Raw genomic sequence first — 144,179 nt, forward strand, 5'->3', positions numbered from 1 at the left:
CTTTGGTCATTACTGAAAGGTTTGTCTTAGTTTCTTAATAATTTTTGCACATTTTTACTTTCATTTTTGCAAAAACGTTTCCCACTCAATCATCGGGTGGGGGTGGTTTGAATTGTTTTTGAGCGTTAATCGCCTTTGAGTGTAATCACTTTTGATCTTCGTAATTTTCACCTAATTTCCTTTACTTACACTCGATTGGTTCTTTAGTTACATTGGTGAAGGAAATTAGTTTTGTAGTTCTTTCACTAATTTGGAATCATCTCATGTTTGCTTTGAAGAATTCTCTTGCATAGATTACATTTGCATAGTTAGAATTCTCATTTTCATAACATGAACATAAATTGTGCATAGATTACATTTTCATAGTTTTCAAGCAAATTGTGCATAGATTACATTGCATGGTTTGGCACTTAGGGCTTTGAATTGCATTGGAAAATTAGAAGTGGTGCATTTTGGAGTTAATATTTTAAAGAAGAACCTCTCTCCTTAATTTAGCTAGAATTCATCAAAATGTAAAGATCACAATATCATGCTCGATTGCATTAAAGTTTTGATTCAGGTCATAACACATCACCTTCACATCCATTTACCCATTCAGTAAATAACAACTTTTAAAAACAACTCTAATAAAATCAATTTAGAAATTTTATTATTTTAGGGATCTTTTCCACCTACATTAGATCAGGTTGTAGGGCTTTGGAATAGGGAAGTGAGTTAACTTTCCAAAGCTACAAACAAACATTAGAATCTTGTGATAGGGAGTAAATCCATTTACTGCAATTTGGCTCTGGGAAGCTCCCCTTACAAAGGAGTTAAGCACGAGATCATGTCAGACCCAGTGGAGTGATCGACCCCACTTCATTGGTTATGGTAGAGTGATTTACACGTATTAAAAATGGTGTCGAAAGGTACTTGGGAGTCACTTGGAAGTAAACCTTAGATTAACCATGTTGAGGAACTTTCAAGGGGATTGAGCTTTGTTACTCTACCCTTGCATGTACGTCTGATCTGTGACTATCCCCCTAGGTTAAATTGTTTTAAGTGGTAACCTTAGAGACCATAATATTAGGGCTATTACCCAAGGTGACGGTGAAGGGGAAGTCTCTGTTGTACCTGGAACAGACGTTGGCTAGACTCACTTGGACCTTTTTGGAAGGTATTCTTCACTCGAGATGGCATAAGTGAAGATTACTTGCAACAGATTGTGTACATTGAGCAGGTTGTCAGCGTAATTGGTTCCACTTGCTCTATCTTTAACCACTTTTCACATTGATATCTGTGACAATGGGTTTCATCACCAACTAGTGATTTTGTTGTGAAAAGTTTTTTTTCATGTTTTGACTACTTAAATTAACTAGCATGTGTTCTTTGCTTGTTTTTACTTTTTACAAACCTTAGGTGTGAATTGTGAATATTAATTAAATTCTTAATAAAACTTATTTGAGTTGAATCTAATGACAACAATTCCAAAAGTTATCAATAAATAAACCCCTTTTAATGGGAATGCTAGTCATTTTCCTGAATTTGAAAATGTCGGTCCTCCTTATATGGCTATGATGTCACTTCATGGATTCACGATGGGTTTACCAATGTTGTTTTTTTCAACTTCTTTAATCCCGAATACCAAAAATGTTACACCTCAAACAAGTCCACCATGTTAACATCACCAATCTCATGTTGACCCTTTACCTTCTTCACCCAACATGTCCTCCTCCCTTTCTTATTTTTCACTTAGTAAAAGCCTTGATGCTAGTAACCAGGTGACTAAGAAGAATAAGGGAGGGAAGAAGAAGAAGAAGCAAACTAAGAAAGAAATCAACCAGCCAACCATGGTTGTAAGTATTGGTAATTTTGAGGAAACTTCCAACGTGAATTGCAAGCCTAGACACCCTTGCAATCTTTGTAAGGGTGACCACTTAATTTTCAATTGTCCTTGTATTCCTAAGGTCTTAGAAGTATGGTGTAAAAATTGTTATCAAATTACTATTGATTCATCAACTAGTGATTGTGAGGTTTTCGGGAAAAAGGGTAAATCTAGGTTTCCTTGTAGGTTATGCAAAGGGATTCATCATAGTCACCTTTTCCCTCATATGTATGAAGCCTCAAAATTGTTGGAAAAACTCACTGTTGCACAATAACAACTTCCAACTAGTTACCTAAACTTTATCCCAACCTACCGTTAGTTGACCAAGTACAGTCAATCTCACTCTTCCATTGGAAATTGAAACACATATCATTCGGGTTGATGAGACATTGGTTGATCAAGTGGTCAATGTGATACCATCTTAGATCAATCCAACTCTCCCTTTAGAGAGTAAAATTAACACCGCTCAGGTTCTTCTTGTTACTTTAGATTCTTCTACACATGGGGGCATTTCACCTTATTCCATTCATCCCCCTTCAAGTTATGAGGTTATTTTCTTTGATTGGATTATACTGACAAGACCTTCTCTTCCTTCTTCCACCCCTTTCCAAATCATTGTGAAATCATATGGTAAGAATGTACGACACACAAATTGATGCGGGAGCATGTGACTCAGAGGGGAAAAATGTTTCAAATTATTCCAAAAATCCAAAAAAATTTACAGGCAAGGGAGTGGGGTCCTTTAGCATGCAATTTCTATGTTTTCTTAATTAAAAATAGAATAAATTCTAGCAATAAATCATGCTATTTATAATAGAGCTTTTCAAGCTTTAAATCATCCTGTAAAGCATGCTTTTCTTTGTATCGGATAAGGACCGAGAGGGCCTATCCTTAGTTATAAATAAAGAGGTAGCGAAGCTCTCGTCAGACAGAGGATAGAGTAGTGGGTGTCAAAGTATAATTTTAAAACTCTCTGGCATTTTAGTGCAATGGGTTTTTATGATACTATGCATGTATCCAATATTTGATTTTAACTGTGTATTGGAAGGCATGAATGGCCTTTTTATTTCTCCGTTTACTATTTGACTGTGTGTATTAGAACCGGCATTCTAATTTCATTTCATTACAATCAGATGTAAATCCTCTGTTTTGCGCAGAATAATGGCAATGTTAATTAAAGGAAAGTCTATGTAATGACTTTAGAACTTCCGCAGTCTCCACATGGCACCATTGATTTTCCTTTGATATATATTTAACTCTGTATTAATGGATTTAAAAAGTTTAAAGCTGTAAGCTCTCACCCATCGTGGTTACAAAATTATATCGGCATAGGGAGATTCTTAAAAAAACTGTTAGTGGTATGCTGGCTTACAAATCCTTCCGTCCAAAAGGAGACAGCGCATGACAAAGGCGAGTTCCGGAAATTGGGAGCGAATTAATATGAATTGCTACACATATATCGCCAGGTCCGAGGTGGATCAGTTGCTAATTAAGTCAACCACCAAATATCGGAGCCACTGAATTATCAAACATTGCATATAAACGTATCGAGTCCGGAGGAACGAAAGACCATTGTTTGAGCGATCGCCGAACAGCGGAACTGGCGACACATTAGAAGGCTACATATAATTGTATCGGATCCATTGGGAAGACCTTTGTTTGAGCCTCCACCGAATTGTATATGCTTCAACTGAAACTGTATAGAGAGAGAGCAGAGATATATATAGCCATCGGCCCATTATATACGAGCCTTTGTTCAGGCTAAGTCCCCACCTATAACTATCGCCGATGCAAAAAGGATGCTGTAGAGATATATAACGTATCATATATATGATGTTGCGTAAGACCGTCAAGTGGATATCGTTTTAAGACTTCACCGAAAAGCCACTGTTGATTAATAAAGCACGGTAAAGGATTTTTTGAAAAGAAATGAAATATCATTTTAATGACTGATGCGCTCAATCCAGAAGAAAGGGAAGTTGATCGAGATATTGAAGAGCTTGCTGGTAGATTAGGGAGATTGTCTTTAACGCCTGTACCTACACCATCATTAGTGGTATCAGAGCCATCAACTGACATTGAATTGAATCTCAGGAGCAAAAGAAGGATGACTTTCAGAGTTGGAAGAGGACGAGGACGTGGTGGAAGAGGACGACCTGCTGCAAATGTTGAACTAATTGAAACAGTAGAAGAGCTGTGAGCTAGAGTGGATGCATTAACTTCGGATAGAAATATAGATGATGGAGATGTCAGTGAGCCTGAAATTGAAGCTGCTGAAGAGGAGGAAGCTGTACAGGTTACTCCTGAGATGAGATTCTTTCAGTCAGTGTTAAAATCCACAGCCAGGCCATGGAATCAATTAGTACCGATATATCAAGGAGGACTGAATCCAGAAGAATTGATCGACTGGATTAACAACATGGAGAAATTCTTCGATTACGAGGAAACGGAGGATGAGAAGAAAGTAAAGTTTGCTGTCACCAAGTTAAAAGGCCACGCAGCACTCTGGTGGGATGGTGTGCAGGCAGAAAGGAAGAGACTTGGTAAGCAGCCAATCAAGAACTGGAGCCGAATGGTCGCAAAGTTAAGAGGTAAGTTCTTGCTAAGTAATTATCAGCAAACATTGTTTAGACAAATGCAAAACCTTAGACAGAGAGCTTTAACAGTAAAAGAATATACAGAAGAGTTTTATAAAGTAAGCATAAGAGCTGGAGAAGCCCAAGACACAGATGAGAAGGTGGCTAGATATATGAATGGCCTCAGGATGGACATTCAAGATGAGATAAGTCTGCTGTCTCCTAAAACAGTAGAGGAAGCTTATCAAATAGCACTGAAAGCTGAGGAAAAACTCATAAGGAAGCAATCTGCCAAAGGGAGAGGGACTTTCAGAGGAAAAGGAAGTCAAGGTGGTAGAGGAAGATCTACAGCACCTAGAGATGAAGCTAGCAGTAGCTCAACCCAACATGCACCCTGAGAAGGTGATGCAAGAGGCAGAGGGAGTTTTTCCAGAGGAAGAGGAGGCAGAGGAAGAGGCAGAGAAATAAGATGTTACAGATGTAACAAGCTGGGACACAGAGCTTTTGAGTGCCCAGAGAATGTAGACATAAAGCAGAGGAATGCAATTGTTGCTCCAGCGGAAGAAGAAGCACCAGCGACAACGGTAGCAGAAGAAGAAAACACACCAGAAAGAGGAGAATCTCTGGTGGTTAATAAGGTCTTACTTAAGCCAATGAAGGAGGTGGCTGCTGAACCACCACAAAGGAAAACTTTATTCAGGACAGTGTGCAAGGTCCAAGGGAAATGTTGCCATATGATCATTGATAGTGGCAGCACTGATAATTTGGTCTCTACAGAAGTAGTGGAGAAATTGAAGCTGAAGACAATGAAGCATCCAACACCTTATAAGGTGTCATGGTTACAAAAGGGACATCAACTGTTGGTAAGTGAACAGTGTGAAGTGGAATTTCAAGTGGGCAAGTACAAAGATAAAATTGTTTGTGCTGTGATGCCTATGGACGTGTGTCACATATTGCTTGGAAGGCCTTGGCAATATGACAGAGGAGCCATACATGACGGGAAGAGAAACACCTACAAGTTTGGAAAAGATGGTGTTAATCATACATTGTTGCCTCTGCAAGAAGAAGAGGTGCCAGGACAGAAGGCTGATCCAAAAACTCTGTTACTTGGAGGGAAGGAATACTTGAAGCAGATTGAAGAAAATGAGGTAAATTTTGCCATAATTTGCAAGCCCAAGGTAATATTGACTTCTACTAAAATTTCTGAACTACCCATTGAAATTCAAGAAATGCTGGAGAATTATTATGATATTATTGTCGATGACTTGCCTAATGAATTACCGCCAATTCGAAAAATCAGTCATCATATAGACTTGATTCCGGGAGCAAGTCTACCTAACAAAGCAGCATATAGAATGACTCCTGCAGAAAATGAAGAAGTTAAGAAACAAGTGCAAGAATTGCTTGACAAGGGGTTGATCAAAGAAAGCCTGAGTCCTTGTGCAGTGCCAACAGTGCTGAGCCCGAAGAAAGATGGAGGCTGGAGAATGTGTATAGATTCAAGAGCCATCAACAAGATTACAATCAGGTACAGGTTTCCATTACCCAGAATTGAAGATTTAATGGATTGCTTGTCTGGCGCAAAATATTTTTCAAAGCTAGATCTTAAAAGTGGTTATCATCAGATAAGGATAAGAGAAGGGGATGAATGGAAAACCGCTTTTAAGACCAATGAAGGATTATATGAATGGAGAGTGATGCCTTTTGGATTGTCCAATGCACCAAGTACATTCATGAGGCTTATGAATGAAGTCCTTAAAGAATTCATTGGTAAATTTGTAATAGTATATGTGGATGATATATTAGTCTATAGCAGATCCAAGGTGGAACACTTGAGGCATTTAAATTATGTTTTACAGAAGCTGCAGCAAGAAAAATTATTGTTGAATCTGAAGAAGTGTTTATTTATGAAAGAGGAGCTTGTGTACTTGGGATTTGTTATCTCAGCTGAAGGATTGAAGATGGATCCAAAAAAGATCAAAGCAATTGTGGAGTGGCCTTCACCCAAGAGTATTTTTGAGGTAAGGAGTTTTCATGGTCTTGCTAGTTTTTATAGAAAATTCATTAAGAATTTCAGTAAGATTAATGCACCTATTATTGAGACCATAAAGAAAGATAAACAGCCATTTAAGTGGACTGCTGAAGCAGAGAGAAATTTTCAGCTGTTGAAGAGGAAAATAACTGAAAAGCCTATTTTGGTTCTTCCTGATTTTTATAAAACTTTTCAAGTTAAGTGTGATGCCAGCGCAGAAGCAATTGGAGGAGTTTTAAGCCAAGAAGATAGACCAATAGCTTATTTCAGTGAAAAGCTAAATGATGCAAAAAGGAAGTATTCTTCTTATGATAAGGAGTTTTATGCAGTTGTGCAGGCATTAAAGAAGTGGAGGCATTATTTAATGTTGAAAGAATTTATTCTTTATTCAGATAACCATGCATTGCAGTTTATAATGCAGCAACCAAAACTCAGCCAGAGACATGCTAAATGGGTAGAATATCTTCAAGGCTTTCATTTTGTGTTGAAACATATAACTGGACAGTCAAACAAAGTCGCGGATGCCTTAAGTAGGAGAAGTGTATTGCTGCAAGAAAGTCAAATCCAAGTGTTGGGTTTTGATTTTCTTAAGGAATTATATGAGACCGATTCAGATTTTAAGGAGGCATTTGAGGCTTGTAAGAATCCTGCTTTGGCGGACAGGAGCAAGTGGTTGGATTATTTTATACAAGATGGACTGTTATTTAAGAAAAATCAGCTATGCATACCCAACTGTTTAATGAGAGAAAATTTAATCAAAGAAAAGCATAGTGGAGGACTTGCAGGACATTTTGGTAGAGAGAAGACCTTTGAACAGCTCAACAGATTTTACTTCTGGCCGAAAATGAAATCTGAAGTAGAGAAGTATGTAAGAAATTGTAAAGTTTGCCAGTATGCAAAAGGAAGAAGCCAGAACACAGGGTTGTATATTCCATTGCCAATTCCAGATAGGCCTTGGAATATGGTAAGTATGGATTTTGTGCTAGGATTGACAAAAACTCAAAGAGGCTATGATTCAATTTTTGTGGTAGTAGACAGATTTTCAAAAATGGCACACTTTATTCCATGTTATAAAACTAGTGATGCTTCTCATATTGCTAACTTGTTTTTTAAAGAAATTGTGAGATTACATGGATTGCCCAAAAGTATTGTGTCAGACAGGGATTCAAAGTTCGTTGGACATTTCTGGAGAACACTATGGAAGAGGCTGGGAACTAAATTAAATTTCAGTTCTGCCTATCATCCACAAACTGGTGGACAGACTGAAGTTGTGAACAGAAGTTTAGGCAATCTTTTGAGGAGCTTTACTGCAGAGCATCCAAAGCAATGGGATCAAGTGTTACCACAAGTTAAATATGCATATAATGATTCACCGAACAGGAGTACAGGACAGAGCCCATTCCATATTGTTTATGGAATGCACCCAAGGGGAATATCTGAATTAAGGAATCTGGGAAAAGAAGAAATGAGAAGTGCAGAAGGCGAAGACTTTGCTTCAAGAATGCAGACGATACATGAACAGGTGAAACAGCAGCTACAGGACAGCAACATTCAATATAAAACCAGAGCAGACATGAGGAGAAGAGAAATGAACTTTGAAGTTGGAGACTTGGTTTTAGCACACCTCAGAAAGGAAAGATTTCCAAAGGGAGAGTATAATAAGTTAAAATCCAAGAAAATTGGACCATGCAGGGTACTGAGGAAATTCTCTGCAAACGCTTATGAGATTGAATTACCACCTGGTGTGGGAATATCACCAATTTTTAATGTTGCAGACTTGTACAAGTATGAGAATGAAGATGCAGATGATACAGCACAGGATCAAGAGACTCCAGAGATTGACTGGGTAAAACAGTTACCCACAGCCAAGAATTTACAGCCAGAAAGAATTCTGGACAAGAAAGTGTATAAGAAGACAAGGGCACGAGAGTATTTCCAGTATCTGGTGAAATGGAAGGGACAGCCGATCACGGAAGCTACTTGGGTTACAGAAGACATTCTACAGAAATTGGGCAAATCTGTAGATAAGCTCGTGGACAGGAGCCCATGAAGAATTTTGTCCTCAGGAGTCTGATGCAGGAGCATGTGACTCAGAGGGGAAAAATCTTTCAAATTATTCCAAAAATCCAAAAAAATTTACAGGCAAGGGAGTGGGGTCCTTTAGCCTGCAATTTCTATGTTTTCTTAATTAAAAATAGAATAAATTCTAGCAATAAATCATGCTATTTATAACAGAGCTTTTCAAGCTTTAAATCATCCTGTAAAGCATGCTTTTCTTTGTATCGGATAAGGACCGAGAGGGCCTATCCTTAGTTATAAATAAAGAGGCAGCAAAGCTCTCGTCAGACAGAGGAGAGAGTAGTGGGTGTCAAAGTATAATTTTAAAACTCTCTGGCATTTTAGTGCAATGGGTTTTTATGATACTATGCATGTATCCAATATTTGATTTTAACTGTGTATTGGAAGGCATGAATGGCCATTTTATTTCTCCGTTTACTATTTGACTGTGTGTATTAGAACCGGCATTCTAATTTCATTTCATTACAATCAGATGTAAATCCTCTGTTTTGCGCAGAATAATGGCAATGTTAATTAAAGGAAAGTCTATGTAATGACTTTAGAACTTCCGCAGTCTCCACATGGCACCATTGATTTTCCTTTGATATATATTTAACTTTGTATTAATGGATTTAAAAAGTTTAAAGCCGTAAGCTCTCACCCATCGTGGTTACAAAATTATATCGGCATAAGGAGATTCTTAAAAAAACTGTTAGTGGTATACCGACTTACAAATCCTTCCGTCCAAAAGGAGACAGCGCATGACAAAGGCGAGTTCAGGAAATTGGGAGCGAATTAATATGAATTGCTACACATATATCGCCAGGTCCGAGGTGGAGCAGTTGTTAATTAAGTCAACCACCGAATAGCGGAGCCACTGAATTATCAAACGTTGCATATAAAAGTATCGGGTCTGGAGGAACGGAAGACCATTGTTTGAGCGATCGCCGAACAACGAAACTGGCGACACATTAGAAGGCTACATATAATTGTATCGGATCTGTTGGGAAGACCTTTGTTTGAGCCTCCACCGAATTGTATATGCTTCAACCGAAACTGTATAGAGAGAGAGCAGAGATATATAGCCATCGGCCCATTATATACGAGCCTTTGTTCAGGCTAAGTCCCCACCTATAACTATCGCCGATGCAAAAATGATGTTGTAGAGATATATAACGTATCATATATATGATGTTGCGTAAGACCGTCAAGTGGATATCGTTTTAAGACTTCACCGAAAAGCCACTGTTGATTAATAAAGCACGGTAAAGGATTTTTTGAAAAGAAATGAAATATCATTTTAATGACTGATGCGCTCAATCCAGAAGAAAGGGAAGTTGATCGAGATATTGAAGAGCTTGCTGGCAGATTAGGGAGATTGTCTCTAACGCCTGTACCTACACCATCACAAATGTAGATGAAGGTGTTTCTGTCAGTATTTTATCCTCATCCCCTTGGCAAGATTTGGGTTCTCCTTAGCTTATGCCTATTACACATAATCTCTTAGCTTTTAATAGAACCATCAACGAACCTTTAGGGATCCTTCCTAAGTTACCGATTACTCTATAAGGAAAAACCATCTGCATTGATCTTATGGTAGTCCAAGGCCCCTTGGATTTCAATTTTCTCCTTGGGGAAGATTATGTCTATGCGATGAAATCTATCATTTCCACACTCTTTCGAGTGATGTATTTTCCTCACAATGGAAACATTGTGACAATTGACCAGGTTTCATTCATTGATATTGTTTCGACTACTAACCATCTGACATCCTTGAATGTTCCTTATATGTAAGTGGTATCTACCCTGCCACGGGTTAGTTATATTGCAACCACTCCCGTATTTTTAGTTACCGATGCAAGAAAGCCTCTCACTATTTTCTCGACTTCTTTTGACTCATATCCAGTAATTGACATAGTGGACCCTTAAATGGGGACATTTGAATTATGGATGCGATAATCCCAAAAGAAAACTCAACATAAAATACAATTCGCAGAAGCCTCAAGACAATAATTTCTTATCTCCATTGATTCCCTTAGCATCTGTTTCTTCTAGAGAATTATTCTTCCTTATGATAAAGACCTCTTGGAAGCCATGGTCGGGAAGTATCCCTCAGAATGTGTTTCTTACAAATGGAAGCCATGATCCAGGTCATTAGGAGGATGGTTATTTTACTATGTCAACCTTGTTAAAAAATGAAACAGGTTCTTATGAGCATAGTTATTTTCATTTCAAGCTCACATAAACCCATGAACATAGTTATTTTCCTGTGTCAAGCTCATTAAAAAATGAAACAACCCCCGTTAGGATGGTTCTTTTATTGTGTCATCCTCACTAAAAAAAGAAACAAGTTCTTACAAGCATAGTTATTTTTGTTTCAAGTTCACATAAACATGAAACAACCCCTGAGAATGGTTCTTTTACTGTGTCAACCTCGTTAAAAAATGACACAACTCCCATAAGCATATTTCCTTTTCCTGTGTCAAACTCATTAAAAAATGAAACAAGGTGTCAGGACAGGTAGTAACTCCATAAGGCAAAAATGATTTGTGTGTTCTATTCCATCAGGTAGGTCTTCATTATATACATGATGGAGAGACTGTTCAGTTCATCTCCCGATGACTGCTCATATTTCTTATTTTTCTATTTACATAAATTCACCCAATCACAAGGATTAGGTGTCAACATTCCCCCCCTTAATCTGAAGGGATGTTGGTGAGTCCAAGCATCATTCTGAATGGTTCAAGCTTTTCTCTTCCAAGCGCTTTGGTGAAGATGTCTGCAATTTGCTCATTTGTGGAACAATGACGGAGATGGATTTTCCTCAACATGATGTCAAATCAGATGATATTTAGTATTGATGTGATTCGTTCGATCATGGAACTTTGGGTTCTTGGCCAACTTTATTGCAGAAGTATTGTCAATCATGAGTGGAGTTGATTGTACTTGTTTTACCTGCAAATCTTCAAGAATTTTCCTAAGCCACACAATTTCTTTTATTGCTTCAGCTGCTGCCACTTATTCTGCTTCTGTTGTGGAATCTGTTGGAACTAATTGTTTGTGTTATCTCCAGGAGACAGCTCCTGATCCTAGACTCATAGCATATCCTGAAGTTGATACCCCAGTTTCTTTGTCTCCATTGAAGTCTGAATCAGAGTATACAATCAAGCTGAAGTCGTCCACCTGTGTATAGTTGATTCCAAAGTCTTGAGTTCCCTTCAAGTACCTTAGAACTCTTTTTGCAGCAGACCAATGTCCCTCACAAGGCTTTTGCATAAACCTAGAGAGGATTCCAATAGCAAATGAAATGTCTAGTATGGTAGTAGTTAGGTAGTTGAGACTTCCTACAAGCTGTCTATACTTTGTTGCATCCTCAAATTATTTTCCTTCAATAGATGTGAGCTTTAAGTTTTGTTCCATTGGAGTAGTAAGAGGATTACACTCTATCATGCCAAACCTGTTCAACGGATCTCCAATGTATTTCTTTTGAGAAAGAAATATGGACTTCGGATGTTGGGTTACTTCAATGCCAAGATAGTAATGAACATAGCCCAAATCAGTCATTTCAAAACTTTTCCCCAATTCCTTCTTTATGGATGCAATGTAGCTTTCATTGTTCCTTGTCATCAAAATATCATCTACATATACCACAAGATACACAATTGTTTTGCCAACTTTCTTGACAAATAAAATTGCATCATCAAGATCATAATGTTTGAAATTGAGTTTTAGAAGATGCTCAGTTAGGTTTTCATACTAGGCTCGCGGTGCTTGTTTGAGGCCATACAAGGACTTCACCAGTTTGCATACTTTATGTTCATGTCCTTTCATAGAAAATCCTTCAGGCTGGGACATAAAAACATTCTCTTTTAGATATCCATTTAATAAAGCAGTTTTTACGTCCATTTGGTGGACTTTCCAACCGTTCTGAGTTGCCAGTGCAAAGAGTGTCTGGATGGTAGCCCATTTTGTTGTGGGGGAAAAATTATCCTCATAATTGACCCCTTCCTTCTGTGCAAAACCTTTTGCCACAAGCCTAGTTTTGTGCTTGTCAAGTGAGCCATCAGCTTTATACTTGTTCTTGTAGACCCACTTGCAGCCAATTGGTTTGGTTCCTAATGGAGGATCAACTAGCTTCCAAGTGCCATTCTTTATGAGGGCATCATACTCCTTTTGAATTTCTTCTTTCCATTCATCATGAGAAGCAACTTCTTTGAAGGAAGTTGGTTCAAAATCTGTAGACAAGTTCAATTCACAATCATAAGAAACATCCATATCAACAGGTGAATTAGAGTCATCCACATCACCTCCATTTTGCCGGTTTGAATTTATAGTTCCTGTCTTTCCAACTTCATCAGGATGAACACTTTCAAGTGTCTTTGTCAGCCACTTTGGGGGGCCTTTTTCAGATGGTCCAGGCTGCTTCGTTGATTGAGTTGGGACTGAATCAAGATTGAGTCTCCCAATTCTATCAATCTTATCACTTAAAGCATCATCCGTTGTTGGAGTTTCATGCGGGGGAGAGTGTTCTTCAGAAGAAGATTCCACATGTTTATCTAGTATAGGAATCCCCCCTTCAAGATGTGGAATCTGATTATCAAATTCATGAAATGATTTTGTTTTTGCGAATCTATCCAAGCGATCAAGTTGCCGCTCAACAACATTGTCAGTTTTGGATGATTCAAGAAAAATTACATCTCTAGATACAAAAAACTTCTTATTTACTTCATAATAGAGGTGGTATGCTTTGGAGGTGTTTGAATACCCCAGAAAGATACACTTACGACTTCTAGCACCAAGTTTGTTTCTATGTACCTTTGGTATTAAGGCATAACAAGTGGAACCAAAGACCCTGAGATGCTTTACCGAAGGAACATGTCCATACCACATTTCATATGGAGTCTTGTTTCTTATAACATTAGATGGACATCTATTCTTTATATATGCAGCACATAGAACAACATCAACCCAAAACATTATCTTTACATTTTTGAAAAAGAGCATGGATCGTACCATATTTAAGATTGTCCTATTCATTCTTTCGGCTACACCATTCTGTTGGGGATTATAAGGCACAATTGTTTGATGTTTGATCCCATGTTGGCGAAGATAGTTTTCAAATTCATTTGATGTGTATTCTTTTCCATTATCAGTGCGAATAGACCCAATATGAGGCATCATTTTCAATCCATTTATGAAAATTCTTGAATGTTTGAAAAGCATTAGATTTGTTCTTCAATAAATAAACCCAACACATTCTAGTGTAGTCATCAATAAATGTCATGATATATTTATTTCCATTTGCAGAAGGAATAGGCATTGGACCACATAAATCTGAATGAATGAGTTCAAGTTTTCTATGTGCTCTTGAATGTGAATCATGAAAATACTGTTTTCTATGCTTTCCTAGAATGCAAGCATCACATTGCTTAAGTTTCCTAGGAATTGCAGGCAAACCAACAACACCATTTTTCTTCAATAAGCGGAGACTGTCATAGTTCAAATGTCCAAATCTAGCATGCCATAATAAACTTGATGGAAGTGTACCTTCTTCATGATGAGAATTGTATGAGAAATGTTGTGTACGAGCAGAGGTTCCTTGCAACTTGAGAAGCCTTTATTCTTCTATTCCCCTCATGACAAGTGAGTGATCAGATACTTTTCTTACCTCAAGCTTACCATCAAACATATGAATGGAGTGACCTTGTTGGCGGATGTGGACCAAGGACAACAAGTTTCTCTTGAGTTGTGGGAGATATAGAACATAATGCAGAAGAAAGTCTAGAAGCCCAGGCAGTTTAAGCCTGATTGTGCCAAGCCTTGGTGGTTTGATTTTTGATTGGTCTGCAAAGTATACTGCTCCATCAACATTGTCAGTGAAATATTCAAAAAATCTTTTCTATGAGTCATGTGGTAGGTTGCTCCTAAATCAAGCAACCAATCATTTTTCCAAGAAGCAAGTGAAGCATTAAATAAATCTTCATCTACTCCACTGTTAAATTGTGCCACAACATAGTGAGCGGATTCAGGTGCTTTACCTTTGTTTGTATCATCAGTTTTACCTTTTTTTTGGTTTCTTTTCTGCTCAATTTTGTCCCATGGTAGCTTGCATGTAGAGGCATCATGTGATCCATTTCTTTTGCAGCGTATGCAGTGCAAATCTGCCTTTTCTCCTTGAGAATGTCTACCCCCCCTGCCTCTGAAATATCTTCCTCTTCCTCTTCGACCACCTCTTCCTCTTGTAGAATCTTGAGCATGATGCTTTTCTTTATGCAAGGCACACAACCTCTCCAGAAGATTCAGGGGCTGTCTTCTTTCCAAAAGCTTTCTCTCTTTCAGCAAACTTTTTCACAAGAGAGTCAAAGGTTATATCTTTGAGATTTCCATTTGCTTGCAATGACTCAGGGTAATTGGAGTAAGTAGGATAAAGTGCCTTGAGAAAAGTGATAAGAGGAATATCCAATTCAACCTTAGTGGATTTGATATCATGCATTATAGACTTTACTTCAGATGTAAGAGCAAGAGGATCATTATTTTGCAGTTCAAGAGTGAAGAGTTTAATCATGAGTTGAACAACTTCAAGTGCAGAATGTGAGTCATAGAGTTCTTTCAGATTTTGTAAGGCTTCAAAGGCAGTTGAATATGACGAAATATGGTGACTCACCTCTTCATTTACAGATGCTATGATTAATGCATAAGCTTTGTTGTTCTTGTTTTCCCAAATGACGAGCTCTTTGTCTGAGATAGGCTGTACTGGTTCATTGTCTCCATCTTCGACACATGCTCCTTTCCACAACTCATTGAAAATTAATGTGTGTTTTAGCATCCAGGACCATTCAGGATAGTTATCCTTGCCAGTGATAACTATTCCCACCATCAATATGATTGAATGCATTCTGTAAAAAAAGACTTCTTCTAATAGAAAAATACTTCTGCCAATATACAGTAAAATTGTACTTCTGGTGGTAATTTTTTATTTTTTTTACATTTAAGAAAGGCATTTTCTCCATGTACAGTCTTTGTATTTAATGAAAATATAAAACATAGATCAGCTATGCATTCTCAAAAAAATTTCAAATTTCATCCTCATCATTTTTTTGCAACGTTCTTGAATTGTTTTACATGAAAAGGCAACAAAGCTATCTGAATTTGGTCTTCACCAATCTAATCTCAACGTATATACTATAAAACTTCAATACAATACATGACATATCCACACTAGAAGTAGCACTCATCTCCACCTATCACTCAAGATTCATGTCGGATTCATCTCCTTTGATGTCGGCCCCCTTATATGCCAACCATCATATATATATATATATATAGATATGACAAAATGAAATCTGATATCAATATCATATGCAGTTCTGAAAAATATACCATACGCTGATGCAGAGAAGAAAAAGAACAACGAGGAGCACTTGAAAACAGTTCAAATCTCATGAACTCAGGCCAATTTTATGTGAAAAACTTCAAAGCATCATTCACGCAGCAGCGTTCTTCAGGCCAATGGGCGAAGACCTCGCAACAAACAACGAACCCTTCGAGATTGGGAGACCAACAGTCGACGTCCCTCCGAGCACACGTCGAATTCCTGAAAACAGTGCCATTTCTGCTGTGGGGATTACGGTTCGAATGGGATTCGAACCAGATTCCTACCACAGAAATGCTCGATGTGAATCAGCTTCTGAGCTTGGTCAGTTGGCCAGCGTTAAAAAAATACCGGAGCATATACGCTTATGACTGGAAGCTAATGACTGGTATCAGTAAGAATCACCTCAGGGAAAGAGCTCTTTAATTTGCATATTAGTGTCTCAAAGACCAAAGACTGAACCGATCAAAAGAATAGAGAGACAGACATACAGATTGGAATGATTCCTCAAACAGACTGTATGGGCTTACGATAATGGCGGAAAATGTTTATGGACAGTCCAGAGAGCCAGAGAGCACTAATTGTATGGAGGAGCAGCGCAGGCAGTGTCAGGAGCAGCTAATTATATGGAGGAGTAGTGCAGGCAGTGTCAGGAGCAGCTAATTATATGGGCAGCTAATTGTATGGAGGAGCAGCGCTTCTATATGGAGAGCAGACTAGGGAGTTACAAGGGACATAAGAGCTAAAAAAAGGAGCTGGCTCTAATACCATGTTAGGCCAGGCAGTAACTCCATAAGGCAAAAATGATTCATGTGTTCTATTCCATCAGGTAGGTCTTCATTATATACATGAGGGAGAGACTGTTCAGTTCATCTCCTGATGACTGTTCATATTTCTTATTTATCTATTTACATAAATTCACCCAATCACAAGGATTAGGTGTCAACACAAGGTTCAATGAGCATAATTATTTTCTTGTATCGAGCTTGTTAAAAAATAAAAAAAATCCTCCCCTAATTAAGTAGAGTCTGTCACCTGATCTTGTAAATGAACCTTCATTTCATCCACCTATCAGTAACTATAAGTCTACTTAGGCGGATCAAATGAAGCTTAGGGGGCATGCACCTCTACAGGTTATGCTTGTGGAGCATTAAAACGTATCTCAAGCATAGTTTTCTTTTGTTTCAAGCTTGTGTAAAAATGAAACCACCCTCAAGCACAGTTTTCTCTGTTTCAAGCTTGTGTAAAAATGAAACCTATCTCAAACATAATTTTCTTTTGTTTCAAGCTTGTGTGAAAATGAAACCACTCTCAAGCATAGTTTTTCTCTATTTCAAGCTTGTATAAAAATGAAACCTATCTTGAGTCCATTTTGGTTATTATTTTCAAGACTCATTAAACTCATGAAAATCCCAAGCATCTTTTGCTATCATTTCATGCTTGTAAAATGTACATGAAAATGTCGAGTTCTTTCCATAATTTCCTGCTCGTTAATTAAATTGAAAGATGGTGATATGAGTACACTTTTATCGCTTTTTCAGACTCGCTAAAATGTACGCAAAATTGAAACCCTGGAGTTATCTTTAAGCTCTTTTCTGACTCTTGAAATATAAAAATAATGTTTAGTATGCTTGTTTTCTTAAAACTTGTTAAAAAGAAAAAAGAAAAAAATGTCTACCTGATATAATTTTACCCCTTTTATGGATCATGTGGACTATTTACAAAAAAGGTGACTAATCATGGTAAAAGAGTTCTCTCCTGCAATATTTTACCCTTTTCCGGGCTTGAGAGACTAAATATACAAAAGAGGACATTGCGAAGTTTACTTATGTTTTTCTCTTGACTCCCTAAAAATGAAAAACACTGAGATTTACTTTCTTTGGGCTCGTTAAAATTTGAAGTTGAAAGAACTGAACGATTTTATTTTTATTTTCAAGCTCTTAAAACATGAAAATGACATTGAGTTACCGCTTCACTGAACTCGTAAAACTTAAACAGTGCAGGACTCATCAATCATGACGAGATTGAACCACTCCTTCCTAGGGTTCATTACAAATACTTTGAAGAACTCATCTGAAGGATCAACTTAAAGGACAAGCATATGTTATCCTCCTCAAGATTTCCAAAAATAAAGAGGTACTTGATAGTAATGGTGGGGCTAAATTGGGAAAGAACCTTTGTTTTTATATTGTAAAAGATAGTACATCACTCTTGAACATGACACTCCTTCACTTTTGTGTCCAAGTTTGGAAGTCCATTTGTCTCTCAGTTCACCATACCTCATTGAAAGTATTCAGTTGGTTTGGGTATTATTCTTAAGTCAAATGTTGCCAAGTTAGTATGTCACTGATATGTTGAGTAAAATTCCAACCTCAGTTAAAATTACTTTTCTATTCATAGTCTTCAATCACATCGACCATCCCTGAGTCAGTCCTATATTACTCCAAACTGTTTTTATTCAAAACATGAAACGAGTTTCATGTCGTAGGCCCTTCTGTGACGAGTCACTTCCTATCAACTTCAACTCATTATCTAGGAATTTGATCTAGAAAACTTTAATACCTTGGAGCTTGCATTCCTTAATTGTATCTCGCCTTCGATGACAACTTCTCATAATTGACCTTAAATTGAATGATTTTGAGTGTTTGACTTTATCACATCTATTGACACTTCATATATTGTACTGGAAGTACCTTGGGAACCATTGTCAATATTGATGATTTCTCTTGCGCTTATTAACAGTTCACATCATTGACCGTAATCAAGTGGTTTCTACCATGTTCGACTACGAGACATTCACTCGCATGGCTAGATTCATACTATGGATCAAGAGATGGAGATTGAGACCCTGGATCTAGTTTCATTCATCCAGGCTACATAGATTTATTAAATATTCATGATTGTAAACATAGATCTATTAATGGATGCATCCATACTATGTCGGTTATTGACATGGATCTTCAGATGTATTTCCATACTGGTTCTTTGAGACATTTACGCTTTGAGTATGGGAATGCCTACCTCAGCGATGATTTTATATTGCATTGTAACATTTTATTGATTGTTTCAGGTCTCCGACTATAGTCTCTAACCTGAACCTTGGCATGATAAAGTGCTACAGTCATCAAACATATTTTCTGACTTTGCACTTTAAGGGGCGATCTGTTACACGTCATTTTGACGCATTATGCAAATGACCATCAGTATGGATCTTTCATTATCCATCAAAGTGTTCCAAAGCATCCCCTTGCAAGGTTGGAACCCAAACAATCCCAAAGAGAATGAAATTCCTGGATATCAAGGCTCAAAAACCTATTTTTGGCTTCATATGTAGGTTCCTAGTCCATTTCTACCCATACACAAAAGAGACCATTATAAACTGTGCAAAAGTGCACTCTGTCTAACACTATGGCCTGTGCATGACTTAATGCAAGTAAAAAATAAAAATTACAGTATAGAAGCTTTGTTAGTTGAATCTCTCCCAACTAACAACTTCGAATGGATGCAGATTCAAGCCTGATCCCTCCCATCATAGAGATACTTCCCTCTCTTTGTGGATCCCCTATCCCACCATTTATGGATTTCATCTGTTAGGAAATGGATCCCAAATCTCATCCTCTTGGCCTATAAATCAAACATAGGCCAAAGGATTGGAGAGGACTATTGAAGGTAGGCTTATATTGCAGAAATAATGCTAGGAGGCTTTCCATCCAAGGAGAGGGTTGGATATTTAGAGAAGAGGCTTGTAACATCAAGGCTTTGAGGTTGTAATTTTTTTATCCATTTTATGTAATAAAGAGCAACTGTTATTTCTTAATTATGTCTCTTATAATATCATTTGTGGGATTCCTTAATAACTCACATAAGTTATGATTGGTTATTGATTCAGTTTATGATATATGTTAAGTTAAGTAGTTCATTTATCTTTCATTCTATACACTAGATGATTTGATCCTTTGTGTGTTTCTATCTATGCAGATCTCCTTTGAAACATCATGGAGAAGTTGTGGGAAGCACTGGAACGATCTCTAAAGCATCAAGGGAAAGCTAACTATCGAAGGCACTGAAAGGGAATTCAACTGGCATTTCGATAAAATGGTAAGTGATCTCTCTCATATTGTTTGTTTCAATCAATCGTAAGATAATGAAAGGTAATAGTTCTTTCATGTTTGTTACTAGATTTATTTGAGGTCTAGGGAGATCCATCTTGTCCACAAGAGGGATTAGTCCACTTAACAAATGTTGGAAGAAAATAAATCCAAAAGTCAACAAGAATTTTGAGTTATCTTGCTTAAAAACCTATTTTCAAGAACTATCGCACTTTTCCTAGTCACTACCTGCACAAATGCATTTATGATCATTATGGTCTGTGCAATCCTATTCTCTATTATCCATTAAAAAGTGCAAAAACCTCGTAGCATAGGTAAAAAGAAAAAGTAATTTCTAGAAGTCTTGTTGGGGGAATATTTCCCAACTAGAAGGCCTCAAACTCCTACCTACTTGGACCTCATCCCTTGACTTATGGATCAAACTCCCTCGCTTTGTGGAACCCTAATCGCTCTCTTAATGGATCTCATCCCTTGAGAAGAGGATTTAAAACTTCCTCCTCTTGGCCTATAAATTCAACACAAATGAGAGGAAAAGGGTTTACTTTTGATGTAAACTTACGTTGTCAATTTGAGGCTAAAAGTTTGTCACCAAAGGGAGGATTGGAGACTATTGGAAGGAGGTTTGCAACATCAAGGCTAGGTTGTATCTCTCCTTTTAATTCAATTAAATACAAAAGAGTATTTCTTTCTCACTATGTTTTCCATTGGATCTGATATATTGGACATTTATTTTCATTGTCCATTGGTTATGATATTAGGTACTAGTCTCCTTGAACACTAATATAGGTCGTATTGAATCATTTATATATCATATGCCTTTGATCCTTTGTTTGTTATTACATTTGTAGGTATGAATTTTGAGCATTCAGAAGTTGCATCAAACCATATCGAGGATTCATCAGAAATTTCATTTGAAAGGTATGGATTTCATATCCCATTACTCTTGTTTATGATTTAATAGAAGTGAACCTAGGGAAATATTTACTAGTTTGTTTGGTTGCCACTAGATTCAGTCATTGAGGCTAGGGAGATCTTGTATTGTCCACAATATGATATATCCCTAGACTCAATGAGTGAATCTAGTGGCAAACAAACAAACTAGTAAATCTTTCCCTAGGTTCATTTCTATTGAATCATAAACAAGAATAATGGGATATGATATCCATACCTTTCAAACAAAAATGCCTGATGAAGATCCTCACTATGGTTTGAAGCAACTTCCCAATGCTTAGAATTCAGACCTACAAACATAATAACAAACAAATGATCAAAATCATATGATATATAAATGATTCAATACGACCTATACTAGTGATCAATGAGACTAGTACCTAATATCATAACCAATGGACAATCAAAATAAACATCCAATATATAAGATCTAATGGAAAATATAGTGGTTAAGAAATACTCTTTTGTATTATAATTGAATTGAAAATTAGAGATACAACCTAGCCTTGATGTTGAAAGCCTCCTTCCAATAGTCTCTAATCCTCCCTTAAATGACAAGTTTCTAACCTCAAATTGATAGCATAAATTTACATCAAAATTCAACCCTTTTCCTCTCATTTGTGTTGAATTTATAGGCCAAGAGGAGTTTTTTAGAACCTCTTCTCAGGGGATGAGATCCATAAAGAGAGGGATTATGGTTCCACAAAGAAAGGGAGTTTGATCCATAAGTCAAGGGATGAGGCCCAAGTAGGTAGGAGTTCTAGGCTTTCTAGTTGGGAAATATTCCCCCAACAAGGCTTCTAGAAATTGTTTTTAGTTTTACCTACATTAAGATGTTGTCGCACCTTGTAATGGAGAACATAGCATAGGATTTTGTAGGCCATAATGGTCATAACTTCATTTGCGTAGGTAGTGACTAGGAAAAGTGCGACAGTGCCTAAAAATATGTGTTTAAGCAAGTGTTTGGTCAATTTAGAGTGTCCTAAATTGCTATATTAATTGTCAATCGGGAATCGTAAACTGTTGAAGTGTGGCGCACTATATGTGCAAGATAAACTATTTCTTACTTTTTGTCATTTTTTATTTTTTTATTTTGTTTTGGGGGTTTTTATTTTTGTTTATCTCCTAATGTGAAATGGAAATTCTAAAAGACAAGTATGGATATAAATTTTCAAGGCCATTATGTCCTTTATAATGATTTCCAAAACTTCAAACTTCAGAGGGTCTTAGAACATACTAATGATGAAATTAATTCTTAAAAGAAAATGAAAATGTGACACTATTCTAATCAAACAAACAGTGAACTATTGATCATGAAACCATTATCCCTGCTGCTGTCTAAATACAAAAGAAATGAATTAAGCTACTGCACTCAAAGAAATCCAAAAATTGCAAGTAAAGTAAAATTAAAATCAAATCACATCAATTCATAGTCTGACCCCTCGCTAGTTAGTCCAGCTATGGCTTTCGGAGGTAATCATCAACAACTTGAGAAATCTGATATCTAATTGCAGAAAAATAAAACTAAAATCAAATCACATCAATTCATAGTCTGACCCCTCGCTAGTTAGTCCAGCTATGGCTTTCGGAGGTAATCATCAACAACTTGAGCAATCTGATATCTAATTGCAGAAAAGTAAAACTAAAATCAAATCACATCAATTCATACTTCAATCCCTCGCCAGTAGTCCAGCTATGGCTTTCAGAGGTAACTGACAATGATATGAGCAATTTAATATCTAAGCTAACTAATAAAGCAAGGAAACAAAACTGAAATCAACAAAGAAGAACTGGAATTAAAAACTAGGAAAAGCAAAGTCAGCAGAGAATTAATCCCATGTCATTAGTCATTGTGAAAATTATATGCAAATGCCCGGGCTGCCTACTGTAATCTGGAACATACACACTGATCAGCGTTAACAACAATGTACAAAGCATGTAAAATTATGAACAAGAATGAAGCGTTAGTACCATAGTAAATGAAATATACATAAGTGAATAACTATGGCATAATAAACATAAAGAAACACAGCATGAAACTGTACAACAATAAGAAACAAAACCTCGGCGTGTGCAGGGGCCCTCTGCACAACCTCGGGCAACAGCTATCAATCAAGAATTACGCTCACGCAACCATGTAGAAACAAAGTCTTCTCATATATTTCAGAACGCAGTCACAACAATGAAACTGGTGTCACGACACAGTGGGCTTTTTTAACAGCAAAATTATATTCAAAAGACTAACTCCTATGCATATAGAAACACATTCTTTATAACAAAAGGTTACATAACTGTTTTCCTGTAAAATACGCTGACAAAGGACACGTAAACGCCAGCGTCCATGGATTTAGCTTCATGCTACCGAGATTATACAATCTATTGAAAACGACTTGTTGGATTCACATCGTGGGCAACGTACAGGTGTCAGAGTGCCTCCAGAGATCTAGAAACAGCCACGAAAATATTTCACGTGCTTGAAAACGGAGTCCTGTTATCGTAGGACTCTTCTATTTGACCACCGCTTGACCACCGTTGACCACGGCTTCCCCTGATGAATCCAACTGAGCCAATAGGACTCAGTCCATGTCCAAGTCATTTCCAACTTGCCCATGTGGCTCGATTTACCTGATGACACCTGCAATGTAGAATTTAACAAAAACAGCTGCAGAAAGTTGAAGCCGCTACGGAAAGTGACAGGATTCCGCAACTCAATGAGAAAAAATCTAGTTCAAACAGCAGACACAAAACATAGTTAAAAAACCACTTTAAGTGCTCTTTTATGATTAATATGCAATGATGTTGATAGCTTAGGAGATCCAGGTGAATGGAAAGAGTCTAGGAAAGTGTATAGGAAAGATGCAAGTTCAGGGCTCAACATACCCCCACTGTGAAGGTGTTGCATGTCCCCATGCAACCAAAATTTTGACCATCCTCTCTTCAATCCATATGCTCTAAGACCTCTGCCAGCACATCCAACCCTCTTCTCCTCTTCCTTGGTACTGCTAACATCCTAGGCTTCCTCATCAAGCATCTGAATTTGAGGTTGATAAGTGCTTTACTCAACCTCTTGCACTTCTTCTTCAATTTCCTGTTCTTTTTCTGCCACAGCCCAAGATGTAACATAGTGTTGTCATGAATGATCTTGTCCAATCTTCTTTGTTCCCTTAATGTTTCATTTTCATTTTTAATGTGTCTATTTAAGACCTCCAATTCAAAAACTTCTTGTTTCAACGATTGGACTAGAGCTTCTTGTGCTGTGTGAGGCTGAGTGGATGAAGTGCTTGGACCTGTGGCTATCTTTTCTAAGGATTCTATATAATCATACATCTCTTTTTGATTCGGGTCTATCTCAGGTGTAGTTTTCCTTGGGCTGACCCCAAAATCCTATTGAGAAGGACTAATTTCCAAATCTGGCTGAGAAGGACTCATGTTAAAATCTGGATGTGAAATGGAAGTATGGTGTGGGCTACGGTCAGGAGAGGTTGCTGGAGGCTACTCCGGTGTTTCTCCTCCCAAGTCAATAAAGTGGGGTCCTCTGGTTTGCACTGTCCTTAATTTCCCTTTAAGCCAGAGCTTCTCCTTACATGCTGTGGACTAGTGTCTTTTCCTCCCTACTCTGTTTTTCTTTTCCTTTCAATTGTTCTTCTATCAAGATTTTCACAAGGCCGTGGTGATACAAGTGTGGTTCTACATCCCCCAGATTCTTTTGGACGGTTACAGACATCTTTTTCAAACTGTTCAGTAAAAAGTAAGGTAGATTGAGGGTTTGGTTTTCTAAGAAATTCATCAACAACCGGGTGTGATACATATACATTGATCCAAAACGTCCCTCACAGGTAATGAACTTTTGAATAATCAACAATAGACTGGCCCACTTCTCTTCTAAAGCATGGACAGGGATTCCTCGTTTAAAAATAGTTACATCCATACCTGGATTTCGTAGGATAACCCTCCAAGCCTTCTCATCAAAGCTCTTGTTCTTGAACCAGTGTTCACCCTCCTGCGGAAGTTCTGTAGCGGCTGCTATAGATGCCTCGGTGATTGTAAACTTGAGGTCTCCAACTTCCACTTCCAGGCCATTAAAAGACCTCGCAAAAGTCTTTGTAATCTCCTTGTTGTAGCCCTTGAATTTTTGAATAAATTGTAGCCACCTTGCCTTCTTCAGTATGTTTTTCACTTGCAGGTATCCTTCCATAAACTTGGGCCCTTCCGGTTCTGCCCTCAACAACAAACCCATCCTTCCTTCCATCTTAAAATTTGTCTGCATGAGTAAGGGTTTTAGCGGAGGTGAGACAGCTGGGTTAACGGTGGTGAACAAGGTTTATGGAGAAGAAAAAAATGACTGTAAATGGAAAACAGAGAACAAGTAGCGGGAGTGAATTCACGGAATGGAGCAGAGACTTATATGAACAAGGTGGAAATGCAACCGTGGCTTCAATAAAATAGTAGGGGAGTAAAGTGAACCCGGCAGAATTTTAAACTGAATGGCTGCAAAGTAGACGTAAACACGTTTAAGAAATGGCTGCGGAATTTGTGCGGCGGAGAAAAGTCGTGATCAAATCAACCACATCCCATAATTACAGGTGGAGTGTCAAGGTACAACCGAACATGAGTTAAAACCGGAGGCTTGATCATGAGGCCGTTTGAAAATAAATGCAAGGCTTATGGAGGAATCAAATAGAGGTCGTGGAATGGTTATGGACCTATCAACGCCAATCATTGCATATAATGGAGCTATGGTTTTATAACTATGTAAAAATGTGCTTTGAATGCTATTTGAAATAAATTTCTACTCATACCTTGGAATTCTTGGCGCTTTTTGTCCATTAATCTTTGATCAGCTGCTCATTGTTGATGATTTTAAGTGCCTCATGTCTTCATAATAGGTTCTTGGTCATACCTGCATTTGATTTCATGATTATGTAACTAACATCTGACTGTCAGTTTTGAAAAACAGAGTGATGGCTGCGGAAACTGCTTCTGGCTGCGGAAACTGGGTTCAGCTGCGGAAATTGACACAACAATCATATGACTGAATGGAGATGGATAGATGATAACTGACTAAATGAAAATGGTCATGGAAAAAACTTTTATTGGCGGAATGAAATGAAATGGATGAAATGGAGTGGAATGAAATGAAGTGGAGTGGAATGAAATGAAGTGGAGTGTCACAAAACTGTGAAATGAGAGAGATAATTTTTTTTTGGAAAATATAGGGTGTCAGGAGTTTCTGATTTTCGCCTTGTATTTTCTGTATAAGAATGCCAATCAGTGATTTGTTTTCAAGTTTATACATTTTTTTTTTTTTTAGAAACAGAAAGGAACAAAGGCTAGGCTGGTGGAGAAGAAGGATTCTTCTTCACCAGCCTTATTGCAGAACTATCTTGAAATATTTTGACAAATTCCTCTTTTGAGAGTGGCTTATGATAGATCTTTAATCTGTGGCCATTCACAATAAGAGGAGTTTGATGTTCATCAATGGTTTTGATTATTACCGCTCCATTGCTAAAGATTTTGTCAATCTCATATGGCCCAAGCCAATGAGTCTGAAATTTTCCTTTAAAATCTTTAAACTTGGAATCAAATAGCAATGCCCAATCTCCTTCTTGAAACTTTTTCTCTTTGATGTATTTGTCATGCCACTTAGCTCTTTGATATTGAACTAGATCAGTTCTTAGAATTGCCTCTTGTCTAATCTCATCTATCTCATTCAACTTCTCCATTCTGTGCTTTTTGGCTTCTGATAGATCCATCCCCAACTGAACTACCATCTTGAAAGTTTTGACTTGGAACTCAATGGGGAGCAAGAATTCTTTCCCATAAACAAAGCTCATAGGGAGAATGTCCTGTTGTATTTCTCCATGTAGTTCTGTAGGCCCACAAGGCCTCAGGAAGCCTTTATGCCCAATCTCTTATGTGTAAATGAATAGTTTTGGTGATGATGCATGTTAGAGTCGGTCTAGTAGCCCTCCACCAGAGATCAAAGATCTTTGCATTTCATGATTAGGTGTCCCATCAGTGTGATCATGTTGCATTCCGTTAGGCATGCCATAATCCTGGTGGAGGGAGTTTGTGTCGTTATTCCCCTCTTGTTTGGCACTGCTGGTTCAGGTTTGTTCAAGTAAATAAAATCCTCAAAGGGTCATTCATCTTGCTTTAAATTTTAAGGTCTTAGGTCTAGGGTTGAGTCCATTTTTGTCTTGAGAGGTCATAAAGGACCAGCAGGCCAGAGGGATGTCCTTCATTAAACATTATTTCAAAAATTCTCATCATTGTACAGCTAAATTTTCACCTTGTTCTCAAAAACTCTGTTTTTGAAAACAAAGGTCATTATCTCATTTTTGTAAAAATTCTCAAAATTTCAAATTCTTCAAATGTCGAAGTGCAACCTTGGTCTCCTTTGCCAAAGCATCCTAGAAGCTATCCCTGCAAAAAATTTCAGAAGAAATCATTATTTCAACCAATTTTCCAAAGAAAAGAAATCAAAGGTCAGAGCCAATTAATTCCAAAAGTGTCAACACTCAAAACATTACAAAGTGGGTTTTGGGCAAGTAAAAATCAAAAGGAAACCTATAAAAGCACATCACTCCTCATTTGCAACTCATTTGCCTCTTACAAGCTAAGTGAATCCTTGCAAAGTCGATTTGAGGAGTTCTTGAGCAAGTTGAGCAGTTTCAGGGGCACGCTACGCGTCAGGAGAGGTGCGCTACGCGTCAGGGGCGCGCTACACTTCAGGGAGATTTTTTCAGTGTTATTTTGCAAGTGCGCTACGCGTCAGAGGGGCGCTACGCATTGGGCAGGGGGCGCTACGCGTTGGGGTTTTAGCTCAACAAACTACCAGCAAGTCATCAAATCGATTTTTCTCTCAGGCAAAGTGCAGGTAGGCTTCTCCTCTATGCCTAGATTTGGTTTTGCAAAATGAAAAAGAGAATTAATATGTTCAAATGCTATGTAAATGATAAATCAAAACCCTCCCTTGTTGTGAAAAATTTAAAGTTTCAATGGTACTAGGGCTTCAAATTTCTCTTGCTGTCCAAGGTTGCCCATTTATAAACCCCTTTTTCCCTCATTTTCATCACCTTTCTCCCTCAAATTTTCCCTTGAAATTTCATCATTCTCCTCTTTAAAATTCCTAAAAGCATACTTAATTCCTAAACCCTACTTCACTCTAAAATCCCACAATTTTGTAATTTCCAATGCTTGTCTTCCCTAAATTCCTTCTTTGTGTTTATTCTCCCTAATTCCCACATGTTCCCCTATCCCTAACAGTTCCCTTGTATTTATGTCCCCTTGGTGACAGCATTTGAAAAAGTCAAAAAGCAGTTAATTGGGTGCCAAGTCAGCAATATATTTCAGTCATCTTGCTTTCATAACTATGTCAGAAACCAAATCAGATTATGAGCAGAGCTATGACAGTGATTCAACACCAGAGGTAGAAGTGCTAAGGAGGCATCATAAGGGTGGTAAGGGTGGTCGGCATGTCAAGGAAGAGCCCACTTCATTGGCTCATTTGCAAGCTTGTCCACTTGCAATGTCATGTTTTCGGTATCAATCATGCTTTGGATATTGTGAGAGGATCTCACAAATTCAACACCATAGAGAGCTGGTCTGCTTGTTTGTCCTACATTTGCACAATGGCCATGTGAACCTTGCAGGAGTGGATTTCACCTTATCACCTGAAATGGTTGCTCAAGCCACCGGGATACCAAATGTTGGGGAAGAGTGGACCAAGCGCAAGCTGCTAGACAAATTTCATTATCAACCATACTTCAAACCCGGATGCATGAGGCAGCTTACTGCTGTTTTTCCTTTCAGATTCCTAAGGGATGAGTATGCACCCTTGATGAGGTTCATTATGCGTTATTTCACTTGTGAGGGTAGATTTTCACATTTATATTCGTACCATATTCGTTTGTTGATGCATTTCACCCGGGTACGAATGATGAACATTCCATTTTTCATGTGCCGAAATATAGAGAAGATGGTGCCAGTAGTGCAAAGGAAGAATCCCGCACAGCAGCTCAAAAGTATATATCATTATGCACTGATCAAGATCATAGTGATGCATCAGTTGGCACAACAGGGTATTGCTTGGGAGGATTTCATTTCTCGCGACTTCTTCATGGTGCCACAGCCACCTCCCGAGGTTGTCCATGATGAGGGAGGGCCTTCACAGTAGTTTGATATTCCTGAGCTAGAGCATGTCTGCACTCCTCCTTATGTTACATATCAGAGAGGCCACAGGGCCTTATTTGCATCTGCACGGCGAGTATTATCTCCACATCAGGTGGAAGGGGTCTCGCCTTCTTCATCAGCACAGCGAGTGTTATCTCCACATCAGGTGGAAGGGGCCTCGCTTTCGACAGCAGCACAGGTACAAGAGAGAGGCAAGCAGCCCAAGATTGATGAGGGGCCATCAGGTGATCCAGGCATAGATGTTGTTGACCTTGATATCAGTTCTCCTAGCCTAGAGCCAAAGGAGATCATCCAGCAACTAAGGGCTGAAAATGACTTGTTGCAGCAAAAGTTGGAAATGGAAAATTGGACAATCACATACTTAGAGCAGCGCAACAAGCAATTAGAGGATGAACACACTCTTGATGAGTTGCGGAGGATCCGAGAAGACCGGAACTTGGCTCGCAAGAGACCCGGTGATTTGACACCTAAGGAGAAAAGCTCTATGCTCATTTAGGTGAACACACATTTAGAGAGGTTGATAGCAAAGGCAAACAGGGACAAAGGCATGCTCCGCCACATGAAGAACCATTATTGGGCCCGCATGCATGTGTGCAAAGCAAAAATGAAGGTACTTAAAGCACGCTTGGCCAAGGCACTAAAACGGAGGAAAAGGCCCGATCCACTTCAAATTTTGGTTGAAGCCACCTTGAGGGAGCATGGTGCTCAATGATACACCTCCAGCTCAAAATTCAAGAAATTTTGAGCAATTTTGGTCAATTTTGAATTTTTTGTGCCAAAAACAGGTTTTTGCCCTCAACGCGTAGCGCGCCGTGTGCTACCCTTAAGTTGGGGAGGTCCATTTCACGAAAACTCAGCATTTTTGGATTTTTCATGACAAAATACACTTGCTCAGCCACTGCCAAGAAGTTTCATGAAGATTTGAGCCCCCAAAAGGTCAAAAAAAAGCAAAAAATGACCTTCTGCCACTTTTTGGACACACAGGGAGCAGTCTTGGGAGATTGCAATTTTGGAGGGGCAAATGGCCACCAAATTGAGAAATTCCACTTGGGTTGGAGATTAGACATCCAGACCTTTCCAACAAGCCCACTTTTGCCTCATTTGGATTCCGGGAAGTGCCTCAAAAGTGGCATGAAAGGCGCGCTATGCGTTTAGAAATGGCGCGCTACGCGTTGGGAAAATTTGCCAGTTTTGCATCTTCAGCACAGGAAAACGCAGCAGTGACTAGTTTTGACTTTTTGGTTGGATTTTTCATCCTCCTTGATGTATTTGATGTAATTTCATGATTGACATGACACTTTTTACCTATTCTAGAAGATTCATTCATAAAATGGAAAAAAATTAATGAATGAATTGGTTTCCTAGCTTATAGAGGCAAGTTGTTTTGATTGCCTAGATTGTAGTGCTCAGTTTAGAATTGGTTGAAACAGCTCTTAAGATGATGAGATCGACCCCTAGAGGCAAGGAAGTGTGTTAGCTTGCCTATATTATGTACTTTCTTAGTCATTTTCATGGTTGGACTCTTGAGGGATAAGCTTAGACTGTATTACTCTTTGTATCTCTGCAATTTTGGCAAAGGAAAGACCAGGGTTTTGCGGCACTATTTGGGATTCCTGTGGTGATTTGTGTTGATGGTGTGTTTCTCTCATGTACTTGTAAGTTTTTTATGTGTATCATTTTCCCACTCTTCTTTTCTGCACATTAAGTAAATGAAGTGTTAAGGTAGAATTCATGGTTTCTATGCTCTGCCTTTAAGTTTGCTTAATTTCTATGTTTTCATCTGTCATAGGAGAAATCTCGAAGGTTTCTTGCTCTCTTTAGCTCCTCACCGGTCATTTCTATCCATTCACTTAATTCAAAGGCATCAAGACAATCTCTTACCTTTCCCCAAAAAGACCTCTGCAAAAATTGTGTCTCATCCCCGCACCCAAAATTGTTGTGCTCAGTTTTCCAACAAAACTCTAAAAATTTAAAATCAAACTTTCCCTATCAATTTACTAGCCTAAAATCAGTGTTCTTTATTGGTCATCTCCACCTTTTGAAGACCTTTTGCTGAGATAGACCCGAAGAGAGCCCTCTCTTGTCCCCGTAGGGCTAGCTATGAGGCTAAGTGGTTTGATGTTGCCTTGGATTTTGTCTTTTTCAGCCTGAGGCCAAATTCAAGCGCTAACATATTGGCGACCATACTCGGGAGAACAAACTTGTTTGTGGATTGATGTGTTTATTTCATAAGTCTTAGACGGAGCCTGAAGTTATGCCAGGTAGCCTTCGAAACACTTTTGCTTTACATAAGCGGAAGTAGATAAATGCTGCTTCAGTCAATCTCCGTGAGCTTGTGAATACGGCACTTCGATTGCATTTTACCGCAGTTCATTTGCAAACTCTGAACTTTTGGATGATTAGCTGAGAGTTTTCACAGGCTGATTGGTTATTTGTTCCTTGATATCCAAACTGGCTTCAGATTCTAATCATATATTCAAATCTCATTCATGTCCAGCTGTTTTTGAGTATCTTGAAGACATTGATTTTGACGAGAGTTTTGAGTTGTCTTTGTTCAAAACGAAATCTGAAAGTGCACTTGATTCTCTAGTTCCCAACCCTGATTTTGCTGCTGCCCTTGAAATCGAAAGACACAATAAATTGGTTGAAAATTTCATCCTAAGACACCTTCAGACAGATATCCAAGTCACTAATCTTGCTGATTTCCTTGAAACTATATCTAGCAATATTGGATCTACTATCACGGCTTCAGTTCTGCACGAACAGACCAATCCTCCTTTTATTTATATATCCCCTATAGTTACACATCCTGAATCCACAGTCAATTCTCCTTCTTCATCACATATCGCTTCTCCTCTGCCTACACCTCCCTATACCTCATACTACAGCTACACCTACTCCACCTGCTACTCCTAGACCCAATCTACCTAAAGCAATGGCTGCCGGTTTGCCACTTGCTCTTCCTCAAAATCTGCATGATATGCCAGCTGATTATCAGAGTAAAATTCCCATGTTGATGGCACTCCTCAGGGGTGTTTCCGCTCAGCAGCATATAGACAAGATGACAACTTTCTTTGATCTATATGAGATAGATGAAGAGGATGCAACTATGCGTTTGTTTGTACAAAATTCGGAGGAGAAGTAAGAAAATGTTCATAGGTTTGACAGCTAGAAGCATACCCACATTGGAAGAACTTCATGTTGGCATTTTGGCACAGGTATGGCGCTACGGTACAGGTGTTGTCCTTGATGGCAACTCTCTTTGATGACAGATCTCAGTCCAGACTACAAGAATGAAGAGAAATTTCATATACGCAGGTTCATTAAGCCCAAGTTTCGTATACACGCTGGTACGCTATATACTAAGTCGCGGATACGCAGGCTCGCTATATACGAAGTCGCGTATACACGCAGTTTCATGAACAGAAAAGAGCGTACATGTCGAGAAGCTTCCCTTTGGTCCGTGGCAGTTAGTCCTCGGTACTTGAGCCTATGTTTTTGACCAAGGTATCTCGACAGACGCGTTGATCCCTAGTTTTGAAGTTGATGGTATTGTGTTACTATGGTTTTGGACCGTGGTATTGTGAAGGGCTTAAGGATATATAAGGAGAAGAAGATCATTAGGAAAGTGTACTGAAAAAGTCTTGAATATCTGATAAAGAAAGAGATCTAGTATGCAGGTTCTGGGTTGCTTGATCTAAGCTAAGGAGAGATCACACGGTTGATGGAAGACTATATCTAAGGATAGATCGGGATCAAATGGTTTGAAATGAACTATCGGTATATGGTTGATTACGCATATCTTTAGATCTGCATACTGACGCAATGATATGTTCTGAGTATGACTGATGTCTGGTACAGCTGCAAGTTATGAGAAATTATTTTTAGATCTGTACGCAGGTTGTCTTTGGTAAAAGCGCATGTATACGCGGGTTTGTTTCATTGAAGTAGCGTATATCTTTTGAAGCTTAATTTTTGGGGTTGCAATTGGGTCTAACTGTTATTGCAGAGTTCTGTAGTCTGCTCTGTGTTCTGTGACTGGGTATTGACAAGGTTTCAGTGGTTCAGTGATTCAAAGATTGATGATGCTAGTATTGGTTGTTTTGTGCTTCAATGATTTGTGAATGAATCGTGGTCTTCAGATTGTAATGTTGTGCTTCAGGAGTATCCAGTCTGAAAATTGATGAAAAGTGATACCTGAAGGAAAGAAGATTGTAGGCCAGCACCTACGTACTAGTGTCTTAGCTAGTACAAGAGCAAAGGGGGTTGGAGCTCCCTTCCAGGGGAGTCTGGAAAACGAGAGAAGGTTGTAGCCTTCTGCAGGTTGTAGCCTGCGTACTGGTATAAGGCTGCACCAGTACAAAAGATTGTAAACTGAAGTTTCTTATTAAAGAAAGATAGAGACGACTTGCAGCAGGTGGTTTTCACCCACATTGGGTTTCCACCTTATATCATGGTGTTCATGTGTGTGGCTTTTGTGTGATGATCTGTTCTGTTATACTGCACCTGTTTACCTTTAATATGGTTAATAATGTCCTGATGCATTTACTGAAGATAAACTAACTGAATCATAAGATTTCTAGTTATACGTTGGTTGCTTTAGACACAGTAGCGTGTACACGCTGGTTCACTTAACTGAAGTAGCGTATATGTTTCTGAGTATGAAATTGAAAAAGTTTTATTGATCTGATAATACTGATTCACCCCCCTCTCAGTATTATTTCCAACAATTGGTATCAGAGCAGGTCCTTCAAAGAAGCTTGATCGCTTGAAGGTAGATCGTTCATCATGAGCAACTACGAGAGAGAAGCATCAATCAGGCCACCGGTTTTTGATGGGACAAACTTCAATTATTGGAAGGTAAGAGTTACTGCCTATCTTCAATCTCTTGGTACAGAAGTTTGGGACATCATAGAGACAGGCTACACTTTTCCTTCAGCTACTCCTACAGATCCAGCCGAGAAAAAGAAGTATGAAACAAATGCGAAAGCAGTCAGTACTCTATTAGGATGTATATCCCAATCGGAATTCATGAAGGTAATGCACTATAAATCTGCAAAAGAAATATGGGACAAAATTGTCACGAGCTATGAAGGAGACAAACAGGTAAAGCGTGCTAAACTTCAAACTCTCAGGATTAAGTATGAGACTCTCAGAATGTATAATGATGAAAGTGTGGCTAACTATTTCCTTAGGGTAGATGAGATTGTTAATTGCATGAAAAACTTGGGTGAAGAAATAAAAGAGGCTATTGTGGTTGAAAAGGTTCTAAGATCATTGTCCCCAAATTTGAATCTAAAGTGTCTGCAATAGAAGAAAAAGAAAATCTACGAATTCTTACTATGTCTCAGCTTCACGGAATTCTAACTGCTTATGAAATGAGAAAAGGAGGTCCATCAGACAGAAGAGAAGCTGCTTTCAAGGCTTCAGGCAAAGAAGATTATTATGAAGCAAGTCACGTGCCAGAAGATGAAGAAGAAGAATCAAATTTTGTCAGAAATCTTCAAAGGGGTTCTGGAAGGTTCAGAGGTAAGTTACCTTTTAAATGCTTTGCTTGTGGAAGAGTAGGTCATTATGCTGCCAAATGTCCTCACAAAGATAAGAATGACAAGGGAAAGGAACCTGTTAAATGGAACAAGAAACAGAATGAAAAGAAGAAAAGCTATTACACTCATGAAGATAGTGATGGTCTTTCAAATAGTGACGAAGATGAACAGGGTTATAGATATAAACTTTTAATGGCTTTTGAAGATGATGACTACATGGATGCTATAGATGTAGAAGGCTTTTGTGAAGAAATGAATAATCTCAAAGTTTTCTTAGAAGAGAAAAGTGCTATTATTGATTCTCTACAATGTCAACTGGCAGAAAAGGAAAAACATCTTGAAAAATTGGAATGTGAGATTGTTTGTCTTAGAAAGGAGATTGAGAAAACAAAAGCGATTAATCTTAAATTTGTTAAAGGATCTGAAACCTTGGATGAGATTATCAATGTGCAGCGTTCTCCTCTGATCAAGACAGGTCTGGGATATAATGGAGAAACATCTCAAGCTTCTACCTCTAAAAGTTATCTTGATGCAGCAAGGAGGAGCGAGCAAAGACCAAATAAAAGTCATCAGGTGAATCAGGGACAGTTTACCTCAAGAACAAATAAAGACTATCAAGAAATTCGGGGACAAGCTGCCTTAAGGACAAACAGAAGCTACAATCAGCCACAGGTAAAATCTTCCCAATTTGCCCCAAGAATGGATGTCAATAGAAGCTACAATCGGTTGGATGATAGATCTGATTATCGGAGAAATTTCTTTAATGGCCAATGTTTTTCTTGCCATAACTTCGGTCACAAAGCAGCTCAATGTGTTGCCTACAAGACAATCATGACTAGAGAAGCTCAAAAGCAAAGAAGTATGACTGGAACCATGAAAAGGACTTATAACAACTTTTCGGTTCTTGAAAATGAAGTTGAATGCTCTATTTGTAATAACTTTGGTCATGAAGACTCTGAATGCAGGAGCAGGTTCTGGAAGACAACTCAGAAGGAACAAAACCTCAAATGTCAGAACATGGAGAATAAAGGAACCGCAACCAGAAAGATGTGGGATAGCCTTTTATGCAGAAGGTCAAGAAAGTCTATGGTACATTGACAGCGGATGTTCGAAGCATATGACAGGGGACAAAGAAAAACTTGAATCATATACCGCATTAGAAAAGGGAAAGAAAGTTTCTTTTGGAAACGATATCTCTGCAGCCATAAAAGGAAAAGGTGTTGCTCCGTTGAAAGAGAAGGTCAAAGCTGGAAATGTTTTGTATGTTGATGGATTGAAGCATAATCTTCTGAGTGTCAGTCAGATGTGCGATCAAGGAACAGAGGTAATATTTAGATCAAATGGATGTTGTGTTCGTGATCTTGATACAGGTGAAACAGTGATCAAAGGAAGAAGGACTCCAAATAATCTATACATATTTGAAGAAAGACAACAACAATGCTATTTGAGCAAGAATGATGAACACTGGCTATGGCATCGGAGGTTGGGGCATCTAAGCTTTCCACAAATAAGGAAAGCATGCAAATATCAGGCAGTTCGTGATCTTCCAGATATCAAAATTCCAGACAACACCATATGCAAATCATGTCAGTTTGGAAAGCAAACCAGAACTAACTTTCCTGAGAAGGAAGGATCAGCTAGCATGCCTCTTGAGCTAGTACATACAGATACATGTGGTCCATTCAGAAAAAGAACACCTCGAGGAGAAGAATATTTGATATTATTCATTGACGATTTCTCCAGGTTTGTCTGGTTAGGACTTATGAAGCACAAAGATGAAGCATTCGAAAAATTCAAATCCTTCAAAGCCTTGGCTGAAAATGAATCAGGACACAAAATTAAGTGCCTCAGATCTGACAGAGGTGGGGAGTTTACCTCGAATGAATTTTTCGATTTCTGTGAAGAACATGGGATAAGAAGAGAATTCTCTACAGCTAGAACTCCTCAGCAAAATGGAGTTGTGGAAAGAATGAACAGAACAATCCAACAAATGGCTCGTGCTATGCTTGATGAATCAGGTACTCCCGCAACTTTCTGGGGTGAAGCTGCACATGCTGCGGTTATTATTCTCAACAAAACAAATGTCCGAGTAAACAGCACTCAAACTCCTCATGAGCTCTGGTGTGGTAAGACTCCTTCGGTGAAGCACTTCAAAATCTTTGGGAGCAAATGTTATATTAAGAATACTGATGAGCAACTTGGCAAACTTGAACCAAGAGCAGATGAAGGCATTCTTCTTGGTTATTCTCCACATAGCAAAGCATACAAGTGCTACAATAAAAGACTTGGCAGAATTGTTGACAGCATTGATGTTGTGGTTGATGAGAAGGGATACATTCCTAGGCAAGTTCATCATGAAGACATCGAAGAAGATGAAGGCTACCCTCAAAGACAGAATGATGAAGAAGAACCTCAAGAAGAAGAAGAACCTCAAGAAGAACCAGAGGAGCAGACAAGAATAGAAGAGAAGACTCCATCCAGATATGTTCAGAAGAATCATCCAGAATCTCAGATTGTGGGGCAGAAAGAAGCAGGAGTACAAACAAGAAGAACAATTGCAGAAGCTTCAAGCTATTTGGCATTACTCTCTTCCACTGAACCACAAAATGTGAAAGAGGCATGCAAAGATGAATGTTGGGTCAAAGCAATGGATGAAGAACTTGAGCAGATCGAAAAGAACAACACTTGGGAATTGGTTCCTAGACCAAAAGATAAGAATGTCATAGGGACAAAATGGGTCTTCAAAAATAAATTGAATGAAAATGAAGTAATTAGAAACAAGGCCAGACTTGTTTGTAAAGGGTATGCACAGCAAGAAGGAATAGATTTTGAAGAGACCTTTGCTCCTGTTGCAAGACTTGAGGCCATCCGAATGTTCCTTGCTCTCTCAAGCTTTCAAAACTTCAAGGTATTTCAAATGGACGTGAAATCAGCCTTTCTGAATGGAGACTTAGAAGAAGAAGTATATATTGAGCAGCCAGATGGTTTCATTCTTGGGAATGATCCAAACCTTGTATGCAGATTGAAAAAGGCTCTCTATGGTCTCAAACAAGCTCCAAGGGCTTGGTACTATCGTTTGGACAAATATCTTCACCAACAAGGTTTTTCAAAAGGATCAGCAGATAGCAATCTCTATATGAAAGTTGAAAATAACAAATTGCTAATACTTGTTGTGTATGTAGATGATATTATCTTTGGCAGCAATGAAGAGGCTATGAGTCAAAACTTTGCCTTGGTTATGCAGAAAGAATTTGAAATGTCATTACTTGGAGAATTGACATACTTTCTTGGATTGCAAATCCAACAAAATGAAGGAGGTATTTTCTTGTCTCAAACCAAGTACCTCAAGCAGATCTTGAAGAAGTATGGCATGGAAGATTCAAAGCCAGTATGTACCCCATGGTTACAGGATGCAGCCTCAGTACAAATGATGAATCAGCAGCAGTTCATCAACCAACTTATAGATCCATGATTGGGAGTTTGCTTTATTTGACAGGTACCGACCAGACATTATGCATGCAGTAGGAATTGTTGGAAGATTTCAAGCCAACCCAAAGGAAACTCATCTTCAGGCAGTCAAAAGAATCTTCAAGTATCTTCAAGGGACTCAAAACTATGGCTTATGGTATCCTAGAGATACAGATCTCACTCTTCATGCTTACACAGATGCAGATTGGGCCGGAAGTGTGGATGACAGGAAAAGCACAAGTGGTGGTGCATTCTTCATGGGTTCCAGATTAGTATCTTGGTTCAGCAAGAAAAATAGTTCGATTGCTTTATCTACAGCTGAAGCAGAATATGTGGCTGCGGCATCTTGTTGCACACAACTTCTTTGGATGATGCAGACCTTGCAGGATTTTCAAATCACTTGCACTCCACCTGTCTCTATCTTATGTGATAATACAAGTGCAATCAGCATTTCAAAGAATCCAGTCATGCATTCAAAGACCAAGCACATACCAATCAAGTATCACTTCCTCCGGGAACAAGTGCTTGAACAAAAGGTCAAGTTGGAGTATGTTTCTTCTAAAGAACAAGTTGCTGATATTCTCACAAAACCACTGCCCAGGGAGACTTTTGAATATCTCAGACAAAAGCTGGGAGTAGTTGATGCTTCATCCTGCTGTTGAAGCTTGTCTGTTCTAAAGAAAAGTTGGTGTACGCGTGTTGTATAAGGGATATCCGCGTACATACGCTGATTTATGCAGGTGAAGTCGCGTATATGGAGTTCTGAACAGCAAGGGCAGACTCTGGTTGGAGAAGGTCTGAGATGGGTATGCCAGAGTCCTTCAGGCACAGTTTCAGGGAGTGCAGCAGGCATAGTTTCAGGGGGAGCAGCTTAAAGTCTAATAAAGCATTGTTGGCATTTAGATGTTTTTGGTTCTAGTCCACAACTATTGTTGGTTTCAGGAGAAGGAGCACAAAAAGAAATCTTGGTTAAAAGATGATTACCAGATGCTGCTGGTGACTTTCATAAGTCTTGGTCTAGATTTGTCGTCTCTATGTCATGTATCTCTTTTGTGATATCTCTTTTATGGTGTCAAGGTCATGTAACGGCCTATGTTGGTTTCCCCACTATGCCTGGGATGAATGATGTAATGTAATTGGTTGTTATATGTAAATTTCTGATGTATCCCCTCTTGGTTGGGAGTATGGATGTATGTATTGAGTCTTTTGGTGATAGGAAGGTCCTTTATGATGTATAAGTCTTGGTTCTTTTTGAAGAACATCTTTTGCAGATCTTGCCTACAGTTAGGGGGAGCATGTTCAGCACAACAAAGCAGAGATATCAGCATGTCTCAGGGGGAGCACAGCCCTTTGCCCTTGATGACAAAGGGGGAGAATGATTCTAAGGATCTTGGGGTTGCCATCAAGTCCAAAGGGGGAGATTGTTGGCATTTTGGCACAGGTGTGGCGCTACGGTACAGGTGTTGTCCTTGATGGCAACTCTCTTTGATGACAGATCTCAGTCCAGACTACAAGAATGAAGAGAAATTTCATATACGTAGGTTCATTAAGCCCAAGTTGCGTATACACGCTGGTACGCTATATACTAAGTCGCGGATACGCAGGCTCGCTATATACGAAGTCGCGTATACACGCAGTTTCATGAACAGAAAAGAGCGTACATGTCGAGAAGCTTCCCTTTGGTCCGTGGTAGTTAGTCCTCGGTACTTGAGCCTATGTTTTTGACCAAGGTATCTCGACAGACGTGTTGATCCCTAGTTTTGAAGTTGATGGTATTGTGTTACTATGGTTTTGGACCGTGGTATTGTGAAGGGCCTAAGGCTATATAAGGAGAAGAAGATCATTAGGAAAGTGTACTGAAAAAGTCTTGAATATCTGATAAAGAAAGAGATCTAGTATGCAGGTTCTGGGTTGCTTGATCTAAGCTAAGGAGAGATCACACCGGTTGATGGAAGACTAGATCTAAGGATAGATCGGGATCAAATGGTTTGAAATGAACTATCGGTATATGGTTGATTACGCATATCTTTAGATTTGCATACTGACGCAATGATATGTTCTGAGTATGACTGATGTCTGGTACAGCTGCAAGTTATGAGAAATTATTTTTAGATCTGTACGCAGGTTGTCTTTGGTAAAAGCGCGTGTATACGCGGGTTTGTTTCATTGAAGTAGCGTATATCTTTTGAAGCTTAATTTTTGGGGTTGCAGTTGGGTCTGACTGTTATTGCAGAGTTCTGTACTCTGCTCTGTGTTCTGTGACTGGGTATTGACAAGGTTTCAGTGGTTCAGTGATTCAAAGATTGATGATGCTAGTATTGGTTGTTTTGTGCTTCAATGATTTGTGAATGAATTGTGGTCTTCAGATTGTAATGTTGTGCTTCAGGAGTATCCAGTCTGAAAATTGATGAAAAGTGGTACCTGAAGGAAAGAAGATTGTAGGCCAGCACCTACGTACTAGTGTCTTAGCTAGTACAAGAGCAAAGGGGGTTGGAGCTCCCTTCCAGGGGAGTCTGGAAAACGAGAGAAGGTTGTAGCCTTCTGTAGGTTGTAACCTGCGTACTGATATAAGGCTGCACCAGTACAAAATATTGTAAACTGAAGTTTCTTATTAAAGAAAGATAGAGACGACTTGCAGCAGGTGGTTTTCACCCACATTGGGTTTCCACCTTATATCATGGTGTTCATGTGTGTGGATTTTGTGTGATGATCTGTTCTGTTATACTACACCTGTTTACCTTTAATATGGTTAATAATGTCCTGATGCATTTACTGAAGATAAACTAACTGAATCATAAGATTTCTAGTTATACGCTGGTTGCTTTAGACACAGTAGCGTGTACACGCTGGTTCACTTAACCGAAGTAGCGTATATGTTTCTGAGTATGAAATTGAAAAAGTTTTATTGATCTGATAATACTGATTCACCCCTCAGTATTATTTCCAACACTTCAGAAGCAGTTTCTAGATCGATGGGAAATCAGAAAAGATCCACTTAAAATCAATGCTGAGTACAACAATCTCAAACGTAATCATGGTGAGTCTGTCCAAGATTACATTATCAGATTTAATACAGTTTACAATGCTATTCCAGATGATTTAAGACCATCTAGAAATTAGCACTTCTCAAATTCCCGGATGGCTTTGATCCGGAGATGGCCTATTCATTGCGAGATAGAGATCTGCCTACCTTGGAGGATATGCAGAAAATTGCTGTTAGTGTTGAAGCGAATTTGAATGATAAAAGAGCAAGGATGAAAGCCGAAAATCGAGTGACAATCAAAGAAGAAGCTTCTACATCAGATCAGCTCCTTCGCAAGGTAGAAAGGGTAGAAAGGTTGCTTGAAAACACTCATCTCGGCAAGCCGGAACCGCAGATCCGTAATCCTAATTTCCGAGGTCCGCAACAGCCACAATACAAAATTAAGCAGCGTGAAACAAGGGCACAAGAAACAGCAGTATAGCAGCAAATAAAACCTCCACTTCAGCAGAATTTTGTTAGCCAAGAATCTGAGGATGAAGGTGATACTATAGAAGAGGAAAATCACTTTTTCACTCCTGATGATTTGCCTACTTATATTACAGAAGATGAAGAATTGGTGAGAAATTCCATCATACATCAGGATGAGGATTATATCTTATCAAATGATGCAGCCCTCGTGGAAGAATCAGAGGAGTACCAAAGAGGATATCTCAATGCTTTGTCCGCTCAGCAGAGACAATTAAGAAATCGAGCTGTTCCCATAAATCCCATTCAGAAGAGGAAAGATACTTCAGCAAAAAATGATTCAGCTTCCCCACAGACAAAAGGAAAAGATATAATTGATCCCCCAACAAGTCAATCATCTTCAGCGGATAAGGTAAATCAGCCACCAAGCATAATGAGGGATAAAGTTGAAAGAAGAGAATTTCCGGCCAAAGAAGGTGAAAGGGTTTCAGCATTTAGTTTGGAGAATGAAATTTCAAAGCTGAAAGTGTCTATTCCATTGACTGAAATCATGAAAGGCACCACCTACTTAGGTCAAATTTCCAAAATTCTGAATATTGATCCAATGCTTGACACGGTAAATGTAGAAGATGATCAGCCGGAATTAATTTTTGGGCCTGCTTTAAATGGTGAGTCTCCTGAAAATGATGTTCCTCCCTTCTATATCAGTTTGAGGTTGCACGAGTATGTTTTACATAATGCTATGTTTGACTCGGGTGCTTCGCACAATTTGATGCCGAAAGCAATCATGGAAAGGCTGGGATTGGACATCACAAGGAGATATCATGATTTGTATTCATTTGATTCCAGCCGGGTAAAGTGTATTGGATTGATCAAGGACTTGGTGGTAAGCCTAGATCAAATTCTAGCTAAGAATGTTTTGATGGATGTGGTTGTGGCAGATATTCCTCCGCGTTTTGGTATGTTGCTTTCAAGATCTTGGGGAGCTAAGTTGAAAGGTACACTTCAACTAGATTTTTCTTATGCTACAATTCCAGTCTTCGGTCAAATGAGAAAGTTATATCAGGAGAAAAAGATGAAATACATGATAACTAGCAAAGAAAAGCCAATAAATCATCCTGTAAATTATGTACATATAGATTTGGAGTCGTTCGTTTTGTTTGCTGATAATTTTAATGAGATAGATAGTCAGTTAGTTCAGGCAGAAGATATACCAGAGATTACTGAAAATTTTAGAGAAGTTCTGCAAAAGGAAAGAGAAGAAAAGTCAGCTGCCATGAAGCAAACAGCTGAAGTGAAGGGGCAGCAAACAGAAAAAACAGAGGCAACACAGTTTCAATCAGTTGGAGGAAGATGAATATGGTCTTTGGACCATGGATTTCGATGGCGCTATGGGCCGCGATGGTGCTGGTATTGGTGTGTGGATTCGAAGTCCCTTTTCTGCCCGAGACAAAGTCCCAAGCAAGGTGAGAGTGTGTTCTTATAAACTAGCATTTGATTGTTCAAACAATGAGGCAGAATACGAGGCTCTTATTGCTGGCCTTAAAATTCTTCGCAAGTTGAAAGCAAAGAAGATTGCAGTCTATGGCGACTCCGAGTTGGTGATAAAGCAAGTTAAAGGTGAGTTTCAGGCCAAGCATCCTCGCATGAGAGCATATCGAAATGCTATCCTAGATATTTTGAAATTATTTTCTGAACATACTTTGACATATGTGCCCCGCATACAAAATGGTGTTGCTGATGCATTGGCCAAGGCAGCAAGTAACTTAAAAATTCCAATGAATTCCAGCAACAAATTTGAGATTTATGTGAAACACCGCCCCACAGTTCCGAATAATCAACGATGTTGGCAAGTCTTCCAGGATGATGAAGAAATCAAAGATTTTCTTCAGATTGAAGGTGAGTTTAAGGACATCTCCATAGATACTGAACCAGATGAGGTAAATCAAATGGATGTGCTGCAACTTAAGGACAATTTTATTCCTAAAGGATTGATTCCTTTGGAAGATCTGTTTGATCAAGATGATGTGGCCCGCAAGCCGACATTGAGACCAACTAAAGAAGGTGTTGAAGAGGTAAACATTGGAGCAGCTGAGAATCCCAAGATGGTAAAGTTATCTAAGTCATTGTCACCAAAGGTAAAGAAGGAGTATGTCAGATTGTTGTATTCGTTTTCTAATGTCTTTGCATGGGATTATTCAGATCTGAAAACATATGATACTAATATCATTCAGCATACTATTCCTATAAAGCCAAATCAAAAACCTTTCCGCCAAAAGTTGAGGAGAATCAATCCTAAATTGCTGCCATTGATAGAAAAAGAAGTGAATAGGTTGTAGAAGTCTGGAATCATAGTACCTATCAGATTTTCCGATTGGATATCCAATTTGGTACCCGTAAGAAAGAAGACCGGTGAGATCTGTTTATGCATTGACTTCAGAAATTTGAATAAGGTGTCTTTAAAGGACAATTATCCGCTGCCCAAAATGGATCATATATTGCAGCGAGTAGTTGGAGCATCAAGGATGTCGCTACTCGATGGCTATTCCGGGTACAATCAGATTTTGGTGCAAGAGGATGATCGTGACAAAACCACATTCACTACTCCATGGGGAACGTTTCATTATGCAAAAATGACATTTGGTTTGAAAAATGCAGGTGCCACTTTTCAGCGTGCGATGGACATGGCCTTTGCCAATGAGAAAGATGTCTTTTTAGTTGTTTACCTTGATGATTTGACTGTATTTTCAAAATCTGATGAAGAACATTTATATCACTTGAAAGTTGTTTTTCAAAAGTGCAGAAAATATGGTATTTCGCTGAATCCAAAGAAAAGTCTTTTCGCCATGAGTGAAGGCAAGCTCTTGGGTCACATCATTTCCAAAGATGGCATCCGTATAGATCCTGCACATGTTGAAGCTATTCAGCAACTTGAGCAGCCCCGGAACAAAAAAGAAATACAGTCCTTTAATGGTAAGCTGAATTTTCTGCGTCGCTTCATTCCGAATCTTGCTGAGCACCTTAGAGAAATCACAAACATGCTGAAAAAGGACAGCCAGCTAAAGTGGACTGAAGAGGCGGTAAAATCTTTCAATTTGGTAAAGTTGGTTTTATCTTCAGCCCCTACTCTAATCAGTCTAGATTACACACAAGATTTTATTTTGTTTTCATTTGCTTCTGAGCACACATTGGCAGCTGTACTAATGCAAAAGAGAGATGGAGTTGAGAAGCCTATTGCTTTTTTCAGCCGTATTATCAGAGATGGAGCATTAAAGTATAACATCATTGAAAAACAAGCACTTGCGCTTGTGAAGGCCTTGAAGGATTTCCGTGTGTATATATTGCATTCCCACATTATAGCTTATGTTCATAACGCGGCAGTAAAGGATGTGTTGGTACAGGAAGAACCAGAAGGAAGGCAGGGAAAGTGGATTGCTGCATTATTAGATTATGATGTGGAAATTAAACCCACTAATTTGATCAAAGGGCAAGGTCTTGCCAAATTGATGACTGAAACAAATCTACATGTCCTAGACATCAATTTGATAGCTGCCATGTCCGATGAAGATGAGGAGAATTCAGCACAACAGGTATATGACATCTTTATTTCTTCTCCTTGGTATGCTGATATTGTATATGTACTTCAAAATTTGTCTTCACCTCCCGGATGCCTCGAAATAAAAGTAGGACATTGAAGTTGAAAGCAGCCAAGTTTTGCATCCTTAAATCTGCACTATATTGGAAAGACCCCGTGGAATATTGCTGAATTGTTTGGTTGAGGAGGAAGCCAAAACAGTGGTGGAAGATTTTCATAAAGGTGACTGTGGGGGTCATTTGTTTTGGAAGACTACAGCAAAGAAGATCATAAGGGCAGGTTTTTATTGGCCTTCATTGTTTTCAGATGTATATAGAGTTGTTAAGAGTTGTCATGAGTGCTAAATTTTTCAAGGAAACAGAAATTGCAGCCATTGCCTCTCAAACCAATTGAAGTCAGTGCACCATTTCAGCAGTGGGGCTTGGATTTTATCGTTGAGATTCATCCGGCATCGTCAGGACAGCATAGATGGATATTGACAGCTACAGATTACTTCACAAAATGGATTGAAGCCATTCCCACCCGGCAGGCCATGGATGCGGTAATTATTTCTTTCCTTGAAAATAATATATTGTCACGTTTTGGCTGTCCAAGTAAGTTAATTACAGATAATGCAGCAGCATTTAAATCAAAGAGAATGGTTGACTTTTGCTACAAGTATAATATCAGCTTGGGGCATTCTACTGCCTACCATCCGCAAGGAAATGGGTTGGCAGAATCTTCAAATAAGTCCTTGGTAAATATCATTAAAAAGTTGTTGGAAATCAATAAGAAGAGCTGGCATAAAAAATTAGTGAATGCACTGTGGGCTAATATGGTAAGTCATAAAAAGTCAATTGGTATGTCTCCTTTTGAGTTGGTGTACGGGATAGATAGAGTGTTTCCTACTTCGCTTGCTATTCCGGTGGTCAAATTTCTTCAAGAAGCTGATAGTGAGGAAGATCCCATGCAAAGGCGGATTAATCAAATGATTCATTTACAGCAGACATGGGAGGAGGTTCTTCACAATACTCTCAAGTTGCAAGAGTGCATAAAGAAGATTTATGACCGGAAAGCAAAATCAGATGACTTCCAAATAGATGATGTGGTTTTGAAGTGGGATGCTCGGAATGAAGACAAAGGGAAGCACGGCAAATTTGATAATTTATGGAAGGGTCCCTATAAGATCGCAACATATCGTGGCCAAAATGTTTTTCTTCTCAAGGAAATGAATGGAGATGATTATCCCGGAGGGTCGATCAATGGTCGGCTGCTGAAGAGGTACCATGTCTGAGCATTTTCTGTTCTTGTCACCATCATTGTATATACCGTTTTACTTCTGTTTTATCGCATGTGTGTGCTGATCTTTCATCCTCAGTCTGGGGCCCGCGATGAAGGCTATAATTCTGAATGTGGAGATTGGTTGGTTTGAGGTTTTTCAAGGTGTTTTTATCAGTCCATTTTCTGTCCACAATTGAGTTAGTTTGGGTCAAAGTTGTGTCCAATTTTCAGTCAAATCTGCAGTCACTAAAGCTATTAGAGTTTGTGTCAAAAGAGTAAATAATGACTCCATCGTCCAATGGTTGAAGGCACTGGTCTGCTCTCCCAGAGGTTTGCGGTTCTTGGCACCTCCAAGGAGCTACCATCCCCATTGGAGCCAATGTTAGAGTTGGTCTAGTAGCCCTCCACCAGAGATCAAAGCTCTTTGCATTTCATGATTAGGTGTCCCATCAGTGTGATCATGTTGCATTTCATTAGGCATGCCATAATCCTGGTGGAGGGAGTTTGTGTCGTTATTCCCCTCTTGTTTGGCACTACTGGTTCAGGTTTGTTTAAGTAAATAAAATCCTCAAAGGGTCTTTCATCTTGCTTTAAGTTTTAAGGTCTTAGGTCTAGGGTTGAGTCCATTTTTGTCTTGAGAGGTCATAAAGGACCAGCAGGCCAGAGGGATGTCCTTCATTAAACATTATTTCAAAAATTCTCATCATTGTACAGCTAAATTTTCACCTTGTTCTCAAAAACTCTGTTTTTGAAAACAAAGGTCATTATCTCATTTTTGTAAAAATTCTCAAAATTTCAAATTCTTCAAATGTCGAAGTGCAGCCTTGGTCTCCTTTGCCAAAGCATCCTAGAAGCTATCCCTGCAAAAATTTTCAGAAGAAATCATTATTTCAACCAACTTTTCAAAGAAAAGAAATCAAAGGTCAGAGCCAATTAATTCCAAAAGTGTCAACACTCAAAACATTACAAAGTGGGTTTTGGGCAAGTAAAAATCAAAAGGAAACCTATAAAAGCACATCACTCCTCATTTGAAACTCATTTGCCTCTTACAAGCTAAGTGAATCCTTGCAAAGTCGATTTGAGGAGTTCTTGAGCAAGTTGAGCAGTTTCAGGGGCGCGCTACACATCAGGAGAGGCGCACTATGTGTCAGGGAGATTTTTTCAGTGTTATTTTGCAAGTGCGCTACACGTCAGAGGGGCGCTACGCGTTGGGCAAGGCGCGCTACGTGTTGGGGTTTCAGCTCAACAAATTGCCAGCAAGTCATCAAATCGATTTTTCTCTCAGGCAAAGTGCAGGTAGGCTTCTCCTCTATGCCTAGATTTGGTTTTTGCAAAATGAAAAAGAGAATTAATATGTTCAAATGCTATGTAAATGATAAATCAAAACCCTCCCTTGTTGTGAAAAATTTAAAGTTTCAATGGTACTAGGGTTTCAAATTTCTCTTGCTGTCCAAGGTTGCCCATTTAAACCCCTTTTTCCCTCATTTTCATCACCTTTCTCCCTCAGATTTTCCCTTGAAATTTCATCATTCTCCTCTTTAAAATTCCTAAAAGCATACTTAATTCCTAAACCCTACTTCACTCTAAAATCCCACAATTTTGTAATTTCCCATGCTTGTCTTCCCTAAATTCCTTCTTTGTGTTTATTCTCCCTAATTCCCACATGTTCCCCTATCCCTAACAGTTCCCTTGTATTTATGTCCCCTTGGTGACAGCATTTGAAAAAGTCAAAAAGCAGTTAATTGGTTGCCAAGTCAGCAATATATTTCAGTCATCTTGCCTTCATAACTATGTCAGAAACCGAATCAGATTATGAGCAGAGCTATGACAGTGATTCAACACCAGAGGTAGAAGTGCCAAGGAGGCATCATAAGGGTGGTAAGGGTGGTCGGCATGTCAGGGAAGAGCCCACTTCATTGGCTCATTTGCAAGCTTGTCCACTTGCAATGTCATGTTTTCGGTATCAATCATGCTTTGGATATTGTGAGAGGATCTCACAAATTCAACACCATAGAGAGTTGGTCCGCTTGTTTGTCCTACATTTGCACAATGGCCATGTGAACCTTGCAGGAGTGGATTTCACCTTATCACCTGAAATGGTTGCTCAAGCCACCGGGATACCAAATGTTGGGGAAGAGTGGACCAAGCGCAAGCTGCTAGACAAATTTCATTATCAACCATACATCAAACCCGAATGCATGAGGCACCTTACTGCTGTTTTTCCTTTCAGATTCCTAAGGGATGAGTATGCACCCTTGATGAGGCTCATTATGCGTTATTTCACTTGTGAGGGTAGATTTTCACTTTTATATTCGTACCATATCCATTTGTTGATGCATTTCACCCGGGTACGAATGATGAACATTCCATTTTTCATGTGCAAAAATATAGAGAAGATGGTGCCAGTAGTGCAAAGGAAGAATCCCGCACAACAGCTCAAAAGTATATATCATTATGCACTGATCGAGATCATAGTGATGCATCAGTTGGCACAGCAGGGTATTGCTTGGGAGGATTTCATTTCTCGCGACTTCTTCATGGTGCCACAGCCACCTCCCGAGGTTGTCCATGATGAGGGAGGGCCTTCACAGCAGTTTGATATTCCTGAGCCAGAGCATGTCAGCACTCCTCCTTATGTTACATATCAGAGAGGCCACAGGGCCTTATTTGCATCTGCACGGCGAGTATTATCTCCACATCAGGTGGAAGGGGTCTCGCCTTCTTCATCAGCACAGCGAGTGTTATCTCCACATCAGGTGGAAGGGGCCTCGCTTTCGACAGCAACACAGGTACAAGAGAGAGGCAAGCAGCCCAAGATTGATGAGGGGCCATCAGGTGATCCAGGCATAGATGTTGTTGACCTTGATATCAGTTCTCCTAGCCTAGAGCCAAAGGAGATCATCCAGCAACTAAGGGCTGAAAATGACTTGTTGCAGCAAAAGTTGGAAATGGCAAATTGGACAATCACATACTTAGAGCAGCGCAACAAGCAATTAGAGGATGAACACACTCTTGATGAGTTGCGGAGGATCCGCGAAGACCGGAACTTGGCTCACAAGAGACCCGGTGATTTGACACCTAAGGAGCAAAGCTCTATGCTCATTCAGGTGAACACACATTTAGAGAGGTTGATAGCAAAGGCAAACAGGGACAAAGACATGCTCTGCCACATGAAGAACCATTATTGGGCCCGCATGCATGTGTGCAAAGCAAAAATGAACGTACTTAAAGCACGCTTGGCCAAGGCACTAAAACGAAGGAAAAGGCCCGATCCGCTTCAAATTTTGGCTGAAGCCACCTTGAGGGAGAATGGTGCTCAATGATACACCTCCAGCTCAAAATTCAGGAAATTTTGAGCAATTTTGGTCAATTTTGAATTTTTTGTGCCAAAAACAGGTTTTTGCCCTCAACGCGTAGCGCGCTGCGCGCTACCCTTAAGTTGGGGAGGTCCATTTCACGAAAACTCAGCATTTTTAGATTTTTCATGACAAAATAGACTTGCTCAGCCACTGCCAAGAAGTTTCATGAAGATTTGAGCCCCCAAAAGGTCAAAAAACAAGCAAAACATGACCTTTTGCCACTTTTTGGACACACAAGAAGCAGTCTTGGGAGATTGCAATTGTGGAGGGGCAAATGGCCACCAAATTGAGAAATTCCACTTGGTTTGGAGAGTAGACATCCAGACCTTTCCAACAAGCCCACTTGTGCCTCATTTGGATGCCAGGAGGTGCCTCAAAAGTGGCCTGAAAAGCGCGCTATGCGTTGAGAATGGCGCGCTACGCGTTGGGAAAATTTTCCAGTTTTGCATCTTCAGCACAGGAAAACGCAACAGTGACTAGTTTTGACTTTTTGGTTGGATTTTTCATCCTCCTTGATGTATTTGATGTAATTTCATGATTGACATGACACTTTTTACCTATTCTAGAAGATTCATTCATAAAATGGCAAAAAATTAATGAATGAATTGGTTTCCTAGCTTATAGAGGCAAGTTGTTTTGATTGCCTAGATTGTAGTGCTCAGTTTAGAATTGGTTGAAACATCTCCTAGGATGATGAGATCGACCCCTAGAGGCAAGGAAGTGTGTTAGCTTGCCTATATTATGTAATTTCTTAGTCATTTTCATGGTTGGACTCTTGAGGGATAAGCTTAGACTGTATTACTCTTTGTATCTCTGCAATTTTGGCAAAGGAAATACCAGGGTTTTGCAGCACTATTTGGGATTCCTGTGGTGATTTGTGTTGATGGTGTGTTTCTCTCATGTAATTGTAATTTTTTTATGTGTATCATTTTCCCACTCTTCTTTTCTTCACATTAAGTAAATGAAGTGTTAAGGTAGAATTCATGGTTGCTATGCTCTGCCTTTAAGTTTGCTTAATTTCTACGTTTTCATCTGTCTAAGGAGAACTCTCGAAGGTTTCTTGCTCTCTTTAGCTCCTCACCGGTCATTTCTATCCATTCACTTAATTCAAAGGCATCAAGACAATCTCCTACCTTGCCCCAAAAATACCTCTGCAAAAACTGTGTCTCATCCCCGCACCCAAAATTGTTGTGCTCAGTTTTCCAACAAAACTCTAAAAATTTAAAATCAAACTTTCCCTATCAGTTTACTGGCCTAAAATTAGTGTTCTTTATTGGTCATCTCCGCCTTTTGAAGACCTTTTGCCGAGATAGACCCGGAGAGAGCCCTCTCCTGTCCCCATAGGGCTAGCTACGAGGCTAAGTGGTTTGATGTTGCCTTGGATTTTGTCTTTTTCAGCCTGAGGCCAAATTCAAGTGCTAACAATGCCTTCAATAACTTTGTTTGTAGACTCCACTTGACCATTTTCTTGTGGATGGTAAGGAGTAGATTTTCTATGCTTGATCTTGTATTCTTCCATCAGCCTCCCCACCAGGTTGGATGTGAATTGACTTCCCTGATCTGTCACAATTTCTCTTGGAACACCAAAGCGAGTAAAAATATCCTCATAAAGAAAACTAACAATTGAATTTTCAGTAGCAGAAAATAATGCTTTGGCTTCTACCCATTTAGTGACATAATCAGTACATACCAATATATACTTTTTTTGTTTAGATGGTGGGTTAATAGGTCCAATGAAATCTAAAGCCCATTTTTCAAAGGGTTCGATGAGTACCTGTGGTTGCAATGGCATTTCATTTGAAAGGGTAGGTTTCCCTACTCTTTGGCAGCTGTCACACCTTTTGACATACTGTTTTGCATCTTTGAAAAGGGATGGCCAATAATATCCCAAAGAGAGGATTTTATAGGCTGTCCTTTTGTCAGCAAAGTGTCTGTCGCATGGCTCATCATGACATGCTTTGAGGATATCAGGCATTTCATCTTCCCTAACACATCTTCTGATCACAAGATCTGGCCCTGTTTTAAACAATTCGTTAGAAATCCATGAAAATTTTGAACTCTCCTAAATAATATTTCTTCTTTCACCAGGAAATAAATGTGGAGGCAGTTTCCTTGTAACCAAATAGTTAGCTATATCTGCATACCAAGGAGTCTTAGTAGTTACTGCAAATAAATATTCATCAGGAAACTTGTCCTCTACAGGAGAATCTTCTTTAGTATTCTGAATCCTAGACAAGAAATCAGCTATTGTATTTTGTTTCCCTGGTCTATCCAACACAGTAATATTGAATTCTTGTAAAAGTAAGAGCCACCTTGTAACTCTGCCATTAGTAACAGGTTTTTTCATTAGATATCTAATTGCAGAATGATTAGTATGAATAAAAGTTTCATAAACTGTTATATAATGTCTAAACTTATTGATTGCATGAACAACAGCTAAGAACTCTTTTTCAGTCACAGTATAGTTCAACTCAGTGGGAGTTAAATTTTTACTGGTATAGTAAATGGCATAAGGAACTAAATCTTTTTGACCCAACACAACCCCTAGAGCTGTATCTGAAGCATCTGTAGAAATATGGAAGGGAAGTTTCCAATTTGGTCCTCTCAAGATAGGTGCTTCAGATATTCTTGTTTTCAAAGTTTCAAATGTTGATTGACAATCAGGATCCCATTTGAATTCACAGTCTTTTGTAAGAAATTTGAAGAGTGGAGATGCTATTTTAGTGAAGTTCTATATGAATCTTCTATAGTACCCAGTAAATCCCAGAAAACTTCTAACATCTTTTTGACAATTTGGAATAGGCAACTTGGAGATGACTTCAACTTTTGATCTATCAACTTTAATCCCATCCCCTGAAATGTGATGTCCCAAAACAATACCTTCAGTAAACATCATAAAGCATTTTTCATGACTTAATGAAAGGTTTGTTTCTTTACATATTATAAGGACTTTTTCCAAATTCTCTAATGCCTCTTCAAATGAATCACCATAAACTGTAAAATCATCCATATAAACCTCTACACAATCATGAATTAGATCAGAAAAAATTCCTAGTACTGCTCTTTGGAATGTTGCAGATGCATTACACAATCCAAAAGGAAGCACTCGATAAGCAAAAGTTCCCCATGGACAGGTAAATGTGGTCTTATCTTGATCTTCAGGTGCTACCTGAATTTGATTATAGCCACTAAAACCATCCAGAAATGAAAAGTACTTTTTGCCTGCTAATGTATCTAATACTTGATCGATAAAGGGCAAAGGAAAGTGATCCTTCAAAGTTGCTTTATTCAATTCTCTGTAATCAATGCATACCCTCCATTTACCATTCTTTTTAGGTACTATAACCAAAGGAGAAACCCATCGGCTATCTGAAATTGGATAAATGAAGTTTACATTGAGTAGTTTTTGGAGCTCTTCTTTCACTATCTCCCTAAGGTTTGGATTCATCCTTCTCTGAGGTTGTCTGATTGGTCTACTGTTTTCCTCGATGTAGATGTGATGAATGCAAGTCTTAGGGTCAATACCTTTCATATCAGTATACTCCCATGCAAATGCAATAGAATGTTTCTGCAAGATTTTGGTTAGCTCTTCCTATTGTGACTTTTCCAAATTTTTATTGATATTCAATGTTTCACCTGGAAAAATCTCAATGGTGGAACTACCGAACTCTTCCATAGAGTAAAGAGACATTTGTCTTGATGATAAATACTCAATGTTAGAATCTAACTGAAATTGTGTGTGGTCATATTCTGAAGATGTTTCAAATTTTTCTAATGTGTTTAGAATTTGACTATCTTCACTGATTCCAGAAATGGTAAAGACAGGTTGTATAGTGTCCTCATCATCGACCCATTCATTGTCTCCTACTTCTATAATTTCTTTTGATGGAGGATACAAATTAAATTTCTTTTTTGAACTACCATCATAAATGTACATATCCCCAGATCTACGACTAATGAAAGCATCAGCTGTGGCCAATGGGTGCCCTCCTAAATTACTCTTGGGAGTCAAAATCATGAAATCTACTGGATATTCCCAAGAATCTAAGGAGACTGAAATATCTTCTAATACACCATCTGGTTTGATTATTGATCTATCTACAAGTTGCAGTAAAGTAGGTGTAAAAAGAAGATTAGGAATTTTAAGTTGTTCCATAGTCTGTCTACTCATAATGTTGATAGCAACCCCTAAGTCAATCAAAGTATTTGGAATTTCCACCCCATTTATATGTGTCTTGACAGTTGGACTACCAGGGTATACATACTTCTGCATGGTGATTTTTCCCATCATGATATCTGCAATTTTTCCTACCAGGTGGATTCTTCTTGTATCTCTTGGTTTCCTTCCTGGTCTTTTGAGACTCAACTCCTTTATTGTTTTTGCTAGAATAGGAATCTCTCTAATGGCTTGTAGCAAGGGAATCTTGATACAGACATTCTTTAATTCATCTAGAAAATCATAGTCAGGCAACAAGATTTGTTTTTCCACCCCTTTGTCGATTTGTAATCTTTCAGGGAAAGGAGGTGTGGATGAAGATGCAGGTTGCTCAACTATAGGAGTTGTGGGGGTTGACTCTTTTTCTTTTTCTTTTTGAGTGTTTGGATTTTGAAGAGATGCTTTAGAACCTTTATTGACTTTAAGAGAATCTTCCTCAGAAGTACTTTGCTTCTGAGCATCTATAGAAGGTTTTTCTAAAACTCTACCAGACCTGAGTTATACATCATTAAGAGGAACAATAATATAGGTAGGAAATTGTTGTCCTTCTACCATGTAAGCATCCTGAGGATTTTTATTATTAGGATTTGGCAATGGTTGGGCTGGTAGTTGATTTGTCTTTTGTTGGAATGGAAGCAAGAGTTGAGAATTTGGATTTTGTTGAGAAGGTTGTTGTTATTGTGGAAATGGCAATGAAAGTTGTGGGTTTTTATTTGGAAGTTGTGGAGCTTGTTGATTTTGAAAATATGGAGGATATTGATAAAATTGAGCAAATCACCCATAAGGATTTTGCATCCCTTGTGCCCATGATTGATATGGATTTTGAGGTTGGGACCAAGGTTGTTGCCAAGAATTCTAATTTGGTGGGGGTTGAAAGTTCATAGGGTTGTTAAACCCTTGATTTTTTTGCCCCTGCCAAGGTCTCCTTGAAACAAAACAAAGAGACTCTACTAAATTTGGTTCTTCTTGAAAGACAGCTTTGAGCCCAGGAATTGAAGGACAATCCTTGGTCTCATGGTTTTCCAAGCAAAACATACATGTTTCTACAACTTTTGCATCCAAGGGGCATTCCCTTAGAGAATGTTTCTTCCTACATTTTGGACAAAAGATGGCCAAGGCTTCAGCTTCTGCTTTCTGCTTGTTTTGTATTTTAAGGGTGTCTAGTTGTTCACTAAGGCTCCCTAGAATATCAATTTTGAACTCATCAAGCATATTGCCAATCTCTACCTTAATTACTGATCCAGTTGCAGATTTGTTTGCTCTAACAAGAGAAGGATCTCTAGGTCCTTTTCCAGTTTTAGATTTTCCCCTTGAGAGATGGACACATAGTTCTGCTATGTAACGAAGTGGAAGTTGAGAAATATCTCCCTTCCCCATCATGTTTAAAATATCTATCCATTCATCTCTAGTGGCTTTTAATAGAAGGGCTTTCAAGGTCTCCTCATCTAAGTTACTCATTTTTGCTCTTTTTAAGTTGTATTGAAATCTTTCAAGTAAATCCTCCAAGTTTTCATCTTCTTTTTGCACCATTTTGAATACCTCATCCTTATGGTTGGTGGGCATGCAATAGTCCAGGTATCTATCCAGGAATGTTTGTTTCATATCATTCCAAGTCCTAATAGATTGAGTGACTAATCCCATGAACCATTTCAAAGCAGCTCCCTTCAATGTTGAAGGAAACAATTTGAGTTTTTGAGAGTCTTCCATATAGTCATAAGTTCGGCACACGACTTCAAACTCAAATAGAAATGTTTCAGGATCCTCACTTTGCAACCCATAAAAGTTTGGGAGGACAGATGGTGAGATGTTTTTCATTGTTGTATGAGTTTCCTCATCAACTATAGGGAATCCAAATGAGTTATCTCCTTCCCTATTTCCTCCATTATTTCCTCCACCTCCACCATTGTTGCCTCCATTATTTCCTCCTCCTCTACCCCTACCTCTAAATCCATTTACTACTTCCTCCGTCATGGTAGTTTCCTCAGAGTCTTCTGGTTCTTCTATCAAGGGTGGATGAGAGAGAGTTTCTTCCTTCTCTTCTTCAGGTGATTCTACTTCTTTGATTACAATATGTTCCCCTGTAGAAGTAAAGAAAGATTCTTCTCCTAGATCAGATTTAGTAGATAGTGTGGGAGAACCCTCAAATTCAGCTGCTGCTCCTTGAATTCCAGGAATCCTAAGGCTGGGAGTAGATGGGGGTGAATCTTGGCTATGCCTTGAAGTAGCTGGAGTTGTAAAAATCGAACTCTTGGCCCTAGCTATAAACCTTCCCCTAGAATCTCTTGCTCTATGCATGTCATTTTTTTTAATTTTTATCTTCAAGTCGGGCTAATAATTCTCTTTCTGATCTTCCAGATCACACTAGGTGCAAGAAGAGAGCATACTCAAGAAATTATTGAACCAATAACTCTCTTTTCTGATCCTCCAGATCACACTAGGTGCAAGAGGAGAGCATACTTTGAGAAGTTATCAATTTTTCCCTCCTTTGAATTTTTTTTTTTTAAGAAATTGGCTACCTAGTTACACTTCCCCAGCAACGGCGCCAAAATGTTTGGTCAATTTAGAGTGTCCTAAATTTCTATATTAATTGTCAATCCGGGAGTCGTAAACTGTTGAAGTGTGGCGCACTATATGTGCAAGATAACCTATTTCTTACTTTTTGTCGTTTTTGATTTTTTTTATTTTGTTTTGGGGTTTTTATCTTTGTTTATCTCCTAATGTGAAATGGAAATTCTAAAAGACAAGTATGGATATAAATTTTCAAGGAAATTATGTCCTTTATAATGATTTCCAAAACTTCAAACTTCAGAGGGTCTTAGAACATACTAATGATGAAATTAATTCTTAAAAGAAAATGAAAATGTGCCACTATTCTAATCAAACAAATAGTGAACTATTGATCATGAAACCATTATCCCTGCTGCTGTCTAAATACAAAAGAAATGAATTAAGCTACTGCACTCAAAGAAATCCAAAAATTGCAAGTAAAGTAAAACTAAAATCAAATTACATCAATTCATAGTCTGACCCCTCGCCAGTTAGTCCAGCTATGGCTTTCGAAGGTAATCATCAACAACTTGAGCAATCTGATATCTAATTGCAGAAAAGTAAAACTAAAATCAAATCACATCAATTCATAGTCTGACCCCTCGCCAGTTAGTCCAGCTATGGATTTCGGAGGTAATCGTCAACAACTTGAGCAATCTGATATCTAATTGCAGAAAAATAAAACTAAAATCAAATCACATCAATTCATAGTCTGACCCCTCGCCAGTTAGTCCAGCTATGGCTTTCGGAGGTAATCATCAACAACTTGAGCAATCTGATATCTAATTGCAGAAAAGTAAAACTAAAATCAAATCACATCAATTCATACTTCAATACCTCGCCAGTAGTCCAGCTATGGCTTTCGGAGGTAACTGAAAATGATATGAGCAATTTAATATCTAAGCTAACTAATAAAGCAAGGAAACAAAACTGAAATCAACAAAGCAGAACTGGAATTAAAAATTAGGAAAAGCAAAGGTAGCAGAGAATTAATCCCATGTCATTAGTCATTGTGAAAATTATATGCAAATGCCCGAGCTGCCTACTGTAATCTGGAACATACACATTGATCAGCGTTAACAACCATGTACAAAGCATGTAAATTATGAACAAGAATGAAGCGTTAGTACCATAGTAAATGAAATATACATAAGTGAATAAATATCGCATAATAAACATAAAGAAACACAACATGAAACTGTACAGAAATAAGAAACAAAACCTCGACGTGTGCAGGGTCCTCAGCACAACCTCGGGCAACAGCTATCAATCAAGAATTACGCTCACGCAACCATGTAGAAACAGAGTCTTCTCATATATTTCAGAACGCAGTCACAACAATGAAACTGGTGTCACAGCACAGTGGTCTTTTTTAACAGCAAAATTATATTCAAAATACTAACTCCAATGCGTATAGAAACACATTATTTATAACAAAAGGTTACATAACTGTTTTCCTGTAAACTACGCTGACAAAGGACACGTAAACGACAGCGTCCATGGATTTAGCATCATGCTGCCGAGATTATGCAATCTATTGAAAACGACTTGTTGGATTCACATCGTGGGCAGCCTACAAGTGTCAGCGTGCCTCCAAAGATCTAGAAACGGCCACGAAAATCTTTCACATGCTTGGAAACGAAGTCCTGTTGTCGTAGGACTCTTCTATTTGACCACCGCTTGACCACCGTTGACCACGGCTTCCCTTGATGAATCCAACTGAGCCAATAGGACGCGGTCCATGTACAAGTCATTTCCAACTTGCCCATGTGGCTCGATTTACTTGATGACACCTGCAATGTAGACTTTAACAAAAACAGCTGCGGAAAGTTGAAGCAGCTGCGGAAAGTGACAGGATTCCGCAGCTCAATGAGAAAAAATCTAGTTCAAACAGCAGACACAGAACATAGTTAAAAAACCACTTTAAGTGCTCTTTTATGATTAATATGCAATGATGTTGATAGCTTAGGAGATCGAGGTGAATGGAAAGAGTCTAGGAAAGTGTATAGGAAAGATGCAAGTTCAGGGCTCAACAACAAGATAACTCAAAATTCTTGTTGTCTTTGGGATTGTTTTACTTCCAACATTGTAGGGGATTGCTTTGCAACACTACATCAAATAAAAAGATATCTGGATTGGTGTCCATTTGCCTAATGGTGACAAAATGATGTGTAACAAGTAGATGTTATAAAGCATATCAAAAATCTAATTGTTGATCACCCAACAATCATAAGTATTAATTATATTTTCCAAAATAAACTATCTGATATATCAAATCGTCTAAATATAAATATATATCAAATCATGATCATCTGTATATAATTCTAGTTCATATATCAACAAGTATAAAAAATCATATGTCAACATGTACAAAAATTATCCATGGTTGTAAGTATATGCAGAAGTGTCTCATCAAAAAATAGTAGCCAATTACTCTCTGACATTTTGTCCTATATTGTGTCCAATAAATGAGCGATGGTAATACTAGAAGTGATCTGAACCATTGTGTTCATTAATCATCCAAGTACCATGATCCTGCTATGTGCCCTCTTTGGATAATTGATCAAAAATTGTATTCCTTTCCTTGTAGATGTGGACATAATAAATGTTGTCAAATTGTGCTTTAATCAACAAAGTTTCATCCAATAAATTTTTGAACGTGTGTGATTGAAAAGTGAATTTCTAATTCAACTAGCCAATGATTACTTTGGAATCACCAGATACATGTAGTTGTCGACACATTTTCTCTAAAGAAAAGAGGAGGAGTAACTTTAAACTGAATATTTTTGCAAAATTGTTTGTGCTTTGGCCTAAGCCAATCTTCATCTTAAATAAATGATTATTGTTAAGGTAGAGGACACCTCCCCCATGAACAAGGGAGTCAAAAACTATGCTTAAAAATCAAAGCACTCAAATTCTCCCAAAACTAGTGTTAAATCATACCTCGCATCGTTTTGATTCCTACGCCGCTTGAATCGCCTCAAACTGACACCGTATGAGAAAGTTATCGTGTTCTGAAATTTTTCACAAACAACTAGAAAGTCAATTTGCAGGGTTGACTGGGCTGTTGAATAGGCATATCGTATGATGACATGGAACTGACATCATCATGTGACTTTGTATTATAGTTGTGAGAGGACCAATAGGGATAGGACAAATGGTGAGTTTATATTGGTTGTGGTGATTGTGGTTGGGTCAACCAGAGGCCACCTTGTGGCTCAATGAAAGAATACCACTTGGCTTCTATGGGAGGCTACCACGTGGCTCTGGTTTTGGTGTCAAAATTATGTTTATGGACTAACCAAACTTGGTGGGGTTCGACCTTTAGACCTTTGGAAACACAAAACAATGCCTTATCGCTAGACCATGCGATGTTTCTTGATATATATTGTGGGTCGAAAATAACTATGGTATAATTGTTTCACCGTTTGGAGAGGAGTCGAGCTGATGGGATCACCTATATGGCCCAACCCTGGGTTATATGTGTTATGGAATGACCATGTACCAAGGTGGAAGGGGTGGGGAATTGACCCCTAGCTCCCAGTTCCAACATATCCATCGAAACTATTAGTGTATTCAATAGGAGAGGCTGGCGCTTAACATCCTACCCATGCACAACCTATTATTTCTATAACTATAATGTGACTAGGTGCCAAGGCCGGTAGGGCAAATGGCCTCTGGCTCCCGCCCTTGGTCATATTTTTTCCATGTGACCAAACCGAGGGGCAAAGGAATAGGGGCGTGACCCTATTGGCACACTTAACGATCTGACAATTTACACCTTTTTTGGCAGAATTATTGTCGAACCCACACGAATTTTCCATCTTGCATATCTACCAAAGGTAGAATTCATTGCCATTTTTTACAAAGGGTCGATTTTGTAGAACAATTAGCAAGGAAATGAAGGAGGAGGCCTATATTGGCCATTTTTCATCTTTTTTTAGCTGAAGAAGAGCCTACATAGGGGTTTTTAGGTATTATGGACACAATGGCAATGTTATTTTTGCAATTTAAGCATTTCATGTTGATGTAATTGCATATTTGAGAACATAATTTAAAGGGCCAACATTGGAAGCTGGACTTGGAGATGTAGTCCAAGAGGGGTGAACTCTGTCATCAAATTATTGTTTTGTGATGCTACATGTTGTCTATTTTTCACTATTAAAATCTGCAAAATTTAATCAAGTTTACTAATTTTGCGTGCTTTTGCAATTTCGATCCATTTCCCATAAGACATAAACTAGTTTGCAAAATTTTACAAGAAAATTTCAATTTTTAATTTTATATAAGTTTGGTATCAGAGCATGGTTGTTGTGAAGGTTTGACATTTTTTCAAGTGTTTTCTTGAATGGTTACAAGGTCTAAATTGAAAAGTGGAGGAGGAGTACTTGAAGAATCAAACCATCAAATTGGTTCAAGGAGGTCACAAACTCCACCAGTCATGGGAAATGAACAAGGAAAAGAGCTGATGTCTGAGCATGAGAGAGCTTTTAGAAAGGCCTTTTATAATATTTCAGATATGGTGAAATTATTGCATGAAGAGAGAACAACAAGATTGCAAGGAGAAAATTATAATCAACCAAAAGGTAATGGTGGTTATGGGAGAAAGACTCCACCTCCACCTCCTCCTTCATCCCCATATTCACCTCTATCCTCACCTCATTCATCACCTAGACATACTCCTCCCAGATCTCCAAAAGGACATGCTAAGTCTCCTTAGCTTAAGATTGATTTCAAGTTTGAATTTCCTATGTACAATGGGGACATAAATTTTGAAAAGTTGGATAATTGGGTTTGTCAAATTGAAGTCTATTAGAAGATTCAAAAGATTGATGATGATGTTAAAAATTTCCAGCTTGCTTCTCTTCATTTGGAAAGTGTAGCCCTCATCTAGTAGGAGGACAAAAATCAAGAAGATTTTATGAAAAGTGGTAAATTTTTCTCTTCTTGGAATGATTTTATAACTGCATTGAGAAGGAAATTTTATCAATTGGCTTACATGCAAAAAAAAATTATGGATTGGAAAAATTTTAGACAAGTTAAAAGTCAAAGTATCCAAAGTTACACACAAGAATTTAGAAGAAGATCTTTAATCTTGGGTGTTGATTTGTCTTCACAAGATACTCTCCTTAAATACATAGGTGGATTACATAGTTATTTGATGCATACTATACTTATGTTTAATCCCACCAATCTAGATGAAGTATGTGTTTAGGAAACTCATTTAGAATCAATAGGAAAGAATGTTCCTCAAGATACTAGAAATAAACCTTTCAAATATGGAGACAAATGAAAGGGAAAGTTTAAAGGAAAATTAAAAAAAGAATTCTATAGTCAATTAAGAGGGAGAGAAACTTACCCATAAACATTGTTCAAAATAGTGCCATGATGAGGACCACTGTTAGAAATTACGTTCAGAAATGAGACCAAAGAAGTTTAATAACAAGGGGAAACAAAAGACTGACACTACAACTCAACAAGATCTAGGATCTGATTTAGGTGATGAAACCAAAATCACAACCATGGGAATAAAAGGTAAAGATTCTAATGCAAGTATTAGTTCTTCTAGTAAGCCTATTGAATCTCAAAATGATAAAGAAAGAAGTGAGATTTTTCATATCAGGGTCATTACAAAACATACAAAAGTTGATACATTATTTGATAGTGGATCCCAAGTTAATCTTATCTCTGAAGCAATTGTCAAGAAACTAAATCTAGAAACTACAACTCATGCTAAACCTTACCCTTTGGGTTGGGTATGTGATGATTCCAAATTACAAGTGACAAGAAAATGTAAACTCAAATTCACCATCACTGCTAATTTTATAGATGAGGTAGAGCTTGATGTTGTACCACTTGATATATGCGGGATTGTTTTAGGGAGTCCATACTTGTATGACCGAAAATCCATATTTTGTCGTCATGAGAAAAAACATCATGTTTTTAAATATGGAGTTGAGTATGTTGTCATAGCACATCGCAACAAGATGAACTTATCTCCTTTTAGCGCTGGTCAGATGAAAAGGCTTGAAAATATTAGTAAGAATTTTGTGTTGTTGATAATTAAATCTAAAGATATTGTTGAATCTGAAGCTTTGACCGGATGTGATTCTAAACTCAAGCATGAATTGGTTTTGAAGTTGTTAACACTTATGACAAGATTTTTTAGGAACCTAAAGGTTTTCCCCCAAAAAGAGGAATCCAACATGAGATTCACTTGCAGCAGGATGCACCACTTCCAAATATTGGCATGTATAGAATGTCAGTTTTAGAGAATGCAGAGATCAAGAATAAAATTCAAGAGTTGCTTGAACAAGGGGTCAGGAGGCCTAGCACATCTCCTTGTAGGTCTCCTATTGTATTGGTTCCAAATAAAGATGGTACATGGCACGTGTGTGGATTTCCAAGATTTGGACAAGATCACGATAAAGAATTGTTATCCTCCTCATTGCATTTATGCTTTTCTAGATAAGTTAAAGGAATTCATTTACTTTAATAAGTTATATTTGAGAAGCGATTATCATTAGATAATGGTTGCTGAAGATTATATTTGGAAAATTTCTTTCAAGAAAAATAAAGGTTTGTTTGAATGGTTATTCATGTCAGTTGGTCTTTGCAATGCACCTACAACATTCATGAAAGTTATGAATGATGTGTTGCAACCATTTCTTGATTATTTTTTCATCGTCTACTTAGATGATATTATGATTTTCAGTAAGACTCGTGAAGAGCATTTCAAGCATGTGAAACAATTTCTAGATGTGTTGAAAAAGGAAAAGTTGTATTTGAAGATGTCTAAATGTGAATTTGGGAAAACCTCATTGGTTTATTTGGGTCATATTATAGGAGGGGGTGAATTGAATATGGATCCCTCAAAAGTTGATGTTATTGTGAATTGGCCTAAACCCAACAATGTAACAGAAGTTAGGAGATTTTTTGGAGCAACCCAATATTGGAGAAAATCTATTGCTAACTTCTCACTCATTGCAACACCATTACATGATTTGACAAGTGTGAAACAGTTCTTTTAGTGGGGAGGCAGGCAGCAAAAATCCTTCAATACTTTGAAAGAGGAAATTAGTGCAACACCAATTCTAGCACTTCCAGATCTTAAGAAACCATTTGAGATTCAAACCAATGCAAGAAATTGTGCTATGGGAGTTGTTTTGATGTAGCATGGTAAGCCAATTTGTTATCATTCACCAATGGAGTAATTAACTATCCAACTTATGATAAAGAGTTGTATGCTTTGGTACAAAGCGTGAAGAAATGGAAGCATTATTTGATGGGTAAATAAACGATTATTAATACTTACCATCAACCTTTGCAATATTTATAATCAAAAAACAAGCTACAACAAGCTAGACATTTCAAGGGGATTCATACAACAACTTCATTTGGTAATTAGGTATAAGAAAGGTATATACAACAAAGTTGCAGATATTTTATCAAGGCCTATTGTTAATGCATCTATTATTCTTAAGCATAACTCAATCATGCATGAAAGTTATATTGAACAATATGCTCAAGATGAAGTTTTTGAAGATGTTTATGCTACTTTGAGTCAAGGCAATCATGTTGAAGAGTTGGATTATAATGTTCGTAATGAGTTGTATTATCTTGGAAATTTGTGTGTTCCATAGGATGAAAGAGTCAATGTCATAAGGAAATCCCACAGTTCTCTTATTGTTGGTCACCTTGCTGTAGGAAAAATAGTTGCTCAAATTTAGGAGTATTGTTATTTGCCTCACATGAATGAAACTGTTTCAAAATATGTGAAAGGATGTTCCATGTGTCCTACTAGCAAGCCAAGAAATAGGAAATTGGGTTTGTACACTCCACTTCCTATTCCTTCTCATCCTTGGGAAATTATTTCTATGGATTTTGTTGGGGACTACCAATGTCTAGGAAAGGTCATGATTATCTATATGTTGTTGTTGATCGTTTCAGAAAAATGTGTGTGTTGATGCCATGTAAGAAACAAGTTACATCTAAATAGACCGCAAATATGTTCTTCCAAAATGTATGGGTTCACTTTGGGTTACCCACTTCTATTATTTATGATCGAGATTCTCAATTTGTCAGGAATTTTTGGTCAATTTTATGGGAACTCATGGACATAAAGTTGAATAAAAGCACCACATTTCATCCATAAACTAATAGCCAAATATAAGTAGTGAACAAAAAAATAGTGCATCTCATTTTAGGATATTGTGGTAAGCATCATAAACTTTGGGATGAGAATTTGCATTACATCCAACATTCCTACAATCACGCTAAGAATTCACCTATAAAAGTATCTCCATTTGAATCTTATTTGGGTTATTTACCAAAGTCTCCTTTGGATTTCATATTTTGTAAAGAGATTGTAGTAGATGGACATAGTGATGTGGACAAAGGCAAGCATTTCATTGAAAAAATTCAACTAGTATCAAAGAGTATAAGAACAACTAGAGAAAAGAAAAGACAAGTACAAAGAAAGACATGAAAAGCCTTGGGGTGATCATGATTTCCAAGTGAGAGAATAATTTTGGTGTACATCAGAAAGGGAATACTACAAGGTGAAGGTAAAAATCTCAAGCCAATCAGATATGGTCCTTTCAAAATCTTGGAGAAGACTAGTAACAATGATTTATGATTAGATTTTCCACCTTACATGCAAATTTATTTTGTTATGAATGTGGAAAACTTGAGATTGTATGAGCCTCCAATGATTGATGATCATGAAGAGAATGTTAAGATTCCATCTGTTGAATATTTTTCTCCTAAATATTTAAATGAGTTATAGGAAGACTCAATTCTTGACATGATGATAAGGACTTCACATAGAGGCAATGTGGAGTATCTTCAATTGGGGCTCAAAGGTACCAATACAAGTAAAGCAAGGTGGATTGATATCGGGAAAGTAAGGGAGTTGTACCCTCACTTACTTTCTGAGTAAAAACAAACTTTTGGTGGTCTAAAAGCTTCTAGTGGGGAGGAATGATCAAGGGGATAAAAAAATATGCTCAAAAATCAAAGTTCTTAGATTCTCCCAAAACTAGTGCCAAATCATATATCTTGTCATTCATATTCCAATGACACTTGAATCACCTCAATATAACACCATATGAGAAAGTTATCGTGTTTTGAAGTTTTTGACAAACAACTAAAAAGTTAACTTACAGGATTGACTAGGCAGCTAATTGGGTAGCCCACATGGAACTGACATCAGCATGTTACTGTGTAGTACAGTTATTAATGGACCAATTAGGATAGGAAAAGTGGTGAGCTTCTATTGGTTGTGGTGATTCTGATTGGGCCAACCACAAGCCACCATGTGGCCCAAGGAAAGGCTGCCACGTGGCCCTATGGGAGGATTCCATGTGGCTCTAGTTTTGGCGCCAAAATTATGGTTATGGAATGTGCTAGCAACGTGTAATTTCCTTTAGGATGAAAAAGGATAACAAAGGTAGCCACATACCACTTTTAGGCTAGAATATATCCCTTCTAGCATTGGAGAGGGATCTCTCACTTAGGTGTTGGAAATACTGAGGGGGGGGGGGGTGAATCAATATTCCTTTCAATTAGTATTATTATTAATATTTCAGAGCATTAGTTAATCTTCAATTATTATCAATGTTTGTACAATGATAGAAGTAAACAAGAGGAACACAAATGCACACAGTTTTTAAGGTGAAAACCCCCTCCGGGACAAAAACCACCTAAACACTTTTCTAATAATTCTTAATCTTCAACTCCAATTGAAAAAAAATATCCAACTTCCTGGAATCTAGAAAAGCATTCTTCTCCAGCTCCCACTGGATGGATGCTCCAATTCTCAAAATTCTTCAGTAGTCAACTGAAAGGATGCCCCAACACCCAATGAGATACAATTCACCCTAGCACCACCCTACTACCCTGAAGTTTTCACAAGCTTGAACCTATTGGTGACTTCATGCACTAGCCTAGCACCACCCAACCACCCTATAGAAGAATACAGGAAGAATGGAATCCCCTACCAAGGAAAATGGCTCATTTTACAATGATATAGAATGATGTAGAAGAAGAAGACACACTAGGCCATAACCCCAACTATGACACAACCACCTAATGATGATCCTATACCTCTAGACACTGCCTCTTCAACTCTTGGCAGATAGAAACTTGTACAGCTTTTACAATGATTCTTTTACAATAACTTTGTATAATTATACTTTTACAATGACTGTATGCAGTGCTGCCCACTTGAAGACTTCATGTGGTGAACTTCTTGCTGATGTTCTGCACCTCGATTGTTGCTCTTGCCATGCTACCCTTTCTCACTCTTCAGAACATTAGATTATGCATTGAGTCTTCTCTTGATGAATATATAATACCTGCAAAAAGTCTTCAAGGAAATAGCCATGACATGATAATAGCAAAACTTACCTCATCCTGCAGAGCATATGTCAGTGCTAAAAAAAAACAAAAAATTAGAATACAAATAACCTAATGTAATTAAGAGATTCACATGCATATATATAAGATACTTTCCTGGAGCTTATTTTTGCTGCACCTTGCTCTTTTCTGCCCTAAAAAGTCTGGTCCTTTGCACCCCTTGACATCACCTGATCTAGTTTTATTCTTGCCTTCTAGGAGCACTATATTGAAACTGATGTATCTCTATGATTTCAAATCCCAAATATGGGATCTTCGGTCTTGTAGTATCCCTCTAAGTCGTTTTTCCAATGCCATAGGTCTGACCCGATTTGGATTCTTCAAGGCAAAGTTATGTCCAATCTCTCACAATGATCTAATTATGGACTAGTTCAGTAGAGAGAACTTGTACGATGTGCCACATGTCATTATATCCTCCTTCGGCTCTTAAATTGATATAAAGAAAACTACAGTCCATTTAATATCCGCCACTTTTTACAAAATTCCAATCTTCTTCTCAGAGAGAGAGTTATGACGATTTTCCCAAGGTCACATCCTTAAGATGAAATTAAGGAGCCTTCAAAAACCCTAACTTCCATAGATCATATCTCCGAAAATACAGTGAACCAAGATCTGAATCCCGGTCACGATGTTCATCAAGAGTTCAACTCACATGGGTTTTAATTTCAACATCTAAAACTTCGTAGAAATAACGTTATAGCAAAAGTTCCACGATTGCTACTTTTGGAGGATATATGAGATTTCGTTTTATCGAGTTGAGAGGGGTTTCTATAGAGAATGTTCAAGGGATTTTAGGAGCTTAAAAAATTATTAATTATTGACTATTCAATGGCAAAAATTAATGATAAATTCCATGCCACAACCCCATGGGGTTTTATCCCACTAATTGGGGTTACTAAATTCAATCTTGAATAACTTACAAACCGTGAGGAATTATGAGGAGAGCTATATACCGATAGAAAGATATTTTTGAGTAGAGTATTCCTATAATGGTTACGAGATGATAAACCATGAATTATGATGCCCAATGTGCCATGGAAGTTTAGGGTCATGCTTGGTGTTGCTTGGGTTGACATCAATGACAATCTCAGATCATCTTTAGATCAACAATCTCCCCATTTGGCATTGATGGAAACACAAGTACTCCCCCTGTGATCAGGCCATCTCTTCCTACTACCTTCTCTCCCCCTTTGAAATCAATGGCAAAGGGTAACTCCCACTGACACACAACCATCCTGCGGACTTGTACACACTTCCACTCGCCCTTTATTTTCTGAATAAGGAAAATCTAATGAGAACTTGGGAGAATCCCAAGCTTCTGGCAAAGATATTCAAATGCTTCACGAGGTAAAGGTTTAGTGAAGATATCAACGATTTGTTCTTTTGTACCAACATATTCAAGTTTTATATGCTTTTTATTGACTTGCTCTCTAACAAAATTATATTTGATCGGAATGTGCTTTTTTTTTTTTAATGCATGTTAGGTCCATATACTACTGCATGTTAGGTCCCTATACTACTAGTGCAACCCCTTATTGCTATTAGTGCAACCCCATTATTATATTGTTGTGCCCATGTAGTCCCGATATTTTTATTATTGTGCCCCATAGAAGACCACTATTGTTATTATTGTGCCCTTACATTATTATTGTTATGTCGGCTCTAATTATATTATGACCTCTTAGACTCCTATATATAGAAAGGAGGTATTTTCATTTGTATCATCCAAGAATTTTTCATTTGTGTAATGTAAACAAGGTTTCCCCCTCAAAGAGGCTGAATTCTAAGGCGTTTATTTTTTTTCCATCTTTTTTTGAGCTTGTTTCATAACATTTGGTATCAGAGCTTTGGATTCTAGGGTTTCGCTGCTCCAAACAGGTCATAGTGGAATTTTCGCCATAATGTTTTTTATGTGACATTTTAGAAGCTCAAAAAAAAACCCAGTTGAGCCAAAATCTCACTGAACCTCAGGTCCAAATTTCAGATCTTGTCTTGCTATTTGTTCGGAGATATGATCTGAGGAAGTTAGGGTTTTTGCTAGCTCCATAATTCCATCTGAAATAGGTCATCATGGAATTTTCACTCTAACTCGTTTTCTAAGAAGTTTTAGATTCTAAAATTAAAACCAAGTTGAGTCGAAATCTTGGTGAAGCTCGGGCCCGAATTTCAGATCTTTTTTCGCTATATTTTCAGAGATATGGTTTGAGACATTGAGGGTTTTTACAGGCTCCCGAATTACACCCCGAACATGTGACCTTGGGAAAATTGTCATAACTCTCTCCCAGAGCATCTGATTCAAATTGAATAAAAAGTGACAGAAAGGAGACGGAATTTAGTTTGTTGGGTATCATTTTCAGAACCTAAGGTCGAAAAAGTGACACGTGGCACGTCGTAGAAGTTCGCTCTACTAAACTAATCTATAATTAGGTCATCGTGGGAGATTGGACATAACGCTTTCTTTGGGAATCCAATTGCAATCAAACTTACAGGGTTAGAAAGAGGAATTAGAGGGCTATAACAAATCGCAAATTCAGAACTTAAAGAGCCAAAATTACAGAGTTACATTCATTTCAAGATCGAGATCCTAAAAACAAGAAAAAACGATATGAGGAAGTTTGATGGCAAGGATCCGGTAAATTGGATACTACAGATGGAGCAATATTTTGATCTACATGAGGTGCAAATGTTACAAAGGGTACGTATTGTATCTTTTTTTTGTGTAAGTCAGCTTTTGATATTAACAGAAAGAAAATATAGTACAAAACTTCTGCATCAACAGACTACGGGCCACTAAACAGCAGGCCTTACTTCAGGAGACCAAAAAGAGAAGATAGAGTAACTGAAAACTAAAAGCCAGCACACCTCACAGGGCGGTAGAGAACTAGAACTAACAGAAGGACATAAACATAGGAAACTGTTGATGCCCCGAAAATCATTGTATCAACATTGGGGGATAACCACCCGGTCCGGACCTTAATACAGCTCCTTTTCCGTTTGGAATGGTGGCTCCGACTGGGAATAATGGGACCAGTTTCCCGGTAATGAATAAACGGGATGGATGAATGATTGATTGTCTAATCTAATGGTAGGCGAATAACTTAATTTATTAGCAAAATAAAAGAACTACTACTAATCCCGGGAACTATTGTACTTTGAAGTGTAGCACTTGATGATCTATGTTTATTAACAGGAATATAGATGACTCCATCTAATAAACATGGACATTGATTCATTCAAAGATTACTTTGCTTAAATAGTTAAACAAAGTGGTTAACGCAATATTACTACACTTATCATTTATATCATCAATACATATATGATCAAAAGAAAAGCATTACCATAAACATCCAATAGTGGAGGAAATAATTAAGAAATGCTGTTAAAACACATACATATATTCGATAATAGCAAAGGCGATCAAACGACAATTCATATAAGAGGAATGAATTCAAACATAGATAATATTACCATATGAGCTGCTAGTCACTCCCGATATCAATCGCTATTTGAGATTCTTCTTTCAACGCAAAAATACTTTTAAACAAAGACAGTAGTGCACAATTGCATAAAAGCTTCCTTGCCAAAAATTAGAATAATTGATCCAGTTTTATAAAAGAATATGCCTGAAGTACAGTAGTGCAACTTCAGGCTTTTAAGTCAAGTACAAAACTTTACGACCCTTTCCAAAACAATGAAAGGGTCTATAAATACTTAATTAAGCTAACTATCTATGAAACTGAAATCCTACTTAATTGGTATCAAATGATCTTGAATATCTCCTTCTCAGCAATCTGGCAGTCGGCGGCATGAATCATCATGTAGGTTGTTTGCCTTTAAACCTGAGCTGACTTATCGCAAGCATTGGCTCCACTTCGGGCGGTCTGTTGAGGCGGGAGTTGAGCTGGGCGACATAGGTGGCATCCTGAATATCGGGAATAATATACCCGATTGCATCTGTAAGGCATTTGAGGGCGGCTCTTTGACTGTGCGGTTTTACCAAGAAGAACCAATAGGCGTCCCATGTTAAACTGTTAATTCCAGCAATTAATCTCCCATTTTTCTCCAGATCCGGATAACATGACTGCTCCAATGTTTTCGCCGCTGTCAATTTTCCTGGAGTGCATTGGGAAATCATGTTAGACAAGTAGAGAGTATTATTAACCAATTCAACCAAATTACTTGTGGTTGATTTGCATCTTGAAACTGCCCTCTCTGCTTTCATTAACTGGGACTGCCATTCTGTAAATAATATTTCTTTATGTGATTCTAAAATCCTTGGTAAATTTGCCGCCTGTCCCTGATCGGTATCTTGCCACTCAAGAAATTCAGTTAATGTTTCTTCAGCTTGATCCAAGTCTGTTCTAGCCTTTTCTGTTTGTTTACTTATTGATGTCGTCAAATCGCATAATGGTTCCGCCTGGGTGATTTGTTGACATAAAAGCTTGATCTGTGTTATTAATGCCTTATTTATCTGTAATGCTTCTGATTTGAATTCGGATATCTGTGGAAGATCCTTTGTCTTCTCAAGTTGTGCTAATAGTTGAGCAATCTGCTCATCTTTTAATTTCAGCATTTGTTCATTTGCTATTCTCAGTTGTGCCAATGCCTCAGACAACTCTTTCTGCTTCTGGACTGCGCTGTGATCGATTCTCTGTTTCTCTTCCTGCAATTGTTGATTTAATTGATTATTTATTTGTTGTTGTGTCAACAATTGTTGTTCTACCTGCTCTGCCTTCTGCAGTGCTTCTGTTAGTTGTGCTTGCAATAAAAAGATTTCCTGGTCTTTTGTTTTTAATAAAAGACTCACCTCTGATGCCTTATCTATTGTTGCTGCCGAATAGGCTCCAGCATATTGTGATAGTTTTGTTAGGTCATCAGAGGGGTCAAATGCCTCCTTCCAAGCCACATTGCCCATGACCGTCTGCTCTGGGAAAAGGGAAGGTTGATCAGTCCTTTTCCTCTTCCTCTGTCGTTTCACCACAGCTTTGTGTCTTGGGCTATAGAAGACATCCAAGGGAGGAATTTCTTCTATCTGCAAGACAATTTGATCGGAGGGATCCTTTGGGATTATTTCTACTTCCTTCAAACTGGGTAGGCTGCTGGTTCCACTTGGAACCTGTTTTGAAGTGGTCTCCTGTGTATCTGTCGCTTTTGAAGTTTTGGTGTCCTTTGAGCATTCAAGACTACTGATAATTGAATCAAATTGCTGCCATTCCTGGAGCAATTTGGGATCAATTTGAGTATCTACATTTACCTCTATGTTGCTCCGTTCCTGCTCTTTAGTCTGGGTTTCCTCTTGCACTTTCTCCTGTTCTTCTGTTGTAACTGGAGGTTCCTTAGGATGTTGTTGTTCAGGCTCGCTTGGTCCTGTTGCTGGGGTTGTTGCTAACAGATCTAGAGGCAGAGTTTGCAACCTCTGTTCTCTAAGTCTGTTGAATTCAACTAACCCTTCATCTTTGTATTCCATTATGGCCAGCGATCTAACTTGATACATTGATTCAGCTGAGGAGAACAGGTCATCAAACTTATCTTCTATATGATCAAACTTTGTCAATTTGGCCTGTTCAAGTGCATTATAGGCGACTTTGTTGGGATCAAATCACCTGTTAGGGAGAGTCGCTAGAGTTAATGACTTCATCTTCGTAGCTTCTTTTTCTGCATGTTTGAAATCATGCGAAGTGTAGACACCGCATCACAGAGGAAAGGAAGGCCAGACCTGCTTCTTATTTTTCTTCAAAGTTTGTGTAACCCCTTCGGCAATAATCTGATAGGCTATCTCCCTTGCCAGCAGTTTATCAGGTATGTACAAAGGAAGGACATGAGGTTCGGCTTGGCTGCTGAATACTCTTATATAAGTAAATTTCTCCTCTCCGAACCATCTTCCTATTGATGTTAAATCAATCCCTGCTTGGTAAGAAATTTTGGGAGCAGGTTTATTAAAAATAGAATAATGAATGGGTAACATGAAGTCGTTGCAGACTTGGTATAAATGGTGCTTATAGGAAGTCTTCCACAATTTCTGATGGTATATGTGAATTGGCGTGGGGTCTTGTGCAGTCCACCTCCAGCCAAGTACAGGAAACTCAGAATTAAAACACAGGGTATCTAGAATATAAGCACTGTAGTAGAATGGGGGAATAAGCCTTTCGGAGACGGAAGTTTTAGTTCTAAAATTAAGAACTGCTGTCGCTAGCTTATCTGACAGTATGGTTGCCCAATCCATTATCTCACTATTACATGCTGCTTCCATCAAGGGAACCATTTCTATAGTGAAATTAGCGGAATCGTGCAACCCCCACAATCTACACATCATTATCCCAGCATAACAATACGGAGAACATAGAGAATCAACAGAGTACTTACCAGAAGTTTCATGCTTGTGTTTCACTGGATTTTGCCTCCAATCCTGAATGGGTTCGAATTCAGTTTCGTTCCCATTTCGGATTTTCTCCAGAAATGCCTAGTTGTACTTCTTCTCTGGCTCAAGCAAATGATACATTTGCCTCAAATCATCAGCCTTGAATGAACCGAAGATTCTTCCATCTCTGGTGCAGAAGGTTCTGTCTGTGATTGGGATTTCCTCAATTGCCCACTTCACTACATCCGTATATGGGAGAATTTGTTCCCGAGCCGCTATCCGATGAAGGAAAGAGTCGGCCAAGTCTTTTAAAGTACCATCAGATTTTCGATTGGAACCTGCTGTAGCTTGTACTGCCGTTGCCTTTGGTTCTTCTGCCTTGATCAAATTATAGGTACTTTGCCAAGTGGTCTTGCCAAGTCCTGAACATGTAGTATCAGATATCAATCCTTTCTTTTTAGTTGCTGGATCAGCGACGGCTTGTCCTGTGGCTGGTGCAGCGGAAGCGATTGCGGTTTTCTTAGACTTCTTCCCCATTCTGCTTGAATCTATTACTTCGGAAGAATTCTACACAGTAGTGGAAATAAGCGTAACACAGAGAATTGGTAGCGAAAACCAAATACGAATGAGATATATTGATCAATGCGCGATGAAGGATTAACTTAAAGTGGCCGCGGATACAATCTATGAGAAGATTTTTTAAATTAACTATTTCATTGAATGGCCGTTAAAACCTGCCAATCCTTTAAATGCCCATCATATCGCTTATCGGCCGAATGATTTGTTTAAGCGTGCCTTGGATGTTTTGGCGGTTGAGCGCAGGTGAATCACTGTTTGAAAGATAAGGCCTTTAATACGAATTAATCGTAATATCTCTGCTTTAACGGTTTTTTGAAGTTTGCGCTTTTGGCTTTATCGCAATCGGGCGTCGGGGGAAAACTTAAATCTTTATATTGACACCTTTTGGAATCCCCGATCGCCGATAGCGATATCGCATCGCATCGGGATTATTGAGTGGGGCACTTTAAAAAGCATGCATGGTATATCCCCGATCGCCGATAGCGATATCGCATCGCATCGGGGCGAAAGGGATGTGATCGCATCGCATCGGAGCAAAAAGCACTTGATCGCATCGCATCGGAGCGGGAGGCACTTTTGTTATGGGAACTTATGATTGCCGATATCCGATAGCCTATTGCATGTTATCGCGTCGGAGAAAACCAATGGGCCTTTAAGTTATGCCTCCTTTGTCATTGCGATATGCGATCTTGCGATCGCTTTATCGCAATGATAAAAGATCAATCATTTATATTATAAGACCAAATAATTGGTTTGTCAAAAAGGTCTTTTGTAATGTTTTCACTTTGTTTTCGGACCTTTTTGAATAATACAAAGTTGATACCAATTAAAAATAAAAAGGGACACATTTCATATTATAGTTTTGTGAATAAAATGGTATGAAATGGGGGGTTGTTGTAGAGCACAACAGAAACCTGGACAGTGAACATATCAACCCTCAGAGAAGAGGGAAGCGAGGATAGCAAGCCGCGAAAATAAAGAGACTGACCACCGAGGACGTGGAGTCTGAGAGACTACAGAGTCAAATATGTTTAAACATCTCCAGGACCGTGTAGACCTTGACATGTTGACCTGTCCTGGCTTGGGAGGATTGCCCTGCTGATCTCCAGTCGGATCTCCCTTCTGCATATCTGAAGGCTTGCTGTCTTGACCAATGACATGTCTTAAAAGTTTAATCAGGACCGTGAGTTTCTTGTCAATAGTGTCGACCTGTTGGTGCAGCGCACTCAGCTTGAATTCACTACTCTCAACGACTGCCATATGATCATGCGTCATAGCTTCTGTGAAATTCTGAAGCTTTCGCAACTGCTCTGCATGTTCTCCCTGAATATCCATTGCTTTCGCAAGAAGGGTCTTCATATGCCAGCTCTCAGCTTGGGTTCTGATGAATTGAGTAGCGCGAGTGCTGACTGTTCCAGGGTCCTGGATCCAATCCACTTCTTTTCCAATTTGCTGGTTTGAAAGCTTGTTCTCCTCTTCTTGGACTATGGCTTCTAAGTCGATAATCTTACGCTTATTCCTTTGCGAGGTCCGCGTTTCATACATCTCTCTCGCTTGCCGAAGGTCTTTGTTGGCAGACTTATTGCGGCTGCCCTCCCCTGCCATTGTATTTCTTACTCTCCTAGCATTTTCCTGAGCTCTATCTACAGAGTGAAGAGGATCTGTCTTGCTACACGATAAAACAATGCTTTTCCTTTGGCCTTTGATAGTGGTTAAATATCGAATTCCGGGGAAATTACCGGTGTATGATCGCATATCTCTGTGCAACTTGCACGTCAGATCATCATAATTGCTGCGTGATGGTATGTTGGTTGGGTTACGGAATAATTGCACCCCCTTACGGTCACCGCTCCCTACCTGCTCCATATTTTTCCAAGTGTCCCTCTTCCTGATCGTATTTCGGCGGCTCATACCATCACAGATCATGAAACTGCAAAAATCTTTGTCACCTGCTTCTGTCATAGTTGCCCTTATCTCGCTTGTCCTTCGAGGCCTGCTGGAATTTAATGGAGCCTGCCTAGTCAGCCTATCTAATCAATTATGGCGCTGAGTTATTCGACCCTCCGGTCGGACTCCTCTGCCGTCACCAGATCTAACCCGGAGAGTTGCATGCATTTTCCTCTTAACTCTGGGTTGTCAATATCTTGCCAATAGCTGTCCCACATTGTGTTGGGGTGTTCAATCCCATGATTCACCAGGTGGTCAGCAACCGAGTTTTCATTTCGCCTTACCGCCTGAAAGATGAGGCCTTTCATTTCTCCTAATAGTTTGGCAATATTGTCTGTAACCTTGGCCAGTCGCCAATGTCTTGTAGCCTTGCTGGCTGGCATTCCCCTGTAGATTTTCTTGGCCACTGTTATGGCCACCTCTGAATCTCCTTCCACCATTGCGTTGCTTGTTTGGTTCATTTTGAGAATCCTTAGTCCTTTTTCCATGGCTGCGAATTCCATTTCATTGTTGGTCCCTTCCCCTAGGGCTTTAATTTAAATGTAAAGAATTTCCCCTTGATGATTCAGGATGATTCATCCAATGCCTGAGCCAGGATTGCCTCTTGAGGCACCGTCAAAGTTTAGCTTTAGGAACCCTTCAGGCGAACGACTCCAGCCCCTTGGCACAGTGCTTGGTTTTCGCTGGACCTCTATGGTTCCCATGTTTCGTGCATTGTCCAAATTGAAGGCGTTCAGAATTCTCTGGTCCTTGGCCGAAGCTTGGTTGTCAGGATCGGCTCTGCATTTTACCAAGATTAATTGTCGAATATTTTGGGTTAAGGTAATTTGCGAGTGCTCTATATTTCTGTGCTCATTTTGAAAAATTCTTCTATTTCTTTCTTTCCATATGGTCCAAGTTATGAAGCCTGGCAAGACTTTCCATATACTGTTGATTCTTAAATTGTTTGAGTACTCGCTTGGCCAATTCATAATAGTGTTTTGAATGGAGTCCCTATCCCTGTTAGTTTGTTGCATTATAGTTTCCATCCATCTCCAAAGGTGATCAGCCCATTCACAGGTGTTGAATAAATGGTTCATAGTTTCTTCAGCTTGATTGCACAGAGGGCATTTAGAAGGGCCCTTAAAACCTTTTTTGCACAGATTCTCCCAGGTAAGAGTTTTTCTCCGCATTAGGAGCCAGAGAAAGGTTTTTATTTTAGGCCAAAACATGGGATCCCAGACCTTGTTGCTCCATTGCATTACCTCCACCTGCTCTGAATGCTCTAGCTGCTCTCTGGCCTCTTTGAGTGTAAAATTACCACTCCCTTTCATACCCCATCTTAGCATGTCGTTTTCTGTGGTCTTTCTGATTTTTCTTTTGTTTAGATGGTTTAGCAGATCACTTATATTATTGTTTTCCTCAATTGAGTTTTCAGTGTCATGGATTAACCATTCCCTCCATTCCTGGTCGCTGCTGCTGTGGCTCCAGTAATGGTGGACAGTAAACCTTCCCCTGTTCTGGCATTCTCTTTTAAAATCTTCGAGCTCTGGTTTTTCCAGCTTTGGGAGTTGCTGCCAAGCATCTTCCCAAAAAAGGGCGGTTTCCCCATTGCAGATTTCCCAGAAACTATGGTCCTGAACTAAGTTGCGATTCCTTCTAGCTAAATTCCATATTGGAGAACCCTCAAGCACTTCCTGTAACCTTATTAAGTCATGTTCGTTGCAGTCGGGAGTGTATTTCTCCTTCCAGTGTCTAGCCCATGGCAGATTGGATTCCTTCAACCAACGCCACCACAGCTTGGCTCCGCATGTCATGTTGATGGTGTAGGGATCTACTAAATTTAAGCCCCCTGCTGCTTTCGATTTGCATAGTTTGTTCCAGGCCACTAGTGCCCATTTCTTTTTCTTAGCATTGCCACTCCACAGAAAGGATATTTGTATAGCTCTAATTTTCTGGAAGACTCCACTAGGAGCCGGCATGATGGACAACAGATACTGTGGAATGGCTTGCAGTATTGCTTTAGTGAGGACCAATCTTCCAGCAAAATTAAGAGCCCTGTGAGTCCAATGTTTACATCTTTTCTCCATTTTCGCCAAGATTTTTTCCCAATGAATTTTTTGCCAAGGTTTAGTCGTAAGTGGGGCTCCCAGATACTTAGAGGGCAGACTACCCTTTTGAAAGCCTAGAATATTGGATAGATGCTTCTGAATGGCTAGATGAGTATTAAAGAAGAAAATAGTAGATTTAGCATGATTAATCTCCATACCTGAAGCTTTGCTGAAGAGGTTTAAAATGTTCTTGAAAGCCCTGGCTTCTTTCACAGTTGGAGTGCCATGCAACATTGTGTCATCTACAAACTGCTGGTGCGTTGTTGCAGGTATGGAGGGAAGTGGATGTAAGCCTTTGATTTTTCCTTCATCTCTTGCTTTGTGAATGAGTCTGCTGAGCCCTTCCATAAGGATCACAAAAAGGAATGGGGAGAGAGGGTCTCCTTGTCTGATGCCTCGGGAGGGGGAGAAAGGTTCAGAGGGGGAGCCATTGACCAAGATAGAAAAATTGGTGGATTTAATCAGAGCTAGGATCCATTTGGTCCATTGTTTGTCAAAGCCAAAAGCATTCAGAATGGCTTCCAGATAATTCCAGTTGACCTTGTCGAAAGCTTTGGAGAGATCTAGCTGCATTAGCATACCTGGTAATTTTCTTGTCTGAAGGGTATGAACCATCTCCTGAGCTAATAGGATGTTGTCCAAAATTTGTCTGCCCTCCACGTAGCCTGACTGCTCTTCCGAAATTAAGTCAGGAAGAATAGGCTTAAGTCTGTTGGCTATAACTTTAGATATGATTTTATATATCACATTACATAAAGCTATAGGTCTAAATTTTTCTGGGGAGTTGGCCTCTTCTTCCTTAGGAATTAGAGCTAGGAAGGTGGAGTTCAGTGATTTAAGAATGGAACAGGAGTGTCTGGAATCTTCTAAAACTTCCCAAACCTCTGTTTTAATAGTAGGCCAGCAGGCTTTGTAGAAATTTATTGTAAAACCGTCAGGCCCAGGTGCCTTATCATTCGGCATACTCTTGACAGCTTCTTCCACTTCCTCCATCGAGACAGCTCTTAACAGAGCTGAGTTTTGCTCATTAGTTATGATGTGGGGTATAGCTTGGGTTAGTTCCTCTATGGCCTCTGTTCTTTCTTCCTGCGTTTCCTGAGCTATATGCTTAAAGTGCCTAGTAAGCAAAGTTGATATTTCCTTGTGATTTTGAAGAGTTTCCCCTGCTTCATTATTGAGCCGAAGAATTTTATTTGCACCCCTGTAGTCCAGCGTGGATCTATGGAAAAACTTGGTATTCTGTTCTCCTTCCTTTAGCCATTGGATCCTTGACTTTTGTTTCCAAAGTGTTTCTTCCTGTTGACAACGGAGTTTCCATTGTTGCATCAATGCCTTCTCCTGTTCCTTTGACTCTTCAATACTGTTCCCCGAAGACCATTCCTTATGAATTTGATTTAACTTGCCCTCTATGATGGTTTTTTCCTGGAAGATGTTCCCAAATTCAGTTGCATTCCAATCTTTAATTCTGTTTTTGATGTGTTTTAATTTGCTTTGGAGCTTAAACATTCTGGTTCCTCTGATGTCCAATGGTTCACACCACCATTTTTCCAGCAAATGTACAAAATTGGGGTGAGTCAACCAGAACTTTTCGAATCTGAAGGGCTTGTTTCTAGGGGTCCCTAGGAAGGCTGCCTCCAAAGAGATTGGCCAGTGGTCTGATCCTCCACTGGGAAGAATGTCAGAATCCACTATTATTCCTTCAAGTAAAATGCTTTCAGAGATCAGAAATCTGTCCAAACGAGAGGCAATCAACTTCTCTCCTCCTCTCCTATTGTTCCAAGTGAAGGAACCATTTTTGGGAAGGATGTCTACTAGTTTGGCAGAATCAATGAATTCAGCAAAGAGTTATGCATCCTTATTGAGCCTTCTGATGCCTCCTTTCTTCTCCAGGAGAGAGGTTATCATATTAAAATCTCCTCCCATGATTATCTTTGAGGTGGGATGTCTAAGCTTTAAACTCATGAGAGAACTAAGAAAAGAAAATTTATCTTCTAACCTTTGCGGTCCATAAACATTTATGCATAAGTAAGTTTCAAAATTACCTATCATTTGAACTTCTGTGGCTACGAACAATCTTGTGGCTTCCATTGAGAGGATGCCTACCATTCTGGTGTCCCAAAGAGTAACTATGCCTCATTCCCATCCTTGACTGGCTACATCTATAAATTCTATAGGTTTACCCAGCCTTTTGCTAATGTTCTCCATTTGATTAATGGCACATTTTGTTTCTTGTATGAACATAATATCCGACTTTTCTTTTTGGAAATTTCTCTTAAGAAGTCTTTGTTTCGCTTGGTTATTGAGCCCTCTTGCATTCCATGAAATGATTTTCATTTATAACTAGATATATTATTGGTAAGACGGGAAGGCATTTAGAGCCTTCATTTTGCTTGAATTTAACATTAAAATCCCCAAGTCGTGCAATACCTCCCCATTTGTTCTTCAGCCTCTTCTCTTTCTTTGCTTCAGACCTGTTGGATTAAGAGAAATGCTCTTTGAATGATTTCCTGTGCCTTTTGCTATACCTAATCTCCTGTTTTTCCTGTCTAGTTCCGCCTTTTGTCTTGCGATGAATAGATCACTGATCTTCCTTATTTCTTCTTCCAGAATATTTTCCAGTCCTTGATTTCTCCAATTTTTTTCCATGTCTAGTAGGTTCACCCCTTCCTTTTCTAGAACTTCATTGAGCTCCATCTCCTCACTACCCCCATCGATGGTTAGCATATCAGTATCTTCATCTCGTTCGTCTTCTAGCTCTTGCATTTGGACTTCTTTTCTGATTAGATTTTCCTCCCCATCCTTTGTTTTATGTCCTTGCTTGTCTTTTGGCTCTTAATTAAGTTTCTTTTCCCTGTTTGTTCCTTCTGAATCTATATCGGTTTCCAGGATGCTAAAGGTGTTGTTGGTGATGCCTGGGTCTGCCCCTGCTCTGTTCATTCTTTTCCTGTTAGCTCTTTGTCTTGATTTTGGCTTTGTGAAGGCTTCTTTGCTCTTTGTTGCTTGCTCTGGTTTGTGCTCTTCCCCTGTTCTGTTTAAAGGGCATTCTCTGACAAGGTGTCTGTGTTCATGACACCATCTACAACGGAAGGGGATTTGCTCCTAACCGATGGCTTGATAATAGTCCTCATCTCTAAACTCCAGTCATAGGCCTTCATGCAGAGCTCCTGAGACATCCATCTCCACACAGATTCTTGCACAGGAAGTGTATCTGCGTTGCATCGTTTCTTCTGAAGCTTTGATGAAGGTTCCTAGATGGTCTCCTATTTGCTTAAGCATCGCTAATCCCCAATAGTCCATTGGAAGGGAGAATAGGCAGATCCACACAGGAACCTGTGTGAAGGTTTCTTTTTCTGGCACAAAGTTGGCCTTCCAGGGTCTCATATAGAGTCCTGCTGATGCAAAGAAGTAAGGACCTCCATCGAAAACCCTCTCCTTGTCTTCTAAGTTCGTAAAAACAACAGTAAAAAAACCTTTTGCCCCAAGGTGTAGTTTAACATCACCTTTAGGTTTCTAATGTTGCTTGATCCATTGACAGAGCGCTCATTCCGTTGGCCACAGCCCCATGAACTTGCATATTATTGCATGTTCCGACATATGTTCTCTATAGGCTTGAATGTCCGGATCTGAGAAAACCACTCTGAGAGTTTCTATTTTTTTTGGTTTGCATGCTCCTTGCGTCGCTTTGTTGGAACTGGGGTTTGGAGCTGTTACTTTCTCCTCTTCATCTCGAGAGTGCTTCTCTGCCTCATGTTCCTCTTCTTCCTCTGTTTGGATATTTATTGGTGCTGTGTCTCTTTGGCTTGCATCTGCCCTTTTGTCGCTATTCTCCTGTCCATTACTGACTTTTTCTTTCATTTTTGGGTTGTTTCTTGTTTCTTTTTGCAACTTCTGTGTCCTTTCTTTGCTGGTTCCATTATTTTCCTTACGCTTTCCATAACCAGTGATTTTAAATCCTTCCTGCGCTTTCTGTTTTTGCATTACAACTTGCTTGAAGAATGGGGTCCCAGTGGACCCCCCGTTTACCATTTGTCGGGTCAGTCCTCGACCTTTGTAAAGTAGATCCGCTATCCTGTCTCTATGTGCTTCCAGAACTGGTTCTGGGCCTGCAGGTTTGAAGCACTAAACCCTAGACCTCGAAGCTCGCTCCTCCAGTCCTCCACAATCCTCTGCTCCGTCAACATTAAACCGCGGTACGTATTGTATCTTTATATTTAGAATCGAAACAATTTTTATGGTATGAAGGGCTTTTTTCTTGTAAACCACTTGTCACATGGTCAATTTTCATGGAGTAAATGATAGCACATTATGAGGATACAAAGAGAAACACCTTCTTTAGCCTGTTGATAAATCTAAAACAAAAGGGTTCAATGGTAGAGCACATTGAGTACTTTCAAAAATTGAATATAAGGGTAAATGATATTCCATAGAAGCAAAGGATTGATGTCTTCATAGGGACTTTAAAGGATAACATTCAACATGAGGTTCGTCTTTCAAAGCCTGATTCATTAGAGAAGGCATTCAGGCTGGCGAGAAAAAGTGAAAGCAGAATTATGGAAACAAGGAATCCCACCACTCACAAATATAAATATGGAAGTGTTTTTTCTCCTAGCCTTCCACAACCTACAAGGTTTACACCACAACAATTGGAAGAAAAAAGAGAAAAAGGGTTTGGTTACATTTGTGATAAAAAATATACTAAAGGTCATAAGTGTGCTGAGAAGAAATTATTTTACATATATTGTGAAGAGGAGGAAGAAAAGGATCAAGAAACATCAAAAGAAGAGGATATACACTAGGAACCAACCCCAGAGAAAGAATAAATGAATCCGACCATATCCTGTAAAGCATTGGCAAGAATTACCACTCCTCAAACTCTCAAGATAAGAGGACATATCAAGAAGAAAAAGGTTCAAGAAGTGAAAGATCACATCGAGAAATAAGAAATGAATCCAACCATATCTTGTAATGCATTGGCAAGAATTACCACTCCTCAAACTATTAATATAGAAGGACATATCAAGAATAAAAAGGTATTAGTGTTGATCGATTCAGGTAGTACCCATAATTTTATTCATTGTAAGATAACCAAGGAATTGAATTTCTTCCTATATCTAGCACCAAAGTGTCAAGTGATGGTTGCAAGTGGAGGAACCATAAATTTCTCTGGAAAATGCCATAATATCAAGCTATCCATGGGAGAGTATGTATTAAATAGCCCATTGCTTTCCATTCCAATGGGTGGTGTAGATGTTGTACTAGGAGTCCAATGGCTACAATCCTTGGGTACAATAGCTTTTAACTTTCAATAACTTTTCATGAAATTTTCTTCGAAAGGAAAGGAATTTGAATTAAGGGGTATCACAGGGAAACCAGGAAAGATAATCATTTCTAACATAATGAAAAATATTCTAAAGAAAGAACAACGAGGCGTAATTGCACAATTATGTTCACTATAGGTTCCCACATTGAAATCATCTATTTCTCCAAATCTCCAAAATGTCTTGGACAATCATTCCAAGGTATTTGACACTCCCAAAGGCCTCCCACCTATTCGTGATCATGATCATTCTATTCATTTGATTCCGAGAAGTTTTCCTCCAAAAATCAAGCCTTACAGATATCCCTATGCCCAAAAGAGTGAAATTGAATGTATGGTTGCAGAAATGCTAGAGGATGGTATAATTCAACCTAGTCAAAGTTCTTTCTCTACTCTAGTAGTATTTATGCACAAGAAGGATTGGTCATGGTGCATGTGTCTGGATTATAGAGAGCTCAACAAAATCACTATTAAAAATAAATTTCCCATTCCTGTCATTGATGAATTATTGGATGAATTGCATGGATTAATTTACTTCACCAAGTTGGATCTTCGTTCAGGATATCATCAAATAAGAATGAAGACTGAAGACATTCCGAAAACAACATTATTGAAGAAAGATACATTTTCATGGACTCCAGAAGAAACGAAGGCCTTTGAACATCTTAAAGAGGCAATGTGCCAAGCATCGGTCTTAGCTATGCCAAACTTCACAAAAATATTTATTGTGGAATATGATGCATCAGGAAATGCAATTGGTGATGTTTTAATGTAAGAAGAAAGACCCATTTCTTTCGAAAGTCATCCAATCAAAGGAAAGTATTTACACAAAGATATTTATGAGAAGGAAATGTTGGCAAGGCTACATGCATTTAAGAAATGGCAACCTTACATAATGAGAAGATCCTAGTTCAAACAATATTTCTAGAAATTGACGAGGAAGGAAAAATCATATTGGAACCTAGAGCAGCCACAGAAACAAGAACCCGATAGCTATGAAATCAATCAATTTCAAAGTATCTCATCAAGTGGAAGAACTTACCCACTGAAAACTCCACATGGGAGGACAAGAATTTTATACAGAGGCATCAAGAACTACTCAATCATTGAGGACAACACTTTTTGAAAGAGAGGGGAATGTTAGGTCCCTATACTACTAGTGTAACCCCTTCTTCTTATTAGTGCAACCCCCTTATTATATTTTTGTGCCCATGTAGTTCCCATATTGTTATTATTGTGCCCCATAGAATCCCACTATTGCTATTATTGTTCCCTTACATTATTATTGTTATGTCAGCTCTGATTATATTATGACCCCTTAGACTCCTATATATAGAAGAGAGGTATTGTCATTTGTATCATCCAAGAATTGTTAATTTGTGTAATATAAAGGGGTTTGCCCCCTCGAAGAGGCTACATTCTAAGGCATTTATCTTTATTTTCTATCTTTTTGTGAGTTGGTTTCATAACAATGCATGACAGGATTCTTGGAGATGCTGATGGCATTGCTGTTATCACAGAATATGTGAATAGGCTCACTGAATTTTACTTGAAGATATTTCAAAGTTTGTTTCATCCAAAGGACTTGAGTACAAGTTGTTGTTGCAATGCATTCTGCTTCTGGTGTAGATAACGAGATTGAGGTTTTCTTTTTGCTTTTTGCTCAACCATGATACGAGACAACCACCTAGATAGAATGTTGCTCCACTAGTACTCTTACGATCATCAACGCTTCCTTCCCAATCTGCATCTGTAAAGGCTTGAATAATGAGATTGTTTCCCTTGGGATACCACAATACATATTCCTTTGTTTCCTTTAAATATCGAAGAATTCTTTTGACTGCAATAATATGTGATTCTTTTGGTGCTACTTGGAATCTTGCTACTTGTCCAACTGCTTGCATAACATCTAGTCAAGAGGTTGTTACATATAGAAGACTACCAATCATAGATATATACTACCTCTGATCCACATCCTTAGATGAGTCGTTTATGCTCAATTTGTAACCTGTTACCATCGCAGTAAGGACGGGTTTGCAATCTTCCATTTTGAATTTCTTGAGAATTTCCCTGAAGTACTTGGCTTGACATATAAATATTCCTTTCTCTTGCTATTATTTGAAGCCCTAAGAAGTATGTCAACTCACCAAGTAAATACATCTCGAACTCACTTTGCATCTTTGTAGAAAAGTTCTTACATAGTCGATCATCATTGCTATCAAAGATATATCATCCAGATATACCTCAACGATTGTTAAATTATATTTATCTATTTGTACTTAATGATTTCTATCGGAAGTACCTTTCTTGAACCTTTGTTGATGTATATATCCATCAAGACAAGCATACCATGCTCTACAAGCCTGCTTGAGACCATACATAGCCTTCTTTAACCTGCAAAAATAGTCTTTTTTTTCTAATAGTAAAAAACCTTCAGGTTGTTCGATGTAAACTTCTTCTTCTAATTCGCCCTTCATAAATCCTAACTTAAAATCCAGTTGGTATACTTTTATTTTTCTTGAACATGAATAGGCGAGAAACACCCAGATGGCTTCCATTCTGGCAACTGGTGCAAATGTTTCGTTAAAATCAATTCCTTCCACTTGTGCATAGCCTTTGCAAACCAATCTTGATTTGTTCCTGGTAACCTGTCCATATTCATTCAATTTGTTCCTGAACACCCATTTAGTCCCAATGACATTTTTATCTTTTGTTCGTGGAACTAATTCCCAGGTGTTATTCTTCTCGATTTGATAAAATTCTTCCTTCATAGTTGCTACCCAATGTTCATTCTAGATGGCTTCCTCAAAACTACTAGGCCCAAAGGTTGCTAGAAAAGCAATGTGAGCTTGTTGTGATGAACAAAGTTGTCGACCTTTTCTTGTTCCAATTCCTTCATTTATGTCACCAATGATTTGATTTGATGGATGGTTCTTTTGAATCCATTCTTTTGTTATCTTTGGAGGAGCTTCTTGTTGTTGTTCCTATATATCTTGTTGATCATTATTTACCTCTTCTTGGTTGACAGTTGCTTCTTGTTCTAGAATTTTCTTTGTATCTTTTTCAGTCTTTGTCTCAAGTTTCAAAGATTCTATATCCTCATCATTATTCGTTAGAACACCATCTTGGTCAAATGTAACATTTATGCTCTACTATCTGTTTTCGTCTTAGATTATAGCATTTATAGGCCTTTATTTTGCGTGAGTAACCAAAAAAGATACCTTCGTTAACACGTGATTCAAACTTACCCAAATTTTGATCTTCTCTTTTGATATAACATTTTCTTCTGAAGATTCTGAAATATTTTACATTAGCTAGTTTTCCTTTCCATAATTCATATGGGGTCTTGTTGCAATTATTTCTGAGAAGACTTCTATTGATAATGAAGACTGTCGTATCAATTTCTTGAACCCAGAAATTTTCGTCCAATTTTGTGTCCTTCAGAATTGTTCTACCCATTTCATGTATGGTTCTGTTATTTCTTTCAACAACTCCATTTTGCTGAGTTGTTCGTGCTGTTGAAAATTGTCTTTTTATTCCATTTTCGTCACAGTATTGCTGAAATAATTTGGAAGTGAATTCTCTGCCATTATTTGAACTTAGACACTTTATTTTCAAATCAGTTTCATTTTTGACCAACTCATTGTAGATCTTAAAGCACTCAAATGCTTCAGATTTTTTATTTAGGAAACTGACGACTGCCATCCTGTTATAGTCATCTATCATTAACATTAAATATAATTCTCCATCTAAACCTTTTGTTCTCATAGGACCAAATAGATCAGTATGTACCAATTCCAATGGATGTGATGCAAAGTGTTCTTTTGTTTTAAATTCGAATTTTGTCTGCTTGCCATTCCGACAGGCCTCACATAGTGTGTTGGAAGGTTTTGAGATTTTTGGCATTTCTCGTACTGCTTCCTTTTTTCTTATCCTGACAAGATTTTCAAAGTTTATGTGACCCATTAGTTTGTGCCATAACCAACTTTCATATTCTTTAGCTAGTAGACATGCTTTAGTTTCTTCATCCAGAACATATATGTCATTTGGAACTTGACTTGCTATAGCCACAATTTTAGCATACCTGCCTTTCCTAATTTCACATCTTGTGGATTTGAATAGAATTGTGTGTCCTTGATCACACATTTGTCCAACACTGAGCAGACTGTGATTCATGTTTTCAACCAATAGAACATTCTTGGCTAGAGCATCTTTTCTTCCAAGACTGACGGTACTAAATCCTATAACATTTGAAGATCCATCATTTCCAAAGGAAATGGTTCCATTTTTCTTCTCTTTTAGAGTTACAAATTTATTTCTCTCTCCAGTCATATGCATTGAGCAACCACTATCAACATACCACACATCTTTGTTGTTTTGAGCCTTGAGAGCGAGAGCACAATTATCAATCTTCTTCTTCTTCCATGTTCGTTCATTCTGTGGCTTCGAAGATTCTTTTGGAGGATTTTCAAGTCTGCAGTCTCTGGCTATGTGTCCAAAGTTTCAACATTTTTAACATTCAATATTATTTCTTAAATGTTCAAATCTATTGATGTTTCGTTGAGCCTTGGGAGGTTCATATTTCACAGATCTCCTAGAATTGTATTGGTTCCTAGGGTACGTGCAACATTCTACATCTTTATGACCAAATTTTCCACATGAATAACAATAGGCATGAAAAATATGTTGGTACCTGGATGGAAATACTTGTCAGGGAATTTTCTTCCAAGGTTGTTCTTGCAAATCTTGTCCAATGAAGTCTACATTCTTGTTAGATCTCATAGGTTCATTGTATTTTGTTGTAGAAGGTCCTAATTCTTCTTCTTCGTAACCGAGGTTAGTTCTGTCATTGTAAGATAATTGACTGTTGATGAGTTCTTCCAACACCCTTGAGATGTTTGCATAGTTTTGGACAGTGTTTCCCTTCTTCACTTCCTTACGCAATGAGACTACTTTGGCTTCTAATGCTTCCCTTTCTCGGTTGCTTTCTTCCACCTTCTTTTGAAGTGACTCTTCAATACATTTGTGTTCTTCAACTTTAATTTTGAGACCTTGAACTTGTTTTTCAAGAGTATTGGAATGGATCTTCTCAGCCTTGAGCTCTTTTATAAGCTTGATTTCCTCCTTAGAAAATTGTTCTATGGTCAACCCTTCTTCTCTGTTGTTTGATACCTCTTATTTATTGTGCTTGGCCATAAACAATACTTTCTAATAGGCTTCTTCTTCATTGTCACTGTCTTCATCGGATGATAAGCTATCTTCTTTAGAGACAAAGTTCCTTTTGAATCCTTTCTTCTTGCCTTTCTTGTTGAATTTCTTAAAGCCTTTCTTTCCTTTTGAGTTTCCATCACTTGTGTTTGGACATTTTGCTGCGAAATTCCCAACCTCACCACAAACAAAACATATCAATATAATTTTACCTTTGAATTTTCCCTTACCAATTTTTAGTTTTCTCGTAAAGTACGCATATTCTGTATCTGAAAAACCTTCTTCATCATCTTCCTTTTCTTCACACTTGTAGGTGCAGGTCTTTGCCTTTGAAGTTTCTTTGTCCTTATTAGTTTTCTTAGATGCAGCGAACGCAATTTCTAGATGCGAAGTACCCTTTTCTTCATCAAGTCTCATTTAATATGCTATGAGAACTCCATGTAATTCCTCTTTGCTGAGTTTGCCCATATTTGCATTAGATTCTAAGACCGATACCTTTGGGTTGAATCTTCCTGGTAACGTTCTAAGAATCTTTCATATAATAGTCTTCTCGTTAACAGGCTCTCCCAATCCTTCCAAAGTGTTGGTTATTTCATCAACTTGTTGGAAGTATGCAGCAATGTTATCATCTTCTTTCATTCTGAGTTGCTCAAATTTTGCTCTGTAGATTTGAAGCTCTGCTTCTTTGACATTTGAGTCACCTGCATATATATTCTCAATCTTGTCCCATACATTTTTGGTGGTTTTACAACCTAAAACCTTATGATAAGTAGATTCAATAAGTCCACTAATAATAATATTCTTTGATTTTGCATCATTTACCAAATTCTTCTTACCTTGTTCATCCATGGTTGGTGTAAAGCCATTTTTAACAGTGTCCCATACTTCGTAACATTGCGCCAAGAGATAGACCTCAATTCTTCCTTCCCTTAGTGCATAATTATTTTCATTGAACAGAGGTACACCATTCTTGGTATGCTCCATGATCTCCTTCCAGTTATTAAACTACTATTGAAGGAACCAAGCTCTGATACCCATTGTTGGAAATACTGGGGGGGTGAATCAGTATTCCTTTCAATTAGTATTATTATTAATCTTTTAGATCATTAGTTAATCTTCATTTATTATCAGTGTTTGTACAATGATAACAGTAAACAAAAGGAACACAAGTGCACACCATTTTTAAGGTGGAAACACCCTCCAGGACAAAAACCACCCGAACACTTTTCTAATAATTCTTTAATCTTCAACTCCAATTGAAAAGAAAGCTTCAACTTCCTATAATCTATAAAATCATTCTTCTCCAGCTCCCACTGGATGGACACTCCAATGCCTGAAATTCTTCAATAGTCAATTGAACAGATGCCCCAACACCCAATGAGCTACAATTCACCCTAGCACCACCCTACCACCCTGAATTTTTCATAGGCTTGAACCGGTTGGTGACTTTGTGCACCAGCCTAGCACCTCCCTACCACCCTATAGAAGAATAAAAGAAGAATGGACTCTCGTACCAGGGAAAATGGTCCAATTTAAAATGATATAGAATGATGTAGAAGAAGAAGACACACTAGACCATAACCCCAACTATGACACAACCACCTAATGATGATCCTATACCTCTCAACATTGCCTCTTCAACTCTTGGTAGATAGACACTTGTACAACTTTTACAATGATTGTATGCAGTGATGCCCACTTGAAGACTTCATGTGGTGAACTTCTTGCTATTTTTCTACACCTTGATTGATGCTCTTGTCATGCTACCCTTTCTCACTCTTCAGAACATTAGATTATGCATTGAGTCTTCTCTTGATAAATATATAATACCCGCAAAAAGTCTTCAAGGAAATACCCATGACATGATAATAGCAAAACTTACCTCATCCTACAGAGCATATCTCAATGCTAAACAAAAACAACAAACTATAATAGAAAGAAACTAATGAAATTAAGAGATGAACATGCATATACAGAAGATACTTACCTGGATCTTACCTTTGCACCCCTTGACATCACTTGATCTAGTTTTTTTCTTTCCTTATAGGAGCATGATATTTCATCTGATGTATCTCTATGATTTCAAATCTCCAATATGTCATCTTCGGTCCGGTAGTAGCCCTTTGAGTCATCATTCCAATGCCATAGATCTGACCCGATTTGGATTCTTCAAGGCAAAGTTATGCCCAATCTCTCACAATGACCTAATTATGGACTAGTTCAGTAGAGCGAACTTGTATGGTGTGCCACATGTCACTGTTTCCTCCTTAGGCTCTGAAATTGATACACAGGAAAATACTATATGTTCACTATCTGCCACTTTTTATAGAATTCCAATCTGCTTCTCATAGAGCGAGTTACGACGAATTTCCCAAGGTCATCGTTTTGAGATGACATTCAGGAGACTGCAAAACCCTAACTTCCACAGATCTTATCTCTGAAACTATAGTGACCCAAGATCTGAAATTCCGTCACAACGTTCATCAGTATTGCGGCTCAAATGGGTTTTAATTTTAGCATCTAATACTTCTCATAAATAAAGTTATAGAGAAAATTCCATGATCACTATTTTTGGAGGATATATGAAATGTATTTTTATAGAGTTGAGAAGGGATTTTATAGAGAATGTTGGAGGGATTTTAGGAGCTTAAAAAATGATTAATTATTGACTATTCAATGACCAAAATCAATGATAAATGCCATGCCACAACCCCATGGGGTTTTATCCCACTAATCTGGGTTACTAACTTCAACCTTGAATAACTTACAAACCGTCAGGAATTACGAGGAGAGCTATATACCGATAGAAATATATTTTTGAGTAGAGTATTCCTATAATCATTATGAGACGAGAAACCATGAATGATGATGCCCAATGTGACATGGAAGTTCAGGGTCATCCTTGGTGCTACTTAGGTTGACATCAATGACAACCTTAGATCATCTTTAGATCAACATTAGGTTGCTTAAATAATCTAATATTAGGCTATATATAATGTTCAATAAGGTTTTATTTTTAAAGGTTTACTGGTAAGAAAGGAGACAGATCCATTGAGCATGGAGTCATATCAAATTGATTATCTTTCTAGTGATAAGATGAAGAGAGAAAGGGTTTTTCCACAGGGGCAAGGTAGATAGTCTTGGTGATGAAATTAATTCATTGTAGGAGGGTGAATGTGAGGAAAAAAGGAAACAACTCAAAGAGTATCAAATTGCAAATAAATTATGAATGTTGTTTAAAGAAGAAAACATAGATCACTTGGTAAAACTAGGTCAAAGCACCTTTTAGATGAATTCTGAATTAAACATCTAATTCTTCCAAGAATGAAGACATACATTCAAGAGTTGTAAAAAAACAAAAGAGAAACTTACAACATGAAATAAGCACAACACCATCAAGATATGACATAGGATTCCCTCCAAATCATCTTTTGTCTTTCATTCACTTGCAAAAATATCAAAAAATATATGACATACACAAGTCCCTTTCTCTCCAATCTGACCATCCCAACCCCTTTTCCATTACATTCACATCATAAAATAGACTCAAATGAGTTAGTTCCCACCTATAGGGATCAAATTCCTCATTTTCATTATTGTTTCTAACTTCTGTAAGAAAAATAAAACTAACTGCTAAAAACTTGAGACTTGTTTAAACAAATTCTTTTCTAAGCATTTACATTAATTCCTCAGCCACAAATCGAGCTTGTGAGTGTCCAAATGTTTTATTAAAATTAATAACACCTAAAAAATAGATTACGTCATGTTTTTACTAAGATAACTCGCTAAAACAAAAGTCTATCTGGAAGCGCGATACTTGGCGCTGCGCAAACTCCTAGAACTCCAAAAACAAAGAAACACAATGCAAAAGCACAATGTTTGATGTTTGAGGTGATTTTGGTCAGTTCTTGAGCTGATTGATGGCTCCAACATCTACAAATGAACTTGCATATGGATACTTTCCCCTTTCAAAGATTTACTTTACCACAAAAAACCTCGAACTTTGACATTTCATCTATAGGCAAAAACACAACACCAGAAGTGCAATGACTAATATTTTTTTAATATATCCTAAATGGTAAGATGGATTCAGCTGTTTTTTTGACATCAAGTTAATATCATCATAACCCTTCTCCACAAAAAAGTTGAGTCAAATCCGACTCACATATTTCGAGAAAATATGAAAATGGTTGTAGATGATAGTCGTGCATTTATCGGAAACCATGAAGTGTTTTGACTTGAAATTAAGTGGGTTTATCAATCTTACCTCCATACATTCCCTGTAAAAGAATACATGGAAACAAGTACAATGTTTAAGATATATGGTGAAAATATGATGACTATGTGAAAGTGCATCGCAGAAGCGCAACACTCCAAGCTTATACTATCTCAGGCCATCATCTAACATGTTGAGGGTACTAGGATGACATGGAATAACCCATTCAATGCTTTAAACGTGTGAGAATGATCCTAGGCCAAATTCAAACCTTCAAACCCCAAACCTTATTCTTGCTGCAGAAGCGCAGTGCACCTCCTTCCACATGACATGACCCAACACTGATCTTCTAACTGAGAAAAATGACTTGGAGAGAATTCAAATGTTCACAAAAAACCTCCTACAAGTCTTTATGCAAGGACCAAATGCCGAAAACCATGATTTATTCATCAAAATGAGCTTCCTTATTAAATTCACAACAACTCAAAGTTCTTATGCTTCTGGTCATCATCTAAAATTTTGAAAGTACCAGGAAGGTAGAAAATGGCTCACAAAAACATTCTAAACCTATCAAAATACTTCTACTCGAACCATAATCCTCCATTATTAAAATTATTCCTCATAGAAAAAGCGCAGCGCCTCCCTTTCCTCCTTTGCGTAGCGAACAAGAGTGACCACACACCAAGCTTCCGATGGAAGAAATCGAGAGCTGGGAGATCTTGGATGAAGGAAAACATGAAAATAACCTCCCATGGTGGCTGAGAGTGGATGTTTATGGCAATGATTACGGTTTTGAACTTCAAAGACCAAATTTCAGCACTTAGCAAAAGTTCATCAATTGTCCTCTTGATCGTTGTACCATTGCTGATGTCATGAATAATCATGATATGAAATTTTAACTTAATCAAGACACCTACAAATTTGTGCTCGTGATGACAAGGCATGGAAGCACAATCTTATTCATGATTTTTTAATGTAACTTGACCTCTAGACCTAGCTAACTTGACCTCTCAAGACATCAATGACTATTTTCATGACTCTTGACACACTTTGACATGATTACAATGAATAATGAAAACTTTATTCTATAATAAGACCAATGGCTTGATATCTAGATGATCAAAGAAAAACCTATGTACATTTGCCAAAATAAACTTGAAACTCGAAGCTTGTTTTCTGACTATTATGAAACTAATAGAATGACCGACTTCGGCAGGGTTCAACCCCAAGACCTCTAGAAATACAGACCAATGCCTTACCACTAGACAACACGATGTTTCTTGATATACGTTGTGGGTCAAATATATTTATGGTATAACTGTTTCCTCGTTTGGGGTGGGGGGGGGGGGGGGGGGGTTGGGGTGGGGGTCAGGCCAGCGGGCTCACGCATCTGGCCCAGCCCTTGGTTATATGCGATATGGAATCAATATGTACCAAGGTGGAAGGAGCGAGGAGTTGGCCCCTAGCCCCTGGTTCCAACATATCCAACAAAATTGTCATCTTATTCAATTGGAGGGGTGGGTGCATGGCATGTTGCCCATGCCCAACTTGTGGTTTTTATAGCTATAATGTCACTAGGTGTTGGTACCGGCGGTGTGTGTGGCCTCTTACCCACATCCCTGGTCATATTGTTGCCACACGACTAGCCTGTGGTGCAGAGGAATAGGGGCGCGACCTTATTGCCGCGCTTAATGAGCCGATAATTTGCACCTTTTTCGATGGAATTATTGCCAAACTTGTGCGAATTTGTCACCTCGCATATTCGCCAAAGGCATAATTCATTTATAGTTTTGACAGAGGATCGATTTTGCAAAACAATTAGTAGGGAAATGAAGAAGGAGGCCTATCTTTGCCATTTTTTAGCCTAAGAAGAGCCTACACAAGGGTTTTTGGGTGTTCTGGACACATTGGCAATGTTATTTTTGCATTTTTAGCATTGTATGTTGATGTGATTAAATATTTGAGAATATAATTTAAAGGGCCAACATTGAAAGCTGGACTCAGAGATCTAGCCCAAGAGGGGGAATTTCGTCAGTAAATTGATATTTTTTGAAGTTGCATGTCGATTTTTCAGTGTTAAAATTTGCAAAATTTAAATAAGCTTACTAATTTTATGTTCTTTTGTAATTTCAATCCATTTCCCACAAGACATAAACTAACTTGCAAAATGTTACAAGAAACCTTCAATTTTTAATTTCAGATCATCCCACCACATCTGCCATTTTTTGCCGAGCCATAAAAAAGGCCCACGGTTTGGGTTGACCAATGATTTCAGTGGATATAGAACGAGGAGTAGATCATTGATCTTCATCTAGGAGAAGTTCATAAATGGACAAGATCTAAGATTTGATACAGTCTGGAATGAAAGGTCTATCATCAAATATTTTTCTATTCCTTCCAATCCAAATGCCCCAACCTATAAGCATCGAGATATTCCACAATTTCTTTGGATTTACCCCTTTCCACCAATTCTGCCATGCTTTAGTTAAAGAAACACCTTGCCATCTGAAGTGTATATTTGGGGCTTGATATATCAGGTTCCAAATCTGAGTAGCAACATAACATAGCATGAATACATGATCAAACAATCCCTCACCATTGTTGCATAATGTACACCATGAAGGGCCCTGAAAAAATATATATTTTTAAGATTTTCACTTGTAGGGATTTTATTTGTGCCATAATAATAACTTTCCTTTTGGTGGAATGTTTAACTTCTAAATGAGCTTCGACCACCATATGTATTATTCCGGTTCTCTATAAGCATGATTATATAAATAACCTTCCTTAGGATTATAAATCCCCTTTTTTTAGTGTACCCATACGAGTTCATATTCACAGTCTAGTATCCTTACATGTGAATTTGATAAGGAATTTGTGTAATCAATCCAAGTTTGGTGCCAATGAGCTGGTAAATTTCAAAACTATGTTGATAACCACCTCTGACCCAAAATGGTTGTGTTTTCAGGATCCATTATCTGATTCAGAGTTTTCTTACCATGTTCTGATAGAAACGTCATTTGATCAGGAGGAAGAATATGTATGTCACCACATCTAGGCCAAGGGTCAATCCCTATCCACACCCTCATACCAAAACCAATTCACCATGCAAGACTGGTTTCATTGATGTTAAAGGAAGCCACCAATGCTTTCAAAATCAATGATATATTTTCTTTGCTCTTATTTTCCAGTCGGATCCACTCTTCCATTGAGAACTGGAAGATATACTTTCCAATTACCACCTTTGTCCAAAGGATCTTAGTAGTAATTAGTATCTATATAAAATTTGTGGCAGGGGGTTAAGAACAACAAAATAAATTCTTAAAGCCCCACCCACCCCATCTCTTGGGTAGAGCGATCAAATGCCATCTAACCCATGAAAAAAAAATTCCTTCTTTCGATCCTCTCCATAAATAGCCATATCATATTTTATGGATATCCATGATAGGGCCATTCAAAAGATAGTAATGGATTCAATGATATATTTAATGAGGACAAGCTTTCATGCATGAGATAACCACCTGTATCTCTAGACTTTAAGTCTTTTTCCATTTTTTTCTATCAACCAAATATAATCAGTTTTCCTATAATCATTCATTTTTAAGTGGAAAACCAAATATTTGATATCATCATCAAAATCTACTAATTGAGAAGGGAAATTGTTTCTTTTAGTTTCATTTATAATGCTTTGGATTTGATTGATGCTTGTTTGTTTAGAATTTGGAAATTTTTCATTAAAGCGCTTTATGTGAAAGATTAATTTTGCATTTTATGAAAAGGAGAACATCATTCTAGTTTACTTATGCAAAAATGTTGTATTAGTACCATCATTGAGAAGCTAGAATTGCATCATCATAAGAATTGGAAATGAAATGAAACTTCTTTTGTTGTTATAGGAAGATTCAATGCATTTAGGAGATTTATTAGAGAAAGATTTCATTCCTTGATTGTTGCATTGATTTTGTGTTCCATATTTCTCAATTAGTGATAACTTTCATCGAAGACAAAGATCTCTCGTATAGCTGCATGTATGAGTTTTGTTAGATGACAGCAATAGGGCCTTGTAATTTGAGACCTAATTCAAGATCAACCATTAAAATTTATTGAATTAACCTAAGGAAGCATTGAAACTTAATGCTCACATTTAGTGGTCTAGGCTAGAGATGTGTTCTAGCGTCTTTAAACCTAGCAGCTGTCGTTAGCTTCAACATTAGATAGCACTAGTACGGATTTGTGCTCCCCATACCGTCGAGTATATAATAGGAGACCCCTCTAGGCTGCAATCATTTATCCATAGGAAGTCGAGTCGACCGCCTTGTAAACGTGATACACCAAACACAGCATTCGGGAAGATTTCTTGCCCGTACTTCTCGGTTCGTAGGGAGGTATTCTGTAGTTCAGGGTTACCTGGTAATCCTTTTACCCATATCATCCTGAGTAATCATTTTGATCATTTTGACACTTTAAATTTTAAAATATCATCGAGCACTTGTCCTTTCGAGCTTGTTAATTCTAAAAGCGACTAGAGTCACCTTTCGTCCTTTTCTCGACTCTTAAAATATGAAAAGGCAATTTTTTGTTTCAGTGTCTTAAAATTAACTGCCCACGAAATATTCCTGGTTAAAGTTATATTCCTTGGTGTTTCTTTAAAATTCGATTCCAATGGAAAAATTCCCAGAGTCTACAAGTCAAGGGTTCCCCTCGGATGGGAATCTTGGTCCTTTTCCTTCTTTCAAAAATGTTGGTGCTCCTTATATGGCAACATTGTCCCTCCCTGGGTTAACCATTGGTCTACCTATCTGGTTGTTTTCGACCTCAGTGATCCTGAGCATCCCGACTCCTATCCAAACATCTCCTTCATTTGAATCACGTCACATTGATTCCAAGGTTTACCTCTCCCCTTCTTCCCCTATTTCTTTCTCTTCCTCTTCTACTTCACCTGGTGAAAGTTTGAAATCTAGTAATGAGGAGGCTAAGAAGAAGAAGAAGAAGAAGAAGAAGAAGACGAAGAAGGAGAAGTCAGATAAGCGAGAGGCCAAATGTGCAGCCATTTCTCTAAATGCACTTCTTGTCGACAAACCTTTTGATCCTCCATGGAAGGTTAGATTCCCTTGCAAGTTGTGTAAGGGTGACCATATCCTTCGAAACTGTCCTGGCATTCCCAGAGTCTTAAAGGTATGGTCTCAAAATATAGATCGACCATTCCCATCGGCCTCTGGAGGTAATGTCGATGCTACACCCTTGGCTAGTGATAGTAAGAATAAAGGGAAGATTAGATTCCCATGTAGTGAAGGAGAGCATCTTCTTCACCTTTGTCCTCTTATGGATAAAGATTCCAAAGTTTTGGAAAGCCTTATAGCTCCTCAACCCTAACTTGTTGTTGGTTATCAAAGGCTTTCTTCTAACCATCTCCCAATTGGTAAAGAGATTGACTTGGATTCATCTCTTGCCTGTCCTATGCTTCCTCAGCAAGACTCTCTTGTGTTTGTTCCTGACCAGCCATTGGTTGAAAAGGATGTCGACTTGGTTCCGCCACCAGTTGCTCACTCTGTTCTGGAAAAGAGTGGTGATCATACTGCTCATGTTCTTCTCGTCTCCTCATATTCTCATGAATCGAAGAGTGACCCTCCTCTCCTAGTTGTTTAGGAGAGTCCTTCTCCTATTCCTGTACAACATGGAGGCAATCATATGATACTCCCACCAAGTAAATCTGTCGTCTGTTTCGATTGGGGTCCATTGTTTGCTTTCCTCCTGTCATCTTATGTGCCTTTCCAGATCACAGTGCAGGCCTATAATATGGTATTACATGGCACTATATTAGATGAAGGCGCGTATGTTAGCATCATGTCTTCTACAACTTGGCGATCTTTGGGCTTCCCACAGCTTGTGCCTATCACTCAGAATCTGTTGGCTTTCAACAGAGGAACCTGTCAACCCTTGGGGATCCTTCCAAAGTTCCCTATTACTTTGGAAGGGAAGACTATCTATATGGATGTGATGGTAGTCCAAGGTCTGTTAGATTTCAATATTCTCATTGACGTGACTATGTTTACATCATGGGAGCCCTTGTTTCTTTGATTTTCCATGTAGTTTGTTTTTCGCACGAATGGAGAATTGTGACTATTGATCAATTTTCATTCATTGGTCACTAGGTGCCTCTTATGCAACCATCATCCCCTATCAGCTCTTATTTGCAAGTAGTACCTTCCCCTGCACAGGTAAATTATGTGGCTACCCGTTCCATCTCCACATCTACTGATGATCACACAAATGGTATTTTACAGTATGTACTGGGGGCATTGGAACCTGATCTGTCATTTGTGCTAGTTGACATGTGTTCCTCCCAGAGCGTGGTTCTCCCATCTAGTGAGGACCTCTTGGGAGCCATGTTATAATATGGTCCATGAGGACCTCTTGGGAGCCATGTTATCATATGGTCCATGATCAGATGAATGAGGATAGTTCTTGGTCTTGTGTCTACCTTGTTAAAAAATGAAACAAGGAGTCATGAGGATAGTTTTTTTTTACTATGTCAACCTCATTAAAAAATGAAGCACCTCCCATTTCCAAATCGAGTCTTTGATTAAGATCTCGTAAAATCCCAGTTGAGTCTTTCCTAGATCTCAAAAGTGAACCTTCATTCCATCCACCTAATTGACTGAAATGAAGCTTGGGGGGCATGGGGCATGTACCTCGACTGAGTCATTATGCTGGGGGTATGTAAACTTATAAAAAGCATTATTTTTCATTTCAAGCTTGTGTAAACATGAAACCAAATCCAAGTAGAGTTCTCCATGGTTCCAGCTTGTGTAAAAATAAACCCATGCCCAATTTACATCTCGTGATTACCTTTTTTTCAGCTAATTTCTGGTAGATGTGCCTTGGTTGTTTCATTCCATCGCCACCATCTCTTTGGCCAATCATATGATTTCACTTGGTTGTTTTTCCTTTCTTGAGGGAATGCAACGATGAGTGGTTTTGTTAGCCAGCCTCTTGACCATTACATGTTTTGAAAAGTTCCACCATTTCTGGAACTAATTGCTACCCTATATACCACTCGTTCCTCCAGGCTGAGTCACGTTTCAGCTCTTTTCTTGACTCGTAAAACTCAAATGAAAATATTGCTGAGTATTTTTCCCTTTTGACTCGTAAAAAATAATAAAATGGGGGGGTCCAATTTCAAGCTCTTTTCCAACCCTTTAAAAGAAAAAATATAGTCGAGCCCTTGTTGTTTCAAACTCATTAACGGATGCGAAATGTCGTGCACCCAGTATAAGTTTACCCCTTTTCAGGCTGGGATGCACTATTTATGAAAAAGGTACTCCTGGATTGAAATGGTCAAGCAATTCTCTCAAGTATCATTTTCTACCTTTTCGGGCTCAAGAGACACAAATGTATGAAAAGGGACGATGTGGAGTTTTTTTTCCATGTATTTTTCAAACTCTCTAAACATGAAAAAGATATCGAGTTACACCTTTGTCAGACTCGTTAAAATATTAAATGACAACAGATTCATCGTCATGACGAACATGAGCTTCTCCTTCCTAGGGCTCGTTAAACTTACTAGGTCGGATTCGTCTGAAGGATGAACTTACAATGAAAGCATATGCTATCCCCTTCAAGCTTGCGATTAAAAAATAATTGGGGTACTTGCTAGAAATGGTGGGGGAAAATTTCGAAATCTAATCAGTTGTGCCAGCAGCTCACTCTTGAACATGACACTTTCTGCTTCATGTCGGGTTGGGATATCCTCCTTTGTATCATCGACCTTTCTGGGTTGGGCCGTTCATTTTTTCCTCCCATTTGATCTCTGCCACGTCATCATGACTACTGATCCTATGGATCCAAAAGCTTCCAAACTTCGAGTCGTGTCGCTGATATGTTCAAGAGTTTTCCTTCTGCAGTTACACTTACCCTGATTCTCTGTATCACCCAAAATCATTTTTCATCCTTTTGTCTCGTGTCGATGATGTGGGATACATTATGGCCCTCCTCTGACATGGTCGCTTCCTGTCGACTTCAACTCATTATATGTGAAGTTGACAGAGATACTCCCTTCCAGTACCTTAGAGCTTGCATGCCCTACTGGCAAGTTCTTTGCACTCGATGACAAGTTCACGTCATTGGCTTTCGATCTAGTGATTTCACGGGTGTTCGACTTCAGTTCCTCTATTCACATTCCGTGGATTGTTCTGATAGAACCTTGAGGACCATTATCATTATTGGTGGTTTATTTCGCACTTGTTAATAGTTTACATCATTGACTGGTAATCAAGTGACTTTCTAGCATGTTTGACGTCAACACATCTATTCGCATGTTAGAATTTTTACTTTGATCGGGTCATGTTGGAGCACAAGGCCCTAGGCCCAGATTACAAAAGTCTAGGTTGTGAAGTGATGTGACATGGCTATGTTGATATAAATGTCTCTTTTAGATGGATGGCTACGACCATATCATGAGTTATCATATGTGATCCTTCTCATTATTGGATGGTTGTGACCATACCTTGGTTTCATTATGATCCTTTTTGACGGATGGCTACACCCATACCTGGATCCGTTTACATGATCATTCTCTAGATGGTTGCATCCATGCCATGATTCATGTATCATTTGATAGAGTTCTCAGTTATGTATATGTATTTGTACTTTCTTGCAGGTTTTTCGACGGTAGACTATGGTTCCCCACACTGTTTCATAAAGCATTTCATCCCTCACTCTAGTTCGGCCTTCAAACTTTAGGGGGCATCTATTACACAACATTTTTTCACTGTCCATGTACTCCCTGTTCCTTGATCCTGGAGGACCTCTACAGTGAACCCTACATGCTTACCCTTCATGAAGAAACTCCCATTATGTCCCTCTTCATGAGCAGAACAATTCCCTTTTGCACAATTTCTCCAAAATCTTCTGTTTTTCCCAGTTTACAAGACCGACGCTAATGGTCCTTGTCCTCCTCACAGTAATATGTAGGGATTAGCACTGTCCCTAGTGCCAACCGGAGCGACTGAGCTTTTTTCCAGTCACGTTGGTCCTCTTATGGAAAGTTTTTTAAATAAGAGCTGAAGCTTCCAACTCTAGAAGCTTCGTAATGAAAGTCTGGTAAATGGTTTGGCCGGATGGGTTGAGGATGTCAGTTTGGGCTCCTTTCCCCTATAATGATTGAAATGCCTCAAGAGATAAGAATTTCTCCCATGATAAGAGGATCCATCTCCCATCCATTCATCCTATATAAACCTCTCTTTTTTCCAAGCACAAGCTAGTGTTAGTGTTGAGTGTTAATATTGGTGTGTTAGTGCTCATTAAGTTTGGAGTAAAACAACAAGCTATTCATAGTTGTAGCTCCCTATTTGTGTGAGGGAGAAGTTTGATTTGGTTTGGAGTGAAGCCTAAAGGGAAGAGCCTTAAAACTATTGTTGTTGATGCCATCATGGAATGCTAGCAGAAGTGTGTGGGAACCTTGTCTTGTGAGAGGAGAACGACAACGTCAAGACAATGGTTGTAATCTCTTTTTAATTCAATATATATGAAACTATCAATTCATTTCCTACATGATTTTTCATCTTACATATTAATGGCTTAATGTTTCTTGACTTGTTAAGTAGGTTGAATTACAATTTGTCTATTATCACGATTTTTGTTTGTTGTTGTTTACTTGTTTCAGGTGTTTGAAGAAGGAAGCGAGAGATAGCTGGAGCGAGAAAGCAAGGAAATCATCTAATGGGATAAGCGTACTAAGAGGTAGGCCCTCTTAATTGGTTCTAACCTAAGGAAATCTTCCATAGGATGTATCAGTTGTGGCTAGACCCATTATCTAGCTAGAGGAATTTGTTTGTGTCCGCACTTATAATTTTACTTCGCCACAGAACTTACTGAGGGAAAAATTCATCTCATTTCTAGAACAATCTATGATGAATAGAGTAGATTTATGTTGATTCATTTCCATACTTGTAGCTTTCCCAAAAATAATTATAGCATGTTTGAGAGAAGCAATATCTCAACGAGATTCATCAATAAATATAAGCACATCATCTACAAACAAGATATGAGTTAGAAAAATGCCTCTTGGCATCGGAGCTCCTTTCAAGAAGCCTATACTCTTTGCCTCAACAATAAGTCTGCTAAGGCCTTCCATGACTAACAGGAAACGTAATGGGGATAGGGGACATCCCTGTCAGACCTCCCTCCAAGAATGAAAAAAGTTTGATGCTGAGCCATTTATCAGAATAGAAAAATATGTAGAGAATATACTATTGGTGCATTGTTTTGTCCCCAATTTTACCACTTATCACCTCCATTTTTGCCCAATTTTTTCAAAGGAAGTAACCCTTCACCTACATTTCCATCACCATCACTATCCTAAACCCTGCTAAGACCCTGACATGAGGTAAATGCATTACATTAGTGTCATTTTTCTATTTTTGGTTAAGTTTGAGTAAGTCTACGTTATATTCCTGATAAGATGACTAATCATTATGGGTTAAGTGTGAATATTTGCGGCAATATGGACAAGCCAGCTAATGATGGAGGGAATTCTTGTCAACAGTCTTGTTTTGCCATTTTGTACTCAACAACTCAGTCTATGATCTGTACTCAAAATCATGGAGGCCTAGTAGACTCTTTCCACGACTTCGTACTTCTAGAGGCTCGAACACCACAACTAAAGATTTTGACCGAGCCCAAGCTCGATGTTTTCCACAGCGAAGATTTTCTACATCCTCATCGAAACAGGTCCATGCTAATGTTGGAATTTGTTGGAATTTGTTGTGCCAAGGAGAGTGAAATCGTTCAAGCAATCAGATCTCAAGTTTGATTTAGTAAATTCACTAAGTTTGCCATGTATGGGTTTATTGACATTCTGAATTTGAATCATTTCCTATAAAGGCCAGTATTGTAATGAATTAGATTTAAGAAGGTTATTATTGAAAACTATTGAGTTATCAGGTTCTTGTTCAGACATTATTATTCGTAATTGAAGACTCTATTCCAGTTAATATCATGGCTATGCTTTGAGCCCAAATCATTTCGAGTTATGGTTTATTGTGAGTTTTTAATTTGAATGTTTTAAATCTTTCTTTCCTGCAAGTTGTTTAAAGCTTACCCAGGTGTGGCAGGGCCCACCATCATCTGGGAACAAGCTTCACTATTAGTTCGTAGGTGTATCATTGTGTGATAGTTCATTACATTCGTTTTCTATCTAGTTCTGGTGTGAGTTCGCTAAGGTTTCTTGTACAAATGCGTGAGAAATTCCATTTGATTTTGGATTGATCATAATCGTTACAACCTTGCATTCATTGATAGATAACTTGATCAAGAATTCTGAGTGCATAAACTGTTATTTTTCATATAGATTGTGCGTAAATCATCAACACAAAGCTATGCTTTGTTCCTCATAAAACGTTGAGTTTGTATTTCGATACAGAGCCATGCTCTGTTCTTTCATTGAAAGCGCATTCATTTATATTTGCGATCGGAATATCCATGATAGGAAAATCAATTGTGTTTTGAAGTGATATAACACGGTCTTTGTGTGTTTACTTCACTGGTCTGTCCCTTTAATGAAATTTATGATGAATGGTATGAGCGTGAGTGTGGATTTCCTTATGTATAATTGAGAGATCGATTTATGGTATGAGTTTGGATTGTGTTTTCAAACGAATTTGAGTTAGTAACAATAGGAATTGCATTTCCCATTTCCACCATTGAATTTTTTGATTCATTTCAAGCATTATGATTTAGTTTTCATAGTGTGATTTATTGTAAAGCATTTCTTCAAGAGCATTGATTTGAGTGATTAAATTATCATAGGATAATTTAGATCCATTCTTGCATAATAGATTAAGATTGATTTTCATTTCCAGTACTGTAGAATAAAGGTTGATTTCAAGCATTGAACTGTGTGATTTATATTTCTAGTGTGATTTGATCTTTTACATTGCTTTGAGTTGTTTGAAGATGGTTAATTCTAGAATAGACTAGATTCCCATTTTAAATGCAGTAGCATAGGATTTGATAGCAACAAACTTAGATAACTTGTCAAAGGTTTCATCTCTGTAGAGTTAGTTTCTGTAGTAATTCAAAGTGAAGTTTGGAAGGTGTTTCATTTCCAAGTAAAGGTAGTTTGGTTTGAATGGATTGAAGATAGCAGATCAGGATTTGATTTTAGAATTATAGTTTAGCCTCCTTATCATATTTCGTTACAAGTAAATAGATGCTTGATTTCTTTAATAGCTAGAAGTTTGAATCCTTGCTTAAGATTTGTAGTTGGAGTGAATTTCATTTAGCCTTCGGTTTTAGTAAGATTGTCTTTCGATTGTAGAGAATTAGAATAAAGAGCAGAGTGGATTGAGTTAAGTAGATTTCTTTCAGATTGCTTATGTTTTCTAAGAATGAGATGAGTGCTTAATTAGTATTGTTTCTTTTCCATCATTATGTACTTAACGATCAAAGGAAAATCACATACTCTAAATTTAATCTTGAACCAAAAACACAGTACAACTCATGCTTACGAGTCTTGGTTGACAATTAAACATTAAGAGATTTAATCATTAATTAAAAATCCCAAAATATAAAACACATTATCCAATTAATGAAACTAATGTGAAAGCCCAAATGTGTAAGCAACAATATAATATAAATCCAACTGGCTCTATCATATGCTTTTTATAAATCAATTTTTAGAATCATAGCTTTCATTTTCTTGGTCTTTAGACTATACAGCTCTTCTTGAGCAACACCAAGGCTTCATGTATCCAGTGATTCTCCATGAAAGGAATTTGTTCCTTTGAAATATGTTGTGATAATTTCGGCTTTATCTTGTTAGTAATTATTTTCGCTATGATCTTTGTAAATACACTTACATAGTGATATAGGGAGGTAATCATTAAATGTATTTGGATCATTGGATTTAGGGATGAGAGATATGAAAGTGGAATTAAAAGCCTCATACATCCTATGTTGGAAAATACTGGGGGGGGTGAATCAATATTCCTTAGCAATTAGCACTTTTAAATCTTTTCAGAGCATTAGTTAATCTTCAATTATCATTAATGTTTATGTAGTAACAATAGCAAATAAAAGAACATAGGAGGCACAAAAATTTTAGGTGGAAAAACCCCTCAGGGTCAAAAACCACTGAATGCTTTTCTAATAATTCTTTAATCTTCAACTCCAATTGAAAAGAAAGCTCCAACTTGCGAGAATCTAGAAAAGAAATCTTCTCCAGCTCCCACTGGATGGATGCTCCAATGCCCGAGATTCTTCAATAGTCAACTGAACAGATGCCCCAACACCCAATGAGCTACAACTCACCCTAGCACCACCCTACCACCCTGAAGTTTTCACAGGCTTGAACTTGTTGGTGACTTCATGCACCAACCTATCACCACCCTACCACCCTATAGAAGAATAAAAGAAGAATGGACTCTTGTACCATGGAAAATGGTCCACTTTATAATGATATAGAATGATGTAGAAGAAGACAACACACTAGACCATAACCCCAAGTATGACACAACCACCTAATGATGATCCTAGACCTCCCGACACTACCTCTTCAACTCTTGGCAGATACACACTTGTACAAATTTTACAAAGATGCTTTTACAATGACTTTGTATAATGATACTTTTACAATGTCTGTATGCAGTGCTGCCCACTTGAAGACTTCATGTGGTGAAATTGTTGTTGTTGTTATGCACCTTGATTGCTGCTCTTGTCATGCTACCCTTTCTCATTCTTAAGAACATTAGATTATGCATTGAGTCTTCTCTTGAAGAATATATAATACCTGCAAAAAGTCCTCAAGGAAATACCCATGACATGATAATAGCAAAACTTACCTCATCCTGTAGAGCATATGTCAGTGCTAAACAAAAAAAACAAATTAGAATACAAATAACCTAATGCAATTAACAGATGAACATGCATATACAGAAGATACTTACCTGTAGCTTACCTTTGTTGCATCATTTTGTTGCACCTTGCTCTTTGCCGCCCTAGAAAGTCTGGTCCTTTGCACCCCTTGAAAACACTTGATTTAGTTTTTCTTGCCTTTTAGGGGCACGATATTTAATCTGATGTATCTCTGTGATTTCAGATCCCCAACATGTGATCTTCAGTCCTATAGAATTCCTTTGAGTCTTCTTCCCAATGCCATAGGTCTGACCCGATTTGCACTCTTCAAGACAAAGTTATGCCCAATCTCTCACAATGACCGAATTATGGACTAGTTCAGTAGAGTGAACTTGTATGACGTACCACGTGTCACTGCATCCTCCTTTAGCTCTGAAATTGATACAAAGAAACCTAAAGTCCATGCGTTGTCTGCCGCTTTTTACAGAATTCCAATCCTCTTCTTTGAGAGAGAGTTATGATGATTTTCCCAAGGTCACTTCTTTGAGATGAAATTCGGTAGCCTGCAAAAACCCTAACTTCCACAGATCATATCTTTGAAAATATAGTGCACCAAGATCTGAAATTCGGTCAGGATGTTCATCAGGATTGCGAATCAAATGGGTTTTAATTTCAGAATCTGGGACTTTGCAAAAATGAAGTTATAGCGAAAATTCCACGATCATTACTTTTGGAGGATATATGAGATTTCTTTCTATAGAGTTGAGAGGGGATTCTATAAAGAATGTTGGAGGGATTTTAGGAGCTTAAGAAATTATTAATTATTGACTATTCAATGACCAAAACTAATTATGAGTGCCATGCCACAACCACATAGGGTTTTAGCCCACTAACTGGGGTTACTAACTTCAAACATGAATATCTCTCAAACTGTGAAGAATTACTTGGCGTGCCATATATCAACGGAAACATCTCGATAAGTAGAATCTATCTAGAAGATCCTTGATTCAAAATAGAGCAAGTTGTCAAGTCAAAATTACTTTGCAAGATCAAGGTAGCCCCTGGTGCTACTTGGGTTGACATCAATGACAACCTCAGATCATCTTTAGATCAACAATATCCCCCTTTGGCATTGATGGCAACACAAGTACTCCCCCTGTGATTAGGGCACCTCTTCCTACTGCCTTCTCTCCCCATTTGACATCAATGGCAAAGGATAACTCCCCCAGACACACAACCATCCTACGAACCTGCACACACTTCCACTCCCCCTTTATTTTCTGAATAAGGAAAATCTAATGAGAACTTGGGAGAATCCCAAGCTTCTGGTAAAGATATTCAAATGCTTCATGAGGTAAAGGTTTAGTGAAGATATCAGCAATTTGTTCTTTTGTATCAACATATTCAGGTTTGATATTCCTTTTAGTGACTTGTTCTCTAACAAAATGATATTTTATCGAAATGTGTTTTGTTTTTGAATGCATGACAGGATTCTTGGAGATGTTGATGGCATTAGTGTTATCACAAAAGATGGGAATAGGCTCACTAAATTGTACTTGAAGATATTCCCAAGTTCATTTCATCCAAAGGACTTGAGTACAACAAGCTACCACTGCAATGTATTATGCTTCCGTTGTAGATAACAAGATTGAGGTTTGCTTTTTGCTCAACCATGATACGAGACAACCACCTAGATAGATTGTTTCTCCACTAGTACTCTTACGATCATCAATGCTTCCTACCCAATTTGCATCTGTAAAGGCTTGAATACTGAGATTGTTGACCTTGGGATACCACAAGTGATATTCTGTTGTGCCCTTTAGATATCGAAGAATTCTTTTGACGGAAATAATATGTGATTCTTTTGGTGCTTCTTGGAATCTTGCTACTTGTCCAACTGCTTGCATAACATCTGGTCAGGAGGTTGTTACATATAGAAGACTACCAACCATAGATTTGTACAACCTCTGATCCACATCCTTAGATAAGTTGTCTATGCTCAATTTGCAACCTGTTACCATTGGAGTAAGGATGGGTTTGCAATCTTCCATTTTGAATTTCTTAAGCATTTCCTTGATGTACTTGGCTTGACATATAAATATCCCTTTCTCTTGCTGAGATATTTGAAGCCCAAAGAAACATGTCAACTCACCAATTAAAGACATCTCGAACTCAATTCGCATCTTTGTAGGAAAGTTCTTACTTAGTCGATCATCATTGCTACCAAAGATTATATCATCCACATATACCTCAACGATTGTTAAATTATCATTATCTACTTGTACGTAAACATTGTTATCGGCAATACCTTCCTTGAACCCTTGTTGACGTAGATATTTGTCAAGATGAGCATACCATGCTCTAGGAGTCTGGTTGAGACTATACAGAGCCTTCTTTAACCTGCAAACATAGTCTTGTTTTTCTGATAGTAGAAAACCTTCAGGTTGTTCGATGTAAAATTCTTCATTTAATTCTCCATTCAGAAATGCTGACTTAACATCCATTTGGTATACTTTTATTTTTCTTGAACATGCATAGGCGAGAAAAAACTGGATGGATTCCATTCTGGCAACTGGTGCAAATGTTTCGTCAAAATCAATTCCTTCCACTTGTGCATAACCTTTGCAAACCAATCTTGCTTTGTTTCTGGTAACTTGTCCATCTTCATTCAATTTGTTCCTAAACACCCATTTAGTCCCAGTGACATTTTTATCTTTTGGTTGTGGAACTAATTCCCAGGTGTTATTCTTCTCGATTTGATCCAATTCTTCATTCATAACTACTACCCAATGTTCATTATGGTTGGCTTCCTCAAAACTACTAGGCTCAAAGGTTGCTAGAAAAGCAATGTGAGCTTGTTGTGATGAACGAAGTTGTCGACCTTTTCTTGTTCCAATTCCTTCATTTATGTCACCAATGATTTGATTTGATGGATGGTTCTTTTGAATCCATTCTTTTGTTCTCTTTGGAGGAGCTTCTTGTTGTTGTTCTTGTATATCTTGTTGATCATTATTTACTTCTTCCTAGTTGACAGTTGCTTCTTGTTCTAGAATTTTCTCTGTACCTTTTTCAACCTCTGTCTCAAGTTTCAAAGATTCTAGATCCTCATCATTATTTGTTAGAACACTATCTTCATCAAATGTAACATTTATGCTCTCCACTATCTGTTTTCGTCTTAGATTATAACATTTATAGGCCTTTCTTTTGCGTGAGTAACCAACAAATATACCTTCATCAACACGCGATTCAAACTTACCCAACTTTTGATCTTCTCTTTTGATATAACATTTGCTTCCGAAGATTCTGAAATATTTTACATTAGCCAGTTTTCCTTTCCATAATTCATATGGGGTCTTATTGAAAATATTTTTGAGAAGACTTCTGTTGATAATGAATATTGTCGTATCAATTGCTTGAACCTAGAATTTTTCATCCAATTTTGAGTCCTTCAGCATTGTTCTACCCATTTCCTGTACGGTTATGTTCTTTCTTTCAAAAAATCCATTTTTTTGAGGTGTTCGTGTTCTTGAAAACTTTCTTTTTATTCCATTTTCGTCACAGTATTGCTAAAATAATTTCGAAGTGAATTCTCCGCCATTATCTGATCTTAAACACTTTATGTTTAAATCAGTTTCATTTTCAACCAACTCCTTGTAGATCTTAAAGCACTCAAATGCTTCAGATTTTTTCTTTAGGAAACTAAAGGTTGTCATCCTAGTATAGTCATATATCATTAACATGAAATATAATTCTCCATCTAAGCATTTTGTTCCCATAGGACCACATAGATCAGTATGTATCAATTCCAATGGATGTGATGCAAAGTGTTGTTTTGTTTTAAATTCGCAATTTGTCTGCTTGTCATCCCAACAGGCCTCTGATAGTGTGTTGGAAGGATTTGAGAGTTTCAGCATTTCTTGTACTGCTTCCTTTTTTCTTATCCTAACAAGATTGTCAAAGTTTATGTGACCCATTCATTTGTTCCATAACCAACTTTCATCTTCTTTAGCTAGTAGACATGTTTTAGTTGCTTCATCTAGAACATATATGTCGTTTGGAGATCGACTTGCTATAGCCACAATTTTACCATACCTGCCTTTCCTGATTTCACATTTTGTGCAGTTGAATGGAATTTTGTGTCCTTGATCACACATTTGTCCAACACTGAGCAGATTGTGATTCATGTTTTCAACCAATAGAACATTCTTGGCTAGAGCATCTTTGCTTCTGAGACTGACGGTACCTGATCCTATAACATTTGAAGATCCATCATTTCCAAAGGACATGGTTCCATCCTTCTTCTCTTTCAGAGATACAAATTTCTTTCTATCTCCAGTCATATGCATTGAGAAACCGCTATCAACATACCACACATCTTTGTTGTTTTGAGCCTTGAGAGTGAGAGCACAATTATCAGTGTTCTTCTTCTTCCATGTTCATTCGTTCTGTGGCTTCGAAGATTCTTTTGGAGGATTTTCAAGTCTGCAGTCTCTGGCTATGTGTCCAAAGTTTCGACATTTGTAACATTCAATATTACTTCTTAAATGTTAAAATCTATTGATGTTTCGTTGAGCCCTAGGAGGTTCATATTTGACAGATCTCCTAGAATTGTATTGGTTCCTAGGGTACGTGCAACATTCTACAGCTTTATGACCAAATTTTCCACATGAATGACAATAGCCATGAAAAATATGTTGGTACCTGGATGGAAATATTCATCGGGGAATTGTCTTCCAAGGCTGTTCTTGTGAATCTTGTTCAATGAAGTCTACATGTCTATTAGATCTCATAGGTTCACTGTATTTTGTTGTAGAAGGTCCTACTTCTTCTTCTTTGTAACCAAGGACAGTTCTGTCATTGTAAGATCGTTGATTGTTGATGGATTCTTCCAATGCCCTTCAGCTATTGGCATAGTTTTGGACAGTTTTTCCCTTCTTCACTTCCTTACACAGTAAGACTACCACGGCTTCTAATGATTCCCTTTCTCTGTTGCTTTCTTCCAACTCCTTTTGAAGTGACTCTTCAATAGATTTGTGTTCTTCAACTTCAATTTTGAGACCTTGAACTTGTTCTTCAAGAGTATTGGAATGGATCTTCTCAGCCTTAAGCTCTTTTATAAGCTTGATTGCCTCCTTAGAAAATTCTTCAATGGTCAACCCTTCTTCTTCATTGTTTGATACCTCTTGTTTATTGTGCTTGGCCATAAACAATACTCGCTCATTGGCTTCTTCTTCACTGTCACTATCTTCATCAGATGATCAACTATCTTCTTTAGAGAGAAAGTTCCTTTTGAATCCTTTCTTCTTTCCTTTCTTGTTGAATTTCTTAAACCCTTTCTTTCCTTTTGAGTTTCCATCACTTCTGTTTGGACATTTTGCTGCGAAATTCCCAACCTCACCACAACCGAAACATATCAATTGAAGTTTACTTTTGAATTTTCCCTTACCAATTTTTAGTTTTCTCGTAAAGTAAGCATATTCTCCATCTGAAAAACATTCTTCATCATATTCCTTTTCTTCACACTTGTAGGTGCAGGTGCAGGTCTTTGTCTTTGAAGGTTGTTTGTCCTTATTGGTTTTCTTAGATGCAGTGAACGCATTCTATAGATGCGAAGTACCCTCTTCTTCATCAAGTCTCATTTCATATGCTATGAGAACTCCATGTAATTCCTCTTTGCCGAGTTTGTCTAGATTTACACTGTATTCTAAGGCCGATACCTTTGGTTTGAATGTTCCTGGTAATGTTCTAAGAATCTTTCATATAATAGTCTTCTCGTCGACAGGCTCTCCCAATCCTTCTAGAGTGTTTGTTATTTCATCAACGTGTTGGAAGTATGCAACAATGTTGTCATCTTCTTTCATTCTGAGTTGCTCAAATTTTGCTCTATAGATTTGAAGCTTTGCTTCTTTGACATTTGAGTCACCTGCATATATATTCTCAAGCTTGTCCCATACATTTTTGGCAGTTTTACAACCCAACACCTTATGATAAGCAGATTCAATAAGTCCACTGATAATAATATTCTTTGATTTTTGCATCATTTACCAAATTCTTCTTACCTTGTTCATCTGCAGTTAGTGTAAAGCCATTTTGAACAGTGTCCCATACTTTGTAACCTTGTGCCAAGAGATAGACCTCCATTCTTCCTTTCCAGAGTGCATAATTATTTTCATTGAATAGAGGTACACCATTCTTGGTATGCTCCATGATCTCCTTCCAGTTGTTAAACTGCTATTGAATGAACCAAGCTCCATACAAATTGTTGGAAAATACTGGGGGGGTGAATCAGTATTCCTTAGCAATTAGCACATTTAAATCTTTTCAAAGCATTAGTTAATCTTCAAATATCATTAATGTTTATGCAGTAACAACAATGAATAAAAGAACACAGTGGGCACAAAAATTTTAGGTGGGAAACCCCCTCCAGGTCAAAAACCACCGAATAATTTTCCAATAATTCTTTAATCTTCAACTCCAATTGAAAAGAAATCTCCAACTTCCTAGAATCTGGAAAAGCATTCTTCTCCAACTCCCACTGGATAGACGCTCCAACGCTCGAGATTCTTTAGTAGTCAACTGAACGGATGCCCCAACACCCAATGAGCTACAACTCACCCTAGCACCACCCTACCACCTTGAAGTTTTAACAGGCTTGAACATGTTGCTAACTTCATGCACCAGCCTAGCACCAGCCTACCACCCTATAGAAGAATAAAAGAAGAATGGACTCCCGTACCATGGAAAATGGTCGACTTTACAATGATATAGAATGATGTAGAAGAAGATGACACAATAGACCATAACCCCAACTATGACACAACAACCTAATGATGATCCTAGACCTCCCGACACTACCTCTGCAACTCTTGGTAGATAGACACTTGTACAACTTTTAGAGAGATGCTTTTACAATGACTCTATACAATGATACTTTTACAAGGTCTGTATGCAGTGCTGCCCACTTGAAGACTTCATGTGGTGAACTTCTTGCTACTATTTTGCACCTTGATTGCTGCTCTTGTCATGCTACCCTTTCTCATTCTTCAAAACACTAAATTATGCATTGATTCTTCTCTTGATGAATATATAATACTTGCAAAAAGTCTTCAAGGAAATACCCATGACATGATAATAGCAAAACTTACCTCATCCTATAGAGCATATGTCAGTGCTAAAAAAAAACAACAAATTAGAATACAAAGAACCTAATGCAATTAAGAGATGAACATGCATATACAAAATATACTTACCTATCGCTTACCTCTGCTGCATCATTTTGTTGCACCTTGCTCTTTGTTGCCCTAGAAAGTCCGGTCCATTGCACCCCTTGACAACACTTGATCTAGTTTTTCTTTCCTTCTAGAATCACGATATTTAATCTGATGTATCTTTGCGATTTAAGATCCCCAACATGTGATCTTTGGTCCTGTAGCAGCCCTCTCTAAGTCTTCTTTCCAATGCCACAGGTCTGACCCGATTTTGACTCTTCAAGACAAAGGTATGCCCAATCTCTCACAATGACCTAATTATGGACTAGTTCAGTCAAGAGAACTTGTACGACATACCACATGTCACTGTTTCCTCCTTCGGCTCTAAAATTGGTACACAGAAAACTACAGTCTGTGCACTATCCGCCACTTTTTACAAAATTCCAATCCTCTTTTTTTAGAGAGAGTAATGACGATTTTCCCAAGGTCACTTCTTTGAGATGAAATTCGGCAGCCTGCAAAAACCTTAACTTCCACAGATCATATCGCCGAAAATATAGCGAACCAAGATATGAAATTTGGTCATGACATTCATCAAGATTTAGAAACAAATGGGTTTTAATTTCAGAATATAAGACCTCACATAAATGAAGTTATAGAAAAAATTCCACGATCACTACTTTTGGAGGATATATGAGATTTCTTTTTATAGATTTGAGAGGGGCTTCTATAGAGAATGTTGGAGGGATTTTAGGAGCTTAAAAAATTATTAATTATTGACTATTCAATGACCAAAACCAATTATGAGTGCCATGCCACAATCCCATAGGGTTTTAAGCCACTAACTGGGCTACTAACTTCAAACATGACTATCTCTCAAACCGTTAAGAATTACTTGGCATGTCATATATCAACGGAAACATATTGAGGAGTAGAAACTATCTAGAAGATCCTTGACTCAAAATAGAGTAAGCTATCAAGTCAAAATTCCCTTGAAAGATCAGGGTAGCCCCTGGTGCTACTTGGGTTGACATCAATGACAACCTCAGATCATCTTTAGATCAACATACTACCCGACGACTTCCGTTATTCAACCAACTTTAACAAATAATTTCTGATAAGTTCATAAAATTTGAGGAAAAACTTGACCGACCAGCAATATGGACCCAGACCCTTGTCCTTCCTAAACCAATTTAGGATTGATTCCAACTCGCCTACATATACCAGGGAGATCAATTCCATATTTTTATCATCATCAATGAATCTAGGGAATAATTGAGATATTTGAATAATCTCAGGGAGGGAGACTTCCCTAAGAGACTTAAAGAGAGCTCCAAAGTGCTAAACGCCTATCCTAGAAAGAACTATAAAATTCGTTGCCCCATATCCATACTTATTTTCCAATGACCATATGGTGTTAATGGCACTTTGACCCTCTGAAAAATTCTAAAATAAATTGGTATTGTCGTCCCCTACTTGTATTCATATATCCCTTCTTATGAGTTAGCATGTTTCTTCTCTTTCCTTAAGTAACTTTCTTTTTCTAGATTCCAATTGAATAATGTGAAATTTTGTATCATTTGAATCATACCCCCCCCACTCTAGGCTGCTAAAATTAATCCTCAATTTTTGTCAAGGCCTCCTCTTCTCTTTTTCACTTGAATTTCACCCAATTAATAGTCTTTTGTTTTAAACTTTTCAAATTCTCCACAAATTGTCTGGTGACTGAAGTAGTTTCCCTAGAAGAACAAGGTCTCCATGTATCCTGAACAATACTTCTAAACTCTTCTTTCTTCATCAAAGATGAATTACATTTGAAAGGATATTTTGGCTTCCTTGCATGTCCAACAGATTCCAAATAATAGGAAAATGGTCAGATATCCCCCTAGTCCCAACACACTGTTTAAAAAGAGGAACTTTTTCCAATAGATCATCATGAATTAGATATCTATCCAACATCAACCAACTTGTTAGAGTTGATCATATGAGAAAAGAAATGTAATAGGGAATCTAGTTGTGCATGAGGCCCCCAAATTTCTGACACACCCATGGAAAAATTTAAGCCACCTCCTAGTATAAAGTCATCTGCCTTCATAAAATATCTATACATCAATCGATTCCAAAATTATGAACTACCCTACCATGAACCATATATATTAACCACTTTGATATCGATACCAATCTCCTTAGAGAAAATTTCAACTATCACTCCTTCGCACCCCCAAAAATTAAGAATCCTCACACTTTTGCAATTTACTCACAAAGATAAACCCCTGGATCTCCCATGGGCATCATTTTCTACGAATCTCCGACCATTAAACATAACTTCCAAATTTTTAACAATACCTTCACTGGATCCTATTGTCTCTTGTAAGAAAATTATATCGATTTTGTCTGCAACAATCAAATGCCTCAAATCTAGTTTATTGGAGAGACTAGCTAACCGTCTAAAGTTGAAGGAAACCATTTCATTTGGGAACTGAATCCAGGGTTTGCCTTGGCCTAAGGGCCCCATCCAAGGATAGCTAACAACCAGCCACAATGTGGTGGCTAGCATGGATGATGGCTTTGGATATATGTGATTGACAACAATAAGGAATTATGGGGATTTTGGAGGGGGATAAAGGACCCAAACCCCTCCCAGGGTCATGCATAGAGGAACCCTTATAAGATAGGCCCAATCCAGTATGAATATTATATCTGGATTTCCCATTGTTGTTAGATGATTCTTCATTCGATGTCAAGAAAGATGATATAGGGATTAGAAAGCACGCAGAGACTAGCTCAATCAGACAAGATACTAACCCTAAGGAAAAAACAACATCCCTATCCCTCATATTAGATGAACAAGTAGACACAAGAAAATCCAAAGAGATGATAGAGTTATTATGACAAGGAATGGAGGATAAGGGGAAAAAGTACCAGTAGAAGAAGAGGTTGAAACATGTCCCTGCCTCTGGTCGATGGAACCCATTATAACCATATGAGGAGAGTGCATATCAAAATATCGAATTTCAGATTCGGTCTGTCTTAGAGGAGTCCCACGCTACATATGAGAACCACTCACATGTAAACCATCCTCCCCTCCACCATCCCGTCCCCAACGAGAATTATGAATCAAAGGGAAATATCTGTAAGTATGAACAACTTCGTGACGTAGACAACGGCAGAAGGGTACACCCTCATAATCCAATTTTGGATTGTGAATATATCCCTTATAATGAAGAACCAAATTTTCCACTATCCCTTCCCTAGTATCTATATGAACCAAAATCCTAGAAAATGACGTTTTTCTAGTTTCTAGGTATGATCTATCATAATCTAGGTACTTTCCCAAGCTATCCCCTATACGCCGGAAGATATCTTTTATCCATAGATGAAGTGACAACCCTAGGTGTCTGAGTGAAGTTGTTCCTACACCCAATTGTTCTCTCTTTGGATTGAAAAGAGGAGACCATCTCTTGAAAATTATCAAAGCTTTTTCAATGCTCCAATGGCTCGAAAGCACCCAACACGCATGTTATGCCTTATCAAACTTGAGAGAAAACCATCCTCTAGAAATTATGTAAATTTCAGGAAAGGAATCCAGAACACGCCCCAAAACTTCATGAACCCACTTTTTAATTCTCTCCACTGTATAATTCCTTCCCTGAACTCTCCCAACCAGAATCCTTTATGTTGTAATAATTATATCGTCAAATCTAAGACCATCCCCAAGACCTAAAGCCCTATCCCTTTCTTTCACCATAGTACATTTTTATTTCTTACCTTTCCTCTTCATACCCTCTCTAGGAAGAGTTTCTGTGGACGAAATCGGGCCTCCAGATGAAACCCCTCTCATTTGTACTCCTTGGAAATGGGTAAATTGAATAGGTGCAGAAACTCCTCTAATATGCTGCAAAAAATCCACATTCTGTAGTGTGAAAGGAAATAAGGGGTCAAATCTTACCTCTAATTGTCTTCCATCGACAATAAAAGTAAGTTCTCGTTAGCCAAGTGACGTAGTTTCTGTAGAAAATTAATGTGTGGATGTGAAATAACTCATGTAATTTACTAAAACACAAGACTCAAATCTACTCTACTCATTTGCGGAATTCAATTCACGATTAAGAACACAAATCATAAATATGAAAGATGATTTATCACACATAAACAAATATTTATCTAGGGGAAAGCAACTACTCAAAACCCCTTCCTATCTGTATTTCATTAATCAAAGAATAGAGATGAATACATATGCTTGCTCAAGCCTGACCACAACCTGCACCTGTATGGTCTATCCCTCTACTTGATTGATTGACTTTGGCCAACACTTAGCCAATTTTTAGGTCCTCCAAGAAGCTATTTACTTGTGTTGTTCCTTGATGAATTAGGACCCTATTAATTAGGAAATTCTTCAATTGGAATTTCACAATCCTTCTAGTTTGATCCTATGACTGGATGCACCACCTGAACACTTCGAAATAGTCTACAACTCATAGTACACTGCCTTGGAATCTCCATCTCAACTAGGTAACTTGAATTTTCTGCATGCCTCAGTTATTTTGGGTTGATTGATTAGTTAACTCGTTGATCATTGAGTGAGATGAAGTTACACTTCCATTAATTGGCCTTCCACTAGTTCCTCCAACATTCAGAACTAGTTTAACTGACCATAAATTAATTTAACTGAGATATATTGCTACAAATTAGCAATCAATCATACTGAAATGAACTCAAGGTTATCCAACTCGAATTAATTGAGTTAACTGAGTGACAAGTGCCATGTCACCTCAGTTAACTACCTCTAAGATTTTTGCTGAAATGGAAATTCAAATTTTCTCTAGTTTGACCAAGGCAAAGTCAAACTGAGATTTTCTTGCTGCATTTCCAACAGCTTCCACATAAACATTGAATCGTAGGGTTTCAGTGCCCCCACATTCCTCTGGTTCAATAAACCCCTCTGTCGAGACTACCCAATTTTCATTTTCATATGGAGGGTTTAAGCAACTATCTGTAAATATTAGAGCCTCTAAAGATATATATTTTGCACTAACATTTGCATCATATGGCACCAACCATACTTATTTAACCACATCAAAAATATTCATCGAACTCACGTATGTTTGGTTCGAAACCACCTCATTAGGACCCTGATTAGGGCAAAATAGAGGGACCTCAGATAAATTAGGGAGAGATGTATGATACCCTGAGTCTGGGGAGCCAGATGTCGTGCCTATGTTTGCTTCAAAGTGTTCATATGGAGACTCCTTCTAGATGGAAATATCTTCATAAGGTTCTACTGAATAGTCAACAACCTCTTCCTCCATGTCAGCGAATATCCCAACTATCACCAAAAAATTCCTTCGAAAGGCCCAAGATGATTGTGGATGGATACCACCACAGGAAGACCTCCAGCCAAAAACCACCAACTTAGTCTGTATAAACCTTATGTGGTATGCCCATAATTGTTCTAATAATGACACCCTTGATAGTTAAAATACTTTGTCACCATGAAACCAAACCTCGCCGAGCACAAAGACAGACTGACGCTTCGCATGCAAAAAAATTATCCAAACTCCTGTGGTGGCCCTAATTGTAAAAAGTCGAACCGCAGAGCCATTTTTCACCCTTCCTTATAATATTAAAGTTATTAATCATGTGAATGTGCTTTAATGTGTTTCTTGATATTGAAATATAATGGTTAAAGATGTGTATATGTAAGTTTTCGAAGAACAAAAGTAAGAATATGGAAAAAAATACGATATAATGTTGGTTTGAGTTCCATCATGAAATATAAAATTACTTTCAAATATATGTCATTTTGTTATTGGAAAAACCATTTAAATATAAAATAAAAATATAATATTGATTATATATTTTTAATAAAAAAAAATTATAAGTTTTTAGTTATAATGAAGAAAATAAATTAAAATATGAAAATGTTATAAAAGTATTTTATAAGAGAGGAAAAGATAGTCCTTTTTATTATAAGATATTATTTATTTTTTCTGCGTAAATACTAATTCTATTAAAAAAGAGAAAAATTTATGTACAATGAGGTCGAGACCTCAGAGGAGGAAGATGCCAACCCTCAGCCAGATATTCAGAGATATTACATTTCATGCTTTCTGCTAATTTCACATTGCAGACTTCAAAAGATTTTGTTTGGACCATGACCCCCTGAGATATTTCTATTCAGCATCTAACATGGCAAAGCTAGCATCTTTAGAAGTTTTACTAAGACGCATACTATCATGCTTGCCATTCATCAAAAATACAAAAAGGTACCCATCAAACCCACAATTGTAACAGTAAACAGAGAGTAGGTTGGCTAGCGCCACGATCTTGAACAAGAACATAAACCAGACATAGGACCATAGACTTGGAAACGAAGACACATAGTCAAAATTACACAGAGCAAAGGCAAGAATGCCACCCGTCGGTGAAGAGCCGGCCTTAATCTGCATGCTGCGGAGAGTCAGGCACGTCCCTATCCGCCTGGCTGGAAGAAGCGACCCAGGTGACGAAGCCATTGTCATCATTTCCTTCAATGCTGCCTTCAGGGGTAGTCACCATATTGAGAATACAGCCTACACGCTGAGACGGCCCACAGGCCAGAATCTCGTTCTGAGTTGGGTCGACCGGATGCTAAGGCTCTTCAGAAACAGGGGTGTCCTCCTGCATATTGTCCGCGTTAGACACCACCCCGACCATTTCCCCTTGAAGAACGTTGTCTTTGTTGGAAATAATACTGAGGGGGGGGGGGAATCAGTATTATCTCGCAATTTACAAATCTTCCTTATTTGATCTTTTGAAATATTCTCGCATATCAGTACCATAAAACAATGAGCATGAATAAAGAAAATAGACAGTCACACCAAAGAACACAAGATGTAAGGTGGAAACCCAATGCGGGAGAAAAACCACCTGCTGCAATAATGTCTCTATCTTCTTTCAAGAAATTCTTTTTACAATGATTTTGTACTGGTGCAGTCCTTTACCAGCACGCAGGCTGCAACCTGCAAAGAGCTACAACTCTTTTTTGTTTTTCCAGACTTTTCCTGGAAGGGAGCTACAACCCCCTACTTTTTTCAAAATGATCAACAAGTATACAACAGATACAGTCTACTACAGATATCAGATCAGTAATTACAGAAACAACCCAGAACACCTTATGAACAGAAATATACAGTTAACAGATCATCTTGAGACAGGGACGCATATTTTCTTTCTGTGGCCTGCGACTGGACGCAGTATACCTTATGCTGTTCTGCGTGCAGACGCACTGTTACTTTTGCTTGTCTGCGACCGACGCACACATCAACACTATCGCGCCGCGTCTTTTGCTTCAGAGACGCACCCAATACCACAGTCGCGCCGCGTCCTTCGCTTCAGAGACGCACCTGATCCTTTACTGTACTGCGTCCGGCGCACTTTCCCTTCACTGAATCTGCGTCCTTTTAGATATAGAAGATAAGAGGACTTCAGAACCAACCCAAACACTCAGATCCACAGATCTGATCATGCGCCATATAGATCGTAGTCCATTAGAAGATTTACCCTTAAAGATATGGACTAGATCACACCAAGAGATGATCAACCAAGATGATGCTTAATCCAAATGAACTCCTTTGCTTTATATAGGCAAGCTTCTCCCCAAAGCGTGGAACAATACCACGAGCCGACACCATAGAAACACGCAACCGTCGGCTAGATACCACACAAGAAGCCCCCACGAGCTTTTCTCTACCTTGAAATGTGTGCACTGGGCGGACGCACCTTCTGAACGGCTGGCCAGCGTCCCTGGACGCGGGTTCTGTATGGAATACCTGCGGGGACGCACTTGCTGAACAAAATTTCCTGCGTCCTTCTTGATTTACCATCTGAAAGAGTTTGCCATCAAGTACAACACCTGAATCATAATGCCAACAAACTCCCCCTTTGGACTTGATGGCAACCACATAATCTTCAGCTTCATCATCTCCCCCTTTGACATCAAGAGCAAAGGGTATGCTCCCCTATGCTCATGCTTCTCCAGATTTGTAACCAGAAATCCATCATGAAGGAGACAGAGACATATTGCAGCTATTTCCAAGATCTCCTTCTCCATAATGCCAACAATGCATTATGTGCTCCCCCTGAGCCTATACCATCAATAGGAAGATGGTCAACAGTGAGATGATGCATCAACAACCCCCAGCTTTTGCCTGAGGTATTCAAAAGTGTCCCTGGGCAACGGTTTGGTGAAAATATCAGCAACTTGTTCCTTAGAAGGAACATACTCCAACTTGACCTTCTGTTCAAGTACTTGTTCCCGGAGAAAATGGTACTTGATTGGTATGTGCTTGGTTTTTGAATGCATAACCGGATTCTTTGAGATGCTGATTGCACTTGTGTTGTCACATAAGATAGGAATAGGAGGTGTACAAGTGATTTGATAATCCTGCAAAGTCTGCATCATCCAAAGAAGTTGGGTGCAACAAGATGCAGCCGCAACATATTCCGCTTCAGCTGTAGACAAGGCAATTGAACTCTGTTTCTTGCTGAACCAAGATACCAGTCTAGAACCCATAAAGAATGCACCACCACTTGTGCTTTTCCTGTCATCCACGCTTCCGGCCCAATCTGCATCTGTATAAGCATGAAGAGTGAGATCTGTATCTCTAGGATACCATAGGCCATAATTTTGAGTCCCTTGAAGATATTTGAAGATTCTCTTTACTGCTTGAAGATGAGTCTCCTTTGGATTTGCCTGAAACCTTCCAACTATTCCAACTGCATGCATGATGTCTGGTCGGGTACCTGTCAAATATAGTAGACTTCCAATCATAGATCTGTAGGTTGGTTGATGAACTGCTGCAGATTCGTCATTTGCACTGAGACTACATCCTGTAACCATGGGTGTACATACTGGTTTTGCATCTTCCATGCCATATTTCTTCAAAATCTGCTTGAGATACTTGGTTTGAGATAAAAGGATTCCTCCTTTCTTTTGTTGGATTTGCAAACCAAGAAAGTATGTCAGTTCTCCTAGCAAGGACATCTCAAATTCTTTCTGCATGACTGAGGCAAAGCTTTGACTCATAGCTTCTTCATTACTGCCAAAAATAATGTCATCTACATACACAACAAGTATTAGTAATTTGTCATTTTCAACTTTTATATAAAGATTGCTATCTGCTGAACCTTTTGAAAACCTTGTTGATGAAGATATTTGTCCAACCGGTAGTACCAAGCCCTTGGAGCTTGTTTGAGACCATAGAGAGCCTTTTTTAATCGGCATACAAGATTTGGATCGTTTCCAAGAATGAAACCATCTGGCTGTTCAATGTACACTTCTTCATCCAAGTCTCCATTCAGAAAAGCTGATTTCACATCCATTTGAAATACTTTGAAGTTCTGACAACTTGAGAGAGCAAGAAACATTCGGATGGCCTCAAGTCTTGCAACAGGAGCAAAAGTTTCTTCAAAGTCTATTCCTTCTTGCTGTGCATACCCTTTACAAACAAGTCTGGCTTTGTTTCTAATTACTTCTCCATTTTCATTCAATTTATTTTTGAAAACCCATTTTGTTCCGATAACATTCTTATCCTTTGGTCTAGGAACCAGCTCCCAAGTATTGTTCTTTTCGATTTGCTCAAGTTCTTCATCCATTGCTTTCACCAACATTCATCTTTGCATGCTTCTTTCACATTTTGTGGTTCAGTAGAGGAGAGTAATGCCAAATAACTTGAAGCTTCTGCAACTGTTCTTCTAGTTTGTATACCTGCTTCCTTTTGTCCCATGATCTGAGATTCTGGATGGTTCTTTTGAACATATCTGGATGGAGTCTTTTCTTCTATTCTTGTTCTTTCTTCTGCTTCTTCGTGAGGTCCGTCTTGAAATTGTTCTTGCGGTTCTTCTTCTTCATCATTCTGTCTTTGAGGGTAGCTTTCATCTTCTTCAATGTCTTCACGATGTATTTGCCTAGGAATGTATCCTTTCTCATCAACCACTACATCAATGCTTTCAACAATTCTGCCAAGTCTTTTATTGTAGCATTTGTATGCTTTGCTATGTGGAGAGTAGCCAAGAAGAATTCCTTCATCTGCTCTAGGATCAAGTTTGCCAAGCTGCTCCTCAGTATTTTTGATATAGCATTTGCTCCCAAAGATTTTGAAGTGCTTTACTGAAGGAGTTTTACCACTCCAGAGCTCATGAGGAGTTTGAGTGCTGTTCACTCGGACATTTGTCTTGTTGAGAATAATAACTGCCGCATGTGCAGCTTCACCCCAGAAGGTTGCAGGAGTTCCTGATTCATCAAGCATAGCACGAGCCATTTGCTGGACTGTTCTGTTCATTCTTTCCACTACTCCATTTTGCTGAGGAGTTCTAGCTGTAGAAAATTCTCTCCTTATTCCATGTTCATCACAGAAATCGAAAAATTCATTTGAAGTAAATTCTCCACCTCTGTCGGATCTGAGGCACTTAATCTTGTGACCTGATTCATTTTCAGCAAGGCTTTGAAGGATTTGAATTTTTCGAAAGCTTCATCTTTGTGCTTCATAAGTCCTAACCAACAAACCTGGAGAAATCGTCAATAAATAATATCAAGTATTCCTCTCCTCTAGGTGTTCTTTTTCTGAATGGTCCACATACATCTGTATGTACTAGCTCAAGAGGCATACTGGCTGATCCTTCTTTCTCTGGAAAGTTAGTTCTAGTCTGTTTTCCAAACTGACATGATCTGCACATGGTGTTGTCAGGAATTTTGATATCTGGAAGATCGCGAACTGCCTGATATTTGCAAGCTTTCCTTATTTGTGAGAAGCTTAGATGTCCCAATCTTCGATGCCATACCAGTGCTCTTCATCCTTGCTTAAATAGCATTGTTGTTGTTCTTCATCAAAAATGTATAGATTATTTGAAGTTCTTTTTCCTTTGAGAACTGTTTTACCTGTATCAAGATCACGAACAAGACATCCATTTGATCTGAATATAACCTCGGTTCTTTGATCACACATCTGGCTTACACTTAGAAGATTATGCTTTAGTCCATCAACAAACAAAACATTTCCAGCCTTAACATCTTCTTTTAAAGGAGCAATACCTTTTCCTTTTATAGTTGCAGGAGTATCATTTCCAAAAGAGACTTTCTTTCCCTTTTCTAAATTAGAATAAGATTCAAGTTTTTCTTTATCACCTGTCATGTGCTTTGAACATCCACTGTCAATGTACCATAGATTTTCTTGTCCTTCTGCATAGAATGCTATCCCACATCTTTCTGTTTGAGGTTCCTTTATTTTCCATGTTTTGGTGCCTGAGGTTTGTTCCCTTTTTTGTTCTTGTACCTTTCTTTCGGAAACCTGCTTCTACATTCAACATCTTCATGTCCAAAATTATTGCAAATAGAGCATTCAACTTCATTTTCAAGAGCTGAAAAATTGTTATAGGTCCTTTTTGTATTCCCTGTCATGCTTCTTTGTTTTTGAGCTTCCCTAGTCATGATTGTTTTATACGCAACACATTGGGCTGCTTTGTGACCAAAGTTATGGCAAGAAAAGCATTGTCCATTGAAGAAGTTTCTGCGATTATTGAATCTACCAGCCGACTGATTGTAATTTCTATTTTCATCTATTCTTGAACCAAATTGAGAAGTTTTACCTGTGGCTGGTTGTGGCTTTTGTTCACCTTAAGCTGGATTGCCCCTGATAGTTTGAAGTTTGTCCCTGCTTTACCTGATGATCTTCCTTGTGTTCTTGCTCATTTCTTCTTGCTGCATCAAGATAACTTTTTGAAGTGGAAGCTTGAGAAGTTTCTCCATTGTAGCCCAGACCTGTCTTATTTAGAGGAGATCGCTGCACACTGATAATCTCATTCAACGTTTCAGATCCTTTGACAAACTTGAGATTAATAGTTTTTGTTTTCTCAATTTCTTTTCTAAGACCAACAATTTCACCTTCTAATTTTTCAAGATGTTTTTCCTTTTCATCAATCTGAAATTGTAGAGTATCAATAATCATGTTCTTTTCTTCTATACATCTCTTGAGTCTAGTAATTTCATCATAAAGGTTATCCACATCTATAGCATCCTCATAATTATCATCTTCAAATGCCATTAACAATCTATATTTGTTACCTTGTTCATCTTCATCACTGTTTGATAAGCCATCGCTATCTTCATGGGTGTAGTAGCTTTTCTTATTTGTACCTGTTTCTTGTTCCATCTAATGGTTCCTTTCCTTTATCCTTATAAGAGCATTTTGCAGCATAATGACCTACTCTTCCACAAGCAAAACATTTGAAAGGTAGCTTACCTCTGAACCTTCCAGAACCCCTTTGAAGATTTCTGACAAAGTTTGATTCTTCTTCCTCTTCTTCTGGAACATGACATGCTTCATAGTGATCTTCTTTGCCTGATGCTTAAAAGCAGCTTCCCTTCTGTCTGATGGACCTCCCTTTCTCATTTCATAAGCAGTTAGAATTCCATGCAGCTGAGACATAGTGAGAACACGGAGATTTTCCTTTTCTTCTACTGCAGATACTTTAGATTCAAACTTGGGAGATAAAGATCTTAGAATCTTTTGAACTACTATAGTCTCTTTTATTTCTTCACCCAAATTTTTCATACAATTAACAATCTCATCTACTCGAAGAAAATAATTAGCCACACTTTCATCATTATACATCTTGAGAGTCTCATATTGAATCCTGAGAGTTTGAAGTTTAGCTTCTTTTTACCTGTTCATCTCCTTCATAGCTAGTGATCATTTTGTCCCATATCTCTTTTGCTGATTTGAAGTGCATGACCTTCATGAACTCTGTTTGAGATATACTTCCTAATAGAGTACTGACTGCTTTTGCATTTGTTTCATACTGCTTTTTCTCAGCTGGATCTGTAGGAGTAACTGAAGGAAAGGCATAGCCTGATTCTACAATGTTCCAAACTTCTGTACCAAGAGATTGAAGATATGCAGTAACTCTTATCTTCCAATAATTGAAGTTTGTTCCATCGAAGACGGGTGGCCTGATTGATGCTTCTCTCTCGTAGTTGCTCATGATGAACGATCTACCTTCAAGCGATCAAGCTGTTCTGAAGGACCTGCTCTGATACCAATTGTTGGAAATAATACTGAGGGGGGGGGGGGGGAATCAGTATTATCTCGCAATTTACCAAATCTTCCTTATTTGATCTTTTGAAATATTCTCGCATATCAGTACCATAAAACAATGAGCATGAATAAAGAAAATAGACAGTCACACCAAAGAACACAAGATGTAAGGTGGAAACCCAATGCGGGAGAAAACCACCTGCTGCAATAATGTCTCTATCTTCTTTCAAGAAATTCTTTTTACAATGATTTTGTACTGGTGCAGTCCTTTACCAGCACGCAGGCTGCAACCTGCAAAGAGCTACAACTCTTTTTTGTTTTCCAGACTTTTCCTGGAAGGGAGCTACAACCCCCTACTTCTTTTTCAAAATGATCAACAAGTATACAACAGATACAGTCTACTACAGATATCAGATCAGTAATTACAGAAACAACCCAGAACACCTTATGAACAGAAATATACAGTTAACAGATCATCTTGAGACAGGGACGCATATTTTCTTTCTGTGGCCTGCGACTGGACGCAGTATACCTTATGCTGTTCTGCGTGCAGACGCACTGTTACTTTTGCTTGTCTGCGACCGACGCACACATCAACACTATCGCGCCGCGTCTTTTGCTTCAGAGACGCACCCAATACCACAGTCGCGCCGCGTCCTTCGCTTCAGAGACGCACCTGATCCTTTACTGTACTGCGTCCCGGCGCACTTTCCCTTCACTGAATCTGCGTCCTTTTAGATATAGAAGATAAGAGGACTTCAGAACCAACCCAAACACTCAGATCCACAGATCTGATCATGCGCCATATAGATCGTAGTCCATTAGAAGATTTACCCTTAAAGATATGGACTAGATCACACCAAGAGATGATCAACCAAGATGATGCTTAATCCAAATGAACTCCTTTGCTTTATATAGGCAAGCTTCTCCCCAAAGCGTGGAACAATACCACGAGCCGACACCATAGAAACACGCAACCGTCGGCTAGATACCACACAAGAAGCCCCCACGAGCTTTTCTCTACCTTGAAATGTGTGCACTGGGCGGACGCACCTTCTGAACGGCTGGCCAGCGTCCCTGGACGCGAGTTCTGTATGGAATACCTGCGGGGACGCACTTGCTGAACAAAATTTCCTGCGTCCTTCTTGATTTACCATCTGAAAGAGTTTGCCATCAAGTACAACACCTGAATCATAATGCCAACAGTCTTCCTGAGATTGAGAGGAAGTAGCGTGAGCCGAGCTGATAGGATTGCTCTCTTCCTCAGCGAGAATAACTGTGATGCTTGCCGTCAATACAGGCTTGTTGAGCCTACTGTGGAATGTGAACCTGGTAGTCTGAAAAGAATTGTGCCGAAGAGACCCAGCTTGACCCGGGGGTGGAGAAGAAGGGGAGGCGGAGGCAATGGGAATGACATTCTGCGGAGCAGGTCGAGAGGTTCTGCCTCTATTTCCAGTGTTGCTTCCTCTGCGCGGGATTCCTCGACGGCGAGGCATGCTTAGGATAACAGGTTGACTGAGAAAGGGGTTGAGGCGGAGCAGACGGGTGAGAATTTGAGCGCAGAGGAGCCCAATGACATCAAAAGACCAGGCGAGCTTCCAAATACGATGAGCCAGGCAAGGGTGCGGGAAGAATTCCGCGCGGAGGTGAAATAAACCAGTGACAATGGCGTGAATTAAGAACGAAGCCATACATAAAATCTTACCTAAATGCTCTTGAACCAGGCGCTCATAAATGCCGAACTGTGTGACCAACATACCGTTCTGCAGCGGAGTCAATTCGCGTGCCTTTGAAGGCGTCTGCCAGCCTGAGGTGCATGCGATGGGGGTCGTCCGCCAGCCAGGTGCAAGGCCAGCTGCCTGCTCTGTGCGGCTCCTCATTAATATCATTGAATGCCACCCACATTCGGGTTTATTATAAGATATTATTATAATTTAATGAATATTTCAATTTATTTTGATAAAAATAATTTTAAATCTTACAAATTTTTTTCTTTTCCCCTTTTTTAATATTTTACTAACATTTAAAAAATAAAATTAAAATTAAAACAAATATTCAATATTTAAAATTTGTAACAGTTATGTTTTTCAATCAAATTTCCAAATTTATATATACTCATTAATGTTTTTTAAACTAAAAATTTTAATTATTTTTAAAATTAAATTAATTATATATATCTATAGTCTTAGGGGTGCAACTTAATTGGTAATTTGAGATATGTGAAATCGTTGAAACTTGAGAGACCCAAGTTCAAATCCCCCTTGTTGCGACCTGGGTTATGGGGAGGACATATCGTAGCTCCTAGACATTTACTGGTAATTTCATGTCAAATGGACTGTTAGGTTTCTCTAGGCCGCAATTTTTTATATAATATTTATATTTAATTTTTTCCTATATTTTTATATTTCTTATTTTATATTAATTAATAATTCATTATTTTTACAGTGGACATCATATTGAAGAAAAGGGGAAAACCATTAGAGTGAGCCATCATTATCATTGGTAAAGAGAAACATGTTTTTTCTTTTCTTTTTTCTAAATATTTTTCTCCAACAATAGAATTAAAAAAAATAAATTATGTAATATTTATTATTTTCCCAAAATTCATACAAAAAGTTTATTAGTGCTTTGTCTTCTACCTCAATTGCATTCAAGGTGTTTTACGATGCTAATCACAATTCAAGGTGTCTTACGATGCTAAACACATTGTGATTTTTCGTTAAATGATAAAAAATTACATGTTATAACATGATAATATTGTTGATTTTTCTAGCCCGACTTTCTCTTTAATGGTCTACAAATTTTTACAAGTCGCTTGGAAAAAGTAATAGAGAAGGTAGTAGTCGTCAAAGAATTAGAGTTTGGTGTGTAAGGATATTCAAATAAATTTATGAAAATAATTGTCGTGAAAGAGTTAGAGTTTGGTGTGTAATTAAGGGTTTTTTATTTTATTGAGAGGTATTTTTTTTTTTTTTTGGTTTAATGACACAATTTTTTGAATAGTAAAAGATATGGATTTGACATCATTTGTATGGATGTGATAAATTGATGTGTAACACTTGTTTTCTCGCAACATGCTTGTAAGAGGAAGTCTTTTGTACTCGTTGAAATGAGGGCTCACCTAAACCGCAAGGAATTTTTCCTCGTCGAAATAGGACTTTCAGAAATGAATGGAATTAATCTAAAATGAGATGCAAACAGTAAAAGAAAACCTAATCTATTTTGATGAAAATGGAATAACCCCTATTTTCCTTAAGAGCAAGATGCAAAGGGGAAAACACTGTTTATTTAATTAGATAGATTCGATATGAAGTGTTCCATCGCATTAAAGAAATAGTTCATTCAAAGCAATGGAGATTAAAACAAAACAGGTTTGTAGATTGACTAATAAATAGTTATCAATAACCACAAACAAATCTCTTCAAATCCAACATCAAATCTAGATTTAAATTTGTTCAGTTCTACAAAGAGATCTTTAATAGAATTGTGAAATGATATAAAAATAACAAAAGATAACAACAATGTCAGTCAATCTGTCATTTATATATCAATTCAATACAAAATTTAATCCAAATTGAAGAAAAAATAAACAAGCCTTCAAATCTTACAATAGTGCATGGAAATGAACACTTGTAATTAGTTCCCACTACTTTCATTATAACACAATCTTTAAATTCTAAAAATATCTCTATAATTGATTTTACAATAGTGTAAAATCAATTGCATGACATAAATCTCAACTGTCACAATTTTACAAAAATCCTTTGCTATTACAATAATGCAAACAACAAGTAAATTTCTGCAAAATTTTCCCTATAGTCTCCAAATCTAGAACCCTTTTACTCTACTACAAATCGTCTGCTTATCCAATTACAAATGAAATCTCTAAAAGGAGAGTTGTTGCAAAATGGTATAGATCCATGATCTTAGCTCTGGAAAAATCTATCTTTTTTCTTCGTTGGTCCAATTTCATTTCTCATATACTTTTGATCCTCATCCTCTCCAACAAACTCTGCAAAAACAAACCAAAATTAAAATTCAAAACCAATTAAATTTGCACACTAAAATCAAAATACAAAACAATCACAACAAATTCCCCAATTAAAATTAAATTTAATAAATAAAATAAATGAAAACAAAGCTTTCGATTATTCTCTTGTGGATATTTTTTTGCAAAATTGTTAATGTAAAATGAATTTGCAATAGTAAAAAATGTGAGGCCAATGAAATTCCCAAAAAAAAAACTCAGAAAAAATGATTTTTATTACAAATTCGTAGTTGTATATTTTGCTAATTTTTTAGAATAATTAAAGACCAAATATAGTCATGTACTTAATTTCATATTCTTCTCCTCGAAAGTATCTTTCCAATGAGTTCTTTTTTTCTAGTTTCATTTAGTAGATTTCAAGATATTGCCACTCAAAATTGAGTTATCAAAACTAACAATGGGCTGAAAAAACCTTTTTATTAAATTTTTGTTTCTATTTAATCTTTTAACCTTTTAAAATTTAATAATTTTAAAATTTTAAAATAATAAAAATAAATTTTAATTAAATTAAATAATATTTTAAAATAAAATATATAAAATAAAACATAATATAAAACCTATTTTATTAAAGGATGGAGCATTTTTAAATAAGGTCCATGGTTCTATGATATTACATATGAAACAACTTAGGTGAGTCGGGAAGAGAGGGAATGGAAGAGGGGGGCACGTGGAGAGTGGGACTCCCTCGCCATTAACTTATAAACGAAAACCATTTTTTTATGATTTGAACCTTGTATTAAGTTTTCGTGAGTTAGATACGTGTCTTGGACTTTTCGGTTTTTCGGAGATATAGGTTTTAGGAGTAAACTGAGGGAACATGTTAGAAATATAAATTTCTAATTTGCTGTTTGAGTGCAACAATACACCAGATTTCTGAATGTAATATATATATTATTAATTGATAAAATATGAATGATGATTACAAGGTTGAGGCGGTGCTTTTTTTATAAGAGCTGACTGGCTTAGAGAGACATGTCTTTTGGGACTAATGTCTTTTCATTTAACTAATTAATTTTTAATTAATTGATTATAATTAATCATTTATTTATTTAAATAATATTTAATATTTTAATTAATTTTTATGAATTTAAGTTTATAATATTGCTTTTTCCTGGAGATGCTTTGTCCTCAAAGCATAGGTAGGCCTGGGTGTTAATGCAGGAAACATTATGATTCTCAAGACGAATCTTCCTCTCGTAACCTTTTCTGTTTGATGAGGTATTCCTTTATTGTCTTGGATCGTAAAACCTTTTATCGGGTAGCGAGCATACCTTCAAGTTCAAGGACTATTCTTCCTTCTTCATCGGTCAGTGGTATTTCTGTTTGTGCTATTTTGTTTTGCCCTAATACTCTTTTGAGACTTGATACACGAAAGATATTATGGATTCGGCAATTGTCCAGTAACTTTAATCCATAAGTTACACTACTTTTCTTTTTGATTATCTGATATGGACCATAATATATAGGTGATAATTTATTATTTCCCTATTATTTTAGTGATAATTGCTTATAAGGTTGGAGTCTAACAAAGACCAATCTCCCTCCTCGAACTCTCTTTTAGAGCAGTGTTGGTCAGCTTGTGTTTCATTCTATTATGAGCAAGTTAGATTTTATTTTAGTAAGTTATGATCCTTTGACTTTTATGGTTTAACTAGTACTATATCAAGAAGCAAAGTCTTTACTTTCTATCCTTTTAGTCTTAGTACTCTTTATACTAGCCTGGTATACTTGTCGTGTTCTTTCATCACTTCTCTAACCATAATAAGGCTTGGAAAGGTGTCATCTTAGGCTATGAAGTGGTAGTGGTATTATACCACCATTCCATTGAGACCATTGCAATTATTTATTTATCTGTAATGAAAAAATGAAGGTATGTTTCCAAGCATTTATTAACGATTTTGGTTTACCCACCTGTTTGGGGGTGATAAGCCGAACTCATGTTGAGGTATATTCCTGCTTGGTGGTAGAATTCCTTCCAAAATTTTCCCTTGAACCTTACATCTCCATTGCTGACGATGACCTTAGGAAACCCGTGTAGTTTGCAAATATTTTTACAAAACACATCAGCGATTTGTTTAGTTGTGTCTATCTTTTTAATAGCCATAAAGTGGGCATATTTAGTGAGCCTGTCGACTACTACAGATATTTTATCCTTTCTGTTAGATTTAGGAAGTCCTTCAATAAAGTCCATCGAAATTTGCTTCCACTTTTGATTTGGAATGTGTAGTGGATGTAGCAATCCTGGAGTTGGAGCATTTTCACTCTTGTTCCTTTGACAAATATCACATTTTGCAACATACTTCTAAATTTCCTTGCTCATACCTTTCCAATAGAATGAATGACGGATCTTCTAGTAAGACTTGTAGAATTTGACATATCCGGCTGCAGGCGATTTGTGAGACTCTTTTAGTATTTTCATCTTAAATTTGGATGCAGGTGTTAGGTAAATTCTACCCTTGTACCATAAGATGTCATTCTTCCACTCGAAGTTGGTGTTGATTGATATTCTTAATCATGGAGCCATAATCCTCATCCTTGGCATATTCAGTTTGTATTTCATCCAACCATTCCAAAATAAATATCATGGCAGCGCATGTTGTGTGGTCGTCATCCTTACATGAGAGTGCATCAACTACAATGTTCTCCTTTCCTTTATTGCGCAATATTTCTAAGTCGAAAGATGACAACTTCCCTATCCACTTTTGTTGTTCTATTGATAATGTCTTTTGATGAAGTAAAGGTTGAAGACTATTGTGGTCGGTTCGGATTGAAAATTTACTCCTAAGAAAATATTGGTGCCACTTCGTTAAAGCGTGTATGATGGCGCGCATCTCTTTTTGGTATGTTGATTTTAAGCCTTCTTGTTTATTAAGCTTCCTGCTCTCAAATGCTATAGGGTGGTTGTCCTGCATTAATACGGATCCAATTTTGAATCCATAAGCATCATATTCGACTATAAACGGTTTGGAGAAGTCAGGAGTCGCTAGCACTGGTGTGGTTGACAGTACTTCCTTTAAATTCTCAAAATACTTATATGCTTAGTCATTCTCCTGAAAAGCATTCTTCTTTAACAAATTAGTCAGGGGTGCTGCCAGATGTGCATAGTTTTTTATAAATCTTATGTAATACTCGGTTAGACCTAAAAATCCTCTTAGCTTGGATACGTTCTTGGGTTTGGTCCATTCCTTTATTGCCTTGATTTTGTTGGGATCCACTTGGACTCCTTCCCTGGATATAACTTGTCCTAGGTATTCAACTTCCTTTTTCCCAAATGTACACTTTGATAGCTTGGCATAAAACTGGTTCTTCTCCAATACAGACAATACTTCTTCTAGATGCTTGAGATGTTCCTTCCACGTCTTACTGTAGACCAGAATATCATCGAAGAAAACAAATGCAAACTTCCGCAAATAAGGGTGAAAGAGTTCATTCAAGGTTGCTTGGAAGGTGGTTGGTGCATTTGTTAATCCAAATGGCATGACCTTGAACTCATAATTCCCTTCATGAGTCCTGAATGTTGTCTTTTCGATGTCTTCTAGCCTTACTTGTATTTGGTAGTAGCCTGATCTTAGATCTAACTTGGAAAATTATTCTGCACCATGTAGTTCATCTAGCATTTCATCAATGAACGGAATCAGAAACTTATGTTTAATAGTGATTATGTTTAAACCTTTGTAATCTATACATAATTGAAAGGATCCATCCTTCTTCCTGAACAATACTACAGGTGCAGTGTATGGACTTCTACTTTTCATAATGATTCCATGCTTCAGTAGGTCTTGTATTAAGCGTTCTATTTATGTCTTGTGGTGATGGGGATAATGATATGGCTTAACATTTACTGGTGTTGAGTCTAGTTTGACTTCAATAATGTGTTCAATTTTCCTTTCAGCGGGTAACTTCATTGGTATATCTTGAAAAAACTTCTCGTATTTATGAATCAAGGATGAAATTTCTAATGGTTGGTGAGTCCCATCTATTGATAATAACTCCAACTGTTGACATTGTGCGACAAATGCTGGTGCCCCCTTGCAAATAAATTTCTTCATCTATTGAGCGGAGATGACTTGAGTTGGTGGTGCCTGAAACCTGAACAAATTATATTTCCTTCCATCCCACTTGAATTTAATGAACTGCTTAATGTGATTTGTTGAATATGTGCCTAGTGTTTGTAACCATTATACACCTAAAACAACATCTACTCCTCCTAGGGGAACTATATAAAAAATGGACTCCATTATGTATTCACTTAATTGCAATTTAACCTTATGGCACTTTCCTACTCCATCTATGTGTTTTCCATCTGCTACCATAACTTTTAAATCTGCTACCACGTAACAAAAAATGTTCAGTCTTTTTGCAACATTGACATCTATGAAGTTGTGTGTACTTCCTAAGTCTACTAGAACGATCACATTTTGCTTCTTGATGTGACTTTTAAGCTTTAGTGTGAGTGGTTGATCTATCCCTGTGATGGCTGCTAGGGAAATTTGTGGCATAGCTTCTTTTGATTCTGGACTAGGGTTTGCATTTTATTCATTGTCCTGTTCGTCAGAGCTATCTTCTGAAGATTACTCTTCTTCTTCAGCTTCACAGTTGTAAAATTTTTGTGTTGCACATTTGTGTCCTATGTAATACTTTTCTCCGCACTTCCAGCATTTGCCATCCTTTTTCCTTTCGACACTAGATTGTTGTTTCCCCTCATTTTGCAATGGTGGTGGAACATACTTGCTAGTATTCTTTGACAAGGGTTTACCTGCCTTCCCCTTGGAATAACTGTTAGTTCTCTCGTTATTGACATATGGTGCCTTGTGGAGTTTATATTTCCACTCAATAATCATGTCTGCGTGTCTAGCATCCTCAATGGTTTTGGATTTATGCAATTTTTATTCTTCGTGAATGTATTCTTTAAGGCCACAACAATACATCTTTAGCAGCTCCTCATCTATGAACCCTCTCTGCCTTACTACTAATACTTCCCACTCGTGAGTGTATTCACTCACTGATCCTTTTTTTTCAAGTGAATGAACCTCTCGTAGAAATCATCCTCCTCCTCGTCATGAAACCTCTTTAGTCCGACGTTTTTAAAGTTTTGCCAATTGAATGAATAAACCATACATTTAGACGACCACCACAAAAACCAATTTTACGCTTCTTCTTCTAAGTAGTTGGATGCAGTCATGACTCTTTCTTGATCGCTGAGTGGAGGATTTGCTAAAAAAATGGCATCCATCTTATCTACCCATACGATGGTGCCCTTATAGTTCTTACCATCATACTTAGGTAATCCACTTTTTATTTTAAGATGGTTCTTTTCGAAAGATTTAGTATAATATTAGCTTCCTTTGAAGTGAATTTGTGGTATTTGCGGCTTCTCATGCTCTAGAGAAGTCTCACCTTCTAGAGTCTTGAGACTCTGTGTTGCTGAAGGTGGATCAATCTCTCTGAAACGTCGGCTCATCACGTTTTTTAAGTAAGAGATATCATTGGCCATCTAGTCCTTCTTACTAACTGACTTCTCGCCATTATCTAAGCGTTTATTTAACTTGTTGATGTCCTCTTGAATTTTTTTCATATCGTCATTGTTGTTTCTTTCCATCTTGTTTCGTTTTTTTCTTGAAGACCCAATTTTTTTTTAAACAATTTAATTAATTAAAATATATTAATTAAATAAATTATAATTACATAATATATATGATATATAATTATGAGTTATATTATTTATATATATATAAACGTAATGCCAAGTTCAAACGATGACTTGCTCTGACCCATCATGACTGTTGATCATCAATAACAGGCCAAGGTTGTTGACAAGGATCTGACTTGAGACGCCACTTAAGCCTGTTCCACGAGAAACAACGCAGGGATCTGTGGACACATAGTGGTTTGATCTTCATGCTGCAGAGTAGATCTGTGATGTATTGACTGTGCGTTGTGTCACCAACGGTGGGTGCAGCGGAATGTAATGTATGGGGTGGGGATGCGGGGTGTGGGATGCCAGGCGACAGGGAGTAAAATAAATAGGCGACAGGGAAAAAAAATAAACAGGGAGCAATGAAAAAAAATGTGATCATTGGAATAGGAAAACATGGAGTCGAACACAAAGGAAGGGGAGAGAATGTGGAGGCTATCAGGGTCGTCGCCCCATAGGGATCATGGTTGCTACGGGTTTCCACCAGAGGATTATGGCTCGGATACCACTATTAGAAATATAAATCTCTAATTTTTTGTTTGACTGTAACAATACACCAGATTCCTGTATATATATATATATATATTATATATATATATATATATATAATATATATAATATATATATATATATTATATTATATATATATATATATATATATATATATATATATATTAGTTGATAAAATTTGAATGATGATTACAAGGCTGAGGCAGTGCTCCTTTAATAGGAGTTGACTGGCCATGCCTAATCAGAGAGACATGTCCCTTGGGACTAATGTCTCTTCATTTAACTAATTAATTATTAATTAATTGATTATAATTAATTTACTTATTTAAACAATATTTTAATTAATTTTTATGAATTTAAGTTCATAACAGACCATAATTGGGTTTCCTCCGAGATCCATATCTCTAAGAAACTCAAGGCTCTCAAGGGTTATGATCTTAGAAGAAACCTTGAGGGAGCATTGTTGAGTTTCTTTCGAGATCATAACTCCTAAGAAACTCAAAGGTCTTTTTAATCTACCATTAAAATATTAATTAATATATTTTAAATAAATTTTAATTGTAATATTTTTAGTGATATATATCTAATCAAATTACTTATTAATTAAAATTAATTAGATAATTATATTTACATATTAATTACATTTAATTAAACTAATTATTTTAATTAATAAAAAATTAATCAATTTAAAACTAATTTTGTCTACAATTTATAAAAATAAAATAAAATACAAATTTACACATTTTACACTGAGGCAGTGAAATTTGACCAAACTTTGACCAAGAATATCTTCCAAACCGTAAGCCAGAATGAAATGAAACTTGAATCATTGGAAAGTTGGCGATAAAACACACACAATGAAGCAAGAAAAACAAAAGTTTGAGAAAACTAAAAATCTCACAAAATGAAACAAGCAAAGAAAAATAGTGTTAAATTTTTAGATTGTTCAATACTTCAATTATCAATTTTTCAAATATAAATGATTTGGTCCATTCATCAACAATAATTGAAGATATAACAATAAATGTAATGAAAAAGGATACAACCAATAGATCAACAAGAGACACTAGGTTTGGCCAAAGATCGGGGAGAAACCCGATAAGGGGGAAAGCCCTTTGAAATTCTTCTATTAGATTGTCATAAAATGTTCAGTAGAGAGTACACTGAGCCCAATAAAATATCATCCAGAAAAATAACCCAATAACATTTAGAAATAAGTTTCCAGCATCAAAATATATGAGAGACAACTTTTGCCTTTTATGATCAATCGTGGTCAACTTCAGTCCTCAGTCAAATATGAGTCAAACTTTTTGGTTTCATGCATGAAGAGCTTGTGCAATCAACTGAAGGTGTCAAGTCACTCCCTTGATGCTTGCAAGCTAATGATTATTGTTGATTTTTCCTTGTGATAAGCCAACAACTGTTAAAAAAAAAAAAAATAGATGTGAGCCTTGGATCCTGTAATTTCAGACCTTTGTGAACTTCTTTTGTCGTCCCTACCTCAGACCTATGGAAACCAATCAATAAATATAAATAATAAGTTTCTTTGTGATATGAAAATGATCTTTAGGTCACTTTTATTTATAGGCTTCCAAGGGTGTTCAATTTGCTTTAGGGCCAACCTTGTCCAAATGTGCATATGTGGGGTTTTCTTCATAAATACATTTTCTCTTGTCCAAATTTGATGATCTTTATGCTGATTTTGGTCCTCTAAAAAAGAGGAATTCAATGCAATCATCATATACATAAAATGAGATGTCTATTAGCACTCTTTGATTTCCCTAGGCTGATAAAGGAATCCCAGAGGTAACCACAAACTGCTTTAGGCCATAATTTAGCCCCTCTAGCCTGGAGAGGGATCTCACTTAGGTTACTCAACTAATAGGATTTTAGGATAGGTCATAATCTCAATTTATTTTTATTTTTTAGAGGTATGTTGATGAGAAAAGGGGCGGATCCATTGGGCATGGAGTCATGTCAAATCAGATTTTGTCCAGTGAGATGATGGAAAAGAGAGGGTTTCTCCATAGGGGCAAGGTAGGCAGCTTTGATGATGGATTTAGATCAAATTGTTGTAGGAGGGGAATGTATAAACAGTGAAAAAATAACACATTAGAACATCAAATCATGGATGAATTCTAAAGTGTTGTTTTAGATTAAAACATTGATAACTTGGTGAACTAACATAAAGCATTCATTAAAAATGAATTATGAATTAATCATTTGGTTTTCCTAGCAAGAAGATGCACATTAAAGAGATGTAAACACATATATTAACTTACAAGACCAAAGGAGCACAATGCCACCAAAATTCTAACTCAGGAATCCCTACAAATTTATCCTTTGTATTTCATTCATGCACTGACCAAAAGTCTTCAAAAATACAATGTGTTGTACCTCTAAGATAGTAGTAGGTTAGCTACCAATGCCAGAGGATCTAAAATAATTGTTTTAGGGTTTTTGGTTTTAGTTTTGGAAGACCAATGAATGAAGACACATGTAGAATTGAAATACTTAATCCTTTGGATAATATTAATATCTCAGCAAAGGGCTGCCATAAAGCTTTACACAGTGATATAGATCAAATAGTGGTGAGAAGAAGACAGAAAATAATATGATTATCACAGTTTCCGGACTGTAAAATAGAACAATCATAAGTATGAAAACCTTCTAAACTACATTCCAAAGGTTCAAGGCAATATAGTTAAGCTTACAAAAGATGCTGATGATTTATTGATTAGAGGGGATTAGCTAAACAGACAGTTCATTAATCCATTCTATTAATAGATGATCACTTCAAGAGCTTATAGGAATAAATTGAGACATAATTATTCCTACCTAGATATCTCTATAAGTCATAAGCATATGAAGAAAAACATAATGATTGATAACTGGAAAAACTTACAAGATAACACAAACTGTGTAAAACCAAATTCAGAATCCTCTGCTTTGTATTAAGGTTCCAGAAAGACTCAGTACATTAAGTGTCTAGAAAAGCTTCCTTCAAAGGTGCAACCAAGTTCAAAGTAGGATGAATAGTCACTACTTAAAAAGCAATGAATAATAAACCTTGAACTTTGAACCTATAATAACTCGAGAAGAGATTTATATATACAATAATGAAACTAAGGAAATATCCTAAAACTGATTAAGATTCATTCTGGGAAAGGAAAAATCTTCATGCAAGAAGATTGGGGCAGCTATTGAACTTCTTCTTGCTGTCCCTTTTATTCAGGTTGTGTTGGCTTTGTTGTTTGATATTTTTCCCTTCAAGCTGCTTGATTGTTTGTATCCTTTACACTGGTTGATTCCTTCATTTGATCTTTCATCTGACACTCTTTAAACTCTGTGAATATCCTTTGACCCTACTAAGTAACCTTTACTGTGTTCCTTTTTACCTTTATTGTGCACTTCAGGTTTTTTAACTGTGTTTTTCAACAGTAAGATCTTCGTATTTGTCTTCAAACTGTATGTAGTTTTTTTTCTTTGTAAGCCTGGAACAAAAGTTTTTACCTGCAAAACACAGAAATTGTTAAGAAAACATAGGTGACAGAGGAGGACATCAATGGATTTATTGAGCTTGAAAGGATACTGGAAGGAGTCTAGAGCGTATCAGAAGGTAAAACAATGGTTTTATTGGGTGCAGACGCATATGGAGGTTCCATTGTGAAAACAAGCGAAACAAAGCAAAATGGTGATTTTTGTGTTTAAATGAAAAAACATCTTTCTTTTTTAAATATGGCACAAAGTGAATAGTGGTTGTTTTGTCGTTATGGGAGAGGTGGTTTTGATTTTCATCGCACCACTTATGAGGCGCGAGCAGTTTTGGGAGGGATCACCTGTTATAATCTGAGCCTAGCATGTAGCAAGGGGAGGTCAGTGGAAAACCGCTTTTCGAGCAAGTAATGCTCGGATAGAGAGCCAACCCGAAATCACTGAGGGTTGTGGATTTGAATCTATTGGATCGGACGGTGGTGGAGTGAAAGAGCAGCACGAGGGGCCCAATGATTAATAATGGCAGTATGGGCTTTATTATGGTTTAAAACTAAGATTAGCGGTTAAATGGAGGTTTAGGTTAATTCTTCGTTTAAATCATAAAAACATTTTAACAAAGAAAGCCTTCACAAAACATGGTATGGCAGACTTGAAAAAATATGAATCAGGGCGGATAAATGATATCAAGTCCGGGTTCATCACATATCGCAATCGTAGCTTAGCGAAGGAAAGGCCCATCGCAAAGGAATTTGATAGGGGCCGGACGCGATGTGAAAATATATCATGGTTAATACTGTGTCGGGTTTGGGTCCATCACAATCGCATATCGTAATGCGGGGAGAGTGCATGCATGTTGAAAAGTTTGTGATCCGTGAATATGCAATATGTTATGAAATACATAGTTTTATTATAAAACTTATGGTTTCAGGGTATTTTAATAAAGGGAGTTAATATATACAGGAAATGGAACTTTTTAGGGGTTTAATAATATAAGTTAGAGTTAATATGAAATATGAGTGGAAAGGGGAAATAGGCTAAGTATAATGCTTTTTATGAGTTATTTTCTTTTCACATATATACATTAATACTTAGGCTAAACATCTTTTTTGTGGGTTTTTAGGGTAAAAGGGGATTTAACATGGGTTCTTCACTTTTCCTAGGCAAAAAGGATTTTAACCTTGGGAAAAGGGGTTTTTTATGGAAAATGAATGAATATGAACCATATGAAGGTGGGAAGGGGAAATTAGTAAATATAATAATGAATGAGGATGAGGGAATGTTATGAAACCAGCTCACAAAAGGATAGAAAAGAGATATCAACACCTTAGAATTCAGCCTCTTCGAGGGGGAAACCTCCTTTACATTACACAAATGAGCAATTCTTCAATGATTCAAATGACAAAACCTCCTTTCTATATATAGGAGTCTAAGGAGTCACAATATAACCCAGCCGACCTAACAATAATAATATAAAGCCACAAAAATAACAATAGAGGGATTCTATGGGGCACAGTAATAACAATATGGGGACAATAGGGGCACAACAATATTAATAAGGGATACAACTACAATAGTAATGGGGTAATCACTAGTATTATAGGGACCCAACATGCCCCTCTCCTTCAAAAAAGTGTTGTCCTCAACGCTTGAGTAGTTCTGGATGCTTCTGTATAAAATTCTCATCCTCCCATGTAGAATCTTCAGCGGATAAGTTCTTCCACTTGATAAGATACTCCGAAATTGATCGATTTCGTAGCTGTCGAGTTTTTGTTTCTGTGACTGCTTCTGGTTCCAATATAATTTTTCCTTCCTCGTCAAGTTCTGGCAATATTGTTTGAACTGGGAGCTTGTCACCTATAACCTTCTTTAAACATGAAACATGGAAAACTGGGTGCAATCGAGAAGCTGCAGGAAGCTCCAATTTGTATGCCATAGTACCAATCTTTTGCAACACCTTGTACAGACCATAATACTTTGGTGATAATTTATTATCCTTCTTAGCTTGCTTGAGGGACATTTGCTTATATGGTTGTAGCCGTAGGAATACCCAATCACCTACATCAAAACTTCTTTCACTGCGATGTTGATCTGCCTGTTGTTTCATTCTATTATGTGCCAACACGAGGTTATCCTTTAAGAGTTGGAGGACTTGTTGTTGATGTTCGATGTGATGTTCCACTGCTTGAACCTTAGAATTTTCTCTTAAATATGATGTGATGGATGGTGGCTGATATCCATAAAGTGCCATAAATGGGGTCATTTTTGTTGCTGTATGGAAGGAAGTGTTATACCACCATTCAGCCAGAGGCAACCATTTGACCCATTGTGTCTGTTTATCAGATACAAAGCAACGAAAGATATCCTTCCAAACATTTGTTTACTATCTCAGTTTTCCATCAGATTGAGGATGATAAGATGAGCTATGAGCTAACTGAGTACCAAGACAAGAAAATAATTCTGTCCAAAAATTTCCAGTGAAAATGGGATCTCTGTCACTTACAATAATCTTTGGGTTTCCATGTAGCTTTTGAATTGTTTCCATAAATGCAGTAGAAACTGTACTGGCTTTAAATGGATGTGATAATGCACAAAAGTGTGCATACTTGGTAAGTCTGTCAACTACCACCATGATGACACTCTTTCCCTCAGACTTGGGTAAACCTGTGATAAAATCCATTGAAACCTCCTCCCAACGTTGGCTTGGAATGGATAAAGGTTGTAATAGACCCGGTGTCTTAATTGTTTCAACTTTATTTTGTTGGCAAACCAAACATTCCGCCACAAACTTTTGAATATCTGATTTAAGGCCATCCCAAAAAAATTCCTTCTTAACCCTGTGGTAAGTTTTTAAAAATCCTGAGTGCCCTCCTAAGGGAGAAGTGTGCAATTCCATAAGAATCTTTTGTTTTAGCTGGGAATTCTTACAGAGGTATAAGCGATCTTTGTACCATAACGAATCATTTTGCCAGCTAAATGTATCAGACGTACTGGAATCTTGTTGTAACTTTCGAATAAGTGCCCACACTTCTTCGTCATTCTTCCATTCCTCCCTTGCTTCATTTATCCAATCTGGTTGGATAATAGAAATGGCGCACAACAATGCTTCCACATCCTCATCCTTTCTTGAGAGTGCATCTGCCACCACATTTTGCTTCCCTTTTTGTAGATGATTTCAAAGTCATAACCCAACATCTTTGTGACCCACTTTTGTTGCTCTTCAGAGGATAATCTTTGTTCTAAAAAGTATTTAAGGCTATCATGATCTGTTTTTACCTTGAAGTGTCTTCCCATTAGGTAGGGTCGCCATTTCTTAAGTGCATGGAGTATTGCCAACATTTCCTTCTCATAAATAGCTTTGTGTAAAAACTTTCCTTGATTGGACGACTTTCAAAAGCAATGGGTCTTTCATCTTGCATTAAAACAACACCAATTCCATTTCCTGAAGCATCACATTCCACAATAAAGGTTTTTGTGAAGTCTGGTGTAGCTAAGACAGTGCTTGGCACATTGCCTCTTTAAGATGTTCGAAGGCCTTTGTTGCTTCTGGAGTCCATGAAAATGCATC

The sequence above is a fragment of the Pinus tabuliformis genome, chromosome 2_1 (assembly GCF_031772625.1).
Source record: "Pinus tabuliformis cultivar Carrire ecotype Pingquan chromosome 2_1, CPIR1, whole genome shotgun sequence".
NCBI lineage: Eukaryota > Viridiplantae > Streptophyta > Pinopsida > Pinales > Pinaceae > Pinus > Pinus tabuliformis.